General features: G+C 46.4%; 5 protein-coding genes and 1 pseudogene across 8 annotated transcripts; 3 read left to right on the top strand and 3 right to left on the bottom strand.

Moving 5' to 3' along the window:
• Window positions 1-429: 429 nt before the first annotated feature.
• On the bottom strand, window positions 430-65,805 carry FAM193B (family with sequence similarity 193 member B). 4 transcript variants are annotated; one of them, XM_066615784.1, is made up of 10 exons: window positions 65,667-65,805; window positions 14,722-14,961; window positions 14,003-14,219; window positions 13,480-13,680; window positions 12,512-12,908; window positions 10,355-10,550; window positions 9,667-9,903; window positions 7,575-8,589; window positions 5,546-5,621; window positions 430-836 (listed from the first exon to the last, which is right to left on the bottom strand). In XM_066615784.1, exons 1-10 carry the CDS (start codon window positions 65,682-65,684, stop codon window positions 740-742), a joined length of 2,694 nt encoding a protein of 897 aa, XP_066471881.1. In that variant the 5' UTR covers window positions 65,685-65,805; the 3' UTR covers window positions 430-739. The 4 variants fall into 4 exon arrangements, with proteins under 4 accessions (XP_066471881.1, XP_066471882.1, XP_066471884.1 ...); XM_066615785.1 differs by having other exon boundaries at window positions 13,480-13,581; XM_066615787.1 differs by lacking the exon at window positions 65,667-65,805 and adding an exon at window positions 39,049-39,121.
• A 198-nt stretch (window positions 65,806-66,003) lies between these two features.
• LOC136641208 (lateral signaling target protein 2 homolog) lies at window positions 66,004-91,685 on the top strand. The gene is made up of 13 exons (XM_066616898.1): window positions 66,004-66,124; window positions 79,472-79,612; window positions 81,140-81,277; window positions 82,308-82,510; window positions 82,893-82,982; window positions 83,202-83,291; window positions 84,962-85,063; window positions 85,792-85,944; window positions 86,521-86,657; window positions 87,138-87,251; window positions 88,366-88,452; window positions 89,938-90,050; window positions 90,637-91,685. Exons 1-13 carry the CDS (start codon window positions 66,083-66,085, stop codon window positions 90,760-90,762), a joined length of 1,536 nt encoding a protein of 511 aa, XP_066472995.1. The 5' UTR covers window positions 66,004-66,082; the 3' UTR covers window positions 90,763-91,685.
• Window positions 91,686-97,641: 5,956 nt separating this feature from the next.
• Window positions 97,642-104,934, top strand: MXD3 (MAX dimerization protein 3). The gene is made up of 6 exons (XM_066614193.1): window positions 97,642-97,949; window positions 98,152-98,251; window positions 100,157-100,186; window positions 102,833-102,947; window positions 103,441-103,615; window positions 103,819-104,934. Exons 1-6 carry the CDS (start codon window positions 97,880-97,882, stop codon window positions 103,935-103,937), a joined length of 609 nt encoding a protein of 202 aa, XP_066470290.1. The 5' UTR covers window positions 97,642-97,879; the 3' UTR covers window positions 103,938-104,934.
• Window positions 101,675-109,778, bottom strand: PRELID1 (PRELI domain containing 1). Its single transcript, XM_066614191.1, has 5 exons — window positions 109,532-109,778; window positions 106,435-106,660; window positions 106,226-106,339; window positions 105,946-106,024; window positions 101,675-105,082 (listed from the first exon to the last, which is right to left on the bottom strand). Exons 1-5 carry the CDS (start codon window positions 109,621-109,623, stop codon window positions 104,937-104,939), a joined length of 657 nt encoding a protein of 218 aa, XP_066470288.1. The 5' UTR covers window positions 109,624-109,778; the 3' UTR covers window positions 101,675-104,936.
• Window positions 109,779-109,864: 86 nt separating this feature from the next.
• RAB24 (RAB24, member RAS oncogene family) lies at window positions 109,865-119,568 on the top strand. Its single transcript, XM_066614192.1, has 9 exons — window positions 109,865-109,961; window positions 112,587-112,798; window positions 113,299-113,367; window positions 113,688-113,766; window positions 115,102-115,169; window positions 115,656-115,755; window positions 116,711-116,761; window positions 118,083-118,145; window positions 118,579-119,568. The coding sequence occupies exons 2-9, from the start codon at window positions 112,682-112,684 to the stop codon at window positions 118,644-118,646; spliced, it is 615 nt and encodes a 204-aa protein (XP_066470289.1). The 5' UTR covers window positions 109,865-109,961; window positions 112,587-112,681; the 3' UTR covers window positions 118,647-119,568.
• A 769-nt stretch (window positions 119,569-120,337) lies between these two features.
• Window positions 120,338-120,453, bottom strand: LOC136642566 (5S ribosomal RNA; annotated as a pseudogene).
• Window positions 120,454-121,896: the final 1,443 nt, after the last annotated feature.

The raw sequence follows: 121,896 nt of genomic DNA, 5'->3' as shown, positions 1-121,896 counted from the left end.
GAAAGTGCAGCCCTTCCTCTGACAACAGGCTCTTTAAGACAACTGACACTGCAGAGCACAGCATTCCAGTTGAGAGAACAAGATTCCCTGAGAGGTAGGGGAGGCCAGCCAAGAGTCTAATGACATGTGGTTTCCAAAAGAGGCAATCAATTCACACCCAGATGCTCTGCCAGCCTAATTATGCAAGGAGATGACTGGGCTCTCATGCTGGACCCTGGAATCCCTGTTCCATAATGGCAGCACCATGAGTCTGGTGTCCTGATGCTAGTCCACAATGTTTACATTAACTCAGATTCAGCTAAATGTGACTTTGGGGGAAAAGGTTCCTTGCTGAGTGCAGCTGGGTTGCTGCTGCCCACCCCCACCACAAGGAGCCACCACCCCATGCCCCAGGGATCAGAAAAGCCAGAACAAACAACAGAAAAGGTGGGTTTTTTAAATAAAATAAAAAATTAAAAAGTCCTTTATTGGGTGCAGCCTGGTCCCTGTGCCACGCTGGGCCTTGGCTGATCAAGGCTGCCCCTGGGCTTGGGGCGGCTCAGTCAGCATCTCCCCGAACGTCGAACACTGAGAGGTGAGGGACACAGGGGCTTTCCAGGCCCTGCCTATGAGCTAGGAGTAGGAGCCCCATGGATAAGGGGAGGGGCAAATGTTGGTGAGGTCAAGTGTCTGTCTATGGGTTTGGGGAAGGGGAGGTGAGGTGCGAGGCCCTGCACATACACCAGCGGTGCACCGCACCTCACTGAGCTGCACTCGAAGTGGTTTTCTTCAGGGTGAAATTGGTCCAGTTCACAGCCACTTTCTGCCGGGTCTGCTTGGCTGAGTCCAGGCAAAACCTGCAAGGATAAGAACAGTGAGAGGGAACAACAGAACTAGAGACTCATTTTACACATTCATAATACAAAAGCTGCCCTGTTCCTGTGAACTTCCAAGTCTCTAACTAAGCTGCTCAGAGACCACATAATGTTCACAAGCAATCTAACTTCTGAAGAACAAAGTGTCCATAAGCAGTGATACTGTTGTGAGGAAACAAGCAGAAAAAAAGTTACTGGATGAGGACCTGAGAGGTGTAGTAATGGAAGGATGGAGGGACACCAGCAGGGAAACTGAGGATACAGACTGAGTAAGAAACCAGCCTAGAAAAAACAGAGAAGCTAAAGAAAAAGGAACTCTGAGTAGGATAGCTTAATCCATTTCTGCCCAGCCCACAGGTGTACACATTTCATCCCTATTGTGTATATGCAACATTGAGCAGAAATGGCTTAAGGCAGGGACTCTCAAACTTTCTTACAGCAACCTCCAAAAAAATTATATACAGTATACTTTTACATTACTCCCCACACCCATCACACTGACTCACAGTAGACTAGCTGCCCACTTGCCTCACCCAGAAGGGGATGGTGGTAGAATGCTCTCAGAGTGGTTCACAAGGCACAGGAAGGGAAAAGGCAGAGAAGTACAGCCATCAGAACAGGCAGTTCACTCATGTAACAATATTCTAATTTTAGTTCTTTGGTGCTTTGTGATCCCCTTCTAAGGTGCTTGTGACCCATATTTCAAGAACCCCTGGCTTCAGGGATGGGACAAAGCAGGCAGCTGTCCAATTTGTAGCACAGCAACTTAATGCTTGCAGCTACATATTTCTGATGCAAGTTGTATGTTTATGAAAGTTTGCAAATAATTGGATGCACTCACTCCAAAAGCCCACACAAAATAAGACTTCCTGGAGTCAGTCAATGGAATTACTCATGAATATGTTTGGATAACTGCAGCTTTACGATAAGATAATCATAAAACTTGGCATGTTCAAACATACATATTTCCAAAGAACCTTTGCTTCGCATGCTAGACAATCTATCACTGATTGTATTATTTCACAGATATCATGGCTTTGTGGCCCTCCTCTTTGAACATAGCACAATCTCTTGGCCAACTCTGTCTTCCCAAAGGCCCACAATGAATATGACAAGTTGTTCTTCTAGGCAGGTTCTCTTCATGTTGACATCTCCAAGAGAAATGAGAAAACAGGTAAAAACAGGTAAAGCTCTTCATGAACTGTGCAGAGGTCAGTTCTCACTGAACTGCTTGTCTACCTACAGCACGTTAAAATGTATAACCCTAAGGTTCCCGCCTTCAAAGCTGCCACACTTTGTCAAACTTATTCATGAACTTTGGATTCTAGAGCTTCAATCTGTAGACATGAACAGAATCAAACTGAAAGACTATCATGCTGGATCTTTGTGAAGACAAGGCTGGCAAAGAGTTGGTAACACTATATTTGATGGGACTGTCCACAATACCAATGGATGCCATCAGTCATGGCATCTGTCAGAACTAGTAAAGATCCTTTGAAAATGTATGTTTCAGGCATATCCCAAATTTGATGGGCCTGTTACTGCAAAAATGTTATTTATTTATTATAAGTTGCATCCTGCTTTTCCACCATATCAAAATAGTACCCAAGGTAGCTAACAAACAGGCCAATTATACAAAATAATAAAAACAATTACGTAAATTGACTCCATCCCACTGACTTCAGTAAGTCTTACCTGATCTGTCTGGGCTGTGAGAAAATAGTTCTTCCTTGGTGATTTGCACTTTCAGATGCATACAACTTCTAACTGAAACATGAAACTGGTTGCTGGAAGTGCTCTATTTTCATACAACCTGATGCTAAGGTCCTGCACTGTTGAAGAGAACCACAGCTGGAAAAGGCAGAGCCCTGGAGGAAATGCTGCGTATAATTTGCAGCAAAAAAGTGGAGCAAGCAAGAGAGCTTTAAAGGCCAGGCAAGCTGAAAGAAGTAGTGTGAGGGTGGAGGGGTTAAAGCCAAGGGGAAGTAGCTGGATATAGGGCGTGCTGAATGGGTGGCTGAGAGAGGACTGGTTTTGGCTCCTTGACAGACCCATCACTCCTGAAGAAACCCTCCACTGATTACTTTTTTTGGTAACTGGCCAATTGCCAATCTTCTGTTTTTGGCCAAGTGAGTGATGAAGGTAGTGGTACAACTTCAGCCATTCCTAGATGACATGGATTATCTACACCCATTTCATCACGGTTTCTGGCTTTTTTGGACTGAAACCATCTTGGTTGCTCTGGTGCAGAATACAACTTTTAATACTTCTGTACTTTTCAGCACTTCTGATATCATCAGCAATAATATTTTTCTGGACCAGTTTGAAAGCTGAGGCACCATCTGCTGGTGGTTCTGTTCCTTAGGGCAGAGGTTCTCCAACTTTGAGGGAGCTTTACTCCCTCAGTAAATTCTTACGGGGGAGGGGCTAGGGCAACAACGCGATCCCCAGGATCACATCGCTAATGGGGGGTGGGAGGGTGCTTTGCACTCACATTATGTAGTCAGGGCTGCAGCAGGCTGCAGGAGGTGCGGGGAGCCCTGTACAGAGCTCCCCGAGGTTTGAAAGGTTCGCTAAAAGCGGGCGCAAAGCACCTCCTGCAAAACAGAAGTGCTTTGCGCCTGCCTTTTAGCAAACATTCCAAGCCTCAGGGAAGTCCTTGCCAGTCCAAGCCAGTCCCTGCCTTTTTGAAGTAAGTGCAAAGTACCCCCCCTCATCCCCCTTAGCGACGCGATCCTGGGGATTGTGTCGATGCTGCCCTCCCCCCGCCCCTTAAAGGGCGGGGGAAGCATTACACGAACTGGTGGGTCGCGACCCACCGGTTTGAGAACCACTGAATTAGGGAATACTGCTCCATCCCATGGTACTTGTGCTACAGGGTAGTGCAGCATTCTGTCTATATGGAACCACTGAGTGACATATGAAACCACTGGGTAACATCATCCAGAAATCTGAAATGAAGTATGATTAGTATGTTGATAATCCCCAGCTGTGTTAGTGGATTTATGATTTTTCATGTTCAACAAAATGCTGACATGGCACCTCTCTCAGTACCATGTATGAGTAGGGATCATCATTGCTACTACAGGTTGAGACTAATTATTTGCGTGGGTTAAGAACGTAAGAACAGCCCCGCTGGATCAGGCCATAGGCCCGCCTAGTCCAGCTTCCTGTATCTCAAAGTGGCCCCACCAAATGCCCAGGTAGCACACCAGATACCTGCATCCTGGTGCCCTCCCTTGCATCTAATGTAGCCCATTTCTAAAATCAGGAGGTTGCACATATGCATCATGGCTTGTAACCTGTAATGGATTTTTCCTCCAGAAACTTGTCCAATCCCCTTTTAAAGGCATCCAGGCCGGATGCCGTCACCACATCCTGTGGCAAGGAGTTCCACAGACCAACCACACGCTGAGTAAAGAAATATTTTATTTTGTCTGTCCTAACTCTCCCAACACTCAATTTTAGTGGATGTCCCCTGGTTCTAGTGTTATGTGAGAGTGTAAAGAGCACCTCTCTAACCACTCTATCCTTCCCATGCATAATTTTGTATGTCATGTCCCCCCTCAGGCAGTGTCCCAGCCCAGGGTTCCTTGTGGATGGCAAAAAACAAAGTTTCTTTGCTCCAGTGATTTAGAAACAGCCTTGCTGACCTCTGTGATGTTAAGATAGAGTCATTAAGAGGACAATCAGTCTCTCTCAAGGTGCTTAGAAATGCTTCACTCTGACCCCTCCCTTCACCAATGCAAAGTATCTTTCCTTCACCTGCTCAGGGGGAAGGGGGGGTCGCCTGGAGAGAGAAGGATTGATGGATTGTCAGCCAGCTGCCCTCCCTCCCTCTCTTTCTCATTAAGGAGGCTGTTGTTAAAGGTCTGTTCAGTTTTTTAAACTGATTTTAAAGGGGTGCATTTTTCCCCTTCTCCAGGGATCAGCACATTCATTCTCATTTGCAGGGGCCATTCATGTTGAGTCAAATCCGTGTATAAATAGGCTGGACCTGTATACTGATTCACATATCCCTCTAGACCAGGGGTCTCTAAGCTTTTCAGCTGAAGGGCCACATCAAATATCTGGCATAGTGTCGAGGGCCGGAAAAAAAATTAATACAAAATTTAAATACATTAAAGATGGAACTTGAATGAATGAATGTCCAAGATTTCTCCAAGCACCAACACAGCCCAAGAAATAAAGCACACACTTAAATGGACCCCCATTCCCCCACCTCACAAGCACAAATCTGGTTGTGTCTGGTCAACTGGGCCAGAAGCTCTCAGGGAATCAGAGGCTGGCTGTGGGAGGGATAGAGGCTCTCCACAGGCCACATCTGGCCCCTGGGCCAGGGTTTGGAGACCCCTGCTCTAGACACTACTGTGATCACTTGGAATGATCTGCTGAACCCCCCAGCTCCCTACAATACACTACTCCAGCATTTCCCTTCCCCAACATGTCAACAGATGACACTTTCTCTGCCCACTATAATTCATCACCTGATATGGTAACTTCATAGTTTGTGGGGGGGGGGGGATGCATACCCTGACAACTTGGATAAAAAAAGAAAAGGTAAAACAGAAAGACACATAAGTATCACTTCCCTCCCTCTTGACAGAGTCCCATCTATATGCAGCATGAATCCCCTTTCCATGTCATAAAGTCCAAGTCATAAGACACCACAAACTGTGACAAAGTCTCACCTCTTGAAGTATTCCACTTCTCTGTCAGTCTCATCCATTTCCACGCCATCCACATCTTTGGGCAGGAACACGTCATCTAGTGAAGCACCAGAGCAAAAGAATTAGCTGGACCATACCAAGATTCTCAGAAAGAAGAATGAATGACCTCCCTCCCACAACAGATGCATGCCTCACACCATTCCAACACAACTGCTCAAGCAAGGAGGCTTCCCAGCAACAACAGTTACAACCTGCAGAGAAAGTAAGATGCATGTTGGGAAGTGCAACAACTCAACCCCATGGCTGTAATGCAAAACCACCAGTGGAGGGGCAAAAAGAAGTTCTGTTGGCATCCAGGCACATGCCACAAAGGCCATACAAAATTCCATACTGTAGGATGTGATTTCTTATGAATTTATATTTTTTTCTGAAGATACCAAGTCAGATCAAAACTAAAGGGGCGCTTGGTCTGGACCTTGGCTCTCATGGCCTGCACAGTTCCCTGTCTCTCCCCTTAACACCTTATCCCTGTAGCCCCTACTGCCCCCCCCCACATTCCTACTTCCAGTCCAAATCATTATAAAAGTTGTGTACATACCAATAAACCACAGAAGGTGAACATAATTTATTCCAAGTACACAACTAGGATCTCTCTAGTACAGTGTTTCTCAAACTGTGGGTTGGGGTTACAGATCTGTACTTTTAACAGGCTATAATATATATGCTTTTAACAACGACAGTCAATGAGACTTATACCTGGGTAAGTGTGGGCAGGATTGCAGTCTAGGATTGTTAAATATTTTCCTGCTTGATGTTGTCACTTCTGGTCATGACATCACTTCTGGTGGGTCCCAACAGATTCTCATTCTAAAAAGTGGGTCCCAGTGCTAAATGTGTGAGAACCACTGCTCTAGTATATTTCTTGTATGTGTGCAAAACATGCCTAGAGTATAAGCGATGACAAAATTGTTACATAACCACCTGGATGCAAGCTGGGAGCTGTCTTTGTTCATGAGCCTGACAAGACCTGAAGCATCTGATAGTAGCCTGAAGGTGGGCCTGGACAATGTATAAAAGGTCATGCACATTGGGGCAAAAAATCAAAACTTCACATAGAGGCTAATGGGTTCTGAGCTGTCTGTGACAGATCAGGAGAGAGATCTTGGGGTGGTGGTGGACAGGTCGATGAAAGTGTCGACCCAATGTGCGGCGGCAGTGAAGAAGGCCAATTCTATGCTTGGGATCATTAGAAAAGGTATTGAGAACAAAGCAGCTAATATTATAATGCCGTTGTACAAATCTATGGTAAGGCCACACCTGGAGTGTCCAGTTCTGGGTCACCACATCTCAAAAAGGATATAGTGGAAATGGAAAAGGTGCAAAAGAGAGCGACTAAGTTGATTACTGGGCTGGGGCACCTTCCTTATGAGGAAAGGCTATGGCGTTTGGGCCTCTTCAGCCTAGAAGAGACACCTGAGGGGGGACATGATTGAGACATACAAAATTATGCATGGGAAGGATAAATTGGATAGAGAGATGCTCTTTACACTCTCACATAACACCAGAACCAGGGGACATCCACTAAAATTGAGTGTTGGGAGGGTTAGGACAGACAAAAGAAAATATTTCTTTACTCAGCGTGTGGTTGGTCTGTGGAACTCCCTGCCACAGGGTGTTGTGACGGCATCTGGCCTGGATGCCTTTAAAAGGGGATTGGACAAGTTTCTGGAGGAAAAATCCATTACAGGTTACAAGCCATGATGTGTATGCGCAACCTCCTGATTTTAGAAATGGGCTATGCCAGATGCAAGGGAGGGCACCAGGATGCAGGTCTCTTGTTATCAGGTGTGCTCCCTGGGGCATTTGGTGGGGCCGCTGTGAGATACAGGAAGCTGGACTAGATGGGCTTATGTCCTGATCCAGTGGGGCTGTTCTTATGACCCAGAAATTTCCACAGCCTCCATGCTTAAGAGGCCTCTGCAGTTCTTAATAAAGGATTATTGAGCCAAAAAGACTCTTGCTTCATGGCGAAAGCCTTGCTAAGACTTACCAATGGAAGGACTAGCTTTCTCCATTTTGTTCCTGCTCTTCTTGCCTTTGCCCTTTGGCTGGGGCAAGTCATCTGGCGTGGCTGCATGGGGCAGATGCCGGTCTCCAGTCCCTGAAGCAGCAGGCTCTTGCTCTGTCTGATCAGATCTGCCTTCACCTTTCCGGCTCTTCCCATCAGTGCTCTTCTCCTTGTCCACCTTAGAGCCACTACAAGCCCATCCCTGGCCCTGCCGCAGTCCTCTAGCACCATCGCCTTGCTCTAAGCTGCTGCTTCCTCTCAGGGCTTCGGGAACTGTGCCCTTCGAGGGATTCTTTGGCCCCGTCCCCTTGGAGCCAGAATTTTCACTAGGTGTAGCAGTAGCTTCCCCCTTCTTTGCTGAGAAGCCCTGTCGCTTGCCCTTCCTCTGCTTCCCTACAGGAGGCACTTGCTCCTGCAGCTCTACTCCCCTGCCTGGTGCTGCCTCCTTGGACTCATGGCTAACCCCACTGTCCTGGGGAGAGTCTGTTGGCTTAGGTGACTGAACCCAAATCATGCGGGAGAGGTTGGGGACAGCACTGAGCCGTTTCACCACCCCATTTTCAGAGGAGGGTGGTGGCAGCGGGGGTGGCAACTCTGCAGGGTTTTCTGCCCATCGGGACCCCACGTCGCTCCGCATCAGCGTATGATTGTGTGGCGCACCCAGGCTAAGTGGAGACAGGTCAAGGTCAATCTCCTGTAGCTCAGAGGAGCCATTGAGGTGGGAAAGCCGGTTCTTTTGTTCCAGCACGGCTGCCTTCTTGGGGAAGTCGTTGACGTCGAGATTGAGGTCGTAGACACTGAAGCTGGCACGGATGGAATCTTTGATGGTGTTCTTGATCTCCTGCAGTCGGCTGCTCAGGAAGCTGTTCACGCGCTCCAGTTCTAGTTGGGGCCACTCCAGAAGCTTCTCCTCAGCCAGCTCCTGATCCTGACCAGTAGGTGGGGTTCGGTCCACTCGCTTCTGGGCCTCTGCCTCCAGCTGGGCCTTCTCCTTCTCCTGCAACACCAGAAATTAGCAATGTCACTGCTTTCATAAGCCCACACCCACAATTAGCAACTGAGAAAAGGAAGGCCTGTGGTGAGGATGAGGGATGGCAGCCAACCATGGGCTGAGCTGAATGAAGAGGCCCCTGCTTCCCAGTCTCTGACAGTCTCTAACTTTTATGCAGCTAGATGGGCTCTCAAGCAAGCCACACTGTACACCTGGGAATCTGTGCCAGGAACCAATAAAATTGCACATACACAAAGCTTGTGCTATGGTAACCAACCTTAGGGAAGAGCTGCACTGCCAGCCATTTCCCACTGCAATTTCCCTGTGCATAAGCTCCAACAAGATTACTATCTCCCAGGTCCCAAACTCAACTCATTACACTGCAACACAGGGAAAAGGAGAATGGGTGTGAAAAGAGAAACACGGGGCTAATTTCAAGCGGTTCGGCAACTACTTGGGCACCCTGGTGAAAATGACTGAAAACTTGTTGAATTGCTCAGTTGAATTGTTCAAATTCTGATTTCTTAACATATTTCAGTGGGTGAAATGACAGGAAGAGAATCGATGGCAAGACCAGGAGCTAAGATCACCTCTTTCATGCAGATATGGGGCAAACCTGTATTTGCAGTTCTACCCTAGGCAATAGTGGGCAGGAAGGCGTGGAGGAGAAAGAAAGAGCAGGTGAAACTTGGAAAAGAAAGTTTGTGAGTAGTTTGTTTTTGCTCATTTCTCACCTGATCACTGACGAGTCTCAAGGCAGATCAGTGTTACAAACACTATTTGGTATCATCTCTTTGCCCCACCTATCTACACCCACACCCCATTTTGTTCACAGGCAAACTGAATGGATAACTGCTCCTATGCAGATGAAAATATCACAACAATCCAAGCAAATTCTCTCTCAACCCCACCCTTAGCTAGGACCAAGGCTTGACAACTTCAAATCAAGTTGGTCCCCTAGCTCTGGGATCATCCTCTCATATGGGTTGGTATCACCTGTCGTCCCCCTGTCCCCACCAGAGGCCTGGTCCAGCACACTCTTTTTTATACATGAACACTTATGCATCCCCAGCCCCAGCCCACCTTCTTCTTTTGCTTGTGGCGTGCACGCTTGGCAGCCTTGGCGCTGTTGAGGGGCTTCGGCTCTGTGCTGTTGATATAGTCCAAGAGCTCATCTACATCTCGATGATCCACGGCTGGCTCCCCTGAGCTGCTGCTGTGCCCCAGCTTTTGAGGAAGTTCCTCTTTTCTCTTGGTCAGCCGAGAGCGGAGCTTCTCCCGGATCTCCGCATAGTTCCGGCTTGTTGGAGCAGCTGGAGGCTGTGGACAGAGTTGAGCTATTGAACTGCTGCAGATATATTAGGGAGCTGCTATCCCACAGCTGCTGCAGACAGATATTGCTCTCAGGGGTTGTCATGCTCTCCCCTCCAATAACAAGATGCTTTGCAGAGATCCCCAGCAAGTTCCAGCCACATAGGTAATTCTGCAAAAGTCTACAGTTGCAACTGCTGGTGCAAGGTGCAACAGCAGGGCTTCAATAAGGACACAAGACAGGAATAACTGACAGATCTGTGAGAAGGTCAGGGCTAGAATCCCAGGAGTCAGGCCAGTCTCAAGGCTGCAAAGACCAAGGGAGATGAGTAGTTATGCAGGCCATGCTTGAATTATCAGCATGATCTCCTGAGCCCCCACCCCACTGCACCCCATCCACATATATCACAAAGACTGCAAGCAAAGGTGGTGGATGACTGCAGACCATGCTGTTACTTACCGCATTGTGGCCGAAGAACTCACAGTAGCAGCAGTCACAGAATTTCCCATCTTTCTGGGTTGTGGAGGAGGAAGTGCAGGAGCTACGCTCAGAGCTGCTGTCCTCATCTTCACCAAGCCCCTCATCTGCCTCACAGGACTGTGGCGCATGACAGCTTGTACCGTTTGGGAATTTGTGACCCTTGCAGGCAGGGTCCCTAGGTCAGAGAGAAGGCAGTGAAAAAAGTAAGCAGCTGAAAGACACTCTTCTAGTGAATGCACTAACCCTCAGTGGAAGCGCGGGGCCAGTGGCTGAAGTTGAGAGTGGGTTAGGTGGGGGCCAATTCACTGAAGTTCAACCCAGGTAAGATGGAGGAACTGCTGGTGGTGAGTTTGCCCAGTCAGGACCACAGTGTTTAACCTGTTGGGTTATGGATTGTGTTCTCAATGAAAGGCCACTTGAAGCATGGGATGTTCTTCGATCCAGCCATGTCGCTGAAACTCAAATAGCATCTATGGCACAATGTGCTGTTCACCAACTTCAACTGTGCCTTTACTAGGAAAAGAATGGCATTGCCACAATTATCCATACTTTGGTAATGTCCAGGTTGGATTACTGCATTGTATTGTATGGGGGGCTGTCTTAAATAACTATTCAGAAACTTCAGCTGGTTCAGAATACTATGGTGAGATTGTTAACCAAAACGTGCCACAGTGACCATGCCATGTTTATCTACACCAGCGTCTAGTATGCTTCTCAGCTCATTTAAAAGTGCCAGATTTGATCTACAAAGGGCGCAACCATAATCCCTTATGTCACTGCTTTCCAGCAGTTGGGTGTCACTCATGGAGGCCTCCTCAAAGTAAGGGAATGTTTGATCCCTTACCTCAGAGCTGCATTGCCCTTATGTCAGTGCTGGAAAGTGTTCCTTTCCAGTGCTGGAAAGCACTGACATAAGGGCAATGCAGTCTGAGGTGAGGGATCAAACATTCCCTTACTTTGAGGAGGCCTCCATGAGTGACACCCAACTGCAGGATGCAGCACATGTCCCATTGGCACCGCTATGCCAGTGCTGGAAAGCACTGACATAAGGGGTTAGGATTGCGCCCTTAGTTGCTTCTTACATATAAGCTGCCTTGGGCATTTCTGTGGAAAGATAGGAGACAAATACTACAAATACATATGTAAAAATCCCACTGGTTCCTCAATCCTGCAGAGAAGATCTCCCAGAAAAAAAGGTTTGAGCCCAGCAAAGCAGAAGATGATGAAACCTCAGTGTTAACATAAAAGCTTGACCCCTTCTGAGGTTGGAAAGCTGAGGTTGGAAAGCTGGAATGCTGAGAGACTGAAAAAATATAGAAAAATGAGGGATCAATCCATACAGTACTTTCTACCTCATTGCACAGGAAACAAAGCAACTACTTCAGAGGATGCCAATTTCATTGTCCTGCAATACTCTATGCATGTCTACTCAGGAAAAAGGCCCATTGTTTTCACTGGGGCATACTCCTAGGGAAGTGTGTACAGGATTGCAGCCTTAGAACAGGTTCTTCTGACATAACGGGTTCTTTCGTGGATGAACACCAACAAAAAATATTACATCAAAGTGCAAAATACAGGAAAGATCCAGGAGTAGATTCTATTCCAGCCCAATTGTCTACAGATCTTTCCTACCAAATCCACAGGAACTGTGCATTCTGGTGTCACTTTTGCCCACAGATAAGTCTCCCATGGAGGAAAAATATCATGCAAGAGTTCACTCTTGATTGAGCAGGCAAAGACTCCGTGAGTGTGATATTATGTACAATACAACATGAACAAAGGCAGACATTTTGGATTAAAACTAACTGGTAACTAGTGTGCTGATAGCAGTGGATTTCACAGGCCATTTCAGAATGCATCATGGTGAGCAGCCCTAAATCTAGAAGAGAAAATGCTCAAGCCTCGTCTACGATGACAACAATTCCCCCCACCACAAAAATCACAGGCTGCCTTTGGTTCCAATTCCTGATGACAAAAATCAACATAGGTCTACTCAGGCAGCCACAGGCAAGCCTTGGGACACAGCAAGGAACCTGCACCCAGTAAAAGCGAGGAGGATGTTTGCCAGTTCAAACAGGGCTGGAGGCATTCCAATTTGCAACACCAGGAATGCCCAGTGGCCAGGGCTCTGCTCACCTGTTGGTGCTGGGCAGTGGATGGGAGGCAGTAGGTGGACCCAAGGAGCCACTGCAATGGCCATTGCACGGATGAGTGCAGCCTACAGGAGGTGGTATCTTCAGCAGTGGCACATTGGCAGTGGGTAGATGTGGGCTCTTGCAGGATCCAGTAGGAGGGGACTCCGCTCCTGGCTTTGGGGCTGGTGTGTGTGGACTGAGGGCAGGTGCAGGGAATGGGGCCGCCTGCGGTGAGGAGCTCAGATGAACGTGAGGAGGGGAGCTGAAGGGCCCAGCGTGGGCAGGCAACTGCTTGGTAGGGAGGAGTGCCGGTGGCTGCGAGGGGAGGCCTGTGGGACTGTTGGGAGGAGCAGTGAGGTCCACGTGCCGGTGGTGCTCCGAGGAGTGGAAGGCCTCTCCTGCAGCCAGACAGTAATAAAGACAGGTTAGACCTATTTCCTGATAGCAGAACACTTCACTGGTTACTGGGAGAGACATAAGACCCTGCAGCTGCAAAGCCCACCAATACATGCCCACCACCAACACTACTGACTTCCCCCCAAGCCCTGAATTATTCCTCCCTCCTGTAATATTTTCCACACCCCAAGCCCATTTTACCTTGGTCACAGTTTGATCCATCCCAAAATTGGCAACTGTGTAGCGGTAGTAGCTTCCACAAGTGACAATTACTTAAAACACACATTCCCTCAGAGAATGCTCAGAAGACCAGCCCCACATAAGCGTCATGCTCAGTGTCACACAGTAAAATGCTTTCAGTTCTAAGGCCACTGAGACACCCACAGGAGAAAGGAGCAACCCTTGTCCCATTGAGTTTGGGCCTATCGTCCTGCGATCCCACATTCAACCAAAGGCAGTAGCCCATGACAGGTTCCATGGGGATCCAGAGGGAAGTACGACCCCTTACTGAGGAGCCTGACAAAGGTGGCAGATTTGGGCTGCTGGCCTTCCCCAGGCCCCGCACATACAGACCTGGCGGGGTGGGTCTCCGGCACATGCTCTTGAACTGCTTGGGAAGCGTTTTGCAGAAGTCGAGTGAGGTAGGCAGAGGTGAGCCTGGGGTGCCGCTGGGAGCTGGGGAGAGCGCGTGGCTGTAAGGACAGGCTTTGAGCCCACCTCCCACAGCAGGGGCCTGGTTGACACACTCCGGAGGGAGGCCGGGGTGCTTGTCACCTGAAATGGGAGTCAGAGATGGAGCTGGCTACTCTCCAGGCCCCTCGCTTGCCTCCCCATTGTTGGCATCTGATCTGGGTCCATGAAAGAGAACCGAGATTGTGGACCTGCCCCCAAGAGAAGAGCAAGACAGAGGCTTGTGTACAGCCTTCTTTTTTCTGACCGCACCTATTAACATAGGCTGGCTACTGCTAGCATCCTCTTCATAGCTGAGCAATTGCCACCCCCATAATTATCACAACAGCCTCTATGAGGCAGCTGCAGGGAGAACCCCACAGCCAGAAGGAAGACAGTCACCAGTTCAGTGCCAAGATGCACTCACCTGGTACAACAGGTGCTCCCCCTAGGGAACTCCCCTGGGCTGCCCCATTGGCATGCTGGGAGTTCCAGAGGCCCGAGAGCTTGTGTGCAGACAGGAAGGAGCTGGGGTCCCAGTCTCCCGAGTTCCCGTGGCACGAGGATGAGGATGAAGACGACGAAGAGGAGTGGGAGCCTGCCCCGCAGGACTGTGACTTGCAGGCTGTATGCGACAGTGAGACCTGGAAAGAGAAGGTTGGTACCTGAGACATCAATCACCAGGCAGGCCGAGACAACTTTTCTAAGCAGACAGCAGCAGCCTGTTGGACCAACCATTGTCCAATGGCGATTCCTGTTATGGCAGGCCCTATCGAATTGCCCAGAGAAGTGAGAGTGTGTACTCTGGGGGAGGAAAGACACACCTGTCTAGGCTTGCCTCCTCCACTCTTACTCCCCAACAGAACAAGTAGAGACAGTGGCAAGGAAAAATGGTTCAGAAGTCCCATTGAACAGGGAATACATTTCGCCACCAATGCCAGAGTTTGCAAGACTCATAGCCTGGAGACCAAAGTAGTTAAGATCCTAAAACATACGTGTCATCAACTGACTGGCAGCAATTAGGGGTGCTGCACATGACCAATCCAGGAAGACCATCCATGTAGACTGGGGCCTTCAGATAACCTTTCCTCACCAAAGTGCATCTGCCAGGGCCTTGGAACAGAGCCTGTGAGGTTCAATGCTTACCGCCAGTGCCTGCTCCTGGACTGCCCTCCTCTCTTCTTCTTCTACACTCTGCCTGCAACTCTGGCAGATCCACAGCGGCATCTCTCCCAGAAGGTTCTGCACCAGTGTCGGCACAAAGTCCGGGGGCAACCGTTCACCTGGGGACACCAACCCATTGTGGGATGGCCCTCCCCAATCTTTACGTTCCCGGTGGCACAGCAAGCAGCATGTCTGCACCGACTGGTTGGAAGTAGGCAGCACCTGCAGAAGGGCACAGACACACAAAAATGGTCTGGGTCACCAGGAACACACAGGCAGCAGGAAGTAGTGTATCACCTTGCCAAGGTGCACACACTATTAGGGTCTGCCAGCCCAAAGGGTTACTCTGCACAAACTATCACACAGCATCCTCCAGGATCCTTGCACACTATGCTGACAGGTCATCCAGTCACAACTCACAGGAGGCAGTTCTATGCTCTGAGGGAGCTTTGCCAGACCTTCCTAGCTTTGCCCCCTCACTCTCTGTGACTACAGTGCAGTCCACACTAAGAAACTCAAGGCCTAAACCTTATTCACATTCCTCTGCAGACCAGCAGAACACCAGATATAAAAGAGGGAAGAGAAAAAGAACAATCCCAATAACATGAGATGCTTGTTCACAAGAAGGGCAACTGCTTCCTATCCCTGTTCCTTCTCATCCCTTCCCCAGCCTGCTAGCGCCCAGTTTTCACACCTTGCCTTAGCCCATCATACTACACCCCCACCCAACACTTTCAACCCTGTCCCCAGGCACTGTGGGCTCAGCAGGTAGACAATCCATCCCCAGCATCCACGCTGTGCAACTGAAGACAGAGAAACAGCTGCAGCACACAAGGCAGAGATTTTCTCCTCTCAGCTCCTTTTGCTCTTCCTACACAAGGAAGCATGGCCTATGGCTTCCTGCCTGGCTCTAAGCCAGCTGAGGCATCGCTTAGAGAGGGTGACAGGCATGAATAGTTAGGCCAGGGTCACACTGTCTCCCCACCAACTGAGACACCCAGGACAATAGGCTGTGCATCTAGCTGCTGCAGCAAAGCAGATGGTCTCTCTCAAGCCCGAGGTGAGAAAAAGCACAAGGGGCAGTGAGTGCACTTCAAGGAGACAGAAGGCACACAGGGCTTCCCTTTTCACAATCACTGCAGGGACAGGCATGCTCAGTCAAAGTGACAAAATAAATGCTCAACACCAGGACACAAGCTGGCAGCATCAAACACATCCCACAAGAAAACACCAAGAAGCACTGCCACGGGGGGGGGGGGGAATACATCTATCCTGAAGGCTCATCAGCTGCTGATTATATATAGAAATAATATACTGCAGGATAGACAAAGATCTCCTGGGAACTGGCACCTACTGCTGTTCCTGAAACAAGTCCCTAATCACCAGCATTGCTCCCCAAGACTTCATCCTATCAAGTGGGCCCCTGAAAGGAGAATTGACCCCAGCAAGAGGCAGTCCTTCATTGTTCTGGAGTGTCATGCCTAACTGGAAATTGCATGTTTTCTGGGACAGGCTTCAATTCTACTGCAGGGTGTGAAGTAGTAATTCCTCCAATTGTTGCTTGAGATATGACATTCACTCTCTGCCTAACCTCTGGTGTCATTTATAGCAAGTGTACACAGAGACCTATCATGTTAGCTAATCCCACACACTTACGAGAAAGGTTCTAATACTGGGATCTTGGAAATGCAGCCACTCGACTCAGGGCTGCTACACCTAGGGCCAGCATGTAGGTCTCCCTGTTTGTCATCAGCTGTCACTCACAGGCTAGCAGCGAGCCTCCCCTACTCCATTTCAGTTTCCACATATATCAGCTATTTGGTGATTATGCAAATATGATACAAACCTTCCTTCTTCAAGAAGCAAGGGCAGAGCTCTTTTTATCCCATCCAGCCCTACTTTCAAGAGCCTTTACTGGGTTAGGACATACCTTGCTCTTTAGGCCTACCTTGTGACCAGTGGTTTACAGATAGCTTTGGGGGACTGTGTCCCTCCCTTCTTTGTTCTGCTGCCTGATATCACTAAAAGTGGCATCCACCACCTGCATTTTTGTGACCTTATTACTCCCCTAAAGAAGCTTCATGGACCCACAAACTTCCCTATGATTTAACAAGTCTCTCCCAAGTCTTGAATGATGTTGACCATCTGTTGAGCAAGATGTCAACATCTACTTTTGTTTTACAGTTAATTCAAATGGACAGACTTCGGTTGAGTTCAGTTTTCACATGGGGAGTTGCTCGTCTGAAAATGTCCCTGCATGAAAATGATGCTGTATAGAAAGATGCATCACCCTGAGACTTTCAAGCCTTCCCTTGGAGGAGGTGGTGGTGGCCTAGTGTGGTCTAGTGAAGTTTCTCAAACTTTGGGTCAGGACCCACTAGGTGTGTTGTGAGCCAATTTCAGGCGGGTCCCCATTTATTTCAATATTTTATTTTTAATATATTAGATTGGATGCCACCGTGATATGTGACTACATTTGGGGAAATGTTACAGACCTGTACTTTTAACAAGCTACTATGTATATTCTTTTAACAATGATAGTAAATGGGACTTAACTCCTGGGTAGGATTTATCTTGTTTTTAATTCATGTTTTTAATTGTGTTTTTAATGATTATTGTAAGCTACCTTGGGTCCCTTCGGGGAGAAAGGCGGGATATAAATGAAGTAAGTAAGTAAGTAAGTAAGTAAGTAAGTAAGTAAGTAAGTAAGTAAGTAAAATAGGATTGCAGCCTATGATATTTTAATAATCCTCAGCTGCATCATTCCCTGCTTGATGATGTCATTTCATAAGAACATAAGAACAGCCCCACTGGATCAGGCCACAGGCCCATCTAGTCCAGTTTCCTGTATCTCACAGCAGCCCACCAAATGCCCCAGGGAGCACACCAGATAACAAAAGACCTGCATCCTGGTGCCCGGTCATGACATCACTTCAATTCTGGTCATGACATCACTTCTGGTGGATCCTGACAGATTCTCATTCTAGAAAGTGGGTCCTGGTGCTAAATGTGTGAGAAGCACTGGTCTAGTGGATAGAATACTGTCCTGAGATGTGGGAGCTCAACTGTGTACAGATATCCCTTGAAACCAGGGTTCATGGCTCTTTTTCCTCACACAATTCAAGCCTGGGCTTTTCCTCTCCTTTGACAGATATATTAAGCCATGAATAAGATGCTGATTCAATATGCTATCTTGCCCCTTACTCCTACATCAGGTGAGCTATCTACCTTTGATGAACATTCAGTCACTTGAACATTTCTTCAGTGCCTCATTTGTTAAAACAATATTTGAAAAGTAAAAAAGCTCTGTGAATCAACAATAGGGAGAAGTGGCAGTGATATCACAGAAATTAGCCAATCAGTACTGTTCATGCCTGTCTTCTGCAGACACAGGAAGAGCTAGTTTCCCATGAAGTTGATTCATGTCACAGGGAGTGTTTTTTTCCTGGCAAGCTCATCACTCATGCAAGGCTGTACATAGCTCCAGATTCAAATCTCTGCTCAGTGAAGCCAATTAGATGCACTTCAGTAAATCACCTTTTTGCAGCCTGACCAACCTCAAACTACTGAGGACAAAACTAAATAGCCCCATGTGCCCTGCTCTGAGCTCCTTGAAGGGAAAGGTAGGATATAAACATTATGAATAATAAACTAGGGCAGGGGTGGGCAAACATTTTGGCAGGAGGGCCACATCATTTCTCTGACACTGTTTCAGGGGCCAGAAAAAAAAAAAGAATTAATGGAACTCCTTGCCACAGGATGTGGTGACGGCATCTGGCCTGGATGCCTTTAAAAGGGAATTGGACAAGTTTCTGGAGGAAAAATCCATTACAGGTTACAAGCCATGATGCGTATGTGCAACCTCCTGACTTTAGAAATGGGCTATGTCAGATGCAAGGGAGGGTACCAGGATGCAGGTCTCGTTATCTGGTGTGCTCCCTGGGGCATTTGGTGGGCCGTTGTGAGATACAGGAAGCTGGACTAGATGGGCCTATGGTCTGATCCAGTGGGGCTGTTCTTATGTTCTTATATGTTTCAAATTTGAATAAATTTACATAAATGAATATATTAGACAGAACTTATACAAATGAATGAATTTCACTGAGCTTATTTATAATGCACACATGAACTATAATAAAGGCATGTAGAACCACATGAGAACTATGAACTGTTTGCCACACACCTCTTGTACAGTGCAAACATACAGACCAAGTCAGAAACACATGGAGACATAAGTTGTTCAGAGACGACTGGGAGAGGGGGGGATAAAATAATGTCCAGGGAAAAGCAGAAAACACATGGAGACTATAAATGGCCCTGTTCTAACTCAGCCCTCAGCTCACATATGGCTGTCATGACCAGCAGTCGAGGGCCAGCACTGGCTCCAATAGACTCCGATGGTCCAATGGCATTTTTTACATTTATGTGACAGATCCCAGAGTTGGAAATGTTTTGCTAAGTGAAGGCCTGACACTTGATTTCACCAGAACCAGTGTCTTAGTTTTCAGGATATGAATCACTAACAGAGGTCAATTGTCATGCTCACCCAACTGACTGAGGGTTCAGCACTATGAATAATAATCACCAGTGAGTTCTTCAAGGTTCTACCAAGCATTATATATTCAAGAAAACTGTTGTTGCTTACCTGGAAAGATAACTATTCTAATTTAATAGAAACTTTCTGCATAAAAGACTACCTGCTTCCATACCTGCTCAATTCCACCCAAGTATATTCAATATTGTCAGGTGTCAGGCCACTACATTCAATTTCTTTCTAATCCATCACATGGGGGTGGGGGAGAAAACCAGCATCACATCACAATTAGGGTAGACAAAGATTTGATCCTATCAAGAGTAATCACAAAATTATTTCCTTTATTAACACACCTTTCTGTTTCTCAGCCCATTCGAGAGCATTTCTTAGAGAGTCCTATGCAACACAGAAATTATATTCGGATTATTGGTACTACCAGGAATCTGAGTGGTTAAAGGATATACTTCAGACTTCCAAATAATTCACAACTTACAGATCATAAAAACAACCCAAGAAACTTTGATATTAATCTTTCAGTCATCATCATCCCACAACCTAGCTTGCTGCCAGCAATACAATGAGCAACCCAATCCTAAAAGAGGCAGCTTTGTCCCTCTAATGCTAATCAGGTTCCAAAATTTCATCCACATATTCTAACCTCATTATCTTGATCTTCAAATCACATCAATTCCCCCAACTATGATGGGGCTTACAATACCTCCTGTAAAAGTCATTACACAGAATTCCAACCGTAAGCACTAAAAATCAAGGTGTCACAAAACAGCTACTTTGTAATAACCACATTTACCCTGAGGTAGGCCTCCAATTTAGAGCCTGGCATTTCAGCAATAAGTCACAGATTCACACACATAGGATAAAGATGCCCAGAAACACTTCCAATAGGAAGTTAGTTCTGGACCCCAAGCTAAGCATTTCTACAAAACATCTCCCACCCACAGTAAATACAAGACTGACCTACTACTATGGGATACAAGACTGACCTACTACTATGGGATAGTAAGATAGTAAAGGAGATTTTCCTGAATGAGCTATGAAAATCAAATGCTCCAGGGAGAACCAGGCTTGGGCAACACAACTGGAACCAACTAAGGGCCCGATCCTACTCAACTTTTCAGTACCGGGGCAGCTGCAATGCAGCCCCAAGATACGGGAACCAATGTTCCCATAACCTGAGGAGGCCTCTGTGACTGCCTCCCCACCACAGGATTCAGTGCATGCCCCTCTGGTATGGTTGCACCAGCACTGGACAACTGAATAGGACTTGGCCTTAACTCAATAATTCTTCTTACCAACGCTAAAACTGGACAAAATGTGGCACTCCAGGAAAAGGGAAGAAAGCAAAAGCTAGGGGAATTAGCGCTAACAAACAGCAAGTATCTTTTTTTAAAAAATGCTGTATGCGCACATATCACTTAAAACCCTTCTCCTTCCCCACCCACCGCCCTGAACTAGAGAGGAGTTACATTTTATAGAGTTTCAATTCTGCCAAGGCTTGGTTCTGTACCCAACTAGCAAACAGAATTCCTGAGAATGCTCAGTGTATATTCAAATGTTTTATAAAAAAGATAGCCACCACACAGGATAAACCTGAGAGGAGCTATAGTCTGAAGGTAGGTCTGTGTGTTGAAGTCTACAATTAATAGCACTTGAATCCAGCTTTAAAAAAATTGGGTGAACAGATTTACTGAAACTGGTTTTCTTTACAGATTTATTTTAGGGCTTAGCAACCAAAAATTGGTTCAGATGAGTGCAGTCTCACACTTGCCCTGGCTATACCAATATGGCATTCTTCTGCGAATATGTGAGGTTCTGCTAGGCAGAAGAGTCCCTAGAGATGTCTTGGGGGGGGGGGGTCAGTTGAGATGCCGTGACTAACCAACTAGCTCCAATTGCTGCTGCTATTAAATATGCTATTTTTCCTATAAGCTTCAAAATAAAGTTTCTTCCATCTTGTGTGCTGACAACTAGTGAGTAAACAAAACTGTGGTGGTCTTGGGGTATATTGAGATGGAGTAACCCTGGAGGTCCTTGATTGACTGGTAAGGGACTGGTTTTCTCAGAGAAGCGGTACCTTCTTGTGGGAAGAGTCAATTTCTTATTGAAATGCAGAGACTGCACCACAGCTTCCCATCTCTTGAGGATAATTCTAATTTTGATTTCCCTTACCTGTAGAGAGCCTCTATTTAAAGGCATTCTTAGAAGTACAATGCTCTTTGTGGTCTCCAGCAAACATGGCTGGGTGTTTATTTTTCCTTTGCAAAGTGGGAAACTGGAGTGTTTGGGAGCTGATGGTAAACACCACGATGGCGGGGGGGGGGCACAACTTCTAAGTCAGTAAACTGACTCAACAAAAAGGTGTTTCTTCTCTGGAAAAATTAATCCCTTGCTAGTCAACCAAGACCCCTCAAGGTTGATGCATTTGTTCTACATCAAATTGTTATCAGAGATTTGGCGGGCCAGGGTACACAGGACATTCATAGCTGTGGTGCCCAGACTGTGGAGCTCCCTAACTTGGAAAGCCTGGTTGGCCCCACTCTACTGGGGTTCCAACATGCTACTGAAACTTTTATGACTGGCTATACTTTTGGTTAGTTTCTTCTTCTCTCCCACCTCAGACTTAACATCTGGTTTCTGTAATTTTTGTTTAATGTTGTTGTTTTATGGGCTGTATTTTGTACAAGTTTGTTTGTAAGCTGTCTTGAGACCCTAGGAGAAATCACAATGCAGGATATAACTTTTCAGAATAAATAGTGCTATTTAATACACCCCCCAGAAAGAAAGTGCAAAGTGGTATAGATATGGCATAAGTCTATGGATGCTGGTAGAATTTCATTCTGGCTAGACTCTGTCAAAACTTCACTCCATCACCATCCATTTCCCCTTCCTCCTTTGGCTGCAATTTCCTTCTGCCTTGCTCCCTGCAGACTGGAAGAGGACTGGAGTGGCAGTCCAGAGAGGGTGGCAGGCAGACAGGCAGGGGCTTTGTCCATTCACCACCCCTCCAAGGGCACCACCGTATACAATTATTTCACATCATCTCAAGATTGAGCCTCCCCTGTTGACGTATCCTCAATGACAGCACAACTCCTGTCCCACGCTGTTGTGCTGAGCATAGGATACAGACTAAACTTCACATACAATAAGAGCATACCCACACCAGTACTTAAAGCCCCTGCCATGTAGACCTGGATGCTGCAGGTGACAAGGTGCATAGCAGAGTGGCACACAAAAGAGAACTATGGAGAAATGGAGCACAATGCACAACGAGCCTTAGCTTAGAGAGAGGAAGAATAATTAGTTCTCTTTTGAGTACACTTGTCTTCTCAAAACTCTCATAGAAGAGACCCTGCCCCAAGAGGCCTCCATGCACAAACACCCAACTGAAGCTTCCCCCTTCAACAGGCAGTGCAAGGACATCCCACAGGGAGGATGGCAGAATTCCATGCCTCAAAATATGAATGCTGCATATATCTCTCAAGTCTCTACCACAAGCTGTACTATCAAATGCGTCTTTGCTATGAACTGTATTGCTTATCCATTACTTTCTCTTGCAATATCTAATAGCAGTGAGCAGTAACTGCTGGCCAAATGCTGATCCTGAGCCCTTTTGTTTTTTCTGGATATCAGCATTGCCACGTGGGGCAGAGCAGTCATTGCCCACAGGGTCCCACTGCAACTCCCACAGGGAAGAGAAAAGTTAAGCCCCAGATACTGCACATTGTCCCCCAAGATGTTGCAACTGCATATGTACTAAGGTGGTCCCACTCTCGCTCACAAACACCAAGCATGCATCCTGATACAGAGACCATATGTTGCTGGGGCTGTTGTCTATGCCTTGCTATGCTCTCTAAGCATTTCTTTGTTCTCTACAGTTTTCCATCATGGAAGAAGACACAGACCCCTTCACATGCCCAGCCATCAAAACCACAAGGGAAGCTCACAGAATACCTGGCAGCAGTGGTATGATGCAAAAGGGAGTGTGGGTCACACACAAGCCGAATAATTGAACTGATTCATTCATGTTCTACAATCTCTCAGTCAGGAGTGCCTGATGGTGGTTCCACCAAGCCCATTTTAATGAGACATATATTTGAAACCACAGCTTTCCCTGCTCTGTGTTCCTGTTGCAGCTGAGTGGTTACAGAGCTGCCCTGCCAAAATCTGCATCTACCATCTCTTTTATCTCTGTTATAGGTGCTTCTGGGCAGTCATGCAAATAAGAACATAAGAACATAAGAACAGCCCCACTGGATCAGGCCATAGGCCCATCTAGTCCAGCTTCCTGTATCTCACAGCGGCCCACCAAATGCCCCAGGGAGCACACCAGATAACAAGAGACCTCGTCCTGGTGCTCTCCCCTACATCTGGCATTCTGACTTAACCCATTCCTAAAATCAGGAGGTTGCGCATACACATCATGGCTTGTACCCCATAATGGATTTTTCCTCCAGAAACTCGTCCAATCCCCTTTTAAAGGCGTCTAGGCTAGACGCCAGCACCACATCCTGTGGCAAGGAGTTCCACAGACTGACCACGCGCTGAGTAAAGAAATATTTTCTTTTGTCTGTCCTAACCCGCCCAACACTCAATTTTAGTGGATGTCCCCTGGTTCTGGTATTATGTGAGAGTGTAAAGAGCATCTCCCTATCCACTCTGTCCATCCCCTGCATAATTTTGTATGTCTCAATCATGTCCCCCCTCAAGCGTCTCTTTTCTAGGCTGAAGAGGCCCAAACGCCGTAGCCTTTCCTCATAAGGAAGGTGCCCCAGCCCCGTAATCAGCTTAGTCGCTCTCTTTTGCACCTTTTCCATTTCCACTATGTCTTTTTTGAGATGCGGCGACCAGAACTGGACACAATACTCCAGGTGTGGCCTTACCATCGATTTGTACAACGGCATTATAATATTAGCCGTTTTGTTCTCAATACCCTTCCTAATGATCCCAAGCATAGAATTGGCCTTCTTCACTGCCGCCGCACATTGGGTCGACACTTTCATCGACCTGTCCACCACCACCCCAAGATCTCTCTCCTGATCTGTCACAGACAGCTCAGAACCCATCAGCCTATATCTAAAGTTTTGATTTTTTGCCCCAATGTGCATGACTTTACACTTACTGACATTGAAGCGCATCTGCCATTTTGCTGCCCATTCTGCCAGTCTGGAGAGATCCTTCTGGAGCTCCTCACAATCACTTCTGGTCTTTACCACTCGGAAAAGTTTGGTGTCGTCTGCAAACTTAGCCACTTCACTGCTCAACCCTGTCTCCAGGTCATTTATGAAGAGGTTGAAAAGCACCGGTCCCAGGACAGATCCTTGGGGCACACCGCTTTTCACCTGTCTCCATTGTGAAAATTGCCCACTGACACCCACTCTCTGTTTCCTGGCCTCCAACCAGTTCTCAATCCACGAGAGGACCTGTCCTCTAATTCCCTGACTGTGGAGTTTTTTCAGTAGCCTTTGGTGAGGGACCATGTCAAATGCCTTCTGAAAGTCCAGATATATAATGTCCACGGGTTCTCCCGCATCCACATGCCTGTTGACCTTTACAAAGAATTCTATAAGGTTCGTGAGGCAAGACTTACCCTTACAGAAGCCATGCTGACTCTCCCTCAGCAAGGCCTGTTCGTCTATGTGTTTTGAGATCCTATCTTTGATGAGGCATTCCACCATCTTACCCGGTATGGATGTTAGGCTGACCGGCCTATAGTTTCCCGGGTCCCCCCTCTTTCCTTTTAAAAATAGGCGTGACATTTGCTATCCTCCAATCTTCTGGTACCGTGGCCGTTTTGAGGGACAAGTTGCATACCTTAGTCAAGAGATCTGCAACTTCATTCTTCAATTCCTTAATAACCCTTGGGTGTATGCCATCAGGGCCCGGTGACTTATTGATCTTTAATTTATCAATGAGGTCTGAAACATCTTCTCTTTTAACCTCTATCTGACTTAACTCCTCGGTTAGGAGGGGCCGTTCGGGCAGCGGTATCTGCCCGAGGTCTTCTGCCGTGAAGACAGATGCAAAGAACTCATTTAATTTCTCTGCCATCTCTAAGTCTCCTTTTATCTCCCCTTTCCCTCCCTCACCATCCAGAGGGCCAACCGCTTCTCTGGCGGGTTTCCTGCTTCTAACATATTTGAAGAAGCTTTTATTATTCCCCTTAATGTTGCTGGCCATGCGTTCCTCATAGTCTCGCTTGGCCTCCCCTATCACCTTCTTACATTTCTTTTGCCACAGTTTATGTTCCTTTTTATTCTCCTCATTAGGGCAAGACTTCCATTTACGGAAGGAAGCTTCCTTGCCCTTCACAGCCTCTCGAACTTGGCTGGTTAGCCATGCGGGCACTCTCCTGGATTTAGTGGAACCCTTCTTTCTTTGCGGTATACACCTCTGCTGGGCCTCTATTACTGTTGTTTTAAGCAGCCTCCATGCACTCTGGAGAGACTGGACTCTTTTTACCCTCCCTTTCAACCTCCTTCTAACCAGCCTCCTCATTTGAGGGAAGTCCGCCCGTCGGAAGTCAAGGGTTTTTGTTAGAGATTTGCCTGGTATTCTTCCCCCAATGTGCACGTCAAAACGGATCGCAGCATGATCACTGTTCCCCAATGGCTCAGTAACGTTTACATCTCTAACCAGGTCCTGCGTACCGCACAAAATTAAATCCAGAGTCACCTGTCCTCTGGTGGGCTCCGTGACTAGCTGATCTAAGCCACAGTCATTTAGCACGTCAAGAAATCCGGTTTCCTTATCGTGACCAGAACACAAATTGACCCAGTCAATATGAGGATAATTGAAGTCCCCCATGATTACAACCCTGTCCTTCCTTGTCACCTCCCTGATCTGTTTCCTCATTTCAAGGTCCCCATCAGATTTCTGGTCTGGAGGACGATAGCACGCCCCCAGTATTACATTGCTGCACAAGCCTGGCAATTTAACCCACAGAGATTCTACGGCGGAGTCGGACCCACCTTCAATCTCTACTTTGCTGGATTCTATCCCTTCCTTAACATAAAGGGCCACCCCACCTCCAACACGCCCCTGCCTGTCCCTCCTGTAGAGTTTATAGCCCGGGATTGCGGTATCCCACTGATTCTCCGCATTCCACCAGGTTTCCGTTATGCCCACTATGTCAATATTTTCCCTTGTCACCAGACATTCCAGTTCTCCCACCTTTGCTCGTAGACTTCGGGCATTCGCATAAAAGCATTTATACACGGAATGCCCCAGGATGGGCTGCTTATTCGCTCCTTTGTCCCCGCATCCTCTCATTGTGCCAAACCGTCTATCACATCCCATCACCCTACCTTTCCCAATTTCTTCTCCTACCCTGCCTTTGTCTTGTTGTTCTCTAACCTCCCCATCCTCATCCCATAGGGATGAGGAGTCCCGAACCGGATGCCCCTCGGCTCCTGTCGGCCTTCCCCCAGGGATCAGTTTAAAAGCTGCTCTGCCACCTTTTTAATGTTATGCGCCAGCAGTCTGGTTCCATTCTGGTTCAAATGGAGCCCGTCCCTCTTGTAAAGGCCCCGCTTGTCCCAAAACGTTCCCCAGTGCCTAACGAATCTAAACCCCTCCTCCCTACACCACCGTCTCATCCACGCATTGAGACCCCTGATCTCCGCCTGCCTAGCTGGCCCTGCGCGTGGAACAGGTAGCACTTCAGAGAACGCTACCTTTGAGGTCCTGGCTTTCAGCTTCCTGCCTAAAAGCCTAAATTTGGCCTCCAGGACCTCCCAGCTACACTTGCCCACGTCGTTGGTGCCGACATGCACCACAGCCGCTACCTCTCCCCCAGCACTGTCTACTAGCCTGTCTAGACGAGAAGTGATGTCCGCAACCTTCGCACCAGGCAGGCAAGTCACCATGCGGTCCTCACATCCGTCGCAAACCCCCCTCTCTATGTTTCTAATAATCAAATCCCCCACTACAAGAAGCCCCCGACCCCCCTCCCGCCGAGGAGTATCCCGAGTGCGCTCGGATACGGGCCCATCCCCTGGAGAAGGGATCCCCCCTAGGGGATTGTTTCCCTCCTCTCCAGGATAACGTCCTGCAGTCCCGAGACTTCCCACCCGGGCAGCCGAGGAGCTGCACGCCTGAGGTTGGGACGAAGCCTGATCGTCCCCGGAAGTCTCCCCACAAATGAACACAGTCTTTCCCCACAGTCTTTCCCAAATGAAAGATTGGCTTTGGTTATGATACTCCTGATGGTTTTGAACCTGATTTGCCTGGTTTCCAGCATAGTGAGCTACCAGCTTTCTTGTTTGCTTGAGTGCACTTGGAGCTCCCCTTGTGACTTGTCCCAGTTCCTCCCTAGGCACAGAACATTTTTGTTCCACTAATGGACTACTCCCAGGGGCACTCAAACCCTTGCCCTAGGGAGGCTTATGCATTTAGTCCACATGCCAGCTTCCTTCCAAGGTCCTATCTTCCTTTCCTTGGCCTGCTGCAATCCAAAAAGGGGTGGGGGGGGGGGTTGAGAGAGATAGGGAGAGAGGCGACTCCTTTTTACTATCCATCAATTGGCTTCTTCCATGCTCTGCCCAAGTGGGGACATTGTCAGCATGCCACCCATGACTGGTAGATGCTGAAAGATGCTGCTACAATTGTGAAGAGTGGATGACAAGGTTGCACCTCTCTGGATTTTTTTGAAGCTTGTTTTTACTCCTCTTTGGTTGGCCTAGTAAATGATTTAGACTACAGTTAAGCCAGTGCAGTTAGGCTGGCGGCTTAATTTGCGCCTAGGACTGCACTGTAAAGTTACAGCTAATTAATTGAGGGCAAACTTTAATTGCCAAGGCTGTGATTTAAAGGCAGACATGTTAGCTTGCTTTCAGAGACTACTTTGACTCGAGAGTATTACTGTAATAAGGGGGGGAGCAAAGTGTCAAAAAACCTGCTATGCTGAGGTTTGGGAAGTATGCAAATTAATGGAAACAATCTTAAAAGGCAAATCAGCTATATTTTAGTTTGGCTGACAGTTATAAACTGAATAGGGGAAGAAGAATGAGATTAATGCAGGCAGAACCTAGTAGGACAGATGCCTAAGCAATTACTAATTTTGATTTTATTCTTGTTATATCCTCCTGCAAGCTGCTTTGAGAATTCCAGCTAAAAAGTGTAGAAGGCACACATTGCTAAATGAATAAAGGAACCAAATATTGACTTTCCCATTCCAAAGAAAAGGAGGGGACTCTTATTTGTATCCTAGTGGTTAAATACAATGGCAGCAGCTATGAAGTCAAACAATGATTTTTAATTCTGAGCTTTTGATTCACAAAGTGGGGTTAGTGGCTCTGCTAGTGCAGGGAAGCTCTTGGCTTTCTTGGAATATAGTATGTACCAACCTTTATGGCATTTTTCCAAGGCAAATATAGACAGAGAAATTCAAACTTGTCTTTAACAAACAGCTGGGGGCCAACAACGCTGATGCAAACACATGTATTGAGACTGCCAAAAAATACAGGTAACAAGTCAGTGTATCACTGGTGCCTCCACAATGCTATAATAAAATTCATCTCTTGTTGGTCTTCCATGTCTCTATGCTGCCAGACATGTCCCATTGTTTCCAGATGGCACCCCTCTCTGAGCAAGGAGGAGAAAGGAAAAAAACATCCCATTATTATTTATATACCACTTTGCAGTGAAGTGGTATATATAGCAAAATAAATCAGTGAATTATCACTGATCAGTGAAATCAGTGAAGGTTTCGCTTTTCAAAAAAACCATTATAACCACACCATGATGAAGGCTGGAAACCTATATACCAGTGGTTCTCAAACTGATGTGTTGAGACGCCCTAGTCAGAGAGCTCTGCCCCCTTAAGGGGCAGGGAGGGGGAAAGGCAGCATTGTGATCTGCTGAATCATGCTGCTTTGGAGGGGTGCAGGGGTTTGCTGCCACTTACCAGAGCCTGCAGCAGCCTCCTGGAGGTGCGGGGAGCTCCCACGCCAGCTTCCACAGGGCTCCCCATGCTGCGGATACCCTCAAAATTGTGATTGCAACCACTTCTGGTTTTGTATTCACAAAATCAGAAATGGTTGCGATCACAGTTTTTACTGACTCTGCAGCATGGGGAGCCCTACAGAGGCTGGTGCGTGGGCTCCCCACATCACCGGGAAGCTGCTGCAGGCTCTGGTAAGTAGCAGTAAGCCCCTGTGCCCCTCCAAAGTTTGTGAGAACCAGCAAGACACGCCATTGCCTTTCGCCTGCCCCCGCACACGCTTACTGCTGGTCAAACTCTCCCTGAGTTTGAGAATTGCTGCTATACACACTTACCTAGGAGTAAGTTTCACTGAACTCAGTGGGATTTACTTCTTAAAAGACATGTATAGGATTGCACTGGAGCTGCCTAGGCTCTTTGGTAATTAAGACTTGCTAATAATTCTCTCATCATAATATCTTGCTTCACATCTTTTTGGACCTGTAAAACAGGTGAGCAACTGATAGAGTTAACTCTTAAAGGCACCAAGGTGTGAATGAATGTAAGGATCAAGATGCTAATAACTTACTACAGAATACTTGGTGTAAGCATAAGAGAGTATGTTCACTAATACTTAGAAGGCTTTATGCTGGGTTTCTCTCTGTAGTCTGGGCTTTGACCCAAAAGAGTGTGAGGCTCCCTTTTAGAAGGTATTGTCTGAGTACTGAACCAAACTTCTTAAAACAGAAATACAAAAGATAAATATAAAAGAATTTCCCTGGGTTAAAAAGTACTGGTGATAGTTGTGCCTGCATATTGCAGCAAGCCTTCCTTCTAGGAACTGCCTGGAATTAAATAGTGGTTTGAAAGTTTGACTGACCCAACTCCATTTCTTCAGTTTAGTGCCCTGTCGTCTTCTGGCAATAAAGAGACTACTGAGACACGAGCATGACATTCTCTCATTTCTAGAATTCATTTCTAGAATGAGAGAATGACATACTTGCAGCTCAACATTAAACAGTCAGTTTGGGGGGGGGGGGAATGGGACAAAATATACCTGCTTTTGATCTGTAGCTTTCACTGCTAGGATCTGCTCAGCACATAAGTGATCTAAAGAGAGGGGAGGAGTTACCACATGCGTGCACACAGCTATTTGGAAGGAAAAACTAGACATGTCTCTGTGTCTTTTTTATCCTCTGGCATTGCTGTCTTGGTTAAAGCACCTTTGTCAGAGGTCCCTGTGCTGCCCAAAACTACATGAACGTATCTGGGCTAACTTCTCCCAGCAAACAAGGTATGTGGCAGCAGCAATTACGCCTTATCCCTGCCAGTGCTTCATGATGTCTGTCTTTTGCTATCTCCTTGTACCCTATACAAGCATGGGGGATAGCAGAATGGTCTGGCACTCTCTCTGTGGCAAGTATCTGACTGACCTGCCAACTGCACTTACCAAAAGCAACCACCAGCACATAGCACTGCTCACTGTAACAGGGCACCCTATCTTACATACTGCCAGGAAAGGCAGTGGGTTGATTTCTTCCACTGCCCCAAACTACAGTTTGGCTGGTAGTGACGATGACAAGAGAGCTGGCCAGAAGATGGTTTCTTTTACTCCCTTTTTCAACCACCTCTCCCCCCAAGTGAGTGATCAGCCAGTTCCACAGTTGCGGTTGATATTGGATAGCAAGAATCTGCACAGCAAACTTTTGCACTACCAGTCCATTCTATTGAAGGGAAGGGAAGAGAACCACAAGCACAGCTTCTACAGCTTGACTGTGCAAAACAAAAGGTCACAACAGGAAGGCTTCATACACAGCGTCTATGTACACATGTGAGTACACAGCGTCTTCTCTTCCTCCTTGTGTCACAATGATTGCTCTCTATTGGCTTGCTCTGCTTAAACAGCAGAGCGGCACATTCGACCCAGAAGGTGGGTCTATGCTAAGCACAGCACAGTGCCGTGGCAGCCTTGTGCATAGCTCTCTTGCCAGAGCGCACAGAGGCAGTTGCCAACTGCACAACTGACAGTGCGACAGCTGCTGGAAGGAAATGCACAAAAATAACTCCACTTCAGTGCACCTCTGGATAGTGGTATGGGTAGCAAGACTGCAACCAGAAATTCAGTCAAGGAGGAGGAGAAGAATTTTAAGGAGTTTTGTTAGTTCATACTGTCAAAACCAGCATGGCTGGTCAGCATGGCTGTCCCAAACCAAGAGGCACAGGACAGGATCCGTTCTGATAAAGTGAGAGATGTTTGGGAAATAAGAGCAAGATTTGACAAAGACAGCACAAGAAATGCCATTTCTGCAGTTATGCAGAAACTGGTGCAAGTCTAGCTGGCCTGCTACAAATAAGAACTGGCAGTGATAAGGCAGCATTTGGATAGGAAGCCTTATGCATTGCTTGGATTACAGTGGCAGTCTTACTGCTGACATAGATTCTATCCATTGACTACTGTGTCTAGGGAAAGTGCAAACCAGGAAGAATCTTAATGCATTTTGAATATTAAAGCTAAAGAATCTCACAGCTGTACTGGGCAACAGAAGTTATGGCAAGTTAGTCAATCTGCTCTCCCTACCTTAAGAACCCATGTGGAATCCCACCTACCAAACCTGAGGGATTGTTTCTGTCATGTAAAACTTGCATTATACTAGTTCTGGTGCATTATGTAGCAGCACCCCTGTCTCCTCTGCTTGGAGGACTAACTTTTTTTGTTACTTTAGATCAGTGTTTCTCAAACTGTGGGTCAAGATCCAGTAGGTGGGTCATGAGCCAATTTCAGGTGGGTCCCCATTCATTTCAATATTTTATTTTTAATAGACTTGATGCTACCCTGGTATATGACTGCATTTGGGGAAATGTGACAGATTTGTAGTTTCAACAGGTTACTATGTATATGCTTTTAACAATGATAATCAATGGAACTTACTCCTGAGTAAGTGTGGGTAGGATTGTTAAAAATTTTCCTGCTTGATGATGTCACTTCCAGTCATGACATCACTTCCAGTGGATCCTGACAGATTCTCATTCTAAAAAGTGGGTCCCTGTGCTAAATGTTTGAGGACCACTGCTTAGATTATCATAACTCATCCTCCATACAGCTTGTTAATAAGTGCTGTGACGCTCAGCTCAGGGTCGGCGTTAGGACAAGTTGACCAATTTGGTCAAACTGGACCCCACGCCTGAAGATCCCTCCGCACTGGGGCAGCAAGTGGAGCACCTGCAGCCACAGCTGATGCATCACTGTACTTGACACTCCAGCATGGAATCCTCCATGCTGAAGTGTTGTAAGGAAAGTGCGACGAGTGGAGCATTGCCACTCGCAGCCCTCGTTCCCATCCACTCCTGGGTCCGACTGGCTTGAAACTGACACCACCACCACCCCAGAAGCAGTTGGCAGTGACGCCACTGCCAGGTGCTTTGCCACTGCCGCTCTTCTTAGTGACTGAGGGGCTTCTGCAGGTGTGGGGGACCCACAAAAATATTTTGCATATTTTTTTGCAGCTCCTAGGGCTGGCCCTGAGTCAGCTCTCTCAGTACATTCCTAATTGGTTAGAAATGAGTGGACAAGAGACCTAGCTTTCCATTAAAGTAGGACTGTCCAGCTTTGGACTCTGGTGCTTTTTAAAAAAGCTGTATAGAAAGGAGATTATTGGCCAGTGAAGTTTCTCTCAGAGTTGTAGTTATAGAAGCTACACCTGCTGAAGTACCTTTCTGCTGCTTTTAAAGGTACAGAAGCCTTTTCCTGCACAGTCCTCCAGTATGCAGGAGGGCTGTGCAAAAGTCTCCAAATTGTAAAGTCATTACAAAAGTCTCCAAATTGTAAAGGGCATGCATGGGTGGGTGGGTGTGTCCAGATTACACGCACATAAAGTACTTATAAAAAATGTTTGCTGTGATTCAGAGACTGTAAGGGGAGGGGAAATGCTCTCCTAATACATCTTAGCCAGCAACATGTGCATATAGCTGCACTGTCCTTTTCACTCCACACTTGTAGCAGTCGTAAGTAACATGCTATCTACTGTTCTCCATCTCTTCAAACCCCCTGCACTTTTGTCTTGCTCTGCTGAGCACTGGCTCCTTGAATAAGCGAAAAGACAGTTGGTTAGTATAAATCAGTGGTTCTCACACATTTAGCACTGGGACCCACTTTTTATCTGTCAGAATTTGTCAGGACCCACCAGAAGTGATGTCATGACCGGAAGTGACATCATCAAGCAGGAAAATTTTTGTCAATCCTAGGCTGCAATCCTTCTCACACTTACCCAGGAGTAAGTCCCATTTACTATCATTGTTAAAATAATATACATAGTAGCTTGTTAAAAGTACAAGTCTGCAACATTTCCCCAAATGCAGTCACATCAAGTAGCATCAAGTCTAACATACTAAAAATAAAATATTGAAAAGAATAGAGACCCAACTGAAATTGGCTCACTACCCACCTAGTGGGTCTTCCCACAGTTTGAGAAACACTGGTATAAATTGAATGTATAGAGCTAAAGTGCAACATTAATGCTAAGTGCTTAAATTTCTGTTGGAGTGATGCTTGCCAAAACACTCCTTAGTTGCATTTATGGCTGTAACCCCATTTTATGTTCATAACAAGGATTTCTGTGGTTCAGATAGGGTGAAGGCAACAAATGTACACAGAACACTCAACACACCACTTTTTTTCAATCTAACTTGACTGGATATAAGCGACATTAATTTAAACAGCAGAAAGGATGAAACCAGAGTTCAGGAAGTTAGAGAATCTAAACTGTGGACAGAGAGCTACAGTGACAACTCTCTTCCCCCTTCTTAGCATTCAAGTGCTGTTACTTTATGCCCATTTATCAATAATGCTGTGCAAGCCTATTTGCAATATCAGTACTTCAGCCACTGCCACAGAAAGAGTGTCTTGCTCTTCATTCCCAAACTAGCCCTCTCTTGTCTGGAAAGCCACTCAGTACTTCCCATTTGCACTTCAGGTTTATATTGCACTTCATTACACTAGAATAGTCAGTCTGTCCAAACCACTATAGCAATCTTATGCCAGCAACAGTGACTATTTGTTCTGGGGTGTGTGTGTTTTTTTTCACAGATCTAGAAATACAACATTATGGAAATTAAAACTGATTACAATGCACCATGACTGATTTTAACAAAGCTGTATATTCTCCTGCATTTACTGTACTCAGTATTTGGTTTCTATCGTACTTTATTTTGTGATGAAGATGCTCAAATATCCTTTGCAATAATTAATTGATCTCTGGAAATATTTTACTTTTGGTAGTGATAAACTAGTGTACATCTTTAAGCACTTGAATTCTGGCTTTTGGATGGGTAGGTCCAGGGTTTCTTTGAGGTGACTCTTACAGAAGTATTTCTTCCAGGTAGCCTGTTGTCTTGCTAGTGTTCTAACCTACTTCTCTCTTTGACAAAGCAGCATGCTTGAACTTGAGCTGAAGGCAGAGATCATGTCACTTCCTGGCAGTGCAATCCTATACATCGGGGTAGGCAACCTTTGTGGCGATGACATCACCACAACATTGCCAAACTTCTGGGTTGCTGAGCTCCATGCTGTATGGAACTCGGCTTGGGAGACCAAGCCTCCAATTCAATTTGCCACACACCTGAGTCTTAATGAGATTCCGGAGTTGCATCTGGAGGTGCGTCCGAGTCCCACCTCCAGTATCACAGAGTCCTGATACTGCCGTATCCCGGGTATGAGTGCCATCTGCCAGTAAGCAAGAGACTCGGGACTGCAGGCTGAATAACTTTGGTTGATGGGCCAGCCCACAGACCATAGGTTGCCAACTCCACTATAAATGGCTACTCAGAAGTAAGCCTTGTTGAGTTTAATGGGACTTGTGTCTTAATAAATGTTTTGAATTGCAGCCTGAAGCAGGTAAATCACGCACACCTCCAATAATGAAACCATAGATATTCATGCCTTTTTAAATATTCAAGTCTAAATCAAGGATGACTAACTTCTTGAATCTAAGGGCTGCAAGCTTCCTGGTCAAGTTGTTCAAGAGCCAGCTCTCTCCCCCAAGAATGATATCATTGCCCCCCCCAGCCAGACCTGGTGAGCTTGCTCTTGCCACTCCCACCTCCAGGCAAACTGACAGAGAAGGGAGGATATACACATTGAAAAGCAAGGCTGGGAAACTTGTGCCACTTCTTACTTGTCTATTTAATGCAGGGTGGTCCAGCATGCAGCCTACAAGGCCCTTTAGGTGGCCCTTGGAAGTCCCGCCACAGCCTCCACCCACTGCCTCAGTGGCTTTTTGATCTCCCTGCTGCACCATTCTAGCTTCCCCTTTAGAGAAGGAGAAGCCGTAACAATGTGGCAGGGAGATTAAAAAGTTCTGCTGCATCCACTGCTGCCTCTGCCTCCTGAGCCTTCTGAGGGCACAATCCTAACCCCTTATGTCAGTGCTTTCCAGCACTGACATAAGGGCAATGCAGCTCTGAGGTAAGGGAACAAACATTCCCTTACTTTGAGGAGGCCTCTGTGAGTGACACCCAACTGCAGGATGCAGCACATGTCCCACTGACACTGCTATGCCAGTGCTGGAAAGGACTGCGCCTTAAGTGACCTCAGCGGTGAAGAACCTGGAAGTAATCGGCAGTGTCATCATCACATCACCATCAATTACTTCTGCGTCTGCACAGTTGGGGGGGGGGTGACACCAGGGTTGTACAGCCCCTTGAACCACCCTGATTTAGTGCATTTTACAAACAGTTTTTTCCAAGGAATCTAGAGTGGCATGCATTGTTCTTCCTTTGCCTTTCAGTTTCACAACAACCCTGTTAGGTGGGTTGAGCTGAGAGACAGTCCCTGCTAACTGGGCTAATAGACAACTTTTTAGATGATGATGCTGGTATAGTTAGTGTGGGACTGCCCCCATTCATCCCTGCATAGCATCTTTTCAGTGTCTGTATGCTGGTATTCCCTTTGCATCTTTAAAAATAAAAAGTGTGTGCCTTTGAAGGCAGGAAACCCTCTTTCATTTATTCTACCAAGTAAAATGGTTGGCAACCTTCAGTCTCGAAAGACTATGGTATCAGCCTACAGCACCCAGTATTCCCAGGCGGTCTCCCATCCAAGTACTAACCAGGCCTGACCCTGCTTAGCTTCCAAGATCAGAAGAGATCGGGTATGTGCAGTAAATTCCTTTATGAATGTTTGTTGAAAAGCAGAATATAAATATTGCTAGTAATAAAAACAGAGACGGGCCTAAAGTCACCCAGAAAGCTTCACAGCTGAGTAGGGCAGTGGTTCTTAAGTTTTTCTGTCTCCACAGACATTTACACTCCTAAAAGGAGACTTGGGGAGCCCCAGAGCGCTAATGCGAACTGGTCAGGGAGCAGAAGGCAGCCACTTGCTCGTGGAGCCACTGAAAGGGTCTCCTAGTACTTTTTGAGAAACACTGGAGTAGGGAATTGAACCCAGGTCCTTATCTGACATGCTAACCATTATACCACACAGGCTACTTTGGAGGTGATCTCTTATTCCCAAGGGGAAGGGCCCTACAAAGGAAGGTGCAGAGTTCTTCCTCCTACTACCCCTTCCTATGCTGGACTGGGATTGTGAGATAGAGAGTCTGTGAAGGCAGAAGTCATGCTGTGTCTTTGATGCATCATTGGGGAAAGACATGGGCCACTGTCATCTGACCATCCCTGCTCTGGAAGAGGTGGGCCAATTCTGTTTCCCTCACCTCACTGTGAACCTGTTATATGGCCCATGGACCTAGTGTGTCTGTTGCACACTTTTTAATACCAAGATAGGTATCTGCAGAGAATGGATAAGTAACAAGGCACATTAGCACATCTTAAAGCCTATCAAGGAGTTCATTTATATGCTACTTTCTCATCATTCTCTGAATTATGAAGATAGCATGCTCTGCAGCAGGTCAGATTATCACTTGCTAAACAAGCACACATGCTCTGAGATGGTAAGCTCCCTCAATCATTTCTGCAGCAGGCAGAGGAAGCACAAAAGGACAGGAAAGGTTTAGAAGGCTTGCTTACTAGTAATGCAATTTCATGGCAGTGTGGTATTCCTGATGCCAGGTCAGGAAGATGACATTTGAGATGCTGCATCCTAGCCATGGATAAAACTGTCTCTCTGCTTCCTTCACCTGAAATACCCAACGAACTGCACTTGCCAGCCATACTGAAAAACCTAACTGTGTATAAAAATGAGCAGCAGCCTGGCCCTCTTGCAAGGCTGAAAATGTCTTGCAGACTGGCATAGTCTGCAGACAAGCCCCCACTTTCACAGACTCTGTAGAACTCTGGCTGAGTCTCCTGCAGGTCTGCTGTCTGCCAACAGCAGCCTGGCTTCCCAGAAGACTAATTCCACAATCCTTAGTTAACACAAAGCTGTCCTGGGGATTTGCCACCTCCGAGTACACATGGTTAAAGCCAGATAGTGGAGTAGCCTGCCCAGTGCCTACAGCATAGCGCTACCTATCGAGAAGCAGACCCAATGGGCACCCTGGATGGGCTCCCACATATCCTCCTCTGTCCATGCCAGGTTCTAGCTCTTTCCCTGGCTCCAGCTGCATTCTGCTTGCAGCACAGCTCCTGTCCAATCACCCCACAATAACTCAGAACAGCTCCACAAATTCACCCTCATGCCACCATCCAGTTGGGAGAACACCATTCCTCTCGGAGGACAGAGCATCCCGTACACAGTGACCTTCTGTGGAGTGCTGGTCAATGGTGTCTGCTGTCTATGAGTTCACTAACCACACATCTGCCTGCCCCTCCCTCCTAAAAAGCAGCCTTCCTGCAAAAAAATGTCTCTTCCCAGCAAGCAGCAATAGTACAGCCTAGTCTGCTTTCATACAGCAATCTTTCTAAGAAGTCTGGGCTGAACAAAGCCCCACAAGACTGCCATCCCCTACCTGCTGGGAGGGGAGAGATGCATGGGGCTGAGACAGGCCCAGACACACTCCAAAGGACAAGATGCAGCATAGCTCCGGTGCAGGGCCCCACTCTGTTTTCAGCCCCACAGAGAAGCAGATGAAATGGAAGAACAATGCTGAAAAGGCTGGGCTATAGGTGGTGGCACTGACTTTTGCATGTTGTGTGGGGAAGGCCTGTTGTCTTGTACAGGTGAATAAAGATATATGGTTACAAGGAAACGGACTAGATGCAATATATAAAGCATGCACACAAGTCATATACTGCCTTGGTGGTAATACAGTCTAAGGTGCAGCCAACCTATTGAATGGTGTTTCCTGGAGGAAGCAAGAAAGGGGCACAGGGTAACTGCCTAAGCAGCCTTTGGCATGCTGGGGTGGACACAAGCACAAGGAGTGCTGCAGGCGAGTAAAGAGGTAGATGCTGCATGCTAAGGGAAAATCTATAGGTCCCCCATATGGGCTGGGGGGGGCACGAGCGTAGCTGAGCCTGAATGCGATATGCATAAGGCGCTGGGCGAATGAGTGCGCTGAGTGGTGGGGATCGGGGCCTGAAGGGGCGAGGGGGAGCAGGTGGCTGGAGAGTGTGGGGAGGGAACGGCTCGGGCACAGCGCGGCAGCCGGGCTGGCCCCCGATCCAGGCAGCCTGGTCAAGGTGGACCTCGAGGTGACTGCAAGGCGCATCGTGGGTGCTGGAAGCGCGCTGGCGCTGGCAGGCAGGCAGGCAGGGTGCTCGGGCAACGTGCTGCGGGAGCCGCATCGGGAGGGTGACCGGGGCGGGCGGGCGGACGGGTCCCCTGCAGGCGGAGGGAGCCGGGGGAGGCGGTCGCGCCGCAGAGGGCGCGGGCGAGCCGTGCCCGGGCAGAGGGGTGTGGATGGGCTCGGCTCAGGGGCGGCGGGCTGCGGCGCGCTCCCGGTACCTGCGAGGCTCTGCCCTGCTCCGCGCCGCTCGCCGCCGCCGCCTCGGGCGCCTCTGGAAGGCCGGGCCCGGCGGGGGGCGCGGGCGGCTCCGGGGGGGCCGCTGCTCCCCCCGCCCGCTCCCGCCGCGCCCCCGCCGCGCCCACCGCCTTGTTCCGCCTGCGAGTCATGCCCGTCCTTCGCCGCCGCCGCTCACGCCGCTGTCGCTCCCGCCGCCGCGAACGCCGCCGCCGCCGCTGCCTTCAGAGAGGACAACAGCCAATATGGCGGCGCGGCCCGTCCGGCCCCTGCCCGCGGGGGGAAGCCTCCGCCGCCATCGCCGGAGCGGGCAGCGGCTGGGCAGCGCGCCCCCCAGCGGCCGGAGGAGGAGGCGCCGCCGTTCCTGGCTCCAGCGCGTGTGCAGGAGCCGCCGGAGGGCTCGGTCGGGGTCCCGCTGCCGTGCCGGGCGGGGGGGTCCCCTGCAGCTCAGTGGGTCCCCCGCCCCTCTGCAAGCAGCCCCCCAGCAGCTGCGCCCGAGCCTCCCCTGGGCACAGCCTCTGAAGGGCATGGAAAAGCCGGGCCACCACCACGGAGGGGAGGCGGCTTCCCCTTCGGTTGCTCCCCTGGTGACTTTTGCTGTCAGCACCCAAGCGCCCAGGGGTGCCCCTTGCCCTGGGGGCGTCCACCTCCGGGCCTCCCTCCCCCAACACTTCGCTCCCTTAAGGTGCAGCAGCGCAGAGTTGCAAATTAAGATTATAAACAAATAAGCTATAATGGGGAGCCTGTGATTGTTCAGCCATCTGACAGCCCCCTCCTGTGCTTGTCTACTCAGAAGTAAATCTCATTGTGGTCAATGGGACTTACTCCCGGGTAAGTGGGGATAGGATTGTGGTCTGAGACACTGTAAGGCACAATCTTGCCTGTTTGCACAGTGGATGTTAAGTCCTTTCTGGCCCACGTTGCATATACGCAACAGGGACTCAATGTGTACACCTGTGGAACAGGCAAATTAATAGAAAGGCAAATAAATATTTAGGTCGCTGGAGTAGCTATGCAGTATCATTACAACAATAGGGTTAATTACAGATTTTAGAAATATGTGTTGGCATACACTCACCCCAAGAAAATTGTGGTACAAAGCCACACATACATGTCCATGCAGGAATGATAGAACTTCATGTTAATTATTAAGAATGTGTTTACTGCTTTTCAACATTAAAGTTCTCCCAGTGGTTACAAATTATAATAAATCTAAAAAGCAAACTGAAGATACATTGGACAGGTAATAGTAAGCCAATATATTATCTGGGAATCATATTCAAAGATAAGATTATTTAAAAATAACTTGTTTAACTGCTAATCAGTAAAATTAACTTTGCCCACATTAAACTTCTATTTGGTAGAAAAGCTGCATTAGAACTTTCAGCCCAATCCTAACTAACTTTCCAACCCTAATGCAGCCATGCCAACAGGGTGTGCACTGTATCCTGCAGTGGAGGGGGCAGTCAGGGGGGCCTCCACAATGTAAGGGAACATTTGTTCTCTTGCATTGGGGCTGCACTGAAAAGTTGGTTAGAACTGGACAATGTTGATCAAAAATATAAATACCTTTGAACATTGGATGTTCCTAATACAGGTGCGTGCCACTTAATGAAGGGGATACATTCTCCAATCCCCATTGTTATGTGATTAGGTCATTAAGTGAACATTCAGTCCAGTCTATTGCCTTTGTGTAAACAGTGTCTTGCCCTGCCAAACCCTAGCTGGCTGCACAGGCTACTGGAGAAAGATTACCTCTTCTTTGCATTAAGAGCCTCTGTTCTGTAAACAGATACTCTGCTGCAGGCTGTGGAAGACTCGATTACCTCATTAAGAGCAACTTTATTGTGGTTTGACCACCATTATATATGCAGTTCATTGTTAAGCAAATGGTTGTTAAGTGGCACACACCTGTATAGTTCAATTGCACAAGGCAGTCCAATGTGCACTTATTTGGGAATCAGTTCCATGGAACTTACTTCTGGGAAATGTGTGGAGTGAGGTAAGTCACACTGTCACAGAAGGAGCTTGACAATTACAGTTGTCGTTTATAGTCATGGTTATACTTGCACTAACTGGTTATACTACTGGAATGAAAACTGCAATCCTAACACAGACCTTAGCCAAATGTAGTGTGTAAAAAAAAAAAGTCTACTCAGGATCAGCATCAGGAGACCTTGGAGCACAACCTGGTGAGGAGACTTTGTGCACACGTGCAAAGTACCCACACACATACCTTCCCTCTCAGCATACCTTGTCCCTCTGGCTTGTTCACATCCCAAAGCCAAAGCCCCAGGTAGGCTGTGGTGGTGGCAAACAAGGCAGTTCCTCAACCCCATGCTGACTTGTTCAACAACAGCCTTGCTGCTGGGAAGCACTGCCAGATCCATCTGGAGGATAGTGAGGAGAGAAGAAGAAATGCCCTATGTGGCAAGAATACCAGCAAGCAAACAGGGCCTTATTGGCCACTGGCAAAGGGAGGGCACATTCTCTTCCCCAGCAGCCAATGCAGTTGAGTCTGGCAATGCTCCCTGGTTGTGATGCTACCTCCAGAAAGCAAATGGGGGTGGGGGGAGAACTGCTGTTTGTGCTGCTGCTACCAATGCCAGTTGAACCATTGGCACCACCATTGCCTGCTGGCTGTCCCAAGCAACCACATAAAAGACACTTATAAAGTTTGCTAGTCACACTGATCTTTGCAAAAGAAAATCATGTCCAAAACAATACTTCAGGTAACTGAAAATGAAAGATACAATTTACTAGTCACATGCCATACCTCTGATCAAACTGATGGAAAGGCATAAAGTGTCAGCAAGAATAGCATTACAGTATGTTGCCTTCTTCCACCACACTGACAATGGACTTCAGAGATAGCCTCTTGCTTCTATTCTTAACTGGAGTTTGCTGCCCCCTTAGTATGCAGCAGAGGGCACTGTCCCCTTTATTCTCAGCAATATTAATACAACTTGTTCTGCTACTATATAATTTGACTTGCATTTATGTTGCAGCTATTGGACAAATGTAGACTGAAGTATGGATTGTCCCTCGTTATCCACTGGGGTTCTGAACCCCAGTATATAAAAAAATCAATGGATAAAAAAACAGTGGTAAAACAGATTTAAAGACCCACTTCCAGGTTTCTTACCCCTCTGTTGATCCTAATGGAATAAGGTCTTGCCTTGACAACTGCAGGGGTTTGATTCTGGGACTTTCTGCCAATACCATAAAATAAAAGCAGTTGAAAAAAATTAACAAGTGCATCCCTTTACAATTGTGGTTTAAAAACAGCTTTTCTTACTGTTGCAACCAACAGTATTTATATACCGCTTTTCAACTAAAAGTTCACAAAGCGGTTTACAGAGAAAAATCAAATAACGTAAATGGCTCCCTGTCCCAAAAGGGCTCACAATCTAAAAAGATGCAAATGAATACCAGCAGACAGCCACTAGAACAGACAGTGCTGGGGTGAGGTGGGCCAGTTACTCTCCCCCTGCTAAAAAAAGGAACACCCACTTGAAAAAGTGCCTCTTACCCAATTAGCAAGGGAAAGTCAGCAATTAGAGTTGCAGTGGCAGTCAGCAATTAGAAATGCAAAGGCCCCCCTGCCTTTGCCTGGCTCAGCTGAAGAATGGAATGCTCACTTGCATGACTGTCTCTCTACAACAGTAAGAAAAGCAGTTTTTTCAAACTATGATTTTAAAGGGATACATTTTTCCCTTTCTTAGCACATTCCTTCTCATTTGTACTGGCCATTCGTGTTGAGTCAAATTCATGTATAAAAAATCCATGTATAACAAGGTTAGACCTGTATAAGGACTCTGCTCCTTCTGTGTTGAGGAACAGCTGTCCAGAACATCATTATTTTACATAAATTGGTGTTCCAAGAGATACTTCCTAGTTCCAGGACTACATTTATGTGATTAAAATATTTTCATCTACCTGTTGCTAAGTCAACTTCCAACTATTATATCCCAATATTTTGACATCTCCATTTGCCAATGTCCCTCCACACCAGCCATTTTCAACCAATGTGCCTCAGCACACTGGTGTGCCGCGAGTGGTCCACAGGTGTGCCACAGGAATTTAGTGGAAGGTCATTTATTAATAGGGCCAATGGGAGATGTGAGCCCCCACTGGCAGCATGGTGTGCCTTGTCAATTGTCAAAAACCTGATGGTGTGCCTTGACCATTTTTAGTACCTTCTCAGTGTGCCGTGAGATGAAAAAGATTGAAAATCACTGCTCCACACTAACTCATTTTAGCCTATGTGATTGTACAGAACAAGCCTATGCATGCCTACTGAGCAGGAAGTTCCATTTTATTCAGAGAGGTTTACTCCCAGGAAAGTGCATACTGTATAGGATTGCAGCCTTAGTCACAGGTTTCTGTTTCATGCCTTATCTAGCTTGCCAAACATCTCTTCAGTAGCAATCCAGACCTTTGTTCTGAGAAAGTGATAAACAGTGGATAGATCATCAACAGTTACAGGTTTCCTGTAAGTTACAGGCATACAAGTTGGAGGGGACGGGACTTTCTGCAGTTACATGTCATGGTACCATTCTATAGTAATGCTTGTTTCTAAAGGAACCTGGTCCTTCAGGTTCAGAATGCCTTTCTTCTAAACCAAAACAAATGACCTTTCCTCATGCAGTATTTATCTAAGACAGGCCCATGATGATTAGGCCTTGATCATATGACAGGAGATGAGTTGCAACAGGATATACCCCATCATGTGACTAAAGTCACATCTTAATGCCTTATGTTTCACTAAGTAAAAATATTGAGTGGGCTGGCTGTAATCCCTTAGCCAAGTGGTGTTGCAGTCCTCCCTGCATGGTTTTCCTCCCACCCAGACAGTGGCTTAGAAAAAGCCAAGTGAGTACTAAAGATGTTGAGCAGTGCCAGTCTGAGACCTTGTCACACCCAAGGTGGAATGCCAAAGGATGCCCCCTTTACCCAATGATGTGCCAGCTTCTAGTCCTCCCCTTCTCCAATGTTCTTGTTCAGCACTCCCCTCTCCTCCACAACTCCAGGGAGGAGGTGGTGGCTGGCCAGTGAAGACATTAGGCAGACAGAAATGGGCATACTCTCCCCAACAATCTGCTGCCTGAGGCAACAATTTCAGTTGGCCTCATGGATGGGCTGGCCCTGCTATTTGGTTGGTTGGTTGATTAGCAACCTTCAGTCTTGAAAGACTATGGTATAAGCCTACAGCACCTGGTATTCTTAAGCTGTCAACCATCCAAGTACTAACCAGGTCTGACCCTGCTTAGCTTCTGAGATCAGATATCAGGCATGTGTAGGGTAACTGTTGCTGCTATTGAACCAGAGGTTTACTTGAGCCAGACCTCATTGCCATACCCGACTCCTTTGGGTATGGGCAACATGCATTTCCTGCACCTGTGTAAACCAAAATCATTTCCTACCCTGGCAAAATTATGAATAAGAGACAGCTGAACTGGAGTGTGTGATTTCTAGGCAAATTGAAGGCCTGTCATGTTTTAAGAACTGATTGAGGCACCCTCTGCTGAACAAGCAAAAAAAATATTATTTTACGTATCCTGGTGCAAACCTGTTTACTGATAGTGTACTGTAGTAACAGGCAGTCCGGCAAACAACTGCCTCAGAAAATGCACTGTGAAATTTGTATTGTGCGCTTGCTTCAACTAAAGGTATTTTCTTTCTAGTATTGATAGAAGGGAAGAGTTTTGCAGCACCATGAAGATAGACACTTTTGTAATGGCACAAGCTTTCAGAGACTAGAATCTACTTTGTGAGATACACGGAGTGTATCTCAGCCGGTACAACCCATATATCTGTATATCTGTTCACCATTCATCTGTCTGTATGGGTACATAGAAGATGGGAAATGGTGTATCGTGAGGCCTAAAGACCACAAAATGCAAAAGGTACAGTCTGACATTTTTATGCAAAGCTCACAGGAATACAAGATAAGTACAGCAACTATTCACAAAGCAGTAATTGGCAGTGATACCATCTTCCTCCACAGAGCCCTAAATGAATAGAATCAAGCATGCTGTTAAATTCTAGTTCAGCAGTTTTTCACTCAAGTCTCCATTTGAAGGGGCTTTTTTTGCTGAATAATGGTGACTTTTCATTCAGCAACAAAGTATCTTGAGAGACTGGAATGTTCTCCTGCTGGTTTCTGAATGGTGCTTCTTTTAATATCAGATTTGTAACAGTTTATTTTGGGGGATATAAACCTGTTTGTCATACCTAGATAGCAAAAGGACAGATGATAGCACATATTGCTGCGGAAGATGCTCAAGCAAATGAGCCCATGGTGGTATGACTGATGTTCTCAGGTCCCATAAAAGTCTAACGTGGTGGACAAAGTTGGAATCCGAGTTTGTTGCAGTGCCTGGGCTCTGGGTTTGTATAATACTTTCTTACTGTCAGCTACTTTGGAAAGATTGTGGCAAAATGTGAGGTATAAATTTTATTAATTCAATATTGGATTGGATCAATATTGAACCCACAGTTGGACACTGTTTTAGATGGGGGAGCTCTGTGATCAAGGACATTCAGACCACCCCTGGGAAAGAAATGTCCAGCTTGATAGGGATATGTTGGAGTGGTTTCAGCAAGAAACTGTAGGCAACAAGAAGTGCCATAGTTGTGCGACATGCCCAAAGAGAAAGAACACCACTTGAGCTTTGCACAGAAATGTCACAGGCTGTATCTCTTGTAGTGATGACCTTTTGGTTCCTCTGCTCACTCTCCATACCACTTTCTCTCTTCTATACTTTATAAAATGCCAATCAAAGGTGACATTTCATGCATCTGACAGCATGGGCTCCAGTCTAGGACTTTTCAGCTGTCTTTTTCCATCCAAGTACCATTTTCTCAAGTGCCACCTTTGCAAATACCACCAGTCACCTGAGCTGGAAGCTGTGAACAGGACTGCACACTTGCCCCACAGTTGGTGCTTGTGGTATGCACCTGCCTTTCCCAATCTGTATTCTCTTAGGAGGATCAGGCAGCTGCACAGCCACATCTTGCCCACTGGTGCACTTCCCAGCTATCTCCTCCTCCAACAGTGTTGGGTCAGGTGGGGCAGTGCCATAGTGCCACCACAACAGCAGATAGGCATCAAGAAACTGGGCAAACCAGCTCCTGCCCAAGTGAACTGAGATTAGGAAGGTGAAACAGTGAAATAAAGAAGAGTTATTCACAGGAGTTGAAGTTACACAAAATGCTGGAAGGAGAATAAGGAGGAGGAAACCAGGAACTTGCAAGAATGAAGCAACTGTCCAAGGAACAAGATGGAAGGGGATGTGGGCAGAATGTTGGCAGAGAGGTTAAAAGGCAAACTGAAACCAATCAAATAAAAAACGCTAATCGTTTACAGGGTACTTTCCCTATCTATCCCTATCCCTATCTATGGAGAACTCGTGCAAGGAAAGCGCCCTACAGGTAGACCACAGCTGCGATACAAGGACATCTGCAAGAGGGATCTGAAGGCCTTAGGAGTGGACCTCAACAAGTGGGAAACCCTGGCCTCTGAGCAGCCCGCTTGGAGGCAGGCTGTGCAGCATGGCCTTTCCCAGTTTGAAGAGACACTTGGCCAACAGTCTGAGGCTAAGAGGCAAAGAAGGAAGGCCCATAGCCAGGGAGACAGGCCAGGGACAGACTGCACTTGCTCCCGTTGTGGAAGGGACTGTCACTCCCGAATCAGCCTTTTCAGCCACACTAGACACTATTCCAGAACCACCTTTCAGAGCGCGATACCATAGTCTTTCGAGACTGAAGATTGCCAACATGTTCCCTATTCTAAATATTCATACTGTACCAGATCTTGGCACTTGCACTTATACCTAGCCAAGCAGGAAGGCAACCCTTGCCTACATATCCACTGCCTGGACAAGAAAGCAGGACAGATGACCAAAGGAAGGTGCACAATCCCTCTTTTTATAACCTAGGCATTAACCAGGTTTTACCTCTGGGGCTGGAGAGTTGGAGTCACCTGACCACCTTGAATTTCCCACTCTTGGGAATGGGGGGAGCGCTTCACAATCCTGTGAGCTGGCTCAATGTCAAATTCTTTGTTTGTCAGAGAAGAAGAAGAAGAAGAAGAAGGGCAAACAATAAGTAACAATATGGCAATGTTACTGTATCTGAATAACTCAGCTCACTCTGACTCCTTGAGGCTGCTGATCCAACATAGGAACCCCCTAAAAGGTCCAAAACAGATGGGAATTAATTGCAAATCAGGGATTTTCACCACCTACCTATAGATCCAATTCAGCACTTTATCTGCCTTGGAGATCACTATCAGCAAAGAAAGCTCTACAGCCAATTCCAACTGACTATGTAAATTTTTGCCTGCTGTGCTGGGGCACTGTGCCTAGTTTATAAATTATTTCCCAGTGACCCTTATCTGTGCTGTGGGATATTGCTGACAAGCTATTCAGAGTAATAAAAGATTCGCAGATGCAAGAATACTTACTTTAGAAGACTACTGTGAAGAGCAGATTAACCCATTTTTGCCCAGTCCACAGATGTACACATTTGACCCCTGTTGCACAGGGGACCAAATAGCTTAAAATCACTGTCTCAGGTCTGACTCCATCTTGCAAGCCTGCAACCATTTTGTAGCAGCTATAGGAACAGCACTAGTCAGAAGGTTAAGAAGAAGTGCCTTCCGTTGAATCTCAATTTGACTGGGGGAGAGGCTTGATAAGGGGCTGGACCTCAAGGTCTGGCTATTTGGGAACTAGCTGCAGCTGTGATTCTCCTATTGGGAGGGGGCAGAGTGAGTGACTGACAATAGCTTCAGGTGATGAGGTCATTTTTCTGAAGTTTCTGTTCCGAATCTTTGGTTGGCTAAGAGCAAGTTTAAGGTATAAAAAACACATGTAATTGGGAAGGGGTGAGGTGCTTGTTGCTATTCCACTGTGGATGATTAGTAGATAAGCTAACTTTTTCTTATGATCAGGAGTGGGAAAGATCCCAGTGAATCTTAGGAACAAGTAAGCTTAGCTTGATTGTTTTAGCATTGTGTATGTAATTATTGTCTGAAATTTCTAAATGCCTTTCAAGTATTAACCTTAATTCTATGCTTTAAATAAAGTATTTGAAAATTATAGGCTTGTGTTTGGGTTAGCACAAAGGAACTTGATTCATTCAAGTCTGGCCTAGGTCACTCAGTCTGTGACTACAACAAATCAGTCTTCAGTCCCTGGAGTTCGGGGGGAGCTCAATGTGTGCAAGAGCTAGAGAGGTCACAGGGATGGGCAAATTCAGTGTGGCTTGACTTGAGTCAAGTCACGAGTCTCTGCCCCCTATGACTTGGCTTGAAAATTAGTCATAATGGGGACATTTTCCAAGTTGCCTTTTTGCAACTCAAAAAGACTTGAGTCATGAGTCTTTTGGATACATGTGTGTGTGTGGGGGGGGGGGAATGGGGCTGCTGCCAGGCTGTTTGTGTGTGTTGGAGTTCTCTTTCAACACTCCCCTGCTATCCTCATCACATCTGTAAACAGGGTGGGAGGGGGTGGAATGGACTGTGCTAGAATGGGGACAGAAGCGACAAGAGGGAGGAAGGTCACATGCAGCAGCTGTGAGGCTTACCAGGACAATTGGATCCTTTGCAGTTCTACTCATAAGTAGTCCCACAGCAGCCAGTTATTCAATAGGGCTTGCTCTCCCCCAAGTAACAACAGTGCTCACAGCAGCCATGTGATTGGAAAGCCTGACTGCTACAAACCTCCCCCCAACCTCTGCCTCCTTTTATCCTGGGCTGCTCCAGTCAATCCTATGGCAAGAACCCCTTGGGCTCCTCTTTCTGTCCTCCCTCATCCGAAGGAAAAAACCATACTGGCCATCCTTCATCCAAGGATCATAGGTTCCTTCCTATCAAAGATGTTCAAGAGAGCCTGCTCCCACCTCCCACCTCTTGCCTGGATGCAAAAGCAAACATTAACCCTTTCCTGGCTGGAAACTCCCTGATGCTCACCCAGTCTGAATGATGGCCCAGTGAGGCTTTTCACACCATGAAAACAGTAAGCAAGCACACCCAGACTCATGTCTGCATGTGTGGGGACAAGTGCCAAATGAAGGGGCCCTTGACTCAAGTGTTTTGCCAAGTCTTCCATGCATGCGACGCAAGTGTAAATGAGTCAGTGAAAGATGCTGATTTTTGTGACTGAGTTCCCATCCCTGAGAGATAGCCTGTAGGGCTTCAGCTTCCCCTTTACTGAAGGACTGGCTGTTAGAAGAGGTGGTGACACCTACTGGAGGGCAGTTTGCCCTGTTGACTTGTATGCTTATGTGTTTGACCAGTCAGGTGAATGTGTACAAGAAGTTGTACTCAGTGCTTGGCCTATTTGCCTGGAAACTGTACCCTGCTTTCTCATGGAGTGCTAAGACCTTGAGAGGGTAGGATACATAACAATTGGGAACATGTATTTCTGACTCACTGGGAGTGTTAAGGCAGTGAAACAACTAGGTTTATTTACATTTTCAGACTTTCATGTAGGAGCCGATTTCATCTTCCTGGAGGTTATGCTCAGATTGAATTCCTTTGCAGTAAAGGATAGGGCAAAAATGGTAAGGCCTCACAGGCCTAGTTAGAAACAAAGGGCCCACAACAAATGTGGACAGAGGTGAGCAACAGGCAGCACAACTTCTGTCTAGCAACCACTCAGAGGGAGCCACAGGGATTGTCAAAACCCATCAGGATGATTGAAGTCATTGCCTTAGCTAATAGACTGATGAGGGGGCACTTACCTCTGTCCACTCATTTGCCTTATACACACACACACACTCTATATACTCTGGAGTATATAGGGCAGAAGTATGAACGTAGTGAGCGAGAGCATCTCCAACACACCAGCCTCTCCTTCACACTTCTACACTCTGTCCTTCCTTTTCCAATCCAGGAAGTGAGAGGAGCAGAGATTGGCACATCACCAGGTAAGAGAGGTAGCATTTGGCACACTGCCTTGATGCCAGCAGGTCTTGGGCCAACCCAAGCAATCAGTAAGTTGCAGATAGGCCAGTAGGAAGCCCTTTTGGATCAGATCAAATGTTCATCTAGTTCAGGGGTCTCTAAACTTTTTGGCTGAAGGGCTGCATCAAATAACTGGCACAGTGTCAAGGACAGGAAAAAATTAAATATAAAATTTAAATCAATACATTACAGATGGAACTTGAATGAATGGAGCTCAAATGTCCAAGATCTCTCCAAGCACCAACACAGCCCAAGAAATAAAACACACACTTAAATGAACCCCCATTCCCCCACCCCAGGGGTGTCCAAAGTTTTTGGCAGGAGGGCCACATCAGCTCTCTGACACTATGTCGGGGGCCGGGGAAAAAAGAATTAATTTACATTTAAAATTTGAATAAATTTACATAAGTTTACATAAATGAATATATTAAAGATGAACTTATATGAATAAATGAAGGTCTTGCAATAGCTCAAGGCCTATAAAAGGCCTTGCACAAAGCAAGGCTGGCCTTTCCTTTATTGCCGCTACTGCATCACAGACATGAAACAGCAAGCAGTGGAGGGAGCCCTCATCCCACAGCTCACATGAGAGGTCAAACAGTTGCCCTCACACTGAGAGCAATTGTGTTGGGCCACTGCAGGCGCCAACAAATCTCCGGAGGGCCAGAGGCTTATTGGATACTGGGGGCTCCCTGTGGGCCGCATTGAGAGGCCTTGAGGGCCGCAAGTGGCCCCAGGGCCGGGGTTTGGGCACCCCTGCCCCACCCCATAAGCACAACTTTTTGGCTGAAGGGCTTCATCAAATATCTGGCACAGTGTCAAGGGCCAGAAAAAAAAAATACTGCTGGTTGTTTATTTTATTGTTGCTGTTTTTATGTATTTTATGACTTTTAAATGTTGTTAGCCACCTTGGGTGCTCCTCAGGGAGAAAGGTGGATTACAAACAAACAAATCTGGTTGTTTTTGGACAACTGGGTCAAAGGCTCTCAGGGGATCAGAGGCTGGCTGCTGGCCAGACAGAGAGTCTCTATGGGCCACATCTGGTCCCTGGGTCAGGGTTTGGAGATCCCTGATCTAGTTCAGCAACCTGTATAAAACACTGGACAGCCAGATGCCTCTGGGAGTTCTTTGAGCAGGCATGAAGACAACAGATCTCTCCCACTGTGTGCCTCTTCAACTCTTATTAGCCAGTGATGTGCAGTCAGGGTAGGCAGAGCCTCACCTAACCTAGCAAGTAAAAAAAAGAAAAAACCTAAAAGCGTACCTTTTGCCTTTCCTAAGCTGTTACTTTCTGCTCTGTTCATTTAAAGCAGGGGTCTCCACACCCCAGCCCAGGGGCTGCAGCAAGCCTCTATCTGGCCTGCAGCCATCCTCTTGTCCCCTAAAAGCCTCAGGCCCACTTGGCCAAACGTGACAGGAACTATGCTCTGGTTGTGTCTGGGGGGGTGTTCTAAGGGCCGTAGAGGTTGAATGAATGAGCTCATTCATTCACTCATCTAAGTTCTAGCTCTATTTATATAAATTTTATATTTAAATTTCTTTTCCGACCCTCAACACCTTGCCAGGCATTTGATGCAGCCCTCCGGCCAAAAAGTTAGGAGGCCACTGATTTAAAGCAACACACACACACTGAGGAAACAAAGAGAGCTACCAATCAGCTCAGTCACTACAGTGGCTTCCAAGGGACAAAAGAGGCAGGGAAGTCTGTGCAAAAACTACTAGGGAAAGCTGCCTCTGTTTAGTCATTAAAAAAAAGACAGTAATTGTGTCATCCATCTCTGGGGAGGCAGCAGGAAGACTTGCCTTCAGCAGGTTAGGCTGTAATCATGGGTGTTTTCAATTTAAAAAAAAGCAAGGCACTGTCTAGCCAAATCATGCACCAGCTAGTTCTGGGGAGGCAGGAGGATGAGTTGCTTCTCTTCTGTTTAAAAAAAAACAAAACATGAAAAAAAGCAGGAAGCCTGCACAAATGACCCACTGTCTAAAACAGGGGTCTCCAAACCCCGGCCTGGGGGCCAGATGCAGCACGTGACAAGCCTCTATCTGGCCCGCAGCCAGCCTCTTGTCCCCTGAAAGCCTCTGGCCCACACAACTGTACATAACCAGAGCTGTGCTCTGGTTGTGTCTGGAGGGTGTTCTGAGGGCCAGAGAGGTTGAACGAATGACCCCATTCATTTATTCACTCATCTAAATTCCATCTCTAATTTATCTATTTAAATTTTATATTATAATTTTTTTCCGGCCCTCAACACCACACCAGATATTTGATGCCAAATGCCAAACCTCAACACCACACCAGATATTTGATGCCAAACCCTCTGGCCAAAAGGTTTGGAGACCCTTGGTCTAAAAGAAGAGGAGAAGCAGCTTATTGATTGCCATAATGGGCCTGTGCTGTGCTCTCCCTAGTTCCCAGTGGGGGAAGAAGCAAGTATTTTAAAAATTTATTTGGGGAGTGGGACAGTGTGCGTTTCAGACTGAACTTATGGTCAGTTTAACCCATTTCTGCCCAGCCCACAGGTCCCTGTTGCATATATGTAACATTGGGCAGAAATGGCTTAATTACACCACATTTAGTGTGATTTACTCCCAGGTTAGTGTGTATATTGGACGGTAGCCTTAGAAACTTACGCCCTCTGAACCTGGAGACAGTGATCCTAAGTGACCAAACACAGGAATGAAGCAGAGACCAAGGGGGGAAAAGATACAGCAAAACCTGCTAGGAAGCAAAACTGACAATGGCAGTTACAGCCTATCTTTCTGACCAGATTTCAGTACACATTTCCACCATCTGTTGGACCGCCTGGCAGTTCTTGCATAACATTCTAAATTTTGATAAGGTGGTTGTTGTGCACAATTCTCCTACAAACCTCAATTGCAACTAAGTATAACTCCTATTCAACTCAGAACATCCTCTGGATTTTAAATTGTGCCAGGTTTTTAGTAATTTGGTAGGTAAGTGACACATCTGCAATGGGTGGGTTGGGGTTCTCAGCAAGTTAACACAAACTGCTATTGGTTTCAATGTACAGACTGCTCAGAATGCTCCACTTAATCCATGATCTACATCACTTGACTTATTGCTCTTCAGTCAATTGCAATTAAAAATTGAAACAAATGTTTGAAAATAGGATTACTGTGGTAGGGGGGTGTATCCCTTCAAAAAGACATACCTAAACCTGTAAGCAGCCAGTGGAGAAAGGCAGCCCAATCCTATTCACCAGAGCGCTGCCCAATCCCATCTACCAGGGTGGCACCAAAATGGTTATTGTTGTATCCAACAGCACTGCCAGAGATCTCCTCAGGGGAAGGGGACTTTGGTCCCTTCCCCCAGGACTGCTCCAAGCCCCACACTGGGGTTTCTCAAGTCTTTGCTGGCTATTTTGCCGATGCAGACTTCAGAACTGTTTTGCCAGATTCCCTGTCCAAGCTCCACCTGGAGAATTATGCTCACTTCTAGCTCCCCTTTTTTACCCAACAATGACTCTAGTTCTGCCTTGCAGTGCTGCTAGACCCCACCACTGGTGTAGCTTGCCTGTTCAATCTACAGAGGTCCTCTCTCCTGCCAGCAGCCTCCCACCACTACAGCAGCCCCTTGGTCCTCAGCAGGTCTTGGGCACAGCAGCCACATACCAAACTTCAGTGTCTCCAAAGTCCATTAGTCTGCTCCAAAGACCATCAGCAGTTATCCTCAGAAGTCCATCAGCCATTTGTTTCTCAGTCTGTTAATCCAGGCTGTCCTTCCTCAAGCTGTCCTCCTTCTGCTACCCACATCAAACTCTCCCTTCATCAGGTGCTTTTATGCCTGAGGGCCCTATTGCCTTCAAGTGGCTGCAGCTGTACAGCACACTCCCTGCTGAATGACCAGGCCTTACCTTAAAGGGGCCACTGCTGACACCACATTCTACCCCCTCACCAGATCTTCCGCAATTCCAACACAAGAACTTCCATGTCAGGTTTTTCAGCCAAACATGTAGGATAGGATACAGCCGAGCAGGGCTCTGTTGGTCCCACTTCCTCCCGCCCTGGTTCCTCCCCACATCCCAGAATGCCTCCTGTGACAAAAAAGAGGAATAGCAATGACCAGGTAACATCTGAACAAGGAAATGTTTCTGCTTGTAGCCATGTCCTTAGGCCCAAGTGCAAGGCCCCAGCTGTAACCAACTTCCAATTAGTGCATACCAGGTCTGGGAGAACTGTGGAGGAGGCCGATTCACAGGGCCTGCAGATATCGTACAAAGCTACCAAGTGGGCTTCAAGGCCAACTTGATTAACAACAGGGTTCAGCTGTGAACTTTTCAGGTTGGGAGGGGGCATTCTACCATGAGTAAGAAGGCTTGTGGCACGTCCACCTCTAGAATGTTTAGCTAGAACCGAATTCTGTTTGGTGGATGGGTCAGGAGACCTATAAAGGTGAGGGAAAAGAGTTTCTTTGTTCTAGCTTTACCTCTGGTTAAGGGAGCCTGAGATCCTTGACCATCCTGGCAAGCGTGACCCAACTTGGCTGCAGCAAGATGGGTTAGACTGAATTTTGGAAAGCTAAGACTTTTGTGAGTGATAGTTAGGAGTTATCTCTTTATTGTTTTTATTAGTGCTGAGTGTTGTATTGTATTGGTGTGCTCTATTCTAAATTCCTAAAACCTTGACTGATGCAGTGCTGTCTGTATAACTATTCTTTGACATGTATTCAATAAATCCTATCTATTACAACTGACTGGATTATTGGGACTGGTGAAGTTGAAGGGACTGGTTGTGGGAGACAATCCAGTGTGTCTGGGGTGGACCCTGGAGGCCCCATATTGGGAGCCTGCTCCAAGATTTAAGTCTAACCCGAGGGAGTTCAGGCTGGAGCACGGCTCAGGGGACAGTTTCCCAAATTTGGCCTGGCTACCAGCATTGGAAGCTCTAGGGTTTCAGAGCTATTGGTAAACTGGCCTTGGAGAGGCCCGCTGGGTGCCAAGTGATCATAGGGGTTTATGGCCACTTGATCACCCTAAGGGCAATAAAGAGATTACACGGCCATAAAGGGCTTGGTTGTCACACCTCCCCCACCCCAAAAGTTCTTACAACTGCTCAGAACACATCTCTTGTTCCAGGTGGCATCCATCCAGCGCTGGGCCTAGCACCGACTGACACCAGGTCGCTGCTCCCTCCTCTCTGGATGTTGCGGACGTGCCTTATGGCATATTTATGACACCCAGCGCTGGAGTTCCGGTACTAGAGACCCACAGGATTGGGCCCTAAATTCTGCAATTCTTGCACAATTGTTCCAGGTCAACTGTAAATGCCTGTGGTGTTTGTTTACGTAAACTATCTAAACTCTGACCATTAAGACCACCCTCTATTAATATGAAATGAAGGAATGAATGTTGGCATCTTTAAAAATCAGCTTCTAGACAAAAGCATTGCATACTTCTAAGGTTAAACTGGTGCCTGTATAAGTTTTTGTGATTGGGTAGCTAACTTGTTCAGTTACAAAGTCAGTGTTAGACCGCCTCATATTTATACTATGTATTTATATTATTTATAAATAGTATTTATACAGCAATTTATAATACTAGTATCTCCCAAGCTTCTTTCCTATTCCTGCACAAGCCTTGTTAAAAGAAAAGAGCTGATAGGAAACACCCTCAGGAGAAGTGAGATTAAAACATTTTTTATTGCCAAAGTATTAGCCTAGGGAATATTCCCCAAAGGCTGGGTGGAAGTGTTCAGAGATGAAGTTGTGGATTGCAGATTTGCTAAGCATTGAAGAAATAAGAATTCCTGGAATGATCTAAAGTATTTGTGAACTTCCCAAAAGGCAAATGTAGAGCATCTGCCAATGGTTAGGAGCTCTCAAATTTGACTTGTGATAAACTTTCGTTCTTTCTCTCTTTCTCCCCCCTCCTCTAATTGATACATGTGCAGAGAGGGTACATGTTTTCAACCAGTTTTACCTCATGGGACCTTTTCTCCAGCTGGTACCAAATGAGCTGAGCTTTTCTTTCAGCCCTCTACTGCCTTAGATACAGCAGCATATCAATATTATCATTTTGGATATATGGTGGAGTTATATCTTACATGAGGGGTTAGGTTATAAAGTTGGCTCATAAGGCAAAAAACATACACAAATTACTGTAGTTCAGTGGTTCACAAACTGATTAGCACCAGGACCCACTTTTTAAAATAACACTGTGTCAGGACCCACCAATTTTACAAGACTTTAAAAAAAAGTTGCACTTTACCAACTGCTCAAGCATCTGTTTTCATCTTTTTTTTCCCATGGGGGGGAGGTGCTTTCTGGTGCATTTGTTGAGCTTCATATCTGATCCGTTCTGATATTCTTGCATTCCTCTTTGCCTGGCCTTCAATAGGAGCAAGACATGGTTGTCTACTCATGAGTAATGATACACGTGTGGATCAATTTAGCTTTCCATAGGACTCAATACACTTTCCTTGTCAGTTTGAGGGGGAACTTCCTTCTTGAGCGTTTTTGGGGCCTGTGTTCATTGGTCAGGACCATTCTGGTGGTGTTACATTCCTCTCAGCCTGCTATTCAATAGGAGCAAGTCACTCCTGAGTTAACATGCACATGTGGCTCAGTTTCACTTTCCATAGGATTCAATACATTTTCCTTATCAGCTTGTCAGTTTCACCCACCAACAATCAAGTCAGGACCCATCCCATAGTTTGGGAAACATTGCTGTAATCAATATGCATTCTTAAACGCTATGAGAAGCATGAGGGAAATTGAGATTAAAAGAAGGAACAGCAGATCCATGTCTTCCATTTCATATTCACTCCGGGGCATGCATGCATTGAGTGGAAGGGTGTGCAGAATCACCTGCACTATTTGTTTCTCCTTTTTTGGGAAATATACATTTAGGGCCCAATCCTATCCAACTGTCCAGCACTGGTGCAGCTGCAATGTAGCCCCAAGGTAAGAGTACAAATGTTCCCTTATCTTGAGAACCCCTCTGTTACTAAGGGTAAGGCCCCGAGAGTTTAGCATCTGTTCGAGTTCAGCAGCAGGGTGAGGAAGCCAGGGCCCCAGATACCGCCCTTTCTCTTCCCTTGAGAAGAGGGCTGCTAACCAGTGTAGGGTTTTTAAGTACCCCTAAACAAAAACAAACAAAATAAAAAAAGCTATGCAGTCAGACAGCCAGCAGCAGGGTGGGGGCTATCAAGTGTTTTGCATCCAGTGCCACATGTATGACTATATGTGTCTGGGGCATAAGTCATGGGTGTGCCTCTGTGCAAGGAGCTCCAGGGTCTCAGGGAGAGCATCTGCTCCCTTGAAACCTTGGTGGCGGACCTGGAGAAGCAGAGCCAGGCAGAGAAGGACTGTGGAGAGTCTTCCGGGGACGATCAGGCTTAGTCCCAACCTCAGGCGTGCAGCTCCTCAGCTGCCCAGGTGCGAAGTCTTGGGGCTGGAGGATGTCATCCTGGAGAGGAGGGAAACAAACCCCTAGGGGGGACCCCTTCTCCAGGGGATGGGCCAGTATCTGAACGCACTCAGGCTACTCCTCGGCGGGAGGGGAGTTGGGGGTTTCTTGTAGTGGGGGATTCAATTATTAGAAACATAGAGAGGGGGGTTTGCGACAGATGTAAGGACTGCATGGCAACTTGCCTGCCTGGTGTGAAGGTTGCAGACATCACTTCTCATCTAGACAGGCTGGTAGATAGTGCTGGGGAGGAGGCAGCGGTTGTGGTGCATGTCGACGTGGGCAAGTGTAGCCGGGAGGTCCTGGAGGCCAAATTTAGGCTGTTAGGTAGGAAGCTGAAAGCCAGGACCTCAAAGGTAGCATTCTCTGAAGTGAACATAAGAACAGCCCCACTGGATCAGGCCATAGGCCCATCTAGTCCAGCTTCCTGTATCTCACAGTGGCCCACCAAATGCCCCAGGGAGCACACCAGATAACAAGAGACCTCATCCTGGTGCCCTCCCTTGCATCTGGCCTTCTGACATAGCCCATTTCTAAAATCAGGAGGTTGCGCATACACATCATGGCTTCTACCCCATAATGGATTTTTCCTCCAGAAACTTGTCCAATCCCTTTTTAAAGGCGTCCAGGCCAGATGCTGTCACCACATCCTGTGGCAAGGAGTTCCACAGGCCAACCACACGCTGTGTAAAGAAATATTTTCTCTTGTCTGTTCTAACTCTCCCAACACTCAATTTTAGTGGATGTCCCCTGGTTCTGGTGTTATGTAAGAGTGTAAAGAGCAGTGCTACCTGTACCATGCACAGGGCCAGCTAGGCAGGCGGAGATCAGGGGTCTCAATACGTGGATGAGACGGTAGTGTAGGGAGGAGGGGTTTAGATTCGTTAGGCACTGGGGAAAGTTTTGGGACAAGCGGGGCCTGTACAAGAGGGATGGGCTTCACTTGAACCAGAATGGAACCAGACTGCTGGCGCATAACATTAAAAAGGTGGCAGAGCAGCTTTTAAACTGATCCCTGGGGGAAAGCCGACAGGAGCCGAGGGGCAACTGGTTCGGGACTCCTCATCCCTATGGGACGAGGATGGGGAGGTTAGAGAACAACAAGGTAAAGACAGAGTAGGAAAAGAAATTGGGAATCATAGCATGAGGGGATATGATAGACAGTTTGGTACAATGAAAGGATTCAGGGATAAAGGAGCTAATAAGCAGCCCATCCTGGGGCATTCCATGTACAAATGTTTTTATGCAAATGCCCGAAGTCTCCGAGCAAAGATGGGAGAACTGGAATGTCTGCTGACAAAGGAAAACATTGACATAGTGGGCATAACGGAAGCCTGGTGGAATGCAGAGGATCAGTGGGATACCGCAATCCTGGGCTATAGGGCGTGTTGTAGGTGGGGTGGCCGTTTATGTTAAGGAAGGGATAGAATCCAGCAAAGTAGAGAAGGTGGGTCCGACTCCATAGAATCTATATGGGTTAAATTACCAGAGGAGTGATGTAATACTGGGGGCGTGCTATCATCCTCCAGACCAGAAATCTGAAGGGGACCTTGAAATGAGGAAACAGATCAGGGAGGTGACAAGGAGGGACAGGGTTGTAATCATGGGGGACTTCAATTATCCTCATATTGACAGGGTCAATTTGTGTTCTGGTCACAAAAAGGAGACCGGATTCCTTGACATGCTAAATGACTGTGCCTTAGAGCAGCTAGTCACGGAGCCCACCAGAGGGCAGGTGACTCTGGATTTAATATTGTGCAGTACTCAGGACCTGGTTAGAGATGTCAGTGTTACTGAGCCATTGGGGAACAGTGATCATGCTGCGATCCGTTTTGACATGCAGGTCGGGGGAAGAATACTGGGCAAATCTCTCACAAAAACCCTTGACTTCTGATGAGTGGACTTCCCTCAAATTGGGAGGCTGGTTAGAAGGAGCTTGAAAGGGAAGGTAAAAAGAGTCCAATCTCTACAGAGTACATGGAGGTTGTTCAAATCAACAGTAATAGAGGCCCAGCAGAAGTGTATACTGCAAAGGAAGAAGGGCTCGACTAACTCCAGGAGGGTGCCCACATGGCTAACCAGCCAAGTTAGAGAGGCTGTAAAGGGCAAGGAAGCTTCTTTCCGTAAATGGAAGTCTTGCCCTAATGAGGAGAATAAAAAGGAACATAAACTGTGGCAAAAGAAATGTAAGAAGGTGATACGGGAGGCCAAGAGAGGCTATGAGGAACACGTGGCCAGCAGCATTAAGGGGAATAATAAAAGCTTCTTCAAATATGTTAGAAGCAGGAAACCCGCCAGAGAAGCGGTCGGTCCTCTGGATGGTGGGGGAGGGAAAGGGGAAATAAAAGGAGACTTAGAGATGGCAGAGAAATTGAATGAGTTCTTTGCATCTGTCTTCATGGCAGAAGACCTCAGGCAGATACCGCTGACCGAACGGCCCCTCCTGACTGAGGAATTAAGTCAGATAGAGGTTAAAAGAGAAGATGTTTCAGACCTCATTGATAAATTAAAGACCAATAAGTCACCGGGCCCTCATGGCATCCACCCTAGAGTTATTAAGGAATTGAAGAATGAAGTTGCTGATCTCTTGACTAAAATATGCAACTTGTCCCTCAAAATGTCCACAGTGCCAAAGGATTGGAGGATAGGAAATTTCACGCCGATCTTTAAAAAGGGAAAGAGGGGGGACCTGGGAAACTATAGGCCAGTCAGCCTAACATCTATACTGGGTAAGATGGTGGAATGCCTCATCAAAGATAGAATCTCAAAACACATAGATGAACAAGCCTTGCTGAGGGAGAATCAGCATGACTTCTCTAAGGGTAAGTCTTGCCTCACGAATCTTTTAGAATTCTTTGAAAAGGTCAACAGGCATGTGGATGCGGGAGAACCCATGGACATTATATAGCTGGACTTTCAGAAGGCGTTCAACATGGTCCCTCACCAAAGGCTACTGAAAAAACTCCACAGTCAGGGAATTAGAGGGCAGGTCCTCCCCTGGATTGAGACCTGGTTGAAGACCAGGGTGTCAATGGGCAATTTTCACAATGGAGAGAGGAGAAAAGCGGTGTGCCCTAAGGATCTTTCCTGGGACCGGTGCTCTTCAGCTTGTTCATAAATGACCTGGAGACAGGGTTGAGCAGTGAGGTGGCTAAGTTTGCAGATGACACCAAACTTTTCCAAGTGGTGAAGACCAGAAGTGATTGTGAGGAGCTGCAAAAAGGTATCTCCAAACTGGCAGAATGGGCAGCAAAATGGCAGATGTGTTTCAATGTGTATTGGCAACCTTCAGTCTCGAAAGACTATGGTATCGCGCTCTGAAAGGTGGTTCTGGCACAACGTCTAGTGTGGCTGAAAAGGCCAATCCGGGAGTGACAATCCCTTCCACACCGGGAGCAAGTGCAGTCTGTCCCTGGTCTGTCTCCCTGGCTATGGGCCTTCCTTCTTTGCCTCTTAGCCTCAGACTGTTGGCAAAGTGTCTCTTCAAACTGGGAAAGGCCATGCTGCACAGCCTGCCTCCAAGCGGGCCGCTCAGAGGCCAGGGTTTCCCACTTGTTGAGGTCCATCCCTAAGGCCTTCAGATCCCTCTTGCAGATGTCCTTGTATCGCAGCTGTGGTCTACCTGTAGGGCGCTTTCCTTGCACGAGTTCTCCATAGAGGAGATCCTTTGGGATCCGGCCATCATCCATTCTCACGACATGACCAAGCCAACGCAGGCGTCTCTGTTTCAGCAGTGAATACATGCTAGGGATTCCAGCACGTTCCAGGACTGTGTTGTTTGGAACTTTGTCCTGCCAGGTGATGCCGAGGATGCGTCGGAGGCAGCGCATGTGGAACGCGCTCAGTTTCCTCTCCTGTTGTGAGCGAAGAGTCCATGACTCGCTGCAGTACAGAAGTGTACTCAGGACGCAAGCTCTGTAGACCTGGATCTTGGTATGTTCCGTCAGCTTCTTGTTGGACCAGACTCTCTTTGTGAGTCTGGAAAACGTGGTAGCTGCTTTACCGATGCGCTTGTTTAGCTCGGTATCGAGAGAATGAGTGTCGGAGATCGTTGAGCCAAGGTACACAAAGTCATGGACAACCTCCAGTTCTTGCTCAGAGATTGTAATGCAGGGAGGTGAGTCCACATCCTGAACCATGACCTGTGTTTTCTTCAGGCTGATTGTCAGTCCAAAATCTTGGCAGGCCTTGCTAAAACGATCCATGAGCTGCTGGAGATCTTTGGCAGAGTGGGTAGTGACAGCTGCATCGTCGGCAAAGAGGAAGTCACGCAGACATTTCAATGTAAGTAAGTTTCAATGTAAGTAAGTGTAAAGTCATGCACATTGGGGCAAAAAATCAAAACTTCACATATAGGCTAATGGGTTCTGAGCTGTCTGTGACAGATCAGGAGAGAGATCTTGGGGTGGTGGTGGACAGGTCGATGAAAGTGTTGACCCAATGTGCGGCGGCAGTAAAGAAGGCCAATTCTATGTTTGGGATCATTAGAAAAGGTATTGAGAACAAAATGGCTAATATTATAATGCCATTGTACAAATCTATGGTAAGGCCACACCTGGAGTATTGTGTCCAGTTCTGGTCACCGCATCTCAAAAAGGATATAGTGGAAATGGAAAAGGTGCAAAAGAGGGCAACTAAGATGATTGCTGGGCTGGGGCACCTTCCTTATGAGGAAAGGCTATGGCGTTTGGGCCTCTTCAGCCTAGAAAAGAGACGCCTGAGGGGGGACATGATTGAGACATACAAAATTATGCGTGGGAAGGATAAAGTGGATAGAGAGATGCTCTTTACACTCTCACATAACACCAGAACCAGGGGACATCCACTAAAATTGAGTGTTGGGAGAGTTAGGACAGACAAAAGAAAATGTTTCTTTACTCAGCATGTGGTTGGTCTGTGGAACTCCTTGCCACAGGATGTGGTGACAGCATCTGGCCTGGATGCCTTTAAAAGGGGATTGGACAATTTTCTGGAGGAAAAATCCATTACAGGTTACAAGACATGACGTGTATGTGCAACATCCTGATTTTAGAAATGGGCTATGTCAGATGCAAGGGAGGGCACAAGGATGCAGGTCTCTTGTTATCAGGTGTGCTTCCTGGGGCATTTGGTGGGGTCACTGTGAGATACAGGAAACCTGACTAGATGGGCCTATGGCCTGATCCAGTAGGGCTGTTCTTATGTTCTCTCCAGCAGCCTTTTTACTGGCATTGTATTATCAATACTGTTTGTGTGTGACCTGTGATCACCAAGGGCATAGTCTCCTTAAGGGCAGCTGCCAGCAGTCCAGAGAGAAAATGGAAGTGACTATTAACAGGGATGGGCAAGCTTTCAGCTTTGGAGATCCTGGACCTTTAACAATTGTTTAGGAGAGAGAATTTCAGCAGGTGTAGCTTGTCCTCTCACACAGGACAAGCTGCTGAAATTCTCTCTCCTACACAATTGTTAAAGGTCCAGGATCCCTAAAGTTGAAAGTTTGCCCACCCTTGTATCACAGAACATCATACAATGGTGGCAGTAGCAGCTCCTCCTCTCACCTGCCCCTATGTGCAAAACCTAGCCAATGAAGTGATGATGGTCAGGAGAAGCTCCAAAGGAGACATTACACAACTACTTCAGGAAATATTACTTAATGAACTGTACAGCTGTGATTGCTGGAAGACAGAGATCTGATTTGCATTTAGTATGAGAAGATATTACTCTCAAGTTACAGAATCCTAACTATCATTGTTCAAATATTTATGCCCTGGTTGTCCGCTAGAACAAAACAGCCATTTTTCCATGTAGAATAACTCTACATAACACCTATAAATGACTCCCTATTGCAGACTGAAGGTTGCTGAAAGAAATTGTGCCACTATGGGTTAAAAGGTGCTACAATTCTCTATGAGGGATGAGTAGGAAAGGGTACCTTCTGAAGCTGGAATGGTTTGATATGCAGCATTCCAAGTCTTAGGGAAAGAGATCATTAGCCAGCCTTTCAGGTCAAGGAATCAACAGCACCAGCAAAAAGGGCCAGAAACAAATGTTCCCATACCTTGAGGAGGTCTCTGAGACTGCCTTCCAAAACAGGAAGAAGTGCATATTGGCACAGCAGCCCCAGCACTGGAAAATTTGATAGGATTGGGCCCTAACGTAGCAACTGTTCACGCAGCTGGGATTAGGGGGCAGGGATTCCAGGTGGCAGTGGTTTTAGAGAATGTGTGGTGTGTAGGGTTAAGTGTTGGACCAGGGCTGGGGACACTCAGGTTCAAATCCCTGCTGAGCCATGGGCAACCTTGGGTCAGTCACTATAAATCTCACAGGATTATTATGGAGGCAAGGGAGAATTACATATGATCAACACACTGTATGTTTAGCTTGAGGTCAGGAGCCAGTGTCATCCTAGACAGGAAGTGATGGATACAATGACAGTCACAGCAGCTCTTCTTCTTTGAAGGTCTTTGGGAATAACATGAATAAAACAAATAATGAATAACACGTGGGCTGTAAACCAAGTGGCATCTCAGTGTGTTTGTCCTACACATGGCTACTCTGCCTGTGGCAAAGGCCTACAGGGCCATCAACAGATCAGCACTCCAGCATGTGCTTCATTCAATCCTGCTATTTTCCTTGCAACCCTCTGAGAGAGGGGCAGAAATTAATGTGGTGAAACTGCCTGTATTGTTGCACCTCCATTATGCATGATGGGTTCACGATGAGGTGGGGGAGGGGAATGCTCCACAAAATGTCCTGTTTCAGACCACATACTCTGAAGACTCTTCAGTTGCTGGCCACTTCAGAAGCTCTGCTTGAATGGCTATGGTTAAAAATGACATGAGCTTGGATTAGTGCCAGAGAGTGATGATGCGTGCTTGTTTGTGCTGCATTGATAACAATTCTGTAGCTATTGAGAGGGAAGGAGGAGGGAGGCATAAGAAAGATAGGAAATAACAAACACTCTTTTAAAAATACACAACTGATCTTTGAAGACAGTTCGATCCATCCCAGGCATAGTCTGAAGACACGTGATGACAAAATATTAAAACACAGAAAATTTGGGTCAGGTCAGTGCCTGAAGAGGATGCTGCCTTGGGGTCCATCAGAGCTGTATAATTCATAAGGCTGACTAACAGCTCCATCCTATCCACATTTTCCTGGGAGTAGGCCCCATTGACTCTAATGGGACTTACTTCTGAGTAGACATGCATAGGATTGGGCTCTAAATTGACGCCTAGGGGCCCTGCAGGGACTACGGGCCTGTCTTTTTTTTTTTTTGCTGAGGTAGTTTTTTTTTCAATATTTAAAAAATTGTGAATAGACTTCATCAGGAGACCCTCAAAACAGATATAGGGCAGTGTTTCTCAATTTTGTCAACATCTGCTATACCACTTCACATGGTGCATCTATTCGAAGTGTCACCGGAAGTAACTGGTCATGACATCACTGTTAGCTACTTCTGGTTGGGAGTAAGTAACACCAGTAAGAGGCTCAGGGTAGACAGGAGGGCTTTTCTGAGTACAGAAAAGCATCTTTTGGAGCTTCCTACTGCTGTCTGATGTGTCACTTTCATGGTCTCACTGCCAGGTGGCAGGTGGCCAGGAGTTCCACAAGTACTACTAGACACCCCCTTAGGTAAGTACCACTGGTGCTACCCATACCACTGGTTGAGAAACACTGATATGGGACTATGCCCTACAGTCTGGTAGGGTGACTACTGTACCAGGGTCAGGCTGTCAAAGTGGAGTAAAAGACTGAAGTGCCGGAGGGGGTCCGAAACACCTGAAAGCCTAGGCCTGGCCATGGTGGGTTAACAGAGCTCAGGGGTCCATGGAAGAAAGGCGGGATAGGTATGTCATAAAATCACACCTACCGCCCATAGGATATGGCACCCCTGGCCAGGAAAATCTGCACTGGTTGCACCTCTGGAGCTTTTGTAAGTGCTTCATGAGGACGGGGCAAGGCGGGGGGGGGGCTAGGCTAGGCTGGGGGGGGCAACCCCAGGGCAACCCTGCCCTGATCAAGCCCCAACCTCGGGACCTAGCTGGGCTCAGCCAGGTCAAGCCAAGCGCCAAAGCCCTGCTAGGCAACATCAGCCCTTCTGTAGGGGAAACTCCGTCGCGCCCGTCACAACTTGCAGCTCAAGAGCATAAAAGGGTCAGGCTGCCACCCTATGCACACTTTTCCGCGAGTAAGCCCCGTAGACTATAATGGAACTTACTTCTGAGTAGACATCCATAGGATTGGGCTCTGATCCTGCAGGAGGTGGACCTTGCCCGGAGCCCTGCCCCGCCAGCCGCTCCCTCCCCCTGCTGGGGACGACCGCTCGCTGCACGCCTCGCAAGGGGCAGCCGGGCGGAGATCCCTCCCAGCCGAACCGGAGAGCCTGCCAACGCGCGCCTGAGGAGGCTGTCTGGGTCCACCCCTAGAGGGAGCCCCTCGCAGAACCGCCAGCAGGTCTCCATGCCGGCGGCAAGCGTCCTCGCCCGCGCCCCGCCCCGCCCCGCCCCTGGGCGGTGCCGAGCGCCGGCCCCAGAGCGTAGCGGGGAGCGCAGTCAGCTCAGGTGTGTTGGCAGGACGGCGCGCGAGGCTGCTGAGCGTGGTGCCTCGGCTAGGTGCGCGCACCTGGCCCCAACCATGCTGCCCGCTGCTGTCCGGAGGTGGCTGCACAGACCCAAGGTGAGGCTGCTGCTACTGCTCTCGCGCTCCCCCTCCCCCAGCGCTCGCGCTCCCCGCCTTCCTCCGGCTCCTCTCTGGGCAGGCCCGGCCAGGCAGGGGCTCCTCTTTCGAGTCCCGACTTGTCCCGCTGCCTGGCTGAGCTCCTCGCGTCTCTTCTCCCAGGAGGGCAGCCCCTGCTTGCGCCTCGCCGCCGGGGACTTTGGCTGCAGTGCTAGCCTCACTTTCCTGGGAGTAAGCCCACTGACTATGATGGGACTTACTTCTGAGTAGACATGCCTAGGATTGGGCTCTCAGAATGCAGTCCTGTCCACGCTTTCCTGGGAGTAAGCCCCATTGACTATGATGGGATTGACTTCTGAGTAGACATGCCTAGGATTGGGCTCTCAGGCTGCACTCCTGTCCACACTTTCCTGGGAGTAAGCCCCATTGACTATAATGGGACTTCCTTCTGAGTAGACAGGCATAGGCTTGGGCGCTTTGCTCGCTCTCCTGCTCACGGGTGGAAGTGAATTCTCGGCTCTCGCTTCCTTCCAGCCGCCTCTTTGGAAGCCCCCCTGCCTTTTCGGGGGACGCTGCTCTCGCTGAGGATGCCTAACCCGCGTTGCTGGTGTGTTGCTTAACTCTGGAGAATTCTTCTTCTGCCCTTCCCGGCTGCATTTCCTAAGCAGGTTGACTTCAGAGTGACGACGAAGCGTGAGTGGTTTTCCGCCACTCTTTCAGTGCTTCTGGGGAAGAAGGGAAGGTCTTTTAATCCGTGGTAGTGATTTGCGAGGAGATGGACAGGGAGTGGTAGTGAATCCGGAGTGGACCATTGTTTAGCAGAGGCGCACCTTTGCGTACGTGACTTTAAATCTGTCCCATCACTCTTCCACCCCCCCCCCATCAGTCTTCTCTGGGCATGTCTCCGCCGTCGGGATGAACCGAAGCCGGTGTAGTGTAGTTGCAATAAAGACGGCCCTTGCGTGTGTGAGAGCTCCCTCTGGTGGCCACTCTCTCTGGCTGTCATGATCCCTGTTGCGAGTGCTGTCTTGCCTTGTTTACTAGATGACAGTTTACGAAGCAACCCTGTTTTGTAAGCAACTCTGTTTACTAGATGCCCTGTTTACTAGATGATAGCAGAAGGCTATATGGGGCAGGCTGGCTGTTTCTGGGCTTCAGGGCAAGTGTGTGTCTATTACAATGTCTGTTTTTGACTGACTGACTGACTTATACCGGTAAGTACTGCTGCGGAGGAAGTTTCTGCCCCCCACTATGCCTCAGTGATGCTTAGGCTTCCTCTGTGAGTTTGGTTCACGACCATGGCCACCAAAGTGGATTGGTGGTTCTTGGTGTTCCTGAAGCAGTTAAAGAAAAAGTGTTTCACGGTTCAGAGTACTAGTATGCCTGATCCAGGAGGCAAAAAGGACTTATACCTGCTGTTTAGAAGATCTAGACCAGTGATAGAGGGATTTGAGTCTGGATCTGTGTGTGTGAGTGATTTGACTTTGGACCATCTCTTCTCTGGAAGAGTGAAACTTGGAAGTGTGGGTGAATACAGCTGCTTTTCCCAGGAGCGGTGTTGCCTGTTGCCTGGCAGGGACTTGACTTCCTGCTCACTTGTTTATGACTCATCTTCCACTTAACTGAAGATAGGTGTATTTCAGGGAGAACAACTTATGTTGCTTCAGTAAATGGAGTTGGGGTTGCTTGCTGTTGGAGCTAATAGACTGAGACATTGTTATGTAGTGTCAGGACAAAAATTCATCTGAACTCTCCAGTTGACACTAGATATAGGAGGAACTTCCTTTCTCAAGCCTCTGTATGTTTATAGGGAGAGACAGGATGAAGATAAACTATTAAAGGAGGGACGGGCTTGGAAAATCACATATCTGGAGAGATATCTGAGAGATGATGAGCAATAAAATACAATAAAAGTGGATTATGGCATGATTGCATATTGACTACATTTTGACTACAGCTAGCTAATGGCTAAAATATAAGCAACTTATGGTCCTTAAGTTATGGAACTTGTTGCCTTGGAATGTGACCAAGGCCAAGAACAATGTACTGTTCAAAAACTGATTTAGATGGTTACATTGATGATGAGTCAGAACTGGAACAATAAATAGTGTGGGAATAAAACCAGCTTCAGAATGAAGCCTCCCATTTGACTTAAAGGCGCTGTGGAGAGAAAGCTCTGCCTTATGCTTAGTCAGCAGGTCTTGTCAAATTTCCCATAGTAAAGAACAATATTCCAGTTAGATGGGATCCTCAAGCCATTTTTGCCCATTGTTGCATATATGCAACAGGGATCAAATGTGTACACCTGTAGGCTGGGCAAAATTGGGTTAACTAGGCAGGTAAAGGGGTGATCTAGTCCATCTGCCCAATGACATACTGCTTATAGTGTACAAAAGCAAAGGATACAAGGTACATGGAATGAAATCTAAGGGTAGGAAGAAAAGGCTTGTCAGCCTTCAAACTAGGGAGATGAAGAGGTAGGCTTCTGTTTCGTAAGTTATGTCCTATACTACTATTTGAATTTAATGAAAAAAATGACTTTTCCCAAATAGTCATTGGGGCTGAGCTCAGAGAACATCTTTACTTTTCACAAGCCATTTTGACTCTGTTGTGTTTGTTCATGATACAGGAAATGAAAAAAAATATTAAAAATGGGTTTTTCATCTACCAGTGATTAGTAGCTTTTTATTTAATGGTGAATTATTTTGCCATCTTAACAGTAGCCTCAAAGGCACCAAACGTGAAAGGTTGGTGATATACAGGTTTATTTGCATTCAGTTGATTGATAGATCAACATGCAGCTCAGTCCTAACTAGTCTTTGGCTGGCACTGCGCCAGCGCAGAGTATCACCAACATGCCATAAGGCAAGTTTGTGGCTGCTCTAGAGCCAGCTGGGTTGGTGTGGAAGCTTGCACCAGCTTAGCAGCACCACACTGGCACAGGTAAGTTCGTGCCAGGTGCACGCAGGGGTGGTGGGAGGGTGGTTTGGAGGCGGAGAGGGGATGTTTTGGGTAGGGGTAGGGTGGAACTGGGGGGATTGGGCCCAGGAGTGCGTAGGATTGGTGGCAGCAACGCATTGAAATTGATGGCAGAATCAGTGTTTCCCTATTTTGCTCTCTATGATGAAAATATCTGTACTACAGTATTTCTTATATGAAGAGGTACCATTCCAACCAGTCATCATGTTTACTATATTAAACATTAGGTTTTCCCTTTTTTAAAAAATCTGTTTAGTTATTTGTACATTTTTTTCACTAAATGTTTCACTTATGCATTTAATACATTTTGTCTCTTAGTTTTCTCTTTGTTTGATTCAAACTGCTGGAGCATTTTAAGGCTGCAATCCTTTGCATACATACCTGGGAGTAAGTTGCACCAAAGGTAATGGGACTGACTTTCTTCTGAGTAGACAATAGTAGGATTGTACTGTCAGATTTCTTCTTACCAATTATAGCAGTTTTCAGAGGCCTTGCATTTCTCATATTTTTTTGTTAACTGTGGACATTAGTCTGAACTGGATATCAGTATTCTTGATTTAAGTGTTGCCAAATACAGAAAAAGAGCTCCACCCTAGATCATTATTTTCTATAGTGATTGTGTTGGTATATCTGTCATGTTTAATTACTGTGATCTACATACTGGTTATTAGGGTTATATTTCATTTCAGATGTCTTAGTCCAACTCACTCCATGGAAATAAATCAGTTGAAACCCAGTATCTTAACAAAAGTAGTCTGTAGATCAGGAATCTTCAGACTTTAGCTTGCCAGGACCTCATTGCTCAATCTTGCTATTACAATGGGCTGGAGCAGGTCAGTTATAGAAACAAATATATACTGTACATTTTGTACACTGTCACAGTAGGAGAAAAATATTTGCTGCTGTGGGGCTCCTTGCTGTCTTGCACTCTCAACAAATGTGACCCAGTGCAGCACTTACTACATATAGAAGGAGTAGGGGAGCCAAAATAGTTATACCACTGAGCTTAGCAGGTTGGTCTAAATGTGTCAGTGGGCTAGATGAGGCCCATGAGCCCCCATGAACTTGGGGGACCCCTGCTGTAGATTCATTGGACTACCTATTTTGTGCCAAGGTGGACTTCGTTTTGAGGAGATAAACTTGAATTTGGGCTGTAATACTTCAGAATACAAACTGGGGCTCATGTGAATAATTGTTCCTCCTTTAAAAAAAAAAAAATCCAGAGTAAATTCCAGATCCTTTTGTTTCCAAAGTACAGGAGTACAGCAACTTATTGCTTTCTGGATCCAAGTAGGTGTGTGTGTGTGTGTGTGTGTGTGTGTGTGTGTGTGTGTGTGTGTACTGAAACTATTCTGCACCTTTCAGAGGTTTGCCCAAGTGTGCATAAACCCCACTAAATTTCTTCTTTAGATTTGATAAACCTGCTTTAGTTTCACTGCTGCTGAAGATGCTACATGTCTCCTTCTCTATCTTCCCCTCCCATCGTTGTGCTTACCAACTATCCTGAAGAATGCTATAAGATTCAATAGTTTGACACTTTGTTACTTTTGGTTGATCTAATAAAGTCATTGTCCTACTTTGGATTGTGGATTTTTCTTCTGATGGACCGACATGGCCACCTAAAATTCTGTGGTGCTGAAATGTTGTATAAATGTTATTTAATTCCACTTAAATTGATCAAAAGTAACAGTGCACTGGCTGATCTTTACTGGTAAGCTGCCTTCTCTGGAGCAGATGGTTCCTCCCCACCCTGCCCCCCCAACATGTGTAGAGGTGTGAAATTAGCCTGGTTGTTAGAAGGAGATAGCTGGCCTTCTAACAGGGTCAACTTCTTATATGTTACCAGTGACGCCCGTAGGATTTCTATCATTGGGACATGTTGATGATGTAATTCCTTGAGATAAATACTTAGTGTTTGATTATCATAGCCTGGACTGTGGTGGCAAATAAATAGAAAAAGAGGTTAGGCTTACGTAGTAAAGCTTGTGAACTTCAGTAGCTGAGAGCGGTTAGGGAAGAGTTACAAAGTATTTGAAAAATTTAAACTTAAAAAAAGGCAATTATCAAACCTTTTGGTCTCTGGAGTCCTTTCTGCTCCTAGCAATTGTCTCAGGGAGCCCCAGGGTTCTAAGGAACGCACACTGAGAAACACTGGCTTACATCAGACTATGGTAATGAACATATTAAGGTTCTGAAATTTTAATTCAATGGTTAACTTTTTGTAATCATAAAATGGAAATTATGATATGTAAATGGTACTTGTAGACTTCTAGCTTTCTATGTGAACTTTTCTTTCCAAGATAAAAAGAAATTGAAGAAATATTTCTTGTAAATAGAAAACAGAGAAGGCTAGTTTTCTATGTGCAGAGAACAATTTCTTTTGTATGGAGGAGTCACAGAAGTCCCCCACCTGCAGTCTGAAATGGCCCAGCCTAGGTGCAGGTTGACCAACTCAGAGAATTAGCCCACAGTAATGGAGGAAAGCATTTTTGCAATTGTACAGAAATGGTACCTTAAGAAAACATTTCTGCTTTCACCAGATCATCCCTTCTCTCCTGTGGTTACAAACTCCTGAAAATCCAGTTCTTGTTTTTCACTGGAGCAAATAAATATAACTCATTTCTGCATGGCAGTCATAGTACTGCATCATACTTAGTAAGCCTAAAGCTGGTTCATTTTAAGAGATTCCATAATTATTAGCTGACTTTTTATTATTGCCACATTTTTATTGCTTTAAATGGGCATATATGGTACACACTTAACAAGAAAAACCCAAAATGATCCCCCACCCATTAAGGGCCCAGTCCTGGGGAGTGCGTGCCAGCTCACTGCTGGCACACTGGGCTAGTGCCAGTGGAGCGCCCAAGCATCACTGCTCAGTGGTCATGTAGACTGCTGAGCAGTGGAGAGGTAAGTAGAGGTGTGGGGGAAGGCGGGGAGGAGGTGTTCCAGGGCAGGGGGAGGCAGAGAGAGGGTGGGGGGCGTTCCGGGGTAGGGAGCGGGGCAGGAGGGAGGTAGGACTGGTGGAATGAAGCTCCACCAGATCCAGAGCCTCTGTGTCAGGCCGGCTGCCCAACACAGAGGCTCTTCATTCTATACCGACCTTTGGGTTGACATAGACTCAGGAAGCCCAATTGTAGGGCTTCTTGCCTTACCTGGGGGAAGGGAACGAAAGCTGGCGGTGGCTCTCTGGGGTGCGCTGGATGTGACAACAGCCATTTCCAGTGCTGCTACAGCCCCCGTGCAGCTCAGGATTGGGCTGCCCGTTATTTGGTTTTCTCTGTAAATGGCTTTGAACTTTTTTGTTGAAAAGTGGTATATAAATATTGTTAGTTAATGCACAAGAGCAAATGAGAAACATAGAGCAAGTCCATATAGGGAGGGGAAACACAGGAAAAAGACAGTGAATTTACTGACGTAGTCTCATCATAGCACAGAGAACCTCCGTTTTCCCTGTTTTTTATCTGTAGCGAGCCTAATGTACTTCTCAGTCATGATCTACATAGCTATGCAAATATCTCCCAAATAAATGGAACAGAATTGGAGAAGTTCATAGGGCTATGCTTATTCAGCATCTGTAAAGCAATCTATCCAAGTCTGCACTAGCTCTATTGGGATGTGGTTACAGTATGCTGCTGTGTTCTGTCACTTTGAAGAGGACCATCTTTCCCTGTATTAACTTGCTATACCACAAAAAAATGTGGGGAAGGAATGTTGCTTATGGCTGGAACCTGTTTTGAACTCTTCTGGTACAAAAGGTGAAATTTTCATTTGGTGACAGAATTGTACAAGCAGGCCCAATAGTTTCCATGATGAGAAAGGACAGAATAAAGCAAGTATTTTTATATAAAGGCAAGGCATGATTTGCAGAATGAAGTATTGCTAAAAGTGAAGTCCACAAACAGCCGTCCCTAAACGCAACCCAGCTGGCTCATAATAATAACCCATTATGTGTAAATTCCATACAGGAGCCCCAGAAGGAGTAGATGTCTCAAATGTGCTATCAACTGTGTAAATAAATATAGCAAATTACTTACAGGCGCAGATGTGACCTAAGAGACAGTGGCTGCATGTAGATGTCGTATTCCTGATCTTCCAGGCCATGGTGTGTGGAGAACAAGCAATAGGTCTGAATGCTATCTCCTCCTAACACAGTATTTTCCTTAAAATACAGTTTGCTGTGATGTGGTGAACTATTGTTTGAACAATTCTTCCAAACCAGGCCTATAAGCTAGAACCAGGCTGTCATGGTTTGCAGTCCTAGTTTGGAGGGATTGCTTGAACTGCAGTTCCCTTCTTTGAACATCACGGCAAATTCTGTTTGGAGGGAACCAGAATGTTTTCCATTAAGTTGCATGCAGAAGGAAGGCAATCTGCTTGTTCCTGATCCTTCTCATCATGATTTGGAAGACTGGGAAGGAGAATATCTGAATGTGGCAGTGTCTCTTTTTGTAGGTAGGGTTTAATAATGTTGGATTTGGTTGTGTGAAGGTCTACATTGTTGGGAGGGATCCAGTTATTTTCTAGGTTCTCTGTCATTTATTAAGGCTGCTAGTGCATACCCGTTTATCTGGGGCTAAAATCCATCAAATAATTGGACTGACTTCTGGGTAAATATGCATAGGATTGCACTGTAATTATTTAGTCTATGAACTTCACCAGTTATGATTTTAAGAATGTGACAGAAGCTGAACCTTGAACTAGTGCTTGTCCAGTTCTTGTAAGAAACTCTCTGATAGTGATTTCATGCTTAAAGCTATTATCAACTTCTCTTTGTCGGCCAACTCTCTATTTGGTTGTAATTCTATCCTGGCTTTTAAAACATAGTAATAATCAGGATTATGTGTTTACACCATGTAAACACAGAATTTAGCACTGGCCTTTCAGAACACTTCAACTTAAAAATTATTATTTTTAAAACAATGTGAGGTCAAGGGTATCAAACTCATTTCATGCTGCTGGCTGAATATCATTCATTATGCCTGCTGAGGGCTAGAAGTGATTAGTCATTTGGCAGGAAGTGATGTCATTAAACAGGTGAAAACCAGAAATAAGCACACTGTTCTTGTGCAGAAACTCATTAGCTGCAAATGACAGAAGGGAAAATACACAAATCTTGATCATATTTCAAGATATGGGAGAGCCCAGTTATCATGCGGGCCACCCTTTCAGCAGTGAGACTTCAGCATTGCTCAGCAGCTGAGAGCTCAAGGGCCAGATAAAAAGCTTCTGTGGGCCTCATCCGGCCCCCGGGCCTTATGTTTGACACCCCTGGTCTAGGTCTTCCAACTATAGACTTGTAAGCATGAAGACAATAGTTGGTAAAATCTCGGAAGTCTAAGGCTAGCTGACCAGCTTTTCCGGTTCCTAAAGGATATAGCAGCAGCACCCTGCTCTTTGCTTCCTCCCCTTCTCTATGACTAGCAGAAGCAGAATAAATTATGCAAAACAGGCAAATGTAAAGAGCATCTTAATGTCTAAGTAATGAGACTGGTTTGTTTGTTTGAATGAATGAATGAATGAATGCAGCATTTTTAGTATTATTAGCACAGTGTTTACAGTCTGAGCTGTCCTATAGTGTTAAGTCAAAACAGTGATTTCCCCCACTCCCACAAGACGCAATCTTTGTATTCTCTGGCCATTGGTTGCATGAATCTTGTGAATGATTGCTTGTTACCAGTTTGATGGGCAATATATCACAGCATTGTAAGAGTCTACCAATAAAGATTGGATACTGAGCCAAATTAACTTTTGAGGTTGCCACCAACCCTTCTCTCTTCCCACCCCATACTCTTCATACGTCAGCGAATTTGGGGGACTGCGTGGGGCTGTTGTCATTATACAGAGCTTTGAGGCAGACAGAAGCAGCGTGCAAGATTTGCCCTCTCCAAAGCTGAATGTGGTATGAACCATTACCACCCACCCTGTTCTTGTCCTCTGTGAGTGCTAAAGGACTTGGGAGAGTTGTGGGGCAGGTCTAGTGTTGCACTGAGGTTTGGAACAGGTACAGAGCACATTACAGCATAAGATGCCTCTTCCAAGTTCTCTGCCACTTATGAAGAACTTGGAGGAGGGGACCTGTCTGCAACTGGGTATCCTCAATAAAGGCCTGCAGTTCTGTGTTGGAACTAGGAGATGGTTCCAGAGAGAGAGAGAGAATATCATTAGTGTGGGACTCAATCAAAGTGTTCAAAGCCATTATCTTCCAGAAGTTGTAGTGAGACATTTAACATAGTATTTTTTTGCATTTTGTTGAAAAGTTAAAACAAGGTTTATTCAACAAGAACTCATTCTTCCTGTAAAATATTGATCTGAAATTTCTGTTCTTCTATCAACGCTTCTCAAAGCTACCCTCAGGGGCTCCATGAGCACACTATAAATAGCTGTTATCTGCTTAGTGCCATGCCACTCTGCACAACTGCTGGTACTCTGGGGCTTCTGGAGACTCTGCACTTGCTGACAGGACTCCCAGAGACCTCATTTAAGAGTGTTACAAGCTCTGGAGACCAAAAGTTTGAGAACCACTTTTCTGGATCCACAAGCTCCCTTATGGGAACTTTTGTTGGATTTGTATTCAGCGTAATAATTGTATGATATTTATCCTTGTCCTTCTCAGATATTGGCATCAATGTTTCTGTGTGTGTTTTCAGGTTTCTTGGCTTTCCCCCAATATTTCAAGATTGGCTAATAATTAACTGTATACTCTACATTGTTACTACTTCATGAATTTGTATTCTACTTCATGACAGCAAGCCTGGTTATTTATGTCTGGGAGAAATAATCAGGGACAGAAAATAGGGCAGTGTTGTGATATATGGATAGAAGCAGGATTATTCATAAGCATGTCATTATTGCTAAGCATGTCTCCCCACACACAGTTTTAAGGATTGCGTTATACTTAAAATGCCTTGTGTTTTGCTGACACCATATGGCCTAGATGCTGCTGTGCCATAAATGCTCAACTTGATTGTTCTAGTAATGGGTTGAGTATGGTGCCATTCTTATCTGGATACCTTTTTGAGCCCACTGGGCTTTCTCTGGTGGTTTTAGTTTCCTTTCTTAATTTTCTTTAACTTAACTTTCAGTTGTTTTATTCCAGATCTTATGAAACATTATCATCTGTTAAGATCTGAAGATAGGTGGGACAAAAAATCAGCAAGTGACAAGTTGCCCCTATTGACTAGTGCTTGTAGTTAGATTCCTACTGTTTGGATCCAGTTCTCTGATGTTGTAAAGGTGGGAAGCTGAGAGAGAAACAGTTGGTCAATGACATTTAATAACCTATCAAGCGCTCAGTCTTGTTTCCGGTAGTAGGTGTGGGAATGGATATGTGTCATTCAGTAAGAGGAGGAAGAGGAGGTTCTGTGAGTGACTGGGTAAAGGATGTGTAAGTGTGTTGTGTAGTCTGGCTATACAGGTCATTGCAAGGCCAGTTCTGATAAACCTAGCTACATATGTGTAGCTTCTATGGTTGTGATGAGCTCCAACTAGTCTGATCAGTGGTTGGAGAAAGCAAAGTGGAGCTGAATATTAGATGGTAGTAATATCTGGATTACTCTGGAAGTCCTAAACTGCCACAATATTTCAGTGCTTTTGTACTGGTGGGAAGAAGGTAGTGGAGTTGGAGTGAGTGGTGGAAATGATCGGGAATGGTGGAATTTCCCAGTGGAGCATTATCATGGCTTCTGGCAGTCGTCCTCACAGACTGGAAAATCTGACCAAGTACTGCCCACTGTTTGTTGAACTTCCTGCTTTTTGGAGCTAACTTTCAGATCACCAAGACCTTTTGCTTATCTTCATGGCATTTGAAAAACTGTGGGCCCAGTCTTATCCAACTTTCCAGCACAGATGCAGCTGTGCCAGCGGGGCATGTGCTGCATCCTGTGGTGGTGGGGCAGTCATGGCGGCCTCCTCAAAGTTGAGGAATGTTCGTTCCCTTACCTTGGGACTGCATTGCAGCCACGTTGGTGCTGGAAAGTTGGATAGGAGTGGGCCCTGTGGTACTAAGTGAACCTGTGACTGGAGAAAATCCGGACTCGTGTCCAATCAGTCTTGGGTTTGGATGCTCACAATTGGTCTTTGAAACCATGCTGTTGCTTTGCTTCTTGACGTAACTGCTGTGTTCAGTCTTCTGCATCATCAACTAATTATGGCTTGCCTTGGGTGGAGGCAGCTGGCTTGTGACTGGTAGAGGCGCAACATAGTGATGTTTGTGCTCCTGAGATTATCCCTTGTTTGAGAGTTTCCTGCCCTCGCAGCATACCTGAGAGGGGAGTGTACATGACTTCATGCCACAAGGCTATGCACATCCTGAGGTGTTTCGTATTATTTCATCTTTGGTTAACTCTGCACAAAGCCACTGGCAGAGTCAGCTATTTGAACAGTGATGCCACTTAATTCCTGCTTTTAAGAGTTTGACCACACTGAAGTTTGAGGTGTCTGCCTCTCTCCACACGTGCCTGTGCTAGTCATTTTAGCCTGAAAGAAAACAGGGGCCAGTTTTTGTAAAGCTTCTCTGCCTGGTTGATTCTAGTCATAAGCAATCAGGCAGGTGGCTGTTTGTATGTCTGTACTAAGAACACATCTATGCTACCTACTTGAACCAATGTAATGATGTCTCCCACCCAGCCTCAGAATCTTGTGAATTGCCATCGTATTTGAAGAATACAACGAAGTATTTCAGAGACGTTTCTGTAATGATAGTGTTCAGTGTAGAGGCCATAATGGATAATCCAGTTTAAGTGTGGTTTATATAGTAACTGTGCCCTTGAAAAAAACAATGTTTGTTGTTAAGTGTCTCAGTGCTGATATAGCAAACCGCCTTTGGCTCAGTTCTAAAAAGCTCTGGCAATCTGAACCAGTCACAGAGGGCTCTCCAATGCAGTGAGGTCCTTAGTGGCACTTTCCTCTAACAGTCACTCCTTCTCTCCCTGTTTGCCCATCTCCTGTGGCTTGGCTGCTTTTGCAAAAATACTGGGATACTTGAGATACTTTCAAGCTTATCTCTCCCCTGCTAGGAATATTTGAACTCTTGTGAATCATTTGATTGGTTGTGGCCTTACCTTTCTTCCCCCCCCCCCCCCCAGTTTGGCTGATCATGGCTTTGAAGGCACTGATCTGGAAAGTCCCCTCAGCCAGGTATCGGCAATCTAAGGCCCAAGGATCATGTCATCATTCTTCTTCTAGAAGAGCTTCATCACTTGGAGCAAGTTTCGGATGGCATTTCTAAATTGAGACGACCCCACAGAGTAATTAAATGCCTGACCCTTCCTCCCCATTATAGAAAATACCCCAGATTCCCCTGGACACGAGGGATGGGGCCATAAACTGCATGGGGTTGATTCATTGTTAGAAATGTCATGTGAACCAGCCCTCTTCCCTAATAGCACAGGACAGACCAGGCTGTGTATGTGTATGAATTGGTAGGGCCAGCTCCGTGTCTCGGGGAGGGGTGGTGGTTTCCATGGGCTTCTTCTTTACCTAGATGGGCCCTCAGTTGCTTTGCCACCACCATGTGAAAGCTATGAGCACCTTTAAGGGCCTTGGGCACTTGGCAGCTTCACAATATTGCTGATAAAAAAAACTTATGCTTTGATGAGTCTATGTCATGGGCCTTGTGTTGCTTATTCTTGAACTTGGTCCTGGCAGTTTGATTGGATAGAACAATTCAGGAACTATCTAAATTCCTTGTCCTTCTGGATTTGTGCAAAAGATGTTACTTAATGAGTTGTGTATCCATGTGAATATTTTGTTTTAATGTGTCAATTCAAGGTTGGTCTCCCCCTTCCTCCACAACAAGATACCTAAAATGAAGTTCCAGTGTTGCCCAACACATAATTTAATTTGTGGAAGTCACAGCCCTAAGATATGATGATGGTCAGACTTTGATAGCTTTAAATGGGATTCGATTGCTGTATGGAGGGCAGGTCTGTCAGTGCATATTGGCCATGAATGATATCTAAATAAAAATCACCAGGTTCTGCGGTAGAATATCTCTAAATACCAGTAGTGGGAGGTGGGAGAGTGGACAGTGGAGATGTGATGCTGCTTTTATGACCTGCTATGGGCTCATCACTGCCAGAAATGTGATACTGTGCTAGTTTGGATCCTTGGTCTGATCCAGCAGGACCTTGCTATGTTCCTGTGTATGTCCTTATCTGAACTAAATATTTTAGGAAATTGGCAGAAAGCACTGCAAGGATAAGTGCCAATCAGGTCACTGGTACCTGCAGAATGTTCTGCAAAGTTTAAGTCAGTGTGGGTCTTCCATGGCAGTGAAGTATCACAATCAGAAATAAGGTTGCTTTTGTCTAAACCACCCTCAAGAGGATAACTTTGATTATTCAGTGCTATCTGTTCTCTATTCAGCGTTCTGATCCCAGATTGCCGTCACAGTTTTTCTACGCTGATGAGCGAGTGACTCAAGTGGTAACAGAGATCAACTGCCTGGATGTAGAGACAGATCCTCAGCAGTACCTGGTGCTGCTAAATCAGTTGCACCTTAGTCAGGTAAGACCTTGTTGGGGGGCGCACACTAGACCTGTTATCTGAATGAAGGTGGGGGAAGGGGAAGTGCAGCATTGGCATGTTGAAGTAGGTGACTCTTCTGCACACCTGTATTTTCCCTCTCTAACCATTTAAAACAGTTTTTCTTCTATTGGAAGTCTGTGACTGGAAGTAACTCCTGCTTGGAGAAAACCTGCTAAAAATAAGGTGGAGCAGTTTGGGAAGGGCTTCAACTTTACTTTCATGCAAGCTCATACTGCTCAGCTTAAAATGTGCACTCATTCACATGTACATGTTGGCTCCTGCTGCCACTGTCTTATTACACCAGTGCTTCCCAAACCTGCTTGGCTTCTGATGCCCTTCGCTCTGTAGATGCAGCGCTCAGTAGTGAGTGGTGATGATGTGAAATGTGTCACATGATGTTGTCACTGCCACTTACTTCTGGGTTGTGTGACCAGAAGTGACCCTATAAACAGTGATTTCAAGCATGCAAGAGCCGTGTGCAGCAGTTCTCCCCACCACACAGGCAGCCCAATCCTAAGTGCCCCATTGCACCAAGGCTGCCACATCGCTGAAATGGCTGCCACGGAGTCCTATGCGCAACAGGGCAGCCACCACCAGCTACTCAGTAATGCAAGTAGCTCAGCAGTGGAGCTACTTGATTCTGCAGCAACCCTTGGACTGCTGTAGAATCAAGTGCCTCTGTTTTGGGCCTGTGGCCTGACATGGAGGCTCTGCTCCGCTGGTCCCACCTCCCTCCCGCCCCCTCCCCTGGAACGCCTCCTCCCCCCCCCACTACCTCTCTGCCTCCCAGCGGTCCACGCAACCACAGAGCGGTGGAGCACCAGTGTTACACTGGTGCTAGCCCGGTGCTGAGGGCTGCAGACATGCCTTTCAGCATGCCTCTGGCAGAGGACCGGCAGTAAGGGCTCGGGACTGGGCTTTGAGCCTCCTACAGCTGTTTGCAGGTTTGCGTCATGGTCTCGCTGCCAAGTTGTGGGCATCCCACAACACCCCAGTGAGTGCCTTGTGATGCCCCAAGGCATCATGGTGCACACTTTTGGAACCCTTGTGTTACACCATCTGTTTGTGTTTGCTACAGACTCTGGCTGAAGCTGTGAATCAATGAGGACTGTACAGATACTGTTCAAGAATCAATATGAATTTGAAAAATCTCTCGGGTCCCTCTTTGCTTCTCAGAAACAGTTATTTGATTTTAAAAACATAAAGATATCTCTTTGTACCCCTGTAATTTTTTTAACAAATTAAAATGTGGACCAGTTTTAAAGGATGGAGCAGCATCAACCTGGAGTTTTTCCCTTGTGCCATCTTCCCTTCCCTTAATATGGAATGGTGTCTTAGGGCTGGGTAAATCATTGCTATGCAACCACATTTCTTGTTTGGCCATGCAGATGCCAAACTCTGCCTTGGCTTTCAGTAATGTTCTGGCAAGATCTGGCCTCCTGCCTACCAGCTATCTCTGGAATGTATTTGTACCAAGAGTTGTAACACCTTTCCCCATTATGTCAGGCCGAACTGCTTGCTATCATAGAGCAGATCATGGATGAGTGCATTCCCAAGGAACGTCATGGCCGTGACTATGTCATCAAATTCCCTGAAGACCTCCTAGTGGACAACCTCCGGAATCACATGCTGTTTGCTGCAGAGGTGAGGCATTGGGTGCTTCTGCGCCCCATAGGATAGACCTGCGGTTTTCAAACTCTCTGGGAGTCCTCTCTGGGAGAGAGGATCGTGTCGCTCGGGACTGCAGGGACTGGGATGCACTCACCACTCCCTGCAGCAGCCGTCCCTGTGTGCGGGGAGCCCTGCGCAAGAGCCTGTAGGGCACCCCAGGTCAGGGAAAGGGAGAATGGGGCGATCGTGCTTCGCTTCTGCTTTTGAGGAGGCACAGCAGATCGCTCCACTCTCCCTTTCCCTGACCTGGGGAGCCCTGCAGGGACTGGAGGGTGCACCCCAGTCTCTGCAGCCCTGTCAGAAGGGAAAGCAGAGCGATCGTGCTCCGCTTCCAGTTTTGCAGAGTGGGGCGCAATTGCTCCGCTTTCTCTTTTCCTGACCTGGGGAGCCCTGCCGAAGGTTGCACAGGGCTCCCCGCGCGCCCGGGAGGCTGCGGGAGGCTTTGGCAAGTGCACCCAAGCCCCTGCAGCCCCCCTGAGAAGCGCGATCCGCTGCCTTCCCCCTGTCTCCTGGCTGCCCCTGCCCCTTAAGGGGGCAAAGGCCAGGACCTACAGGCTGGGTTGTCATGACGCCTCAGTTTGAATACCACTGGGATAGACTCTTGAGAACTGGAAAATGTGAGCAGTCTTTCCTTGAATCTTGCATTTGTATCATAACTGGAACAGCACTCAAACAAGAGGCGTTAAAACAGGAGGCAGCTAAAACCCTTGACCAGCTGGTGCCATATGCTTTCCCTTTTTGATATTCCACTAGTCATGGCCTCAATCCCTCCCCTGTTTTTGCTGTGTTAGCCCAGGTTCCTCTGGAGCAGATGCCTGCTGAACCCTGGGGGAAAGTTGTTTGCTTGTTTGCTGAGATATAGTCCAGAACTATTCCTGGAGCTGGGCTCCAGCTCAGTTGTTGGAGTGCTCATCCCAGCCCTGAAACAGTTTATATGCTGAGGTGGGGAGAGGCAGCCAAAGGACAGGGATGTTTCTGATTTGTCAGTGTTCTCTTCCTGCAGTGTTTGATGGCACGCACATATATTGACGTGGACGAGGCTGATGGAGTACGGCTGCGACCTCTGGCCAAGGATCTGCTGTGCAGCTTGGAGCTGGTACGGACAGTGCTCCGGGAGCAAAGCCTGAGCCAACCTGCACCCTATTCGGAGCCTGTCCGTAGGGCGCTGATTCGCTTTGATATGCTTTTCGCTGAGTTTGAGTTGAGGTATGTGCCAGACTTATTCAGTGTTCCAGTCTAAGCTTAGAGTGAGACAAGATTGTAGGTGGGCTTCCTCTTAAATAAAGCATTGAATTGACGTGCGGGGGTGGGATTCAGTGGTAATGGATGGGCAGAGAAGTGAAAAATTCCAATTGTTCTTCCTTTAAGGAGGAAAAATGGTGCTAATAATATCCTTGCTGGATCAAATCAAAGTTCTTAAGGGCTGGCAGTGGGAATATCTGAGCAGAACCAGTGCTATCACCTGAAATACATACCACCAAATACTAACTGGAATGGGGAACTAGAAGAAGAGCTAAGTTTTGGGCTTTGTATGCAGACCAGAAGCTGGTGTGGCTGACTTGGGCTCATTGTGTTTTCCTTTTTGCAGTTATGTGTCTTCATTGGTCTCTGTGAAGTCACCAGAAGAGATCTATAAGCAGCAGGAGATTGTGGTGCTCTTCTGTGAAACTGTGACCAGGTAAGGATTTTGCCCCTGTCTTCAGGACAGTCCTCTGTGGCTGGAAAATGCTTGGACATGAACTACTACTTCTATGACAGAATGAAATTGCACCTTAACCTGCCAATATGAGACTCTTAGCCCAGATTAGGCCTAAGATAATTAAGCTGTTTAGCTGTTGGGGGTTTTGATAGCTACCAGTCTTGTGGTCCTCAATCTCTCCCTCCTTTGCCCATCTAGAGCTCTGAAACTTGGCTACTTGACCCAGGAGATGATTGATGGGTATGAACCGGAGCTGATGTTCACCATTCCCCGTCTGGCCATTATTAGGTATGTGGTTTTACCAGTCGGCTTGTGGTTGCAAACAGATCCTTGCAACATAGCACCATAGGTCAAGAATTCTGAAATGCGTGACCTACCAATTCTACTTGTTAAAGCTGGCAAAGCAGGCATATATTCTAAGCAGAAGAAATCCAGGCAAGCAACACTGTGTCAACAAAGGCTCTAGGATAAGGCAGCTGGTTAGGGTTTCAATTCAGTCTTATGTTCTAAATTTGACCTTGTCTCTGTGGTGACTGAACTTTTATCAACATGATCACCCTCAGCCCTGTTCCCAGGATTTGTTCTTTTGGCTCTGTCTGCTCTGCCTTTTCTCCTGCTGTTAGAAGTATAGCCAGGTCCACCTCTTGCCTTGTCAGGGCTTGGTTTTTGCTGCTCCTTCGGACTTGGGTGCCTGCATGTGCTTCCTGCCAAGTAGTTCAGGGTGGATTATTTTGTTCCTCTAAAGAGTGCGTTTGCATTGTTTGAAAAGCCTTCTCGTTAAGCAGGCATGACCACATTCATCATAGCTTATCACTTGCTTCCAGATGAAATGGTGTTCCTTTCCCACAATCACCTGTGGGATCGTGAGAATCTCTTTCCTGGCAAATGTTCATGCCATGAAGCCTGGAACCACTTCTGTGGTTCCTTCAGTGTTCCCTTTAGGTCCATAAATTCCACCATATAACCCTTCTTCATAGCACATCATCTCAAAAGTCTCCTGTTTCTGTAGGCTTTATCATACATATTGGGTTCTTTTTGCTTTTGTACCACAGGAGGCTATGCTTCAAGCTCCTCCTTGGGTCTTAGTGTACCTCCTTGGGGAGGAGTTCGTGGATTTCCTTATTACTTGGCTTGGCTCTGCTGCCTCCCAGATATTCTCTGTAACAATGCATTTGGTGAGCTGAAACTGCTAGTTTAGTGTTCTACTTGAGGTTTCCTGTCTGTCCTTTTCTCTCCCACCTTGCTCTCCTTGGGGAGGGGGCTAGCAGCAACAATTTGTAGATTGTATCTTTTGAAAAGACAAAGGACCAGTTATTTGCAAATAGCACTTTCCCAGCACTCTTTGCCTTACTAAATTCTAGTCATGATTGTTTTTTGAAAACACCATGTCCTCTTCATGGAAGGGAGATAGTAATGTTGCTCTTCGTTTTGCCTCTAAAATGAACTTGGTGTGTGTGTGTGTGTGTGTGTGTGTAAGTAAGGGTTGAGTAGGTTTCATGACAATGTTGGTGTGTGGTGTAGCTTTCTTTCTGTTCAGGAAGCCCTTGTAGAAATTTTGACAATTCCATGCTCAAAAGATAGGAAGAAAGAACAATTTCCATCATTGTATTGAATGTCCCACATAAGTGTCCATAAAACAGCACTATATAAAAGTACAATGCTGCCTGGCTTAGATGCCTTTAAAGGGCAGTTGGACAGATTTATGGACGAAAAATCCATTGCAGGCTACAAGCCATCATGGATATTTGCATCCTCCTAGTTTTAGAAGTAGGCTACCTCAGAAAGCCAGGTGCAAGGGAGTGGCACCAGGATGAGGTCTCTTGTTATCTGGTGTGCTCCCTGAGGCATCTTGAGGGCCACTATGAGATACATGAAACTGGACTAGATGGGCCTTTGGCCTGATCCAGCTGTGCTCTTCTTGTGTTCTTACCTGTTTTTTCCCCTCTCCTCATACACAGTGGACTCCTGATCTACCCAGATGGACCTCTCAACTTGGAGAGGAGGCCTGAGGAGATATCCCGTGTCTTCAGTCCCTTTTATGTCTTGCTTAGAAAAATCAGGTGGGTGTGTGAGAGTCAGAAGAAGAAGCATTGCACAGGAATCTGAATGGAACTTCAGGAGGATCCAAGGCACTCAGGCCATTTGTGGAAGGGAGAGTGTGCTAATGGCCAAGCTCTGTGTTCAGCCGAATCACTAGGGAGTGTCTCTTGGAGAGAACCACTTCAGATTGCAAGTGGGGCTGTGCTTGAATGCCTCCAATTAGTATTATAATACTGCTTGTATGTATTAAACTAGCACATGAGAGAGGGAGTGGCCTTTTCTCCAATGTGGTGTTTTAACACATTTAATGGAGGCTTAACAATAAAAATCCCTGCTGTGCTGCAGTCCAGAGTGGTACAGCTTCAGAGGTATTTTACCACATGATTTTGCTGGAAAGTGTGGATCAGCCTCAAGTTAAATTCTTGGGGTGAGAGACACTGTAGCGAAGTTGGTTGAGGCACATTTAAGAAGATGAAGTGGGGTATCCTGCGGGCAAGGTCAGCGTTTGTGTGCATACTAGGGAGAGATGTACCACTGGGTGGATTTGCTAGTATTGGGAGATGCTGTACTGTATGATGTGTATTGGAGGCTTGAGCCCCTTGTTGTAGCTCAGATTCTCCATTCCACTAAAGGCCCTAGTGTGAATACAGTCTGAGACTTGCATTTCCTCCCAGGATGCTGAGCTGTTCCTTAGGACAGCTCCAGTGTCTCATCATAAGTTTTCTTTACAACCCTTTTTCTCTCATAGGGACCTGCTCCGTGTGCTGTCCAAGGAAGAGCTGTATGTGTTGGAGAAGCGTGTCCTGAATGAGAGTGCCACAGATTTGCTGCCCTTCACTGATATTGACTCCCCAGAATTCAGGGGCTGTGCGGCTCCCTGTGCTTGTCCATCTGCTCCAAGGTATGACCTTGACCAAGAACCTTCCTTTATTGACTACTTACTTCTCTTGACCCATTCAGCCTCTTAGTTGACTTACTGAATGCTGGGAGCAGAGTGGAAATTGACTCCTACCCCAAGACACATAACTCCCTCTTTGCCTCCTAAATATGAGAGTTCCTGTTGGTCTTGTCATTGTTTGCCAGTAACATTTCCTTCATGTTGGCATCCAAGGACTGTGACCAGGGGCTGCAGCTCATCTACAGTGTGCATTTTGGAGAGGTTGGTGACTTTTAGTCCATGGGGAGATGGAGAAATGTAGTTGGTGACAAACAGACCCTGACATCTGAGCTGTCACGCCTGTATCAGTACCTGAAATTTGGTGGCTCTTTCTCTTGGAAATGTCAAGAGGAATGTAGCCATCCGATCTGGCTCCAAACTAATGGGGATAAATATATCCACCTCCTCAGTGTGGAGAACATCCGTCACTGGCCACTCAGAGACCTTGAATTGATCATGGTCCGATGCAAAAACTCCAATGGGCAGCAGAAGAGAGTCACCCGTGACACCCATTCCAACTGCTTGTTCTCTCCTCAGCAGGCATCTTGGGCAGGCAGCTGGTAGCACTCAGCTGGGGGTGATCACTTATGTTCCACAAAGCAACCGGTGGTTGGAATTGCGATCCCGTTACAACAACACAGATGACATGATCCATACGCTATTTGTCTGCATCTCTGGTGAGTGCCTTGTTTTGCCAAGTAAGTGGTAGATCTGTGGTTGTAAATAATAGAGAGCTGTTTGGTTAAGAGGGAGCTGTTTGGATAAATAATAATAATAAACTTTATTTCTATCCCGCCCTTCTCCCTAAAGAGACCCAGGGCGGCTAAGAGGGAGCTTAAGTGGCAGTCCCCCGACTTTCAGCTAACTGGATGAGATGTGACTGATGAAAGGAACAGGCCAAGCATAGTCTGGTCTCTTTTTGTCAGAATTTTGTACGCGCACCCCCTCCAGACTCTGTCTATTTTAAAGGGGAGCTCTATGAGAATGGCATCCATGCTGGTGCTCAATTCATCTGGAAATAATTGTTTGGCTAATACACACAGGTTGATTCCCGTTTTTGACTAGGAGTGTGTGGGGGTTTGTTGACTGAATTTTAGTCATTTTCTCTTGCCATTGCACAATGGGACTACTCTAACTACTATGCTCTGTATGGGCAGGTGTGGCAGACCAACTTCAGACCAACTTTGCAAGTGATCTGCGTGCCATCCTGAAGACTGTATTTGAAATTGTGACATCCCGATCAGAGCCGCTGGAAGTAACGGATACTGGCCGTGAGTGACTCTTCTTGATTTTGCATGGTGCTGCGCTACTTTCTCTGTTGCCTGCCCCCAGGCCATACTTTTCTGTCAGGCAGTGATGTTCCTATCAAAGCTTGAGTCATAACACTTCACCATTGGTAGACCCACCCAACTGTATTTACATTTCAGCTCTCCAAGGTAGTTTTGTGTGTCTGCCTGTTTTTCCCTTCCCGTGTATGGCACTTAGCTCTATGTAGCAAGTATGAGATGTGTGAAGTAGCCCTGAAAAGTTCAGTGCTCTTCTTTGTTGGCACAGCATGATGAAATTCCTGGAAGGGAGTTGCTGAGTCCATTTTTACTGGGCTCTGAGCACAAGTATCATTAATGCTCTCCTGGCAGAAGTGTACTTGGGAATTGCAGTACGACTTTGTGCAAACAAGTTCCTTGCTGCTAATTCTTCACATTTCTGATATCCCTTAGCTGCAAAGCTAGCATTTGTGGGTTGGGAGGATGTCAAGGTGAGGAACATGCAGTGCTTTTGGGATCTTTGTTACATGCATAAGGAAAAAAGCTTAGGAAAACCTGTGACTGGCACTTGGTGCAGTGTTCCGGGATTGGCCTGTTGGTAGCTTCCTTGTGCTAGGAGGCTGAACTAGTTCCCCATCTCATGTCTTGGGGCCAAACTACACATAATGTGAAAACTCCATGATTAGATTTCTTGGTGTTCTGGTTTTCACTTTAAAGCATTTTGGGCAGCCTCTGAAATGGGTCAGAGTAGAAGAGTACAATGGAAGAGGTGCTCTCCTCCAAGCTGTTTTCCTGATGTAAATCTGAAGCATTTTGCCTTATGAGGGAATACCATATGGCTATTTGTATGTTTTTCCCAGTGGAGCAAATTTTCACTGGGGGGAGGGAGGGATTTTAGGCAGAAAAGAAGAGTTAAGCAGCAGCAAGCCATGATCCAATTCAGGGGTCTTGGGAACTGCCTTTAAACTTGTTTACAAAGATGTTGCGAGATTTGATCATAGACCATGTACATAATGTGTCGTCTGGCCCTTGTTTTAAGGATCATTGATGCAGCCAGTGGCTAACATGTTGCTGTGCGTTCATTGAGTGTTAGTGAGCTAATAGATGTTTTCTCTTATAGAGGAGGAGGTGTGTGTGGCACCAGCGGCTGCTCGTCTGGCAGACTGTGCTCTCTGCTCCAGTAGTAGGGAAGGCAGTGGGAGAGAAGGTGAGAGGTCAGAGTGTGATACTGATAATTGCAGCAGGCCTCTGCCTGAGCATTTGTTGTCTCATGGGTGATGTTCAAACTTCCGATCTCCCTACCCAAGTGTTGGAGAACTATACACGCCAGCTGCTCAAGTATCTGTTAGGCACAACCAGAGACACAGTTTTTGCTTTGCTGATTATGAGATTTTTGGGGATTGAATGGTAAATCCCACTGCAAGTCGAGAAGAAGTTTGTGAGCAGGAGCTCTGGTTTACGGCAGTCAAAGTGTTATGTTGCCTGGTGCTTGTTCTGCTCTAGACCAGTGATTCTCAAACTTTTTACCACTGGGACCCACTTTTTAGAATTACAATCTCTTGGGACCCACCAGAAGTGATACCATTAACCTCAAAGTGATGTCATGGCCAGAAGTGACATCATCAAGCATGAAAATTTTTAACACCCCCTACAACAAAATCAAATCAATTAATAAGTAAAAAAATTGCAATAAGTATAAATTTTAAAATTTATTTAAAATAAAGAACTCTCCCAAGCAGTTGCTGATCTGCTTAAAAAAGATCCCCAAACACCTCAAAGGTTGCAGTCCTATCCATGCTTGCCCAGGGGAAAGTACCATTGACTATCATTATTAAAAGCATATACATAGTAGCCTGTTGAAAATACAGATCTGTAACATTTCCCCAAATGCAGTCACATACCATGGTAGCACCAAGTCTAACCTATTAAAAATAAAGTTCAAATTGAAATGAGTGGGGACCTACCTGAAATTGGCTCGTGATCTAGTTGATCCCTACCCACAGTTTGAGAAACACTACTCTAGACCAGGGGCGTCCAAACCCTGGCCCGGGGGCCACTTGCGTTCCTTGCGGACTCCCAATGCAGCCCACGGGGAGCTCCCAGACTCCAATGAGACTCTGGCTCTCCAGAGACTTGCTGGAGCCCATGCTTGCCCAAAGCAAGTGCGCTCAGCATAAGGGTGACTGTTCAACCTCTTGCATGAGCTGTGGGGTGAGGGCTCCCTCCACTACTTGCTGTTTCACATTTGTGATGCAGCAGTGGCAGCGAAGGAAAGACCGGCCTTGCTTTGCGTCTTGATCTATTGCAAGACCTTCATTGATTCATAGAAGTTCCATTTCTAATATATTAATTTATGTAAATTTTTTCAAATTTGAAATTTAAATTAATTCTTTTTTCCCTGGTCCCCGACACAGTGTCAGAGAGATGATGCGGCCCTCCTGCCAAAGAGTTTGGACACCACTGCTCTGGACTGTCGTAGCTTTCCCTTGGGATTTGTGTTTGGGTAGATGTCTTTTTGCCCACAGTTTCTTTAAACCCTGGACTAAATGGTCTACCCTTTGGCCTTGTCATTCAGTAGTCACGCATCCTGAGTGCACATTTTCAACACTGATGTGGGGGAAAGTATCTACATGCTCTGCCTGGCTTACAAGGTGAGCAGCCCCATCACAACCGTTCTTCTGTTCCTTCTCAGATGCTTTGGTTGCACCAGACTGGGTGCCAGACAGCACCTGCAGCCAGTGCATGGCTTGCCACGTGCCTTTCACCTTCCTTCGTCGGCGTCATCACTGTCGGAGTTGTGGAAAGGTAGGAAGTGGAAGGCAACTCCAGGGTGGGAAAGGAACAAGGATAAGATTCTGTATCACGTATTGGATGCAAGGCAAGAACTAAAGTGATTTTGTTGGCTAAGTCCATGTTGGAGTCTGTGGTAAGTCATCGGTGGTTCCAAAGTGCGTGTCATGATGCCCAGGGATGTTGTGAGGCACCCAGCAGGGCATTGTGGGAGTCCTGCTGCCTGCCAAAGAGACTATGGCATGAGCCTCCAATTAGCAGCAGGAGGACCAGCACAGCAGGCAGAGCTGCTGTGTGCAAAAATGGCATGCTTTGAAAAGCCCTCCTGCCTGCCATACCCTCTTACTGCTATTTTGAGGCTTGCATTTGGCCTCCAAACCTGGAAGTAAGTTGGGGCGACATCATCACATGACGCATTCCATGCCATGTTCTGATGGCATTGCAGCAGCAGTAAGTTTGGAAACTGCTGTCATAGATAGTTGTAACTGAGCCTTGGCCCAAAGTACTATACTTAAGGGAGCCATTTTTTTTCTCCTGGGTGGTTGGCCTCGTGGGCAGGGCCACGCTTGAACTTTATTGATGCACAATTATTTTCTTGCAGATCTTCTGCTCTCATTGTTCTTCACACTTGGCCCCTCTGCCCCACTTCAAGCAACTGAAGCCAGTTCGTGTCTGTACTCATTGCTATACCACCCATTTGCCTTCCACCAGCAAAGATACCAGTTGAACATCATCTGTGAGCATCCACCAGTGGCCTGAAACATTGTCATACACCTCCTGTGCCTGAGGGAAATGCCAAAGACTGGAAGGCAGCCACTGCCTGTGCTACCAGCAAAGAACTATGGGAACATCTCCTCATGTCTCATGATTATGCTCTTGGGAGCTCTCCAAAAGGCTTTTGGTGGGGGAAGAGGGAACTCCAGGATTTCATAGCTTGTGATGAAAATCTTCAACTTTCAACACAAAGAACACTTGTGACGTATTTGGGTGGCACTAGAATTTGCTACAGGAGCTGCTTGGACAAACTCTTCTAAATGCCATTAAAAGCTTCTTACACTTTTGGAATGGAATAAACTCTTGTCTATGCAGGGGTTGCCTGGTGCTGGTCACCTGGTTTCCAATATCCTTGCATTTAGGAAAAGGTAGGGTCAGTCTTCTGTCCTACAAATTCACGTTTGAGCGAAACGTTTGTGGTTTCATTGCTAGATTTGGGTGAATGTGCAATAAGGGCTTTATGGTGCTTTTCCCTGGAACAGAAAAGCAGAATCTTTACGTTACACCACAGAAAAAACTCATGGAAGATAGCCATGACTTCTTATGCACTAGCTTTGGATGTAGCTAAGGGATGCGATGAATCTCTGTATGCAATGTACTTTTTATAAAACTCTCTAGGCCACGCTATTGTGTAGAGGGTGCTGTGGGAACCTCTCTTGGAGACATACAGCTTCTTCATACATGCATCCAGCCAGCTCTTCTTCAGTCTGAGCTGGTTATTCTCCTGAATACTTGAATCAGTGCTGTCTGTTACTATTGCCAACTTGTCTGTGTTCAAAATGACTGCTCTTACTGGGTTTGTGTGTAGGATTGTTAGGTGTTTGAAAGACAATCTGCTGCTATGCTCCTCCAGGGAAATACAAATGCTCAAACTTGTGCTGTGTGTTTGGTTTTCTTTCTGCCCTGTTACTTTCACCCATCCATCCCCAGTGAAGGTAGGTGAGGTTTGCTTGTAATTCTTTAAGTTTGCAGGTGCCTGTGCTCTTCTTTCTTCAAGCACAACAGCAGAGAAACTTCAATATAAATAAGTTGTGCTGTGGTCAAATGTGCACTGGTGTTTGTTCATTCTCTACTCCAGGGATGCCAAACTTGTTTCATACAGAAGGCCAAAGTTGGCATGAGGTGAGGGCCAGAAGTGATAACTTAAAGCAGCTGTTGGCCAGAAATAAGCATTTTGTTCTCACATAGAGGCTCATTAGCTGCAAATGACAGAAGAGAAAATATGCAAATCTTGTTCATATTTTTAGGAGATAGAGCCCAGTTATAATGGGGGCCAGATAAATTGCTTCTGGGGGCTGCATTTGGCCCACAGGCCTTACGTTTGACACCCCTGCTATAGTCTGTGTGTATGCATATGTGAGAATCCACATTCAGCAGGTAATGCTGATTAATCTTTCTGATGTGTCTCAGTATCTTCCCTCCAGAAAATCTACTGCTGTGACTTTTGTTGGCATAGCACATGATACTAGGGCAAAAATATAGGCAAAAGGGAATTGAATTGTTTGATCAGTGTTGGGGAGAGACTCCTGAGATTCCTACCCCTGACTTTCAGAACAAGTGCTCAACTGAGGTGTCAACAGAATGTTGTGATAAATGTGTATTAGGAGCATACTTAAGCCCAGGTCTCACCTTCTAACCTCTTCCCTGGGAATGGGTGTCTAACCTCTTGTCTTGGGTCAGGTTCCCTTACAGCTTCATTTTCCTTATAATGAGCCAGTCCTAAGTTCCTTTTTAAAAAAACATTTTAACATATAATGTGACTCATAGAACTGCAGAGCATTATTCACTGGCTGATGATGCTGTATCATAAATAGCACCATAGTGTATATGACTGTAATAGTGGGCCAAATGTTAAGCAATTTGTTTAAGATTATTAGCTCACCCTGCCCAGGTCCCTAAAAATTACAACTTGCCCTCTTTGGTAAATTGCTGTTCCTACTTTGCCTTTTGGTGATCCACTTTTAAAATGGTGGAGGCTTGTGCACCCCACCCCCTTTAAATGAGGATGGGGGCTAAACGCCACTGATGACAGCTTGGAAGCTACATCTGAATGGTTGGTGGATGAGTCTTGACTGGTGTAGCCACACGTGCATAAGCATGTTAAGGTTACCCATTGTGCAGGCTCTGCCTTTTTAATTTGTTTTAAAATAGCTGAGGCCTGGGGACATTTTCAAGCTCTGTTTCTGCTTCCTGAGCCTTTTATCATTTACTTGTCACCATCAATGTCCCCTCTAAGCTGCATGATCACGCAGCATCCTTCATGGTGGTCCAGAGCTCAGTGATGATGATGTCATCACTATGCTTTCTGGAGCTGTCTCTGAACAGCAGAGGTAGGGCTCCATGCAGTCCATGTAATTTTTACAGGGAAGACAAGTCACCATTCCTGTTCTGCAAATATCCTGTTTGTGTCTCATTATCAGCTGTCTTGGATGTCTGGTGTCAGGTGGAATATAAAACAAACTGTTACGGAACAAATTTGTTCTGGTATCTCTTTTTACCTAAAGGACACTGACACCTTTTGCTCTTAAATTTATTTATTTTTCATAGTTTTATATTACCCTTCAAGTTGCTGAAGGTGGGATACATGGTTCCTTTCCTCTTTTTGTCTTCACAATAATCCTGTGAGGTAGGTGGGACTGACTGGCCTAAGGTCACCCAGGAACATTCATGGCTGAGCAGAGATTGGAACCTAGAGCTTCCAGGTCTAAGTACGAGACCTGGTACTTCGTACAACTCCAGAACCACTATATTATCCTGAATATTCATATACCACTTTACATTGTGACCCACCTCAGCCTAAATTGATTCTTTGTTGGTTGGCTTCCTGTATCTCTCATGTAACCAGTTACAGCGGTTTCTCACCATCCACTGTATTGGCATTCATGGATTTGACCTTCTGCGGATGGCAGGAGTCTGTGGCACTCCTAAAAGCCACTTCTGGGTCATACCGAGGCCTGCAACCTTTTCCTTGGCTCTGACACACCACAGAATGTATCACAGAAGCATTTGGGTGATGTGGATTTCAAATGTTCCATGAGATACTCTGTGTTACTATGTGAATAACTGTGTGTGTGTGTGGGGGGGGATATCCCAGTTATGACCGCTGGGCATGCAGTGTACACGTGCCCCTGCCTCCTGCTTGGCTCACCCTGGTGGCATCATTCTGGCCATGACTGTTGGGACTGAGTAGGTGCAATAACTGGCTCCTTGCACATCGAGCTGACATCAGGCTTTAGTTTCATGATCGATGGACTGTGTTGGTGGTCCCCTCCCAAAAGAACAGAACAGAGAATGGGGGGGGGGGGAATGGACTGTGATTAGTACACTATTTTAAAAACATAAACAGAAGGTCCTATTATGTTTCCAATAATCTGTGATTTGGCCCGAAATACCCAATGAAAAAAACAAGTTCCTCCATGAACTTATCTACTCTCCTTTAAAAGCCGTCTTGCCCATTACCACATCCCATGGCAGTGCAAATTCCATGCATTTTGTGTGAAAATCTATTTTTTGTTATCAATCCTTCCTCTCTATCTGCCAGTTTTATTGGTTCTGAGCTCTAATTATGATAGAAACTTCTTTCTGTTCACTTTCTTGACTCTATGAATAACTTTTTACAAACCTGTACAATACATGTGTCCATCCTCTACCACCACCATGGCCCAAACAGTGTTTGTTAAACACGTTTGTCATTCACTTATGGGAGGATATATACGGGAAGATTTGTCTACTTTTTATAGCAAAAGGAGCAGGTGCAAGAGCAGAATTCATCTTACCTTGCCAGTGCTCTGTTTTGCTTCAGTACTTAAAATCTCTATTTTCTAAATGAAAGCCCCAAATGCTTTGGGCTTTTCTTCGTAGGGATATATAGTGAAAATTGGCAGAATATGTATTGTGAAGGTCAACATAGTTTTAAACCTGAAATTGCATTTGCACTCTTAATGTATTTAGATGGACAGGACAATTTGGAGTGTTTTGGTCTTTCATCTCTTGCAGGGATGGTCCATAGGTGCTGCCTGATGGGTCACCTGCCCATGCCTGGCCTACCTGAGCCAGCAAGGGTCTTCTGCTGTTGCTGCTACTCCCCAACACTGCCTAGTAAGCCTGGGCCCATGAAAGCTGTTGCAGATGCTTCATGCCATTGCCAACAAGTCAACCAATGCCCAGGGCCTAATGGAAGACTTCTATGGAGGCAGGGGAAGCAGATGCCAGTAGCAGTTTTTATATTGCCACCCATGACTAATGCTGCTGTCCACTGATTGCTTTGCTTTCCCACCTGGATACCATCTACAATGCCAATCTGAGAAAGCAAGTTGAGAACCAGGCAGTGGCATAGCTAAAGGGGTGCAGGGGGGTAGCAGTTGCACCGGGCAACAAACTTCAGGGGGGCAACAACCTGAGCTTCACACTAGTGGCCAAAATTGTGAAAACCTTCGTATTTTTGAATAATACCATCACATTTTATACTGATGGATGTGGAATTTAATGCAGAATGCAATGAAACAAAACTATGTCAAAATATATCTATTTTATCAAAAGTTAAATAATCAGAAAATAAAAACACAACTGCATTATGATTGTTCTGAGAGCCAATGTGGTGGTGTTATGATACAGCAGGGAACCAATAAGGTGTTAGTATGAGTCAGCTCTCATTTCCATTTATCCTAATACAGTTACCCCTGCTAATTGGGTAAAGAGGTGCTTTTCCAAGTGGTGCTCCTCTTATATTTAGCAGGGGAAAAACAACCGTGCCCCTTCACCCCAGCAGTGTCTCTAACCAATATGGGGCACACTTTTTATTTATTTATTTACTTAATAAATTAAATTTGATTTTGTTGTGGAGGGGGGCTACAAAATCTTTTTTGAGCCCCAGTAGCAAATATGCTGCTGGCTGGAAGGAGGCTCAGAGCAAGTGGATGGCGAGCTGCTGGGGGGAGGAGGCACATTTCCCCCATTTTCAGTTTTTTAAAACCCCAGCCTTTTAAAGTGTTGTCACTTCTGGGGTATCATTTTGAGCTTGGCGCTAATGATCGGGCTACATGATCATTGAGTGAACTTAGGGGAGCATACCATTGTGGTATAGTCCGGCTTCCTGTATCTCAGAGGCACAGGATGCCTCTGGGGGCACTCAAGACAACAAGAGACCTGTATCCTATTGTCACTTCCTTGCATCTGGCATTCAGAGAAGGGCTACTCTAAAGCCCAGAGGTTGGATATACTCATGGCTTGTAACCTGTGATGAACCTTTTCTCCATAAATCTGTTCAAACCCCTTTTAAAGGTATCTAGGTGCCATCACCATATACTGTGGCAAGAAGTTCCATAGATTAATTATGTACTGAGTAAAGAAAACATTTCCTTTTGTCTGACTCTCCCACCATTCAAGTTAAGTGGATGTCCCCTGGTTCTGGTATTGTGCAAGAGGGAAAATAACTTCTGTCTCTACTGCCTGGGCATAACTTTATATTTCTTAATCAAGTCCCCTACCAGACACCATCTTTCTATAAAGCCTTGCAGGGCTTTTGTTCCAGGCACTCCCCCTCCCCAAGGAGCCACCACTGTGTTTTCTTGCATTTTCATGTACCTTTGGATTCTCTCATCCAAGAGAATGAATCCATTTCCAATGACAGCAGTAAGGCTAGTTACAAGTTTATTACCTTCTCCCCTTCTTAGCAGAGCACTTTTAGCAATTTCCCCCTGCAATATTTATTCAGGATTGTGCAGATTAGAGCAACAAGATCACATGCTATAGTCTGTCGAGGTACCCAATGAACGTATGTGGGTACAACATGGTTCTCTGATCTTACGTTCTTATCTATGTCAGATGCAAGGGAGGGCACCAGGATGCAGGTCTCTATTTATCTGGTGTGCTCCCCGGGCATTTGGTGGGCCACTGTGAGATACAGGAAGCTGGACTAGATGGGCCTTGGCCTGATCCAGCCGGGCTGTTCTTATGTTCTTATGTTCACCCATCTCCATGGGAATTACTATACCTGGGTTTATTTTTACAACCTTTTATCTGAATAATCTTTGTTCAGCTTTACCAAGCTTGAATGGAACCTGTGAGTAACTGTAGCTGGGTACAGGTGAACCTGAACACCCCCAAGAGGGTGTTTGCTCCCTGTTCTGCACTAGACTCTTTCCACCAACAAGTGTGAAGCTGGGCTAATGCCCCAAGCGGACAAAGTGTTGATGGGGACAAGAGAAGAAAGTGTCTGCGGAAATGTGGAAGAAAGTGGTCTCCTGACTTTTGAAGGGTGGGAGGTGAGGTCATTGCAAGGTGACCCGATGTTATAACTGCAAAAGAGGACAAGGCACCCCAAAATGTAGGACATCCAAGAAAAATGTAGGACGTGGCAAAATAAAAAAGCTAAAAACATTCATATATTGCTTTCATGTAGTTCATTTAAACACTATGTTACTTATATAAAATGTAAAACTGTATCGCATGTATTTTATTACATATAATCTATGAATTCCAAGAAGGCTTTTCCAGGACACAAGTTCTTTATTTAAGTTCCTTTCCAGGACACGAGGCTAAAAAAGAGGACAGGTCCTGGAAAAAAGAGGTCAGCCGGTCCCCCTGGCTCAGAGCCGCCCGTGGATTTGGGATGCTGGACGCAGGGTCCTCACAGAATCCATCAAATCCAGGTCGACCAGAGAGCTGCCCCGCCCCCGATTCAAATTCGAAACCTCCTCTTTTCCCGCCCGAATTTGTTTTGAAAGTGCCGTGACGCCTGGATGGCCGATCGCGTCCTGCAGCCACTAGCGGCGCCGCTTCCCGGAGCCACGCCCGGCGCAGGTTGCTGCTCCCGACAGCGGAGGCGGGCGGGGGATCGGCGCGTGGCTGGAAAGCGCTCCGTCCCTCTGGCTTCTCGCTTCTGCTCGCGCTCCTGCGAGCGATCCAGAGACCGACTGCTGCTTGCCGCCGGCCGGGTTCGAAGGGGCGGGCACAGAACCTTGGAGCGCTCGAAAGAGGCGGGGCCGGGCCCGGGTTGGCTGCTGGCGGCAGTGGGTCGGTTACATTGTCACGAAGTGTCTGTCTCCGCGGGGTGCGGCTCCCTTGTTGTCATGGAGCTCATCGCTAGCAACATTCAGGTGCTGCTGCAAGCGGCGGAGTACTTGGAGCGCAGGGAGAGAGGTACCTGTCCGGGCCGGGCCAGGAGGGGGGATCCGGGTGGGCTGAAAGGACCGCCATCGTTCTTCTCCGGCCCCCGTCCCAGGCAGGCTGCGCCGTCTGCACTGCTGTATCTGATGCATCTGTAGTGCCAGCGAATTAATCGGGGGGCTTCCCGCGGTGGGGGTGCGGGACTCCTTTGAAGCCTCTGCTTTTTGCCTTCCAGAAGCCGAGCACGGCTACGCTTCTCTCTTGCCCTGTGGCGGGCAAGACCCGTCTCGGTCCCGCAGGAGGCCGAAGCCTCGGAAGGCCCTGAAAAGCCTCCGGTAAGAGTCTGGAGCCGACACTCCGGGGTGGGTTTTTTAGTCCTGCGTCAAGCACCGTGCAAGGGAAAGATGCTCTTTGGTCTGCGGGAGACGTTTCTCTCCTGGCTCGGTAGCTGCCTGGCTTGGATATCCTGTGACCATCCTGAGGGTGCAGCTAGAACCGGATCGCTCTGGGACTGGGAAACGAAAGAGATGCGGCCCCACACAGGTGGGGAGGTGGCCTTTCAAACGGGTGTCACTCCTACACTCGTCGAACTGAAAGGACGCCCAACCAAAAGCCAATCCTAACCAACCTGTGACATAGTCGGATTATTTTATTTTCCTTTGTACTGGCTATCAGGTTTGAAATTGCAATTTAAGACTACTATCCTATCTACACTTACCTGGGAGTAAGCCCCGCTGACTGTAATGGGACTGGCTCCTGAGTAGACACGCATAGGATTGAGATCTAAAACTATAATCTCTGTTATTTCTTTAGTGGTTCTGATTTATTAAGAAATTGGACGAGGCGTCTTGTATTGTTTTTCCCGTTTTCTCTGAAACTTGTCTTTCAAGACATTGACCCTGAAGTAGAAATAGTCCAGTCCCTCACATCCTGTAAGAGAGACAACCCCTAACTGCAGAGAACCAGGTGCTGGAATTGATAGCTGCAAATCTCCGATGAGATTTTGCAAGGTATGAGAACGTGTGACCTCCTGAACATTTTGGTTTGTCATTATGAATATTCCTATGATCTAGGAATTTCTTTGAAATCACATAATGGAACTATGGAATAGAGACAAACATAAATCTGGCTTTCTTTCTGCAAAGATAGGCCAACCATGGTTTCCAGGCTCTTTACAGGTTGCTGCTGCCTGGGCCCAAATGCCTTTTCTTATTTCTCTCATATGCTTGCTTGCTTGTTTTATCCCAGCGAACAAAATGTTCTAGTTCTGGATTGTCTTGTATTTATGCCATAATCCAGTGGTTCTTCTCAAACCTTTTAGCATCAGGACCCACTTGTGAGAATGACAATCTGTTGGGACCTAGCATAAGTGATGTCATGGTCAGAAGTGACATCATCAAGCAGGAAAATTTTTAACACTCTTCACATAACAAAATCAAATCTAGTTAGTTGGTTGGTTAGTTAGTTAAACATTTTTAATAAATATAAGTTTAAAAATTTATTTAAAATAAAGAACCCTCCTAACCCTTCCAAGCAGTTGCTGATCTATTTTCAAAAAAATTCCCCAAGCATCTCAAGGGCTGCAATCCTATCCACACTTACCCTGGAGTAAGCCCCAATGACTGTCATTGTTAAAAGCACAGTAGTCTGCTAAAAGTACAGATCTGTAACATCTAAATGTAGTCACATACCATGGTAGCATCAAGTTTAACATCTTAAAAATAAAATACACATCGAAATGAATGCAGACCCACCTGAAATTGGCTCATGACCCACCTAATGGGTCCCAACCCACAGTTTGAGAAGCACTGCCCTAAGCAACCCAATCTTTCGATTGCCTGTAACTTATAATGTGACTTTGTGTTGATGGTCAGTGTGGGGATTTGTGTTGCTGGATATCTGACCAGGACCTTGAATGATAACAGCCCTGTGTTACTAAGGCTGCAATCCTAAATACACTTTCCTGGGAGTAAGCCTCATTGAAAACTATTACTTCCAAGTAGACATGCATAGGATTGCACTGTTAGTGAGTTTCTCCATGAGCTGCAGCTAGTGACTGAAATTCCTCTTTCCTATTCACTTTCAAAAAAAAGAAGAGTCGAGGGTGAGCACTGCACAAGAAAGGATTATGTTGAGACGTAGTTTGCCTCTGCCTCACTGAGCAACAGGAAGGACACTGCTATCAATTTCTGAAAATCAAAATACATCCACTGACTCCTATTTTTCTTTTCTCTTTTCAGGTCTGTGCACAATGAGCTGGAGAAGCACAGGTAAACTTTCACAGAAGGGAGAAGGACAAAGGATAGTCAGTCTCTTCCCACCCACCCCCATCTCCTGTTGCAGAAAGTGTAGCAGGAAGAGGAAGTTAATAGCACTGAATGTACCAGCTCCTGTTTATAAGACTGCTTTGTGTCTGAGGGAGGGGATGGAATTCATGAAGTAGCAAAAAACATTTTGTAGCTGAATGGATAAGAGGCCTGCACTAGACTATTTCAGTGTGTGTTGCCAAGCTTAGGAGATGTGGGCACAGCTCTTGTATATTCAGTGAGCATGCTGTTGATTCCTCATTTGGAATGCTTTTTACATCATAAAAAAGGTACATAAGGGAATATCCATAGGGAGAAAATGCAAGAGAGAGAAAGCGCATGTGAATTTGGGTTGGGAACCATCCCTATTTTTCAATCAAGAAGTGAAAAAGAAACAAAAATCTTGGGGGGGGGGGGATGAGAGCTGACAGTGCACCTTTAGCCATCTGTCCACAGCTAAGTAAACTGCAAGAGATCAAAAACATAAGCAACTTGAACCCCAGCTATAAGATCTTGGGGTATGACTTGAGAGGAGGTGCTAGCCACATTTATCAGTCCTGCAGCACAAGGTATTCTTTGTATTCAGTGGAACTTCGTATTCAATGGGAGTTACTCCTAGGAAAATGTGTATAGGATATACAATTGTCCATTTCTGTGTCTTGCCACTCCTTCTCTTCCAGTAACTTTTAGTTGAAGCCTCATTCAAGTAATTGCCCATAGGGACTGAAGCTCATGACTAGTTGTTCAATTTTGTACTTTTGGGATCAAAGCAGATGAGACTGGAACTCTCAAATTTTTGATAGTCAACAAGCAGGAGACAAAGGCATGCTTCTATCCCACCATCAGTTGGTATTCAGAGGCACACAGCTGTTGAATCAGGAGGTAGCATGTGGCCAACATGCCTAGTAGCCACTGATATAGACTTGTCCTCCATGAATTTGTACAATCCCCACTTAAAGGCTCAAGCTAGTGATCATCATAGTTTTAACCCATCTGCAAACTTGGCCACCACACTTTTAAACTCCTAACTACAGATAACTTCTGAGCAAGTTAAAAAGCATGTCTCAATACAGATCCTTGGGGGACCTCATTTCTTATTCCCCTTCACTAGGAAAGTTGTGTACCTATTCCTACTCTCTGCCTAATGTTCTTTAACCAGTTACAATCCATGAAAAAACATGTCCTCTTATTCCATGACTGCTTATCCAAGGGCCTTTGGCAAGGGATTCTGTCAAAAGTGTACAATGTACAATGTCAATTGGATTGGCGCTGTCCACATAGCTGTTGATATTTTTGAAGAACTCTAACAGGTTCATGAGGCAAGAATTACTTTTGCAGAAACCATGCTGATTCTCTTTCAGCAAAGCTTATTTTTCAATGTGTTTAATGTTTCTTTGTGCCAGTTTTCCTGGATCCTCCCCCCCCCCCAAATTCTTTTTTAAAATATCAGTGTTACATTGGCTACCTTCCAGTCCTCTGACATGGACACAGATGTAAAGAACAACCTATATATTTTTGTTAGATCAGCAGTACCACATATGACTTCCTTAAGAACTCATGGGTGGATGCCATCTTGACCCAGTGATGTGTTAATTTTTAATTGACAGTACACTTTAGAACCTCATCCCTTGTCGTTTCTATTTGACCCAGTTCTTCAGACTTCCTCCTTCAGAAGATCAGTTCAGGACCAGGTATCTGCCCTACATCTTGTGTAGTGAAGACAGATGCAACAATTTCATCCTCTCTGCAATCTCCATATCCTCTTTAACCTTCTGTTTTATTCCTTGTTAGCTAATGCTCCAGTTGCCTTCCTGGAAGATTTCCTGCTTTTGATATATTTAAATAGTTTGTCTTGATGTTTTTAGCCACATGTTCCTTTGTTTCTTTTTTACATTCCTTATTGTCAGCTTTCATTTCTTTTGCTAGAGTTTGTTTCTCTTTCTTCTCTTCTAGATTTTGAATCCTTGTTCTCTAATCTCAATTGTCTGTTTCTTTCCCCTCCGTGCTGGGCAAATAGTTCTCTGCGTGTGCTTGTGTGTTGGGTGGGTGCAATTTAGATGAGTGAAAATACCACAGGGAAAAGTAAAACAAACTGGTTCTCCTATAATTGATCTCCTGATCTCTCTTGTAGTTTGGCCTTCTATATATACTTTTAGCTCCACATTCTTAGGGTAGACTTTCAAAATATTTAGATGCTACTTAAGTGAGAACCATCATGGGTGACTGCGGCTCAAGGAAGGAAGGTGGTGAGGAAGGTCATGGTTGTGTTCTCTGCCATTGACTCATTTGGGGAGTAGCTGAGGCATCTCTCTCATTTTACTTATTCTGGCCATCTCTGTTTGCTGACTCCCTGCTCATGTGACTGTGCTTGCTAATAGAAGCATAGAGAGATCATGTTCAGCTTCTAACTTTGCACAGGAAGTGATTTATTAATGGAGAATTTGAAGCCTAAGCCACATAGATGATTGCAGCCACTTTTAAGGAAGATTTTGGGAAATATGGGCCCATCTTGTATAGGACTGGAAGTTGTCTCAAGGATTCACCTGAAACCTGAGCAAGCTCCCCTGCTGGCTCCTGCATCAAATCCACATTGTGTTTGCTCTCCGACAGGAGGGCACAACTGCGGCAGTGTTTGGAGCAGCTGAAGCAACAGATCCCCATGAACACAGAGCATTCTCGGTACACGACCCTGAGTCTCTTGCACCGAGCCCGACTGCACATTAAGGTATGTGACATGTCTGTCTCCTTAGGGGCTTGACGTAGACAGAGGTGTAGTGAAAGGTTGCCTCCTAGATAGTTCTAGCTGCCTCCATTGCCGAAAGCAGCAAAATCCTTGAGCACATGGCCAGGATCTAACAGATGTGAATGGATTTAAAAACTCCCACCCTCCATGGTAAATGTTGCATGACTGGCTAAGGACAAAGGGAAATCTATTGCTTCTTCTTGCTAAGTGGCTGTGTTGATTCCTAAGGGCCATAAAGCCTCTCCAGTTTTTTTCCTATTATGTTAGGAATATGTTAGGAATTATATGAAAGGTCTGGCATTCAACTTCCAATGGTGTCTAGCCAAATACTTCTAGGAGGCTTATATGCAGGGCATGAAGGTCCCAGCTGACAATCTATTTTCACCAGGTAAATTAATGTGGCTCATTACTTTCTAAGGAGCTAAAAGAATGGCTATGGTAGCTGGTCTTGTCTTTGATACTACTTCCCCTCCAGAAGCTAGAAGAGCAGGAGCAGAGAGCTCAGCAACTCAAGGAGAGGCTACTGTGTGAGCAGCAGAACCTACATCAGCGGCTGGAAGAGTTACTTGGTCACTCGAGTGTGGAGCGTCTACGGGCAGACAGCCTGGATTCCTCTCGGCTCTCCTCTGAACGTTCTGACTCAGACCAAGGTGAGTGCTGCCTTGCCTACTATTGTATCTTTCTGTAGTCTGGTCTCACAGCTGGATGTTTTCTATTGTGGAATATACTAGCCTGTAAGTGGGAAGAATGGCACTTTTACCAAGATATGGCTCCCTAGAGAGCAGCTAGAACCTGTAAGACATTTCATCCTGCATGGGGATACTATAATGTGGGTTTTCTTTCCTTATTGCAGAAGATGCTGAAGTGGATGTAGAAAGCCTGGCCTTCAATAGCATTGAAGAGGATGTGGTGGCTGTCTTCAGTACAGGACAGGAACACAGCTATTCTAACACCAGCAATTTCTGGTTATGATGATCAGAAGCCCAGGTCTGGGGGTGGCTCTCACCTAGACAGAAGATTTCAGCTTCCCAGTAGCACAGGCATAGCTTCGTGCAGCTATTAAGAGAACCCAGCTCTTAACAAGACTGCTTGCTTGCTACAGTAGAGGATGAAAAGAGGGACCATCTGCACAGCATGGAGGACAGAAAGAATGCTTGAGCTGTACCGGCATGCTCTTATCAGAACCAGCCAGAGACTCCACGATGGGGAAGGTAGCTAACCATCCTTCCTGTTACTATGTAATGTGGGGGCAGAGAAGAGTGAAGATCAACTGTGGTGGATGTTCTTATTTATGTCTTCTCCTAGTTAAGAGTCAAAGCAGATGGGCCCTCCAAAAAGAGTTTGGGGCTGTTAAAGGACCAAGACCTAAATGACCAAGTAGCTGTCCAATTGCCCCTGTGAGAACATGAAACAGCTGAGTTGCAGGAGCCAGAGTTTGGAGTCAGTAACGGCTGGAACATGGACCAAGGGGGGCACGTATCACAGAACAGCAAACCATAGCAGTTACCATTCTGACTGACTGGGAGGCCCCCTTTTACACAGCTGCTTTTCCTTTGTACTCAGTGCCTTTTAGTATATTTTTTTTAATTAGTTGCATCCTCGGTACCTGCTTTTCTCATAATGCTTCAAAAGCACAAGACAAGCACTTTGGGGCAGGCTTGCCAAGAGGCAGCTGTCAGCTCACAACTGTGGGCTGCAATATAGGGCAAGAGACCTTGCTTGTGTGTTCAGTTTTGAAGACTGGTGCTCACCAGGGGCACAGGCCCTGGAATGATATTAAATTGAAGTCTATTCTTTTAATTATAATTACACCTTTAGAAATAAGATGATTGTCAGATTTGTACAGTTGCCATTAAAAAAAAACAAACATAAAATCTAGACACTCTAGTTGGCTCTGCCTCCTGAGAGAAGTGTCACTACAGGTGAGCTTTCCAGGATTACGCCGGTCCCCACAGCAGGATAACTGTTTCTTCACACATACTGTTGCTGCTGCTTCTTTTGAGTAGCTGCCTTGCTAGCCAAGTCCTTTGCTTTCTCAGTAGCAGCCAAGGCTGTTTCCTTGGCTTTCTCCGTGGCCTCCTTTGCTGTTTCCACTAAGGTTTTAGAGGGTGCTTCACCTGTAATAAATCAGTAAAGCAAATACTCAGAGCATAACTACGTACTTAGCCCACTTTATACCACAAAGGCCTTGCAGAGAAAGCTCTTCTGAAGGAACTCCAGTGCTCTTGCTAGTCTGAACATAAAGCACCACTGGAGAGCCCAAAAGGCCATTGGTGGTAGGAGTGCACTACATTGCTATAAGAACTCAAAAGAAAGCTGCAAAAACTAGGTAGAGAGTGAAAAATAGCAAACTTCTTCCCACATGAGGTTGGTGTCCTTCCCTGCAAGCATGCCTCCCAGCTTCTACCTACTCTTACCCTCTACAAGTGAACTATTCCCCCAATAGGCCATGTTTTTACTACTCAAGACAAGGAGCTGCAGAACTCTCCAGAGTTTACACAGAACTTGCACAAAAGCCAACTGAAGTAGTGATGTTTTCCTGTCTCTTCCCTAAGCTACTTGGAATGTAAGAATTGCCCTTAAGGAACACAAGGTTCTCTCAGGACTTCCTGCAGAGAGGACAAACAAGCTGCACCTCAGGTTGACACTATCTTAGTGCTGTACAAAAGAGCAGTTGGGTACACTAAGATCACATGAAACAATCTCACTGCTCTCCAGCAACAGTTGCTTGTTCTGAGTACAGCCAGAGAAATAATCTTGGTGGTTTGCCAATCCCTCTGTGCTAAACCTCCTAGAACAATTCCAGGAAAACACTACAAGGATATTAATTCCATGGTATAGCAGTACACACAGTCTATACCTTGCAAATTGAACTTGTTTGCTGTACTGGGAGTCTGGTCATTCTATCCCAGTATTTGTCAGTCGTATTTCCCTGCCCTCCAATGCCTTTTTGTTGGTTGCCACTTCTTGATATACTCACCTTGCATTTTGGCCAGCACATACTCAAACCCTTTGGTACTCTTGGTCACATTGCTCTTGAACCTGGCCAAGCCAAACTCCTGAAACAAAGTACAGCAAGGAGGAGCTGAAACTAAGACAGACAAGGAGTGCTGACAGTTAAAGATTCTGCCATGTTTCCACATTTGCCTACTCCACACCCTGGAGTAATCAACTCCAGGGAAAGCAGCCAGTGGTACTTTCAGCAACAGTCGTACTCCTTTGAAGTGTCTCAAAACTACACCGATTTGCAGCCCACTCACCTGGACAGCACGTGAGACCCCAAACAGACTGGAGGAGATCCAAGCTTCCCGCTTGACTTCTGTCCAGCTGCTGTTTTCTGGGTTCTCTCTGTAAACACACCGCTCTTCCACCACCTGCATGGGAAATGGCATAGCAAGAAGATTATTACCCTCCATGACCAGCGGTGCTCCCTGAATTTTGCACTGCAGGGCTAGGCCCTGCTGCTCACCATAAGACGTGCATGATTAATGTTCCAGGTAAACGTGGTCATGGTTCGGTTCTGTGGGTCCACAATGGAATCTTCTAAGATGTAGACAGAATGGGAGACATTGGCTGGAAAAAAGCGCTCTGCCCAGCGGGGCATCCTGTTGGTCTTGGTTAGGAGTCGCCTAGAAAGCAGCTTCTGGTCTTCAGTCACTTCCCGGTGTAAAATATCTTCTGTCAGGACATGTTTGCTGAATAGAGACATTGGTGCATTTGATACATTCATTTAAGCAGTTCTCATTCAGCCTTGCTCAACTGTAGCCAGGGGGCACTGTTGACTCTCAAGTCAGCATGGAGGCTAACTAGGCTCAGTGTGGTTTCTGCTTTCACAGCGTGTGCAACCATACTTGTTTTCCACAGCAAAGCCTATTCATAGGTCTGCTGCAGTTGTGAAAGCTTGGGTAGAGGGTCTCTTGGGCAAAGAGGACTAGTCCCTGGAGTTCTCTCAATGTGCATCACATGGAGAGATCTCAGCCCGTTTTCAAACCTCACCTGTGCTATATTCAGCAATCACTACAGTGTCAACTTCACCTTTGGTAATGTTGTGTTCAGCAGCCAGCAAAGAATGTTTGCACAGAGGAGCGGCTCAAGCTATGGTTTGCTAAGGAGAATCCACCCACGTGCATGTTATCCTTGGACTCACAAGTTAGGAGCCAGCAGTTGTATCCAAGTCTCACAGCCCTTCATGCTGCCTCACCTCCTCCCAACACCCACTGCTTGGGTACAGCCAATAGAAAGTTTAGCACCCATACATGCACAGGTTAGTCATAAGTGGGCCAGTTTGCACAATGCTTTAATAAACTCCAAACCAGCTCCACATGATAAGAAGATAGGCATGCATGTTCTGGCACTTCCCTTGAATTTGAGAGAGTTCAAGCCAGTTTCTTTCATTGCAGTAGGGAGGGCGGTTCACCTGAAACTTGGTAACTTGGGATGAACTTCTTCCTCTTCTGCCATGATTAAGAAAACTGGCCTGAATTCACTTAAGTGTATGAGGAATGACCAGGATGTGTGTACACACCTTTTATTCTGTAGGGCAGGGGTGCTCACACTTTTTTGGCTCGAGAGCTACTTTGAAACCCAGCAAGGCCCGGAGATCTACCAGAGTTTTTTTTACAATGTTCGCGCCATCATAACATATAACATTTATGTGTACAATGTATGTTGGTGTACCTTGAGCCCCACTGAGTATAACAGGACTTACTCCTGAGTAGACATGCCTAGGATTAGGCTGTGAGGCTGCAATCCTAGCCACACTTACCTGGGAGTAAGCCCCATTGAGTACAATGGGCCTTACTCCCGGCATTTCCTCCCAGAGGCACCTGAAGGGGGGGTCGGCACTCCGCGATCTACTCATTTTGCCTCGCGATCTACTGGTAGATTGTGATCCACCTATTGAGCACCCCTGCTGTAGGGCCAGTTCAACAACAACAACAACAACAACAGTATTTATATACCGCTTTCCAACCAAATAATGAATGGCTCCCTGTCCCAAAAGGGCTCACAATCTAAAAAAGTTCACAGGGCTCACAGTTCAGGGTTAAATATAATCCAAACACACCCTAATACCCTATGCATTTAGTTTGGGGGAAAGGGTAAGAAGAGGTCATGATTCATTGCCTTACATACCTTCTTGACAGTCATGCAGCACAATCCTGTGTGTGTTAACTTAGGGCGCAATCCTAACCCCTTATGTCAGTGCTTTCCAGTACTGGCATAACGGTGCCAATGGGACGTGTGCTGCATCCTGCAGTTGGGTGTGACTCACAGAGGCCTCCTCAAAGTAAGGGAATGTTTGTTCCCTTTCCTCAGAGCTGCACTGTCCTTATGTCAGTGCTGAAAAGCACTGACGTAAGGGGTTAGGATTGCACCCTTAGTCCCACTGTGTTCAATTTGGCTTACTCTCAGTTTGGTGTGCATAAGCCTTCATACTCAAAGTGAGTTTCCTCTGAGTCAGTGGTTTCTTTTAATTGACTATTCCCAAGTGTCTGTATACGCTGCCCTCCATTCAAGCCCAATTTAACCCATTTTTGCCCTACCTGCAGGTGTACACTTTTGGTCCCATTAAGAAATGGCTTAAAGAAGATTCTCTCCTGAGAACATCCAAATCTCCCTGTGATCTGAGAAGGTTCTTCAGACCTGTTTTCTCCAGCATCTTTGCCCCTTTTCATTCATCTGCTACAAGACAAATAAACTTTCTGACTTTTTTTTTTTCAGACCAGCCAAGTGGCAAAACTCTGGCTCTAAAATGCTAATGTCAGCTCAGGCTCTGAAAGCTGAGCAGTTCTTCCAAAGAAAGGGAAGCTACAGAGGACACCCTGACACCACTTCCTCCCTCTGCCCCCAGTGGTCACACATCCTATTGAGCCAATGGGGGGGAGGGGGTAAGGAAGAGGAGAACCAGTGGTACAAGCATGAGGATGACCTGCCTGTGCTCTCCGCTGGGCAGCAGCTGAATCACAGCACGATCCTATGCTTGTGTACTCAGAAGTAAGTCCCACTGTCTTCAATGGGGCTTCCTCTTAGAAAAGTGTGGATAGATTGCAGCTCAAACCCTTCTGACCAGGTTGGCGATCTCATGTTTGCACAGTCTGCTGGGCAGAGAACAGGGAGAAGGGGGCGATCTCCATGCTGGACGGAAGTATGAGCCCAATCCTCTGCCTGTCTACTCAGGCATAAGTCCCATTCTAGTCAATGGGGCTTGCTCCCAGGTAAGTGTGGATAGGATTGCAGCCTGAGAGCCCAAGCCTAGGCATGTCTGCTCGGAAATCAGTCCCATTATAGTGAATGGGGCTTACTCCCAGGTAAGTGTGGCTAGGACTGCAGCCTGAGAGCCCAAGCCCAGGCATGTCTACTCGGAAGTCAGTTCCATTATAGTGAGTGGGGCTTGCTCCCAGGAAAGCGTGCACAGGACTGCAGCCTCAAGCCCTCCCCAGCTGGCCCCCCCTGGGCTGCGATGCCACCCACACTTTCCCGGGAGTCGGCGCCGCTGCACACAACGGGCTTACTCCTGAGTAGACAGGCGCAGGGCTGCGCGGAGGGGAGGGGAGGGGGCCCCTCACCTGTAGGGGTTGGGGTAGCGCTGCCAGAAGGCGGCGAAGACTTGGTCCCAGGGCCCCTTGAGGACGCTCAGGGTCAGGAAGTACTTCCCCATCGCCGAGGCCGCGGCAGACGGAGGGGCGCGGCCCGCCGGCTGCCTACGCTCCCCGGCCACGCGGGCAGCCCCAAGGACGGCGGCGGAGGCAGCAGCACCCGGAGCAGGAGGCGCCCAGCCGCCGCCATGCGGGGACAGGCGAGAGGCGACGACTTCCGACGGGCGACTCGGGCGCTTCCGCCCCTCAGCCCCGCCTCCGCGCGCGCTTCCGGCCCCGGCACACGCTCCGCCCCCCCGTTGAGCCCGGGAAGCGCCTCAGCCGCCTCAGCGCCCGCCGGAACCGGTCCGCCTGCGTAGGGCTCGCGCGCCTCCTCCAGCGCCAGCGCCATGAGGCCGGGGTGAGTGGGCTCGCTGGGCTGGGCTGGGCTGGGCTGCCCTGCTCCTCTCCAGCTGCCGTCGGTCCCTGCTGCTCGGGCGGGCGCCCCGGGCTCCTGCTGGCTGTCAGGCTGCTGGCCGGAGGGGGCATCTCCACGCTCCCCAGGCCTAGGCATGTCTAGAGTCAATGGGGCTTACTCCCAGGAAAGTGTGGCTAGGATTGCAACCCTACAGCCCAAGCCTAGGCATGTCTACTCGGAAGTAAGTCCCATTATAGTCAGTGGGGCTTACTCCCAGGTAAGGGTGGAGAGGATTGCAGCCTCAGGCTGCAAAGTATGCACACTTTCCTGGGAGTAAGCCCCGTTGAACTCAGTGGAACTTATTTCTGAGTAGACATGCATAGGATTGGGCTGTCAGTGTCCTCCCCCACCCCCACCCCCCAAGTATCTGCTTGGGATCCTTGCTCTCAGCTTGCTCACCAATGATGTGGAGTTGGTTGGGAGTGAAGAGCAAGGTGGCCAAGTTTGCAGGTGACACCAAACTTTGGGTGGAAAAACCCAAAGCAGATTCTGAAGTGGCTGCAAAAGGGTCTTCTCCATCCTGGGTGTACATGGGCAGCCAAATGGCAAATGCGCAGCTCAGTGTCACATTGCGGCACTCCAACTACCTACCACACATCCCTGCTCCAACTTAACAAATATACTGAAGGCATCTGAACTGTTGGTGGCAAACAAGAAAAGAGATCTTGGGGTTGTGATGGACAGCTCAATGAAAACATCCTTAGCAGCTCTGAACAGCACCTGTCAGTTCTGAAGCTGACAAATATCCAACCTGGGGTTATTCAAAAAGGGATCGAGAATAAAGACTGCTTATATCATATTTGCCACTATGTTACGTGAAAATCCCCCTCTTTGCCTTTTAGCTGTGATTTTCTCGCTATATATCTGGTTATGCTTTTATGGACTATAGTATCATGCAAGCTTAATGGTTCTCCCAGCATATAGGCCACATTTCCAGGACTTTGGTCAAGCCACAAGCTCATGGTTACACAACCATCACCCCCCATAGTCACACATTATGCGAGGAAGTCTTGTGTTTTAATCCAATCACTGTTTAAGTGATTAAAATCATGGAAACTGCCTCCCATGATTTTGGTGTTGAAATTCTGTTTCTGATTGCGTTGTACCTATGTTTTCCACAGTCTTTGTTAAGTTCCCCCTTCTAGGAAGCCAGTCATCAACCCCTGATTGAATTTTGCTGATAACTGATATCATCATACATCCTGATTTCCATTCAAATGTATAAACATTACTCCAAGCACCCAGCTTTGTGTTAGCAATCAAGCTACCTTCCAGCTCATTGTGTCTCCCAACCCCTTATAAGAGAGGGCTTCCTCTTACACACACACACACACACACACACACTCTCTCTCTCTCTCTCTCTCCAAGGCCCAACACATTTGTGTTGTGTCAGAGGGTCCTCTCCACAGGACTTCCCCCCCCAACTGCTCTACAGGACAGGTAACTAACTACTTGCACCTGGAACTCCTTTCCTTTTTGCTCCCCTTCTCTCCCCATCTTTAGTTAGCAGCTGGGGCTGGCAGAGCAGGGACCCCTAAAGCCTTCCCTACATCCCCCCTTCCTTATCTGTTTTCCTCAGATGCACCAAATACTCTACACTCAACCACCATGAAAGCTAGATACACTGAATTCAAGCATTAGGACCAAGAAATATCATTTCTCCATGTGCATTATGTTTACCTTTATTCTTTTGTAATAAACCATAATCTTTTATTGAAAGTTATCTTTCTCTTAGTCTCCTCTTTAAGCAAAAGGAAATTTCTCTGCATGTTCCAATAAGGGCAGTGTAATAATTCCCCTAAACAAAACACCCCTTTTGGTAACAACTATACAAATCTATGGTGTGGCCATGTTTTGTGTACTAGAGCTTAATAAGGACAGTGTGGAACTGGAAAGGGGGTAAAAAGGCATGATAGTGGACAAGATAAACTTTTGTCCTGATCCAGCAGGGATTTTCTCATGTTCTTATGAGACACCCTTTCCAGATTCTGTTGAGTCCAATGCAGATCTCTTTTGCCGTGTTATGGGGTTTCATTGATGCCGGATATGGTTGCCTGGATATTGGTGCCAATTGCAAATGTTGGGTCCTGTTTCCCATCTTATGGTAAGAGTCTGTGGCTCTTATAACATGTGTGTGCCAATACAGATAGAACTGAAGAAGGCAAAGGAAAGCAAATTTGCTCCTCCTGAAGAATTACTCCCCAATGTTATAATTAATCCCCAGCTCCAGTGGACTGCTGCTGCTATTTGTGTTGCTGAAGGAGCAAATGAGCTATCTGTATCTATTTTTCCCCTTAAAAATGTTGTCCTTGCTTGCTTTTGTTTCCTCACCAAGTGTTCCCCCCCCCCCAGGTATGGCTATTGCGTGCCCACAGTTCCATGGGCATTCCTGTGCACTGGAAGTACTAGTATTGTGTGCAAATGTGGTGAGACACCAGCATTCTTGGCTGTGCCAGGTGTTCAGCTCCTGCCTTCTGTGTTCCTTTTAGTGGGAGGAGTGACATGGGGCAAAGGTAAATTCATACTGGTCTCTGTACTACTGAGTCCCTTCCTCATCTTCTTCTGCAGGTGAACTTCTCCACTGGAGCTGCATCTGAAACTTGCTGCTGCAGGAGAGTTTGGGATCCCTCTGGAGGGCAACACTTGGCTGCAAGGGTAGGAGAATGAGTGGGCAGCGTGTGGATGCCAAAGTTGTGATGCTGGGCAAAGAATACGTAGGCAAGACCAGCTTGGTGGAGCGATACGTTCACAACCGCTTCCTTGTGGGACCCTACCAGAATGTGAGTGTGTACTTTTCATAGCAGAGATAATTTGAGCCATTTGCAGTCCTCTTCCTTGTCTTAAATCTTTCTTGGGTTTTATACTTAAGATTTTCAGGCCAGCAGAGGGGTCTGAAACTGTATATTGTGAAGCAGGCATCTAGGGAGTGATTTGTACACTGGGGACTTGGATGGCAAGAGAAAGTGAAACTATTCATTTGGGGCCTTGTTGGCAGACAGAGAATTGAAACTGCTATTACTTGCTATTGGTAATGTTGCAAATAAATTCATAGCTGTTACTAACAAAAATATTTACTAGCTTGTTTGCCAACACATATCTGTGTTAGTCATTTGTTGACCTACAGATGGCCTCAAAGAAGGAAAAAAAATAACTCTTTTCCTTTTTAAAGAAACTTCCCTGTGTAGTTCTCTGCAGGCAATGCATATTTGCCAGGAATGGCTTTTTCCAAGGACCTGCTGGGATGGTATAGCTGCTTCTATATCCAGTCTCTTTATTTTAGACAATAGGTGCTGCGTTTGTGGCCAAAGTTATGCCAGTAGGAGGCCGGACGGTGACCTTGGGAATCTGGGTAAGTCTGAGTTGACGGGGAAGCTGTAGTTCACTACTGAATGCAAGAGAACATATGGTGGTTTGGTTGTACAGGGGGAGGAGGCACTGTGCCTTCATGATGAAGGGGGCAATTGTGGTGAGGGATGCTGGAATTCCCAGCTCTGAATTCTCACTGCCCGGTCCCTAAACATGTTTGTTTTATTCCACACTATGGACAGTATTTATTTGCCTTCCTTTTTGATGGGTTTATTCTACCTTGCTTGGAGAGTGCCTTATTGGAGGCTTTTGGATTCTTTGCTGCTGGGTTTACAACACAGGATTGCTTCTCCATTTCTCTAGGATACAGCTGGCTCCGAGCGGTATGAGGCCATGAGCAGGATATATTACCGTGGGGCGAAAGCTGCCATTGTATGTTATGGTAAGCACTTACTTGCATGCAGAAGCAGGTGCAAATAGAGCCCTGGATTTACCTTTCCTGAGCATACACACTGTCAAGGTTGGGTTGACCAGACCTGGAGAGGGCTGCCCTAGTCAAGCCATTGTTATGAAGGAGATTTGCATGAAAAAGTTTTGGGATCTTCATCAAGCAAACGCACCAAGTGCAGAATCAATGTGTGGGGTTACATTGATGGTGGGGTTACACCGTCCAGCTTGAATGTAGCGTTCTGCATGTAATTGGATCCTGGAGGGTCTCCAGATTTTTCCCTACTACCATCACCTTTTTTCAGCAACAGATTACCCACTAGACAAGTGTGGCTTCTATATAGACATATTGATGCTGTTTCAGTGAGACATCATGTTGATCAGCCAAGGCAAGAACGGCCTTCTACTTGCCTGCAGCAGTTCTTTTCCTATATCCTGTGCTACTCTGACTACCAGTTAGCTTCCTCCTTCCTTCAGGAAGTGCTTGTCCTGCTCCAGGACTAGCAGCACACACAGAGAGAGAGGAGCATCTGTTTATCTCCCTGTTATGAGGTGGTGCTTTTTAAAGGCCAGAAGGAAGGCAAAGAGCTCTTTTTGTTGCACTGCTGTGTTAAAAACGGCAGTGTTTTAGATTCTACTTGTGTGGTCCTTTGCCAGCAGCAAGTATGACGGCAATGGAATTGCTTGAGGGCACATGCTAAATTACAAGGTCTGTGTTGACCATGAAACATTCTTTATCAGTGAGGAAAGTTTTCCAATGTTTATTTAGCTAAACACAGAACTACATGAAAATTGTTCTGTTGCTCTTGAATTTAAGCAATTTGTGCCCACGTTGCCACATTGTGCCCACAGGGATAAAATGTGACACCTGTAGCATGGGCAGAAATGGGTTAAAAAAGAGGAATAGCTTCTCTACCCAGCCATCCTGCACTGTGATTTGATGGATGAATGCCCTTAAGCCAAACCCCTTTGAACTAAAGATGCTGGAAAGGTCCCATTAGCCCTGCTTTGAACATTTCTAGAAACACAAATATTTTGGTAACATACTCACATGAACATTGCACTCCTCTGTATATTTGCTCAGATGGGATCAGTGGGGCTTACTCCTAAGTAAATGACCATAGGATTGCAGCCTAAAGAAACCAAAAAAGCACAAAGGCTGTGGCAATAGGTCTTTTATGAACCCTGGAGCTAGCAAGCAGCGTGTTCCCAACTGATCTACCACCTATTCCTTCTGGTCCCTAGATGGACTCTGCCTACATAGGGGTTAGTGAATCTTCTTTATGTATCTTGGGTGGGATCTAGTCTTGACACCTCCCCACTTCCACAGATCTTACTGATAGCAGCAGTTTCCAGAGAGCAAAATTCTGGGTGAATGAACTGCAGAACTTTGAGGCGGTGAGTAAATCTCCATTTCCAGGCAGGGAAAGCATATACCTGAGCTTTCTGGGAGACAGCAAGGAATGTTGGTCATGCAGAGGGGCATAGTATTGCATGCAAGGCACTGAATAGGGATACTGATGTGGGGCAATGGGGATCCTTGAGAGGGGTTTGCATGTTTGTTTCTCCCATTCTTTGGAAATCTCAGAGCAGATGTTGGGGGCTCCTAAGTAGTCTTCTACTCCAATATTGACCAGGCTGAGCTGCTTAGCTCTAGTTGTCAGATAGCATTTTGTGCCTTGTGACCATTTCCTGGGCCCCGTTAATTCTGTGTGACCCAGGACTGCATTTTGGGCTTTATAGGGAGCTGTTTCAATGTGCTATTGGTTCCGTTGTAGATGTGAACTTGATTTGGCCGCACAGGTTCTTGGGACCAGATGAGGGGTATATCTGATCTTGGCTGATCTTGTATGGAAGTACTTTTTGTGTTCTCTTCCTCTGCAGAACTGCAGGATCTATTTATGTGGCACCAAGAGTGACTTGTTGGAAGAGGATAGGAGAAGACGGGGAATTGACTTCCATGATGTCCAAGACTATGCAGATGGTGTGTGTGTGTGTGTCTATCTTCACTCATTGCTAGAAGCTCCACTGTGGGTTCTGTGTTCATCTTGCATTTCAGTAAAAAAAATTGACTGCCCAGCTTGGAATTTGACTGTGTCCTTTTCATAATGTCTTCCTACTGACCAGACTTCCTCACTGGTAGCAGGGCAATGGAAGGCTTTGTGGACGGGGCAGGGGGAATGGCAAAGTTGATGCTATTACTAGCTTGGCTTCATCGGAAATTAAGGCCCCAATCTTCCCAACTTTCCAGTGCTGATGCAGCTCTGCCAATGGGACGTGCACTGACTTCTGCATTGCAGGGGCAGTCATGGAGGCTTCATCAAGGTAATGGAATAATTGTTCCCTTACCTCAGGGCTGTATTGGTGCTGGAAAGTTGGATAGGATTGGGCCCTACCTACTGCCTGTGTTTTGGGGTAGGGACCGAGCAAGAATTGGTTTCGTCCTTCTAGTTCAAGAGTGATGAACATTAAACCTACAGGCCAAATGCGGCCCCGGAAGCAATTTATCTGGCCCCTGTTATAACTGGGCACTCTCCTTTCTTGAAAATATGATCAAGATTCACACATTTTCTCTTCTATAATTTGCAGTTTGCTTATTTCCGTGTTTTTTTTATACCCCACCTTTCCTATGCTGGAGCACATGCCCAGTGAGTTTCCATGTGAGAACAAAGTGCTTGTTCCTGACCATCATCTGCTTAATGATGTCATTTCTGGCCCTCAGCGGGCACCATGAATACTAACTTTGGCCCTCTGTATGAAGCGAGTTCGACATCCCTGTGCTACATTGTATTGAGCCCTGCAGCCAGCCTGATGTCATGTTCTGCAGGAGCAGCTAATGCCTCAACCTGTCATTGATGCTGAGGAGGAGCTGGACAATTTTTTTTGCTGTGTAGAGTCAAACACTGATGCTCTTTGTATCTGTCATACTGTGATTTCAGAGATCAAAGCTGAGCTGTTTGAAACTTCCAGTAAGACTGGACAGAATGTGGGTAAGTATGTTTTCTGTCTGCTGTATTTTCCATATTTTTATAGCACCCCTCCCCTAAAGGCACTCAGGGTGATAAACATAAGTTCCTCTCCTTCTGTTGTTCTCACAACAACCTTGTGAGGTGGGTGAGAAATAGTTACTGGCCCATGGTCACCAGACAACTTCATGGCTGAGCAGCAATTTGAATTTGGATCTTCCAGGTCTGAGTTCAACTCCAGAACCTCTACACCATCCTGGCTCTGGGATATAGACAGATCATTCTGGCATATAGCTTTATGCCCAAAGTATGACTAGGATTATTGGAAGAGCCTCATGCCTCAGTGAGTGTGCTGCTAGAATCAGCTGGGCTAGACTGCTCTTCTCCTTTAGTTTGGTCTTCTGCTAATTGTTTCCCGTATCTTGCCAGTCCTGGACTGCTGGGGATGTAGCACTTTGTTATGGAGTTGGTGAGGGATGATGATTCTAATGACTGCCATTTGTCCTCTGCTCAAATAGAATTGCAGTGCAACAGTCCTGTGCCTGTTTGTTCAGCAGCAGGTCCCATGGCATTCAGTAGGTGGGTTCATGCTTAGGATTGAAGCTAGGATTCCAGCACCCTAGTTATCTGCAAGAATGTAAGTGCAGGCTGAGGGTGGACTTGAGTTGCAAGTATGTCCATGGGATTACTTAATTTTGCTGTCTCAGGGCCCAATCCTATAGAGTGCATGCTGGCTCACTGCCAGCATGCACTGTCTCAAACATGCCATAAGGCACGTTTGTGGGCCTAGCACCAGTGCTCCATCAGTGTTAGTTTAGTGCTGGCTGCCGCTAGGCTAGTACTGGTGGAGCACTGGAGCTCTGCTGCTTGGCAGTTGCGTGGACCACCAAGCAGCAGAGAGGTAGGTGTGGGGGGAGGTGGAGACGTTTCTGGGGCAGGGGAGGTGGAGGGAGGGCAGGAAGGAAGTGTTCTGGGGGGGAGGGAGTAGGGGGAGGGTGGGGTGGGAATGGTGGAGCTTTGTTCCACTGGATCCAGAGCCTCCATGTCATGGAGGTTCTTTATTCTAAACAGGTTATTGTAGAATTGAGTAGCCCCATTGCGGGGCTACATGCTTTACCTGGGAAAAGGGGACAGCAGCTGGCTGGAGTGCACTGGAAGCAGTGGCAGCCATTTTTAGTACCAGTGCAACCCTGCGCACCAGGTAGCTCAGGATTGGGCTGTCCATAGTTTACCAAGGGATGTGCAGGTAGTTTGGCTTGACCTCTGAATTCAGATGTAGTCCAGTGTTCGTACTGTTGTGGGTGAGCAACCTTGTGAGTGGGTGTTTTTTGCTTTTGTTTTTAAGATGAGCTCTTCCAGAAGGTGGCTGAAGATTATGTGCAGTTTACCAGCTTTCAGGAGATGACAGGTGAGCTTCAGAACTAGATGCTTCTGCCCTTTTGTAGTCACATTCCCTTATGGAAATACTTGCACCCCCTTCTTTCTATAATCTCTTGTGCAAAGGTACTCCTGGACCGGGACGTACCTAGCACATTCCCTTTATACAAAAGTGGGTTCTGAGGAACACTCACTTAAGAAGCAAAATAAAGAAAAGCTCATGCTTGTCACACATGTGAGAAGCACAGGCTCTGTAAACATTTCCAAATGTTCTGTAGTTGCTTGTTGTGATATATGCAGGGGCATGGAGGTTGACCCTTATACCCTTTGTACACCCATATTGACCTGGACAAGGTAAGTCTGTTCCTCTCTAGAAGGATATGCTATGTTCTTCGTATACAGATGCGACTTGCTGCGGCAGATCTGCACTATTTCCTTAACGCTTGTTTGTGCTCTGCTTTCAGAGGACAAGGGAGTTGATCTGAACCAAAAGAGCACTACCAACTATTTCTACAGCTGTTGCCATCACTGAATCCTCCTTATTTTGCCAAAAGCAGTGGTTCCCTCCTGGGTTAGCAGTTCATGCTCTTCAGACAGTTCACATTGTTTACCTGCTACATGGTATATCTTGCCCATTGGACATGGAGAGCATCATTGGCTTGCACCTCTCCTTCTGAACATGGTGGGAAAGAGTGCAGCAGACCCTGCAAGACTTGCTGCCTTGTTGACCAGAGACCATGATTGCCTTGCACCCTGCAACTACTCCAGAGGCTGACTAAATTATTGAAGCATGTCAGGCATTGCTGCGTTCCACAACTGGCTCGAAGCAGAAGAGACCCTGTGCTGGCTGTGGTTAATTCTGCCATTCTGAATTTTTTGCTTGATTCTATGCTTATTATTTAAATGGCTTCTAATAAGTTATATAAATGTAAACAAAAGTGCATTGTGGCCCTGTGTTATTGAGGAACACAAGCAGGTTTGTGTTCTTGATGGGGCTAAGGATCTTCTCACGCCAGTCTTCAAGGAGAGCTAATGATGAGGATAGGGTTTAGCTTTCTTTGCAAGCGTGAGTCAATAAGAAATCTATGCCCTTGGTATTACGGGGTTACACAAAGGACCGGTCACTGACTAACAATAGGCACTTCCCTGCAGTGATGTAACAGGAAAAAAAGTTGGTCAAGGGAGGGGACAATTAAAGGTAAGGAGTTTACAGATCCTCCCAGGGATCTTTTATTGGCCAACTTTGGTTGATAGAAGTGTGTGTGAAATAACAGGCTCTATTTTTTCCAGATCTGTATGAGTGCCTTTCAGCATGGTCAGTTGCTTGGTGTATGGGCTAATTATAGTAGGCTTGGAATGCCTAAACATGAAGGGGTTTTTAGACCTGGCCTGAACCATGGGGGCATATTCAAGAAAGGAGAGTTTGGGAATCACATCACTGACATAATGTGCAAATTGGGGCACCGGACATTCTTCATTAGGCTGACTGGAAAGATTGCATGTCTAGCTGTAAAAGAGGAATTAATTCATAATCTTTCGCCATTCCTTCCATCTCATTTGTCATCCCTATGATCTGTGTTGAAAGAGAAGTCTGTGGCTCCTTCTTCCTTTGGCTTGTAGTCGGAAGTGATAGGTGTGTATGGTATACAAAAATCAGCACTCCTTTTTCTATTTCAGAAATGTAAAGGACGGAATGTACATATTACAGAGGACCAAGACTGAATGTACATATTACAGAAAGTGAGGAGGTAGAATTCTAGACTGTTCCACTTCAGATTGCACTTTTGAGTTGTATTTTAACATGTTCCTGATGGGAAAAGCCCTATCTCATGAAGCACACTGAAGAATAGTTTCAGCACTGTGACATTCCTGATTTTCTACATGTAGGGCAAAGATTCAAAAATATGACTTGCTACCAACAGCTGGAAGTGGACCAATCCACAACACTACCACCTGTGTAATGTGTAGACTGGGCCTTGGTTGCCTTAGCTGATTATGAATCATAAACAATCTTTGGAATGCAAAACAGCTAATATTATAATGCCGTTGTACAAATCTATGGTAAGGCCACACCTGGAGTATTGTGTCCAGTTCTGGTCACCCCATCACAAAAAGGATATAATGGAAAAGGTGCAAGAGGGCAACTAAGATGATTGCTGGGCTGGGGCACCTTCCTTGTGAGGAAATGGTTGGCAACCTTCAGTCTCGAAAGACTATGGTATAAGCCTACAGCACCTGGTATTCCCAGGCGGTCTCCCATCCAAGTACTAACCAGGCCTGACCCTGCTTAGCTTCCGAGATCAGATGAGATCGGGCATGTGCAGGGTAAGGCTACGGTGTTTGGGCCTTTTCAGCCTAGAAAAGAGACACTTGAGGGGGGACATGATTGAGACATACAAAATTATGCATGGGAAGGATAAAGTGGATAGAGAGATGCTCTTTACACTCTCGCATAACGCCAGAACCAGGGGACATCCACTAAAATTGAGTGTTGGGAGAGTTAGGACAGACAAAAGAAAATATTTCTTTACTCAGCGTGTGGTTGGTCTGTGGAATTCCTTGCCACAGGATGTGATGACGGCATCTGGCCTGGATGCCTTTAAAAGGGGATTGGACAAGTTTCTGGAGGAAAAATCCATTACGGGGTACAAGCCATGATGTGTATGCGCAACCTCCTGATTTTAGAAATGGGCTATGTCAGATGCAAGGGAGGGCACCAGTGAGATACAGGAAGCTGGACTAGATAGCTGCGTAGACATACATAGAATTGAGCTGTGAGTCATAGTGTCCTTGGACAAGGCAGCATTTCCTAGCTTCCCTTTTTGTTAAATGTAGTAGGAGTAACTCACCTGACAAAATAGTTTAGTTAAAGTCCTCAACAGTTTTTGTGTTTAGAGTGCCTAGAAGTCTTCCATCTACAGTCTTTATTGTCAAGGATCTTTGGGAAGCATGAAACTTCTCACATTTTTGTCTCTGTGAGTGTAAGCTCACAGGGATCTTAAGGAAAAAATTCCTAAGGATTTAGGTTGGAACTTGAGTGTGTTAGGATAGGAAGGCATTAATTCAAGGCCAATTATGCGTTCATATATGCAGTACTCGCAATTTTGCATCATAAAGGAGCTAGTGGAAGTGCAGCTGACCTCCCAGCATTCTAAGCACATGGATAGTTCAGGCTGAGTACTTATAAAATTTGCTGGCATTTCCAGAAGCTCCCTTCTTTTTCTTTTCTACCCATTAGTATATCAGCCACTGCATAGTAGAATGTTCTTTTTGACCAGAAGCTGCAAAGATGAGATGGGACAAAGATAGGAACACCTGGCATTACCTGTGATAATTTCCCAAAAATGCACAAACTCAGTATACAGTTTTTAAAAATACTACGTCCTCTGTAGGACATGCATCCAAAGCAAAGTATGCAACTCAAATCTAAATCCAACCTTTCAGCAGTCCCAATTATTTGCATAGCAGCTATCAGTAAGCCCACTTCTGAACTTATACCCTTATTCTCAGGTTAGCTTTTTGATAAAATGACTATTAAACCAGTTTGCAACTTTAGGATAGATTTATCAAACATTTCAAATTTGATCTTCCTGTGATTCTGTGGAGGGTTTGGATGAGGTTGTGAAGCTCAAAAATATGATGGCAGCAGGCCCATTGGGCACAGATTTGGCTATAAATAATTGCACTGAGTGTGAGGTAGGGGCCTAATTTTTAGAGTATAAGCTGTACACTCTAAAATTTTCACCCACGGCCACCCCAAATGCAATTGGATTCCAGTAGTC

Source organism: Tiliqua scincoides, chromosome 2 (assembly GCF_035046505.1).
Source record: "Tiliqua scincoides isolate rTilSci1 chromosome 2, rTilSci1.hap2, whole genome shotgun sequence".
Taxonomy (NCBI): Eukaryota; Metazoa; Chordata; class Lepidosauria; order Squamata; family Scincidae; genus Tiliqua; species Tiliqua scincoides.
Note: the sequence above shows the minus strand (reverse complement) of the source record. Positions and strands in the feature narration are given on the sequence as shown.

Bases quoted from the DNA above. Each gene is read 5' to 3' on its own strand.
- PRELID1 (XM_066614191.1), bottom strand. From the start codon at position 109,623: ATGGGGAAGTACTTCCTGACCCTGAGCGTCCTCAAGGGGCCCTGGGAC. The intron at 106,340-106,434 runs GTGAGCAGCAGG...TTTCCCATGCAG, and splicing joins TTAATCATGCACGTCTTATG to GTGGTGGAAGAGCGGTGTGT. The intron at 106,025-106,225 runs GTGAGTGGGCTG...ACTTTGTTTCAG, and splicing joins GGGTCTCACGTGCTGTCCAG to GAGTTTGGCTTGGCCAGGTT.
- FAM193B (XM_066615784.1), bottom strand. The intron at 9,904-10,354 runs GTAAGTAACAGC...CTCTGTCCACAG, and splicing joins AGTTCTTCGGCCACAATGCG to CCTCCAGCTGCTCCAACAAG. The intron at 837-5,545 runs GTGAGACTTTGT...TTATCCTTGCAG, and splicing joins GAAGTGGAATACTTCAAGAG to GTTTTGCCTGGACTCAGCCA.
- LOC136641208 (XM_066616898.1), top strand. From the start codon at position 66,083: ATGCTGCCCGCTGCTGTCCGGAGGTGGCTGCACAGACCCAAG. The intron at 82,511-82,892 runs GTATGTGCCAGA...TCCTTTTTGCAG, and splicing joins TTCGCTGAGTTTGAGTTGAG to TTATGTGTCTTCATTGGTCT. The intron at 86,658-87,137 runs GTGAGTGCCTTG...CTGTATGGGCAG, and splicing joins GCTATTTGTCTGCATCTCTG to GTGTGGCAGACCAACTTCAG.
- MXD3 (XM_066614193.1), top strand. From the start codon at position 97,880: ATGGAGCTCATCGCTAGCAACATTCAGGTGCTGCTGCAAGCGGCGGAG. The intron at 97,950-98,151 runs GTACCTGTCCGG...TTTGCCTTCCAG, and splicing joins CTTGGAGCGCAGGGAGAGAG to AAGCCGAGCACGGCTACGCT. The intron at 102,948-103,440 runs GTATGTGACATG...CTTCCCCTCCAG, and splicing joins GAGCCCGACTGCACATTAAG to AAGCTAGAAGAGCAGGAGCA.
- RAB24 (XM_066614192.1), top strand. From the start codon at position 112,682: ATGAGTGGGCAGCGTGTGGATGCCAAAGTTGTGATGCTGGGCAAAGAA. The intron at 115,170-115,655 runs GTGAGTAAATCT...CTTCCTCTGCAG, and splicing joins AACTGCAGAACTTTGAGGCG to AACTGCAGGATCTATTTATG. The intron at 115,756-116,710 runs GTGTGTGTGTGT...CTGTGATTTCAG, and splicing joins TGTCCAAGACTATGCAGATG to AGATCAAAGCTGAGCTGTTT.